The 144,179-nt window shown below is 43.6% G+C and overlaps 2 protein-coding genes across 5 annotated transcripts; one reads left to right on the top strand and one right to left on the bottom strand.

Moving 5' to 3' along the window:
- The first annotated feature begins 54,626 nt into the window (after positions 1-54,626).
- SNN (stannin) lies at positions 54,627-67,114 on the top strand. 2 transcript variants are annotated; one of them, XM_075830115.1, is made up of 2 exons: positions 54,627-54,750; positions 66,105-67,114. In XM_075830115.1, the coding sequence occupies exon 2, from the start codon at positions 66,160-66,162 to the stop codon at positions 66,421-66,423; it is 264 nt and encodes an 87-aa protein (XP_075686230.1). In that variant the 5' UTR covers positions 54,627-54,750; positions 66,105-66,159; the 3' UTR covers positions 66,424-67,114. The 2 variants fall into 2 exon arrangements, with proteins under 2 accessions (XP_075686230.1, XP_075686231.1); XM_075830116.1 differs by lacking the exon at positions 54,627-54,750 and adding an exon at positions 55,558-55,575.
- Positions 67,115-69,828: 2,714 nt separating this feature from the next.
- Positions 69,829-139,968, bottom strand: TXNDC11 (thioredoxin domain containing 11). Of its 3 annotated transcripts, XM_075830112.1 has the most exons (12): positions 139,582-139,968; positions 117,860-118,076; positions 114,916-115,013; positions 111,657-111,786; positions 108,123-108,216; positions 105,772-105,884; positions 95,995-96,195; positions 88,003-88,732; positions 86,194-86,339; positions 85,673-85,782; positions 81,658-81,738; positions 69,829-73,190 (listed from the first exon to the last, which is right to left on the bottom strand). In XM_075830112.1, exons 1-12 carry the CDS (start codon positions 139,704-139,706, stop codon positions 72,569-72,571), a joined length of 2,667 nt encoding a protein of 888 aa, XP_075686227.1. In that variant the 5' UTR covers positions 139,707-139,968; the 3' UTR covers positions 69,829-72,568. The 3 variants fall into 3 exon arrangements, with proteins under 3 accessions (XP_075686227.1, XP_075686228.1, XP_075686229.1); XM_075830113.1 differs by lacking the exon at positions 117,860-118,076 and having other exon boundaries at positions 139,582-139,665; XM_075830114.1 differs by lacking the exons at positions 105,772-105,884; positions 111,657-111,786; positions 117,860-118,076 and having other exon boundaries at positions 139,582-139,665.
- Between the last annotated feature and the right edge of the window lie 4,211 nt (positions 139,969-144,179).

The raw sequence follows: 144,179 nt of genomic DNA, 5'->3' as shown, positions 1-144,179 counted from the left end.
AATGAGCATAAAAGAGTCAAATCTTCGTTTGAAAAGAATCAAATCTTCATTTGAAAAGAGTCAAATCTTCGTTCCTCAAGTCTTTCCGAGTTTACCAGCCTCCTTACTTTTGATTGACAGCTCCTCGCCTTCCCCCAGCACACAAAATGTTGCGCTTGTGCATTGATGTCCTCTTCTGGTGTGGGCGCACAAAGGGACACCGTATTATTACGATAAAAGGCGCAAAATGTTTGCAGACTGTTATTTACAGTTGGAGAAGGAGTTTAGAAGAAGGGATAACACTAATGAATTTTTGATAGCAGCGGCCAGTGAGGGATAAGTAAAGTTCAATAGGTGAAATGCTTGTGACAGGTTCCCTTTAAGTCTGGCGTTTTATACGCTAGTCTGAATATAAAGTTAGCTGGTCTAAGATGCGCTTAATTTAATAAGTGGCCCATGCCTCTTATTAAATTCGGCTGTCTGTGGCTGTCCGTGCGCCTGAATGAGAAATTTATGGCAGCCACAGCAGTTTCTGATGTAATTTAGAGTAAATTTGTCGGGCCACAAATGCACCACCCCTTTCGCTAAGCCTTGTCCATTTTTCGGAAAGGGCCGTAAATGCCTCAAAAGTAGATAGTTTTTACACAAATTTCAATCTTAATAGCATTTGCGGCTTTTCAACGCCATAAAATTGGCATACAACTCCTCATATATATATTTGTGATATTTTCACGGCATAGACAACAGGTTTTATTGTTGTTTAAAAGTTATTATTGACAAATTTTATAAAAATTTTGAATGTTGCTGATTACCCCTTCCATTTTTTTTCCTTTCTGTATCCCATGTGATGTAACATATTTCTTTTCTTGGTGCACTTGTTTGGCCTTCATCAGGGGCGTAGCTAGGGGGGGGGGGCAGGCGGGGAATGTGCCCCGGGCGCAGCTTAGAGGGGGGCGCCAGCGGCACCTCCTCCTGCACTATAATTGTACCTGTGTCGCAAGGACACAGGTATAATTAGAAGCAATGAATGACCGGGCACGTTCCGTGCCCGGCCATTCAGCGCCTTTCCAAGAATGAAGCGACTGGTACCTTTTGTACCAGTGACGCTTCCGTCGATGAAAGGCGCCTACTGACTGACAGGGAAAGATATCCTGCCCAGCCAATCAGCGCCTTTCATAGATGCTGCGTTCAACCCCCAGGAGACCTGCGCAGAAGAGAGCAGGTCTCCATGGCTGCCGGACGGCGTGGGAGTGGGATTAAGGTGAGTTTGAATTTTTTTTTTTTTAATTGTAATAAAAGTGTGCGGCTGTATGTACAGGGGGGACGACTTTGTCTACGGGGGGACTTTATCTATGGGGGGACTTCATCTACAAGGGGGACTTTATCTACGGGGGGGGCTTTATCTACACGTGGGGGCTTTATCTACGGGGGGTGTCTATCTACAGGTGGGGCTATATACTGGGGTGGGCTATCTATGGAGCACCATATACAGGGGTGGGCTATAGCTACAGGGGGGGGCTATATAGTATATAGCCCCTCCTGTAGATATAGCCCACCCCTGTAGATATAGCCCCCCTGTAGATATAGTCCCCCTGTAGATATAGCCCCCCTGTAGATATAGTCCCCCTGTAGATATAGTCCCCCTGTAGATATAGTCCCCCCCTGTATATAGCCCACCCCTGTATATAGCCCACCCCTGTATATAGCCCACCCCTGTAGATATAGTCCCCCTGTAGATATAGCCCCCCTGTAGATATAGTCCCCCTGTAGATATAGCCCCCCTGTAGATATAGCCCCCCCCTGTAGATATAGTCCCCCTGTAGATATAGTCCCCCTGTATATAGCCCACCCCTGTATATAGCCCACCCCTGTATATAGCCCACCCCTGTATATAGCCCACCCCTGTATATAGCCAACCCCTGTATATAGCCCACCCCTGTAGATATAGTCCCCCTGTAGATATAGCCCCCCTGTAGATATAGCCCCCCTGTAGATATAGTCCCCCTGTAGATATAGCCCCCTGTAGATATAGCCCCCCAGTAGATATAGTCCCCCTGTAGATATAGTCCCTCTGTAGATATAGTCCCCCTGTAGATATAGCCCCCCTGTAGATATAGTCCCCCTGTAGATATAGCCCACCCCTGTATATAGTATCCCACAAATATCTCCCCCTATAGTGCTCCACAGAAAGCCCACCCCTGTATATAGCCCCCTTGTACATATAGTCAACCCCTGTATATAGTGCTGCACAGATAGCCCACCCCTGTATATAGTATATACAGGGGTGGGCTATCTGTGCAGCACTATATACAGGGGTGGACTGTCTAGTGGAGCACTATATACAGGGGTGGACTATATGTACAGGGGGGCTATATACAGGGGTGGGCTATATGTGGAGCACTATATACAGGGGTGGGCTATCTGTGGAGCACTATATACAGGGGTAAACTATCTAGTGGAGCACTATATACAGGGGTGGACTATATGTACAGGGGGGCTATATACAGGGGTGGGCTATATGTGGAGCACTATATACAGGGGTGGGCTATATGTGGAGCACTATATACAGGGGTGGACTATATGTGGAGCACTATATACAGGGGTGGACTATATGTGGAGCAATATATACAGGGGTGGGCTATATGTGGAGCACTATATACAGGGGTGTACTATATGTGGAGCATTATATACAGGGGTGGGCTATATCTACAGGGGGGCTACATACATGGTTGGGCTATCTGTGGAGCACTATATACAGGGGTGGGCTATATCTACAGGGGGGCTATATACAGGGGTGGGCTATATCTACAGGGGGGCTATATACAGGGGTGGGCTATCTGTAGAGCACTATATACAGGGGTGGGCTATAGCTACAGGGGGCTATATACAGGGTTGGGCTATACGTGGAGCACTATATACAGGGCTGGGCTATATCTATAGGGGGCTATATACAGGGGTGGGCTATCTGTAGAGCACTATAGGGGGAGTTATTTGTGGGGCACTATCTACAGGGGGGTCTCTATGGCAGGCTCTATCTACAGGGGGCACAGTGTGTGTGTGGGACACGGTGTATGGTGCTATTATAATTAGAGGTGCAGTGTATGGCACTATTATATTTAGGGGTGTAGTGTATGGTATAATGATAACTTTATATTTATTTATAGGTGCAGAAATGTTGGTAAAGTGAGAAGCTGAAGACATGTGAGCTGCAAACTGCAGAAATGGTCTGTGACCGGGAGAAGTCATCATAGAGGTCTGGACCGGATGGAGAAAAAGAACTAGAATCTGAGACGTCACCGGTGAGTCACTTAATGTAAATGTTCATTCTGCCTCTAATCAGCACTGTAGTCGCTGTATGATCTGCAGTGAGATGATTATGATAGGATTATTTTTGTGAAACAGCATCTCCCAGCATATCCTTACCATTGTTCGTGCCATGCTGGGAGCTGTAGTTTTACGCCGTACAAACCTATACAGCAGGGGTTGCACTAAATTGAGCTGTATTTGTGCTGGTGCTGTATTTATGTACTGAGCTTGGTTCTGGTGTTGTGTATAGAACCATATTGCTTGTAAGATGTACAAATGTATTACATAAAAAGCAATGACACGTCGATTGGTAGAGAAAACAAACACGGCGAGGGGGAAGGAGATGTCGGGAAAGAGGTTGGGGGGGGGGGGGCGCCAAACTGAATCTTTGCCCCGGGTGCTGGAGAACCTAGCCTGGAGAATCTGCCTTCATCCTGTCTGCAACATTTTAAATAAAACGAATAAAAAAAATAATAATTGGCATACAAAATGTAATAAATTTCCAATATGTACACTACTCTTCTTTATTGGATTTAAGTTTACATTAAATTGCACCAAAGCTGCACTGTATAAACATAGCCTATGAGTCATTGCACACAGCAATGCACTAGATCTGTATTGTGGCACACAGAGTGCCTACGGGTCCATATTACCACATAATTGCATTAACTCTCACTAAACGTGCTTAAAGGGAACTTGTCACCAGCATTTCACCTATTAAACTAGCAATACCTGATGGAAGTGGGTGAAAATAATTTTTATGGAACCTATAATTATATTTTTAAGGGGCCTGCAGCGTTTCTGGGTCCGGCTCCTAGGAAGGTCCAGCGCCGTATCCTATCCTAGTATATTGTAGCCGGGTGCTGCTGCATCCACCTTCCAGCAGCACCCGCTAGGAAGGTGGATGTGAGCTAGGAGCGGAATCCCCGGTCATAGTATTGCTGGGGATTCCGCTCAAAGCGGAGCCCATACCTCCCAACCGTCCCGGATTCAGCGGGACAGTCCTGGATTCCGGGCGGGGTCCCGCTGTCCCAGGTGGCCGGGAGTATGTCCCGCTGTCAACAGTTGAACTAATACTGAAGCAAGGAACCATCAGCTCCCTGCTTCAGAATTAGTTCAGAGCGGAGGAGCAGAGGGAGCTCCTCCACTCGCCAAGGATTCCCCCGGCACAGCGCTACTTTAAGCGCTGTGCTCGGGGAAGCACTTAACTTCACTGTCCATATATGGAAAGTGACGTTAGTGGCTACTGATTGAGCGGAATCCCCGTTGCCGATGATCTGGCCTGGGATTCCACTCCTGGAGGAAACCCCTGAGGTTACTGTCCATATATGGACATTGACGTCAGGGGCTTCTCCTGGAGCGGAATCCCCGGCCAGAGTCGGCAAAGGGGATTCCGCTCAAGTAGTAGCCACTAACGTCACTTCTGGAAGTAACCCCCGCTGCTAGAGGGAGCTTCAGTGGTGCTATCTACAGGGGAAGGGGGTTAGCACTATATGCACTGGGGGTGGCGCTATATACAGGGGGGCGCTGTGTGGCACAATCTACAGGGGGCGCTGTGTGGTGCCATCTACAGGAGGCGCTGTGTGGTGCTATATACAGGGGGGTTTGGCGCTATATATACACGGGGGGGCGGTGGCGCTATCTACTGAGGGCACTGCGGCATTATCTACAGGAGGGTGTGTAGCACTATCTACAGAGGAACTGCACCACTATCTACAGGGGCACTGCGGCATTATCTTCAGAGGGTTGTGTGGCACTATATATAGGGGTGTGTGGCACTATATACAGGGGGTGTGTAGCACTATCTAAAGAGGGCACTGCAGAATTATCTACAGGGGGTGTGTGGCACTATATACAGAGAGCAGTTTGGCACTATCTACAGAGGGCACTTTGGCATTATCTACAGGGGGTTGTGTGGCACTATATACAGAGGGAATTGTGGCATTATCTACAGGGGGCTGTGTGATATTATCTACAGGGGGTACTGTGACATTATCTACAGGGTGTACTGTTTCATTACCTACACATGAAATTCATCTTTTTTTAAAAATTTGGCAAAAACTGAAAAAACTGACATGGAACGGATACATAACAGATGCAAAATGGCCGTCAAAAACGGACCTAGATGGTTGTGTGATCAGAAACAACAGCAATCCCTGCGTGGTGTGGGCTGGGTAGGAAATGCGGAGTAGGATTGGGTAGCTGTAAAGGCGCAAAAAATGAGCTACTCCCTGAAGTTAGGGCTAGTGTTTGGTGTCTTTGCAGGCTCACAAGGCTGCCTCAAAGATTTGATCTGAGGTCAGTGGACAGCAGCTGGGCTCTCTCTTGGTGCCGGCCTTGGCGCTGCACTGAATATAACACACGTGACATTACAATATGTTAAGAATTTGTACTCGGCACACCTTGCTTGTGTTACAAAAATATATATTTTTATTATGGATGCCAGAGGCTGCATGTGCGACGTCGACGTTTCGGTCAGACAGACCTTCGTCGGGCACTGAGCCGTGCTGGGGACTGGACCGGTACAAAATATGATGCGTATATAGCGCTGCTGTGGTCAGTAATCGGCGGCTTACCGCTCTGTGTTGGCGCTCACACAGAGCGGTAAGCTCTGTCTGACCGAAACGTCGACGTCGCACATGCAGCCTCTGGCATCCATAATAAAAATATATATTTTTGTAACACAAGCAAGGTGTGCCGAGTACAAATTCTTAACCTACACCCGGGTTGGGACCCTACCTCGAGCGCCCAAAGAAACCAGTGCCATCTGAACACAACCATACATTACAATATGTGTCAGACACCAGTGTAGCGCTGAGGCCGAAGCAGAGAAGGAGAGCCCTAACATAGTACACAACAAGTATCTAATCTATCATGTATCAAATCTATCACAAGCTATGCACCACTCTGATAAAATTGGCCCTTTTTAGACACTAGACTGCTTATTTGGTGGACCATTGTGGTAAAAACTGATGTTAGAAACGGATGGTAAAAACTGATGACAACTAACGATAACTGATGACAACTGATGCTCTTGTAGTAAAAATTGAGTAAAAGCCTGATGGCAACTGATACATTTATGTGTTAGGGCCGGTTCACATCAGCGTTCGCTTTCCGTTGAGGGGTTCCGTCTGAGGTTTCCGTCATCGAACCCCGCAACGGAAAGTCAAACGTAAACCACAGCTTCCGTTTGCATCACCATTGATATCAATGGTGACAGAAACATTGCTAATGGTTTCCGTTTGTCACCGTTCCGGCAGGTTTCCGTTTTTTCGACTGAATCAGTAGCGCAGTTGTTTTTTTCGTGTTCCCGCACCATATGCTAATAAGCCTAATAGAGTCATACTTTAGTTCGAAAAGAGTCATATTTTCATTCCGCAGGCCTTTCCAAGTTTACCCCGCCTCCTTACTTTTGATTGACAGCTCCTCGTCTCCTTCCTGCACACACGTAATCCCGTGCTTGCGCATTGATGTCCTGTTTGGGTGCATGCGCACAACGGAACACCATAGCGGCGCATGGGCAGTAACTAGATTTTAGGCCCGGACAAAGGAGGGAAGGGTGTCAGACCATACATGACGGTGCATGTGCACCTACTCACATGAGATTAGAGCATTCGGGGCGGGCCGGTTTTCGGCGGAGGGCGGGCATAAGAAGAGGAAAGAAAGAGACTGCCGGATTATTACCATAAAAGGCGCAAAATGTTTGCAGACTGTTATTTACAGTCGGAGGAGGAATTTAGGAAAGGGGATAACGGCAATGAGCTTTTGACAGCAGCGGCCAAGCGAGGGGTGAGTAGAGTTCAATAGGTGAAATGCTGGTGACAGGTTCCCTTTAACATGCGGATTATAAATGATCTGAGATAGACATAGAAAGAAACATAAATATTCTAGCAGCGATGTTAAGTTACAATTATGAAGATTCTACAGATCAAAACACTTCACTACAGTATTACTGCTGGATTTTCTATTTTACTGGATGAGAACATAGTGATGAAGAGAACGATTGTTTAATTCATTTCTGCACTAGTAAAATACTAGAGATTGCAGTTGTACATGGGTCCAGAAGGCTGATGTGGCTCAAAGGTCCTTTTGCCACTAAAGAGAACAGTTTTATACTACACACCTGCTATACTAAAGTTACATAATAATGCACTGCCTGAGGGTACAAAAGTATTAATAAAAATGACCCAATATATCTTGATGAATGAGGGTTAATACAGATTTTGTACCTAGCCCGATGAGCTTTGAGCTATACCTCTGGCAGTGCTATTGACTATCCTGTAATTGTAATTGTACAAATTTTATCAGCCCGTATTTGCTCCAAAACTCTACATTTGATGTGGCCACAGACATTTGATTAATATCTGTGTTTTCAGCTGTCTCTACTGATAGTCTAATGTATGGAAGCGCCAGATCTCCTGGGGTGCCTTCTTTTAGAGTGAAAAATAAATTGGCTGGGTGTGACATGCCTGTAATGGGAGGTTACTGGAGTTTTTCTCCTTTAAGAAAAGACAATCTCAGACCAAAGGAATGAACAGTTTGATTTTACTGAACACAACTGACATTACAGTGGCACATAGCGTAACGGTTATACCTCTTTAAGAGACACAGTATGCTTAAATTGGTTTTCCCACTGACATAAACATAGTTAAATATGTAGATCTTGCTCAATTATAACATGATGAAAACCATATGTGCACATATGAAAAATGGAAGAAAACCGCTGACGCGTTTCGGACACCCTGTGTGTCCTTCATAGTGATTGTTACTGACACAATTTATCTAGGGGTATAGTGAGCAATTCTACCCCACAGGTTTTTGCTAAATGTATTAAAAATCAAAATTTTAATTTTTTTTCTCATAAAATTTAGTTTTAGCTCAGATTTTTTCATTTCAATAAGGAATAAAGGAGAAAAAACACCCCAACATTTGTAAAGAAATTCCTCCTGAGTACGGTAATACCCCATACGTTCTCATTAACTGCTCCTTGGACACAAGGCAGAGCTCAAAATTGCAGAAGCACCATTTGGCTTTTGGAGCTCAAATTTTGCTGTTATGGTTTTTGGGTGCCATGTCGCATTTGCAAAGCCCCTGAGGGGCCACAACAGTGGAAACACCCGAAAAGTGACTCCACTTGGAAAACTACACAACTCAAGGAATTTATCTATGGGTATAGTTAGCATTTTGACCGCACAGGTTTTTGTTGCTGAATTCATATGAATTAGGTCGTGAAAATGAAAAAAATACTTTTATTCCAATTAATTTTTTATTTCCACAATGAAAAAAGGAGAAAAATCTCCCTAAAATTTGTAAAGCAATTGCTCCAGAGTATGGCAATACCCCACATGTGGTCGTAAACTGCTGTTAGGACACACGGCAGGGCTCAGAAGGGAAGAAGCACAATTTGGCTTTTAGAGCTCACATTTTGCCGGAATGGATTTACGGGTGCAATATCGCATTTGCAAAGCCCCTGTGGGACCAAAATAGTGAAACCCTCCAAAAGTGACCCCATTTAGGAAACTACACCCGAAAGGAATCTCTTTAGGGGTATAGTGAGCATTTAGACCCCCCAGATCTTTTGCAGAATTTATTGGAATTAGGCTGTAAAAATGAAAATCTACATTTTTCTCCACTAAATTGTAGAATTTTTTCCTTTTTACAAGGGATAAAGGAGAAAAAGACCCCCACATTTGTGAAGCAATCTCTCCTGAGCACGGCAACACCTCATATGTGGTAATAAACTGCTGTTTGGACACAAAGCTTGGCTCAGAAACGCAGGGAAACTATTTAGCATGCAGATTTTGCAGGATTGTTTTTTAGGTGCCATGTAGCATTTGCAGAGCCCCTGAGGTAGCAGTACAGTAGAAACCCATTAGAAGTGACTCAACTTTGGAAACTACATCCTTCAGGGCATTAATCTAGAGGAGTAGTGATTATCAAAGCAAAACTTTATTTTTTACCACAGATATGTAATTTCAGTGCCCAATATGTGGTGTCCAGCTTGTGCTACTATGAAAAGACAGCTCTTGAATTATTATTCTCTGTTTCCTGGCTTTAGATACACCCTACATGTGGCTCTAATCTGTTACAGGTACAGGAGTGAAAAAGCACCATGCGCATTTGAGGTAATCTTGGCAATTTATGCAGCATTGGCTGACAATTACAGAGGCTCTGAGGTCAAATAGTAAAACAAACCCCCAAGAAGTGACCACATTTTGGAAACTACACCACTCAAGGCATTTATCAAGAAGCAATTAATGAACAGCGGATGGTGCAAAATGAGAATCAGAATTTTCTGCTCATATGCCATTTTAGTGCACAATATGTTGTGCCCTGTTTGTGCCACTGAAGACAAATACCTCTTTTGAAAATCAAACACATATATCTAAATGGCATAGCGATCTGAACAGACAATTTTCAAGAGACCAGTGGTTAAGAGCATTCTCTATTTCTCTTAAGACTTCTTCTTGTACTAATCATCAAGAATTATATTATAAAATATTCTATAGATGGTATCTCACTCCATATAAACTTTCCAGAATATATAGTGATGCATCCCCCCAATGTTGGAGAAGTTGTAACCATTTAGGATCTATACTTCACATATTTTGGGAATGTCCTTTATAATTAACCTTCTGGCAATCAATTATCGCACTACTAAATGAGATTACAACTCAAAATATCAACCTCACGCCGGAGCTTGGGTGACTACGGCTTGGAATTGATGTTATTCCCAAACAATTCCAAATTGTAATATGTCATATTTTAATATCTGCCACATCAGCTGTAGAGTTCAGATGGAAAACATATAACATCCCAACCATCACAGATACCGTGTTTCCCCGAAAGTAAGACAGTGTCTTACTTTCTTTTTATCCCCAAAAGCCCCACTATGTCTTACTTTCGGGGTATGTCTTATATTGTAAAAAAATTGTCGAATTTTTTTTTATTTTTTTTTCACAAACTTTATTTAACTGTTTTACATTTTTTTTTTTAGTCCCACCAGGGGACTTCACTATGCGATGTGCCGATCGCATATATAATGCTTTGGTATACTTAGTATACCGAAGCATTATTGCCTGTCAGTGTAAAACTGACAGGCAACCTATTAGGTCATGCCTCCGGCATCGCCTAACAGGCAGATGCTGAAGGCAGACCTGGGGGTCTTTGTTAGACCCCCGGCTGTCATGGAAACCCGACGGCGACCCGCGATTTGTTTGCGGGGGCGCCGATCGGGTGACAGAGGGAGCTCCCCCCTCTGTCAAACACATTAAATGCCGCTGTCACTATTGACAGCGGCATTTAATGGGTTAAACTGCCGGAATCGGCGCGCGCTTCGATTCCGGCAGTTGCAGCAGGAGCAAGTGCAGGGGACGGCGCGGTGACGTATGGAGAGGGGGGCGGCGCGGAAGTGGGCAGGAGGCGGCAATACCCCAGTGTTTCCCCCGAAAGTAAGACATATGTCTTACTTTCGGGGTACGGCTTATATTAGCCGACCCCCCTGAAACCCCCGATACGTCTTACAATCGGGGGTGTCTTACTATCGGGGAAACACGGTATTATTAAGAAAGTCAATACAAATGATCAATATGAATATGTTTATGCCCGTACTATACAAAGACATGACCAGTTCTGGAAAGATTGGATGTACTGGAATAACTCTGTATATGCAGTACCACTCCCTTTCTAGGGGCGTTCATACATTGTTGTATACATCTTTTTTTCTTTATGTTGACCTGTATGCATTCTTTACAACATTTATTTTATTTATGTTTCTTTTATTACCCATATTATTTTTATTTACATTTTCTCAAAGTGTTAAAACTCGTAGGAATTAACTATGTAATTATTATTTGAGACTTTAACAATTTACTTCTACCTGCAAGTAGAACTGTTCATTTATACTTTCTGATGTCCAAACTGTTTAATAAAGACATATTGAAACAGAAGACAAATACCTCATAAACTGTTAAGCGGGTTCTCCCGGGTATGGGAATGCCATATATGTGAACGTTTGGACCCGCTGTTGGGTTCAGAAGGGAGGGAGCGCCATTTGGCTTTTGGAGCGCAGATTTTGATTGGTAGTAGTTCTGTTTGGGGTTTTACTGGTATATGTAAGCTGTGCGTAGTACATCAGAGTATAATCAGAGGGTATAATTATGCGGTAAATAAATCATTTCTGGCCAGTGTCACACTGATAAATGGCGCCCAATCTTATCCACTTTTGGAACATACACTGCGCAGCTTGTGTCATTTTCTGAGAGCCATAACTTTTTTATTTTTTCGTCAACTGAGCTGTGTGAGGGCTTATTCTTTGCGGAACAATCTGTAGTTTTCATTGGTACCATTTTGGGGTACATGTGACTTTTTGATCACGTTTTATTCATATCTTTGGGAAGCAAGGTGACCAAAAAACACCAATTCTGGTATTGTTTTTTATTCATTTTTAAGTTATAATGCAGGTTTATACGATTATAGTGATACCAAATGTATATCGTTTTTTTTATGTTTTACTGCGTAGCACAATCAAATCACTTTTGTTTTTTAAATCGTCACCATATTCTAAGAGCCATAACTTTTTTATTTTTGCATCAACAAGGCTGTGTACGTGCTTGCTTTTTGTGGGATGAGATGTAGTTTTTATTGGTACGATTTTGGGGTAAATGCTACTTTTTGTATTTTTTTTTAGTTTGAAACGTAATTTTTTTATTTTTATACATTTTTATTAACTTTTTAAACTTTTTTTTGTCCCACTAGGGGCCTGAAGGCCTACGTAGTGCAGTGTATTAGAGCTGTCAGTTATATACTGACAGCAAGCCTATTAGGCTTAAAGGCTTAAAGCCTAAAAGGCTTCCATACTTGGCAGCCAGGAGGTAATGCGTATAAACAACTAAATGCTATGGTCGAAACCTGAGTCCAGTCCCTGCCTTGACAGCAGAATGTCAGCTTATGAGCCTGCTCCATCACTGTCACATACAGTTACGTGACAATGCGCTATCCCTTGGCGGCAGCGACATAACTGTACGTGACATGTCTCCAAGGGGTTAAAGGCTATGTACAGTGTACATGTATGTTATTTTTTTTTTCTATAAACATGTGAGTCAGTGTGATTGGCGCAACTTTCAAATTCATTTTTAATAAAAATTATTTTTGCTTTTTGAGATACAGCTGCTCTGTATCTTGTAACCGGAGCAGCTGTATGGTGCGCTAAGACCTGAATCCTTCAGATCCGCGGGACTGCCTGTTTTAGTGTCAGCGAGTCCTGCATGTCCATGACACGCAGGATCCACCTGTAATCTATCACATCTAAGTTATGGACTTAGATGTGATTGATAACCGCTCGATTCTGAGTGTCAAAGACATGCAGGACCCGCTTTAAATTAACTCGTCAGTCCCGCGGACCTGATGGGTACAAGATTCATCGAATGATGAATATCAACTAATAACTCATGTTTATCATTTATAGGATTTTTTTCACGATGCAGCCAGGCCTTGTTAATGCTGGGGGAGAATAGTCTGTCAGTGCTTGGTGTGGTTCGCCTGGTATGTGCTGGGCAGCCCGCCTGATGGAATACAAGGGGGCGTAACTAATAGGCTCCAAGCCAGCATGGTGCACTACACACAACCGTGTGACTGGCACACTTATAGCCTTATCTGTGTGCAATGTGTATACTAAGCAGCCATCGCCCTCATGAATAGTAGGCATGTGAGTGGCTGTTTTATCAGTATCTGCACCTGCGCAATCTCCCTCTATATAGGAATTGTGGCCTGTCTGCATCCTGCTGGGAAGTGGGGGTTTAACCTGCTCCTTCCTATATCAATAACTGGCCTTGCTTTGTGTGTACCTGTTCTGTATACAGGATACAGTGCAGATGTATCTCAAAAAGTACAAATAATTTTTAATAAAAACTAATTTGAAAGTTGCACCAAATTCACTGATACACATTTTTATTTAAAAAAAATAAAAATAATCACTTTCAAAGGTTTACATACCCTTTAGGACAGCAGCCAGGACCAGATCCATGTCAGAAGCAGCAGCACAGCCAGCTATTTAAAGAAGTTACACAAACTCTACAGCAACAAAATGGTTTGAAATTTTTAATGAAGACTATTTGGTAAGTTGCTTAATTTTGCATTTACGAAGCGATTGTATACTTAAAATTCAGTCCAAAAATGTTCTGTCTTCTAGAAAAGAAGAAACATACATAAAGCACAGATTAAACCCCATTGACTTTATGTGATCTTAGCCTACTCAGTTCTCCTGCCATACACATTCCAGTTGACTATGTAGGTCACGCTCAGCTGAAAATAGTCTTCTGCTGATGCATATAGAACATCGCTATTATAACGTAGTGAATAAAAGAGTCAGCAACCAAGAGCAAAAAAAGAACAGAAGAAAAAATAAAAGGAACATTTCTATGTGGTTTTGAGAAAAGGTTACTAAAGGCCATAAATCTTGACATTGTGCATTTTGCAGTGTAGATGATATGTATCAGCCTCTGGTTCAGGCTACTTGGCTCACATGAGGATTACCTAGAATGGCCCCTAAAATAAATTTGTCTGACACCGGCAAAACACATTTTGGGTCAAGGTTATCCACACAACCTATAGATAAGCAGGTTTATGTTTCATGATTTGATATAGGGGCAGCAGACTATATACACTATATGGCCAAAAATATGTGAACACCTGACCATCACACCTATATGCGTTTGTTAGGTATTCCGTTCCAAAACTATAGGCGTTTTTGTAGCGACACTATATGGACAAAAGTGTTGGGGCACCTATACTTTACACCTAGAGTAGCATTTATGACAACATATTCTAAATCCATAGGCATTAATATGGAGTTGGTCCCCCTATTCAGGTAAGACATCTTCCAGTCTTCTACGAAGGCTATTTACAATATTTTGGTTTACTTACACACAGTCAGGGCCGCCATCAGGAATTTCAGGGCCCCCTACAGCTACATTTTCTGGGCCCCCCTACCGTGGCACCGCCTGTTAACGGTACTCCGTCCAGTACTATATCATGGTACCCAGGGCCGCCATCAGGGGGGGTATTATGGGTACTGATGTGAGAGGCCCGGCCAAACCTAATTGAAAGGGGGGCCCGGCAAACTGCCGCGACTTGCCTTTGGTAGAAAAAAAACAGGCCCCTGCAATGGGGCCCGTTTTTTTCACCAAAAGAATGTCATGAGCTGCGGGTCCCCCTTTCAATTAGGTTTGGCCGGGCCTCTCACATCAGTACCCCTAATACCCCCCCTGATGGCGGCCCTGGGTAGCATGGGGGCCGTCAAACACCGCCGCCCGTGCGACCGATCACGCGCACCCGCAAACTCCCGCGCATGCGCACCGGCGACCGCCTGGAACCGCGCACCGAATTTTGAGGCAGATTTTGACCTGCCCACACTATCTTGCCGCGTTTTTTGCCTGCGGCGATTGAGGACAGCAGACAGAAAACGCAGCAAAAAATGCATTTTCTGCCTCCCATTGATTTCGATGGGAGGTCAGAGGCGGAACCGCGGCAAGAAAGGACGTGCTGCTTTTTCTTTTTCCCGCGACTGGCTCCCATTGATTTCAGATTAAATCAATGGGAGGCGGTTTTGGAAGTTTTTTGGTGCTGATTCTGACGCAGTGTCCGAGTCAATATCAAGGCCCAAAAACTCTGTGAACTGGGCCTTATTGTTAGGGCTTATTCAGACGAACGTGTAATACATCCGTGCAACGCGCGTGATTTTCACGCGCCTCGCACGGACCTATGTTACTCTATGGTGCCGTGCAGACTGTCAGTGATTTTCACGCAGCGTGTGTCCGTGTGTCCGCTGCGTAAAACTCACGAAATGTCCGATATTTGTGCATTGTTCGCGCATCACGCACCCATTGAAGTCAATGGGTGCGTGAAAATCACGGCCAGCACTTCCGCAGCCGTATAAACTATGAATGAAAACAGAAAAGCACCACGTGCTACAAACATACAAACAGAGTGTCATAATGATGGCGGCTGCGCGAAAATCACGCAGCCGCGCATCATACGCTGCTGACACACGGAGCTGTTATGGACCTTTTGCAAGCGCAAAACGCCACGTTTTTGCGCGCGCAAAAAGCACACGCTTGTGTAAATCCGGCCTTAGGGTAGGAACACACTAGGCATGAACACTGCGGATTTTATGCAACACATTTTATTGTGGATAATCCGCAGCGTATTACAGTCGCAGCCGAGGGGGTCAGATATGAACAAATCTCATCCACACGCTGCAAAAATAATGGACCTGCAGTGTGACTTTTTGGCTTTTTAAGTCGCATGTCAATGTATTCTGTGGAATCGCCGCTCCTCTGTTGCGGAAATGCTGCGGTTCTGCCGCAAAAATCACAAATGATAAAAAAAAAAAAAGGTACTTTTTTAAATTTATAAAAAAGTTTAGACTTGCCCCGGCCGTAGTCCTGGTGACGCGATCCTCTATTCTTAGCGTAGCCCGGCCTCCTGTCATGACGTTTCATCCCATGTGACTGCTGCAGCGGTCACATGGTCTACAGTGTCATCCCAGGAGGCGGGGCTACGTTCAGAAGAGAGAGATGCGTCACCAGGACTACGGCCGGGGCAAGTCTAAACTTTTTTTTCCCTGCAGGATTCCCGCAGCGGACATGCCTCACCAAACCTGTGCCACTATTTGGTGCGGTTTTGCTGGCAGAATTCCCTGCGGCTCCCGGGATAAGCTGTGGAGTTTTACTCAGCATATCCGCCTAGTGTGTCCCTTATGATGTCGCTCCTGGAGCTGCTGCCGGTCTCTAAATAGGCAGTTGGTTCAGTAGAATTTGGAATTATTTTTTTTTGTGAACCAGCTTAAAAAAATACAAAACTTTTGTGTTAGGGCCTGTTCACATCACTGTTCGCTTCCGCTCCGGGGTTCCTTCTGAGGTTTCTGTCGGGTGAACCCCGCAACGGAAAGTGAAAGTGATAGCACAGCTTCCGTTTCCATCACCATTAGCGCAGTCGACTGCGCTATTAATTCCGTCCGAAAACCAGCCGGAATGGTGACGAACGGAAACCATTAGCGATGTTTCCGTCACCATTGAGATCAATGGTGACTGAAACGTAAGCTGTGCTGTCACTTTCACTTTCCGTTGCGGGGTTCACCCGACAGAAACCTCAGACGGAACCCCGGAGCGGTGGTTCGTCACCATTCCGGCTGGTTTTCGGACGGAATTAATAGCGCAGTCGACTGCGCTAATGGTGATGGAAACGGAAGCTGTGCTATCATGCTATCACTTTCACTTTCCGTTGCGGGGTTCACCCGACAGAAACCTCAGACGGAACCCCGGAGCGGTGGTTCGTCACCATTCCGGCTGGTTTTCGGACGGAATTAATAGCGCAGTCGACTGCGCTAATGGTGATGGAAACGGAAGCTGTGCTATCATGCTATCACTTTCACTTTCCGTTGCGGGGTTCACCCGACAGAAACCTCAGACGGAACCCCGGAGCGGAAGCGAACAGTGATGTGAACAGGCCCTAACACAAAAGTTTTGTATTTTTTTAAGCTGGTTCACAAAAAAAAATAATTCCAAATTCTACTGAACCAACTGCCTATTTAGAGAGCGGCAGCAGCTCCAGGAGCGACATCATAAGGGACACACTAGGCGGATATGCTGAGTAAAACTACACAGCTTATCCGCCCCGGTAGCCGCAGGGAATTCTGCCCGCAAAACCGCACCAAATAGTGGCGTAGGTTTCGTGAGGCGTGTCCGCTGCGGGAATCCTGCAGGGAAAAAAAAGTTTAGACTTGCCCTGGCCATAGTTTAGGTGACGCATCTCTCTCTTCTGAACGTAGCCCCGCCTCCTGGGATGACGCTGTAGACCATGTGACTGCTGCAGCGGTCACATGGGATGAAACGTCATGACAGGAGGCCGGGCTGCGCTAAGAATAGAGGATCGCGTCACCAGGACTACGGCCGGGGCAAGTCTAAACTTTTTTATAAATTTTAAAAAGTGCCTTTTTATTTTTTCTCATGTGTGATTTTTGCGGCAGAACCGCAGCATTTCCGCAACAGAGGAGCAGCGATTCCACAGAATACATTGACATGCGACTTAAAAAGCCAAAAAGCCACACTGCAGGTCCATTATTTTTGCAGCGTGTGGATGAGATTTGTTCATATCTGACCCCCTCGGCTGCGACTGTGATACGCTGCGGATTATCCACAATAAAATGTGTTGCATAAAATCCGCAGCGTTCATGCCTAGTGTGTTCCTACCCTAAGGCCGGATTTACACGAGCGTGTGCTTTTTGCGCGCGCAAAAACGTGGCGTTTTGCGCATGCAAAAGGTCCATAACAGCTCCGTGTGTCAGCAGCGTATGATGCGCGGCTGCGTGATTTTCGCGCAGCCGCCATCATTATGACACTCTGTTTGTATGTTTGTAGCACGTGGTGCTTTTCTGTTTTCATTCATAGTTTATACGGCTGCGGGAGTGCTGGGCGGGATTTTCACGCACCCATTGACTTCAATGGGTGCGTGATGCGCGAACAATGCACAAGTATCGGACATGTCGCGAGTTTTACGCAGCGGACACACGCTGCGTGAAAATCACTGACAGTCCACACGGCACCGTAGAGTAACATAGGTCCATGCGAGGCGCGTGAAAATCACACACGTTGCACGGACGTATTACACGTTCGTCTGAATAAGCCCTAACAATAAGGCCCAGTTCACAGAGTTTTTGGGCCTTGATATTGACTCGGACACTGCGTCAGAATCAGCACCAAAAAACTTCCAAAACCGCCTCCCATTGATTTAATCTGAAATCAATGGGAGCCAGTCGCGGAAAAAAGAAAAAGCAGCACGTCCTTTCTTGCCGCGGTTCCGCCTCTGACCTCCCATCGAAATCAATGGGAGGCAGAAAATGCATTTTTCGCTGCGTTTTTTGTCTGCTGTCCTCAATCGCCGCGAGCAAAAAACGCAGCAAAAAAACGCGGCAAGATAGTGTGGGCAGGTCAAAATCTGCCTCAAAATTCTTTAAGGAATTTTGAGGCAGATTTTTTTTTGCCTGCAAAATACTGTGTGAACAGGGCCATACATAAACAACACTTTGAGATAATTTACTCACTGTGTCAGAAGAGCTGCTCCCACTCCAGTCCTCTTCCGGCGATGTCTTCCAGGGGAGGTCTTCGGTCCAGACGTCCAGTCCTTCACCTCCAGCCAGGCTCCAGGTAAGTTTTGTCCATGTGTGTCCGCGGCTGCGCGCGCTTCGTTCGCGCGCTTCGTTCGCGGGTGCGCGCGGGCGGTCTCCAGTGCGGCCGTTCGTGGATGCGCGCTCGCGAGTGCGCACGCGCGGGAGTTTCAATGTGCGCGCGATCGGGTGCGCGCGCGCGGGCGGACGGTTTGACGGCCCCCCATGACGAGGGGAGGGGGCCCGCAGCAGCAGCAGCAGCAGCTCACGACATTCTTTTGGTGAAAAAAACGGGCCCCATTGCAGGGGCCCGTTTTTTCCTACCAAAAGAATGTCGAGGCAGTTGCCGGGCCCCCCTTTCAATTAGGTTTGGCCGGGCCCCTCACACCACTACCCCTAATACCCCCCTGATGGCGGCCCTGCACACAGTTGCTATATTTTCTTCAGGCAGATCATTCTGTTTCACTGTCTCTGCCGTCTCCCTTGGAGAAGCTTTACAAATGCTTCCATTACATGTCTTTTTAGAGGGAGATCCCATCCGTATATAACTGAAGAAGAGGGAGAGCCTGCAGCTTACATACAGTGAGAGGATGAGCAGGAGAGGCAAGAGCTCAATGCTGTATGTACGCAGTCCTGTATGCCGGCCCTCTCTTCTTCTAAACAAACTACTGGCTCTCCTCAGGATATGTGCTCAACATCTGATCGGTGGGGATCCGACTCCCAGCTTCCCCACCGGTCAGCCTTTTTGAAGGGCCAGCGACGCTCGTATGAGCATTACTTCCCTTTCATTACTGTCATTGCACGTACTGTGAATCGCCCACAAACTTGTAGCGGTGGTTCACAATGTTACAGGCTTGTCCCATTCGCTTCAATAGTAGAGGGCTGTAATATTGTAAAGCGCCAGCAAAAGTGTGCTGGCGATTCACAGGACAAGCAGATAAGGAATGAAGGGGAAGCACCACGAGCACCATGGCCCCATCAAAACAGCTGATCGGCGGGGGTGCCAGTAGTTGAATCCCCACCAATCAGACATTGATGGCCTATCCTAAGGATAGGCAATCAATTTCTTATGACTGGACAACCCCTACAATGCTTAACCATGGTAAAATCCTACATAGTAGTGTGACAAGTTGCAAATGTTCTTTAGAAATAGCAACGTGTGTAAATGCACAGACGTGTTGGGTCCTACAGAGTGAGAGATGTTCTCTATAGCCACGCTCTGCCTTGGCTAATAAATCAGGGCCCAACAGCTCACCCTCCTACCGCTATTAATTCAGAATTTCTTAATAGGGTATGTGAAAATGGGTTTATCTGTTTAGGCTGTAATTATTAGTGATAGTAATAATTTAATGGCCATTTACACTGGCATCGTTGAATCGAAACATCGTTGATCGGTGCTCACTTGTTCCTGTCACACAGAGCTATGGATGGGGACGAGCGGTCATTACTCCGATGGCTTGTCCCCATACATTATCATACCGGCAGCGCGTCTCCCTGTGTAAACTTGTCTCCCGCATCTATCTGACATTTATGACATATCCTGTGGATATGTCACAAACATCCCTGATGGGAAAACCACTTTAAATGTCCTAAAATTTGGGATTCAAATTTTGGAAGGTATGGATATTTCGGGACAGTAGTCTCGCGGGGAGGCAGGGGCATCTAGCGTCATAGATAACTATGATGCTTGGATCCCAGCTCCCTGGACTGTGTTCAGTCCGGGAAATGCAGCCGACATGCGGTCCGTATATCATGGACCGAACACGGTCTTGTGAATAAGGCCTTACTGTGAGGCCAATGGAGACAAACCAAGGTGAGTGCATCCTCTGTGCAGCGCTGTGTAATATGTTAGTGCTATATAAATAAGCAGTGATTAGAGTGACAATCTGCCATACCTTTCAAATAGATCATATTGTCAGCATGTTTAATCAATAACAGAGACAACTTACTGGGAATCTAATTCAAATTTACACAGGGAGACATGCTGCCGACCACGATATTCTTTTACTTCTTTAAAATGATCACCCTCATGTTTGGGCTGTGCCCTCATCTGTCATATTCTCTTTATTTGTGGGGTCACATTTTCCCTAATTGTGTTTGTACCTGTTTGTATTAAAACCAATAAAAAACTTTGAATTTGAAAAAAAATTATACAACCAGGAGATGATCGAGCGTTTGCTCGTTCATCTGCTGATCTCTGCCCTTTTTACACAGGGCAATTATCGGCAACGAGCGTTATATTAACGCTCGTCTGCCTGATAATCGTCCTATGTAAAACTCCCTTTAGGTCATCATCACTGCGGTCTGACTTATATTAGCAAACGATGAAGAGAATGACATGACAACAGTATTGGGTCCTGAGTCCTCTCGCCTCCTTGGTGGTTGAGGTTGATTCATATCTGCCTCTGTGGTTTTGTTACACAGATTTCTTAATGATCTGTACTGTCCTTGGTTTGGCTCTTCTCCCACTATACAGTTATGTGAGTACACATCATATAAAATGTATATAAACTTGAGAAAAAGAGTCCAAAGTATCCAAATGTTTACGAAAGTACAAAAAATCTTTATTGATCAACATATAGGAATCTAAAATACATTAATAACTAGATTAACAATAAACATACATTTGGTGAAGATTGAATACAGGTAGTACATGGCATGAATAGAGGTTCAGTACATGTGATATATGACATAAAGAATCACTTTTAGAAACATACTCATGTAAGTGGGCATATGTCAGGACAGAAAAGAAAAAGTAAAAGTAAAAGGTAGGAAATCACAGTTCACGTCTAGTGAACATAGACAGTGTGCTAGTTCTCTATAAAGCCTGACAGAGCCGTTGTCATATGCTTACCCATATTCAGTGGCATAGTGGTGTGACCCAGTGAACAAAGTGATGCCCATGGCATCTGTTATATGCTTATGTTAAAAGTTCACTTGTATGATTTGTTTATATACATTGAACTCTACGCAGAGGTGTAACAAAGTTCCTAAGCCCAGATGCAAAAATATGTCACGGGTTTATGATAAAAGGGAAGATACAGAACTAAAATAATAGTGTGATGTCACATTGCAGGGAAGATGTACACAGTGATCATGGTTACTTTGTATCACTACACAGACATAATACACAAGTGATGACACAAAATAAGAATAACAAACAGTGATATGACAATATCATGAATAATGAACAGTGATGAGAAAAAAACAAGGATAATATCATAGAAAAGGGATAATAAACACATTGATGGAACAGCACAGGGATAATAAATATTGCATCATAATACTGGGATAATGAATAGAGTGATGTCACAGTACAGGGATAATTATTACAGTGATGTCACAGCACAGGGATAATAAACACAGTGATGTCACAGTATACAGAATAAACACTGGTACCCCCATATCAGTATTGTAAGACTAGACATTGACCGCACATCCACTTGTTATACTTTGATCTATAGCTGCTAGGCAAAAATGTATAAACATGAACGTGAGGTTCTTTGTTAACATCTTGATCAAATTGTATAAGCCCACTTGGCACTTCACGGCGACCTCTGGGCTATACCTGGGCAAAGTTCAATAAAATCTGAAGTAAATCTGTGTGTCTCTCACAATAAATGTTGGTAAAATCTACTGCAAAATCTGGAAAACAAATCTGTGGCAGTATGAAGCAAAAAAAAAACTGGTGCTGATTTTTGCCAGTGCAACTGCCACTTGTTTTATTACTTGGATAATATTATCTCATTTTTTTGACAGCTCATATCTAGTTGGAAGAGTATGACGTATCTTACCAACACATTATCACCATCACATACACTTTCAACCGTACTAAATCTAATTAATATTAATCGAAAAGGAAATTAATATGAAAAGTCCCTGTAGTATTGGCCTTGTATTAACATTAACAGGACTTCCCAGGAACCCCAAAGCTGCATGTGGATGACCTCTAGACATGTATATATTAATTTTTAATGAAGTGTACAAACTTCAGAGCAGACGCTGACTCTCAGAATAAGGTCCGACATGGAAGTGTTCATCTGTTTGCAATATTTTTGTAATTTTATATATCAGTGCTCAATAACCTCTAGCTCTCCATCTGTGGTGAAACTACAACTCCCAGCATGTTCTGAAAGGTTGAAGGCCACTGTTAGAGATATACAGCTTCTAGCATTGGCTTTATAGTCAGCACCTTTATGAAACATCTCCATTGTTTTGTTTTTTCATATTTTCACTTAATTTTGTAGTTTGCAGTTCACAGAAAATGTTTGCTACCTGGAACTCATCAACAAGCCAGCTAGCAGCGACTGGCATTTTCTGGCTTGCGTGAATACCCAGGGCAGCTGGTTACATTAACATATGACCACTTGATGTCAAGAAACACATTCAACATTCAAATACTCCAGCATAGAAACAACTAATACTTGCCTCTAGTGCTCATGTAAGGGCTCAGACTGTAGGCAGTTGATCTATTAAGGGGTTATAATTCCTAGGATGGACATTAGTGCAAATAGTGAGGGTACCAGAAGAAGGCTTAGCCGAAGTGGAAGGGGAGGAGCTTTCCAGTGGGGCCACAACCCGGACCTGTGAGTTGCAAGCCATGGCGTTGCGGATGGGGTCCTTTTTTTATTTCTTTGATTTCTCATACCAACCTGGGTGCAGTTGAGTACAGTTATACAGGAATTTGTTAAATGCTCATCACAAAGATGGTGAGATATTTATGGTTCAGGGAGGTTATTACTGGACTGGTGTTCCTGAGAACTGAATTTTAGCTAAACAGTATGCCAACATATCAGTCACCCCTGAGTCAGCACAGTGTGACTGGAAAAGTTTGTCTATCACATATCCTTTTATAAATGCCCTCAAAGACCATTTCCCGTGGCACTCAAAATATGGCTCTTGGCATATTGTTGTTAATGGGTTATTCCCATCTTATACAGTTATGGCATATCGCAAGGATATGCCATCCCTTTGTGATTGGTGGGGGCCGACCACTGGGGCCTCACTGATCTTGAAAATATAGGGGCTGCAGAGCTGATTTAGCGATGTGTCCCCTTCTAAGTTTTTCCGGCAAATTGGTGCTCCCAGCTTATGGGCATCAAACAGTAGACAAACTGTTTCCCTTATCTAACTAAGGGCCTGTTCACATCAGCGTCACCCTCCCATTCATGGGTTCCATTAGACCTTTCCATTGGAGGAATCCATGAACGGAAACCATAGCTACCGTTTGCATTACTATTGATTTCAATGAGAATGCTTTACATTGCAAATGGTTTCCGTTTGTTTTTGAAGGCTCACAGGCGTATTAGCCGCTGAGACTGGGACTGTTGCGGGTATAAAGGGTTAAGAGAAAAGGTGAGGTAGTTAGCATGGGGGGAAGGGCTTTCCTTCCCTGCTTTTTTGTGCAGGGTGAGTCAGCTATTTTGAGGTGGGCGGAGGGTTGGGAAGGGGGGTGTTAGGTTAATTAGGGATGGTATATAGGTTCCCTTCCCCACCTCACTTACCTCTTTGGCTGAAATTTTTATGGACCGGCAGGAGCTTGTGAAGGCTCTTCAGAGCGCCCTGGCGGCGGAAGGGAGTGAGTGGTTGCAGTCGCTCCTTTAGGATGCTACTGTCACAGCTCCCCCTTCATCATCTGGCAGGCGGCGCTCGGCTCAGACGTCTTGGCCGTCTGCCCGTCTATCTCCCTCAGACGCAGGTAGTTTGTGTCCTCGGGCCTTGAGCTCCGGGGCCGCATGTAGTTCCGCCCCTCCCCCGCTAGCTGTATTCTATCCTCCAGAGCCGGCACCTCAGACCTCGGCGGCGCGGGGAATGTCATTCCTCCTACCCATTGTGCCCATGTGTCCAGGTTGTGGAGGATTAGGCCCCACCCTTCATCTGGATGGGGCTCTGTGATGCGGGCCTTAGTCTCGGCCTCGGTGTCTGCAGCTGCTTTCCCTTCCGGATGTGTCCCCTTCCTGCTGGCTGCTGAAGATGAGAGGGAGCGGGGGGTAGGTGTTTCTGCCCAGGGGGAAAGAGAGGTAGAGGTGTTTAGAGGGGCGTGGTTTTAGCTGTTTTTTGGAATAGACGGTGCCGGAGGTTACGGGTTGTGGCGCTGTTACCCATTATAGAGATGATTTTGGTTCGTGGGTCTTTCTTCTGAGCAGTGTCAGTTTTTGGTTGCGGTTTGGTCTGATAATATGAGTGTTAATCGTCTTACTTCCTCCTCAGGTCCGGTTCTGGCTTTGCTTCGCCGCATGGTGTTGTGTTGTTTACAATGTAACATTCAGTTTCGGGCCCGCCACATTCCAGACGTCCATAATGTTGTTGCTGATTCTTTAGCTCGTTTTAATTGGCAGGTCTTTTGTTCCGTTTGCCCACAGGCAGATCTCGTGGGGACCAGATGCCCGGACTCCTTGTGGAGGCTGCTGGATCGCAGCTAGTCCCGTTGGTGAGGTCGTCCTTGGCGCCCTCTACCTGGGTGGCTTATGGTAATGCATGGAGGGAATGGTTGCGTGCGGCTGGTAGACATGTGGGGGAGGATCCTGTGCTGCATGCAGCCGTGACACTTGAGTATTTTTCTGCATTGCATGAGGTGGTGTGTCGACTATGGTGGCTCGAAGGCGTCTTGCCGGGGCCGCCTTCTTTTCCAAATTGCGGGGGTGGTCGGACGTGACTAGGTCCTTTTTATTCTGCAAGCGTTGAAGGGGTGGAAATAATTGGCGTCTAGGCGGGAATCACGCAGGCCTGTGTCTTTTAAGTTATTAAGGGAGCTGATCGGGGCTTTATCGTCGGTTTGTTCTTCCCCTTATGAATCTGTTTTATTTGCCGCTGCGTTTTCATTGTGTTTTGTCGGGGCCCTGCATATTTCTGAATTAGTTCCCATGGGGGCTGCTCGCCCCGGTGGCCTTCTGTTCAAGGATGTCGTGGTCTCTCCGATGGGCCTTCGTTTGCGGATAGCTTGGTCCAAGGCGGATGTTTTGGGTGGGGTTGTTGGGTTTTGCTTAAGTCAGTTCTGGGGGTGGCTTACCCAGTGGGGGCAGTCACGAGTTTCCTGGGTATGCATAGAGGGGGGGCAGTTTTTATCACAACTAGATGGTAGGCCCCTAACGTGTTTTCAATTTTGTACGGTTTTTCGTAGGGCTCTGGTTAATGTTGGTAAACCCCCTGGGGAGTACGGTACTCATTAGTTTCAGATAGGGGTGGCTACGATGGCTGGTGAGCTGGGTTTGTCAGATGCGGAAGCGGGAAGGATCGGTCGCTGGCGATCGGATTGTTTTGCTGGTTATGTTCGTCCTGATCTTATGTTGCATTGATTACATTTTTTATTTTAGGTTCCAGACCGTCTGTATGGATTCTCGGGCACTCCATGTTTGGGTGAAGCATCGGGCAGCCATCCGACCGGGAGAACGGTCGTTGGGCTTTGGAAATGCAGAAGTCTATTGGAGAGGCCTCCGGGGTCTGCACTGATTGCAGGCTCTGCCCGAGGTGGTCGAGATCAGTCAGCATCGGCTTGTGCCCACTGTTTTGGTTCTGCACTTGGGGGGTAATGATCTGTGATCGGTCTGGTTGGGGGACTTGATTTCACTGATCCATTCGGACCTGGAGCGGTTTGCTTCCTTTTTTCCCGGTTGCTTGTGTGGTCGGAGATTATTCCCTGGTTAGCGTGGCATGGTGCGAGGGATGTTAATCCCATAGAGTGGGGCAGGCGCCTGTTGAATACACGGGTATGTAGGTTTGTTCGGGCCAGGGGTGGAGTGGTTATTCGACATCGGGAGTTGAAGGTGATAACAGGGGATTGTTGTCCCCACTGTCAAAATAAAAAAAATGCCAGGCGTGGTTCATTTGACAGATATTGAGTTGGACATCTTTTATCTGGATTGCAGGATGGGGTTGAGCAGGCCTTGTTTTTTGTTGGGGGAGGTCGGTGAGCCGTGTAGGTGAGGGATTACAAGGTCACCTTATGGCTGTATTTTAAGGGGTATTTACCTACATGGCGTTGGGATAGGCAGGCATATGGGTTTTCACTGACCTCTGTTAAGGTCAGTTAGAGTTGGTATTTTTGATAAAGTTAATAACATGTTATTTAAATAATTATTCTAATTAATAAAGCTGTTGCCGACCCCCGGGTCAACCCCACTGTCAAAGAAGTCATGTGTCGGGGTTTAATTATTAAAGAGTTACTTCATTTAGCTAGATTACCTGTTGGTTTTAAGTAATTCTTATGCATACAGTCCAGCGGAAATAGTAGCGTAGTCTAAAGGTCTAACGGAACCCATGAACGGAAGGGTGACGCTGATGTGAATACACCCTTATAAATATTTTTATATTTAATTACATCCCGAAAAACAAAAGCTCCTAGTTACATCATGTAAAGGACTTGGTGAAAAAACAGCTTCTTCAAATGCTGCCATATTAACCGAAGACCTGATCTTAGTAACCACGGCTGCATTATTTACTTACCTGCGACTTATTTGTGCACTTAGTTCTATGGAAAGGATATTCCTATGTAGACATATGTGATTGACAGGTATGCAGCGCATTGCAAAAAAATGAATGATGTGGGGCAGAAATGAATTAGTTGAGTAACATTGTCAATGTTTTTCTTTCATTATCATGTGTTGATTTTGAGTTATATGCAGGGGTGGGATTCAAATTCTTAACAACAGGTCCCCTGTTTTGTGGACAAAGATATACGCGTGGGGGGGGGTCCAACATTTTCGCACCTATAAACGAAGATAAAATTGTCACGGTGCACTCTATGCTCCCAAATATAATAGTATCATAATAGTATCATACTGTGCCCCCGAACATAATAGTGCTACACACTGTGCTGAATATAATAGTACTATACACTGTACTCCTGAATATAATAGTACTATACACTGTACTCCTGAATATAATAGCACTATACACTGTGCTCCTGAATATAATAGTACTATACACTGCACTCCTGAATATAATAGTACTATACACTGTACTCCAGAATATAATAGTACTATACACTGTACTCCTGAATATAATAGTACTATGCACTGTACTCCTGAATATAATAGTACTATACACTGTGCTCCTGAATATAATAGTACTATACACTGTGCTGAATATAATAGTATTATACACTGGACTCCTGAATATAATAGTACTATACACTGTACTCCTGAATATAATAGTACTATACACTGTGCTCCTGAATATAATAGTACTATACACTGTGCTGAATATAATAATACTATACACTGTACTCCTGAATATAATAATACTATACACTGTGCCCCTGAATATAATAGTATTATACACTGTGCTCCTGAATATATACACTGCACCCCTGAATATAATAGTACTATACACTGTGCTCATGAATATAATAGTACTATACACTGTGCTCCTGAATATAACAGTACTATACACTGTGCTTCTGAATATCAGTATTGTGAGAGACTAGACATGGACCGCACAATCCACAATATATACATTGATCTAAGCCGCTAGGCATAATTTAGAAACATGAACATGAGGTTCTTTGTAAACATTTTGATCAAACTGTATAAGCCCACTTGCCACTTCACGGCGACCTCTTTAAAGTGGGTCCCTACTCTATCGGCTGCAGCACCGCATGGCGGCCCCCGCCACCGCAGCACCACTCCCGCAGAGGGAGCAACCCAGTGGTCCAAAAGCACCCATGCTAACAGACCGTGCCAAGCCTCCTTGGCTCTGGGCCACGTCCCCCCACAAGTGCAGCACTACAGCAACAGACACCACCATACAGCACCACAACATGTGAACAGATGGAATGAGCTCACCTTGCCATGCGCCCCCAGTGGCCAACTGAGAGCACAAGCAAGAGCAGGAACAGTTATGAGGTCATTCCGGAATTAAAATCAGCTGGGTATTTTTTCAAATGCGTGGAGTGCTGGTACCAAGTAAAACAAAAGAAATTAGGAGGATACACTATACAAATCAGTATTGTGAGAGACTAGACATGGACCGCACAATCCACAATATATACATTGATCTAAGCCGCTAGGCATAATTTAGATACATGAACATGAGGTTCTTTGTAAACATTTTGATCAAACTGTATAAGCCCACTTGCCACTTCACGGCGACCTCTTTAAAGTGGGTCCCTACTCTATCGGCTGCAGCACCGCATGGCGGCCCCCGCCACCGCAGCACCGCTCCTGCAGAGGGAGCAACCCAGTGGTCCAAAAGCACCAATGCTAACAGACCGTACCAAGCCTCCTTGGCTCTGGGCCACGTCCCCCCCACAAGTGCAGCACTACAGCAACAGACACCACCATACAGCACCACAACATGTGAACAGATGGAATGAGCTCACCTTGCCATGTGCCCCCAGTGGCCAACTGAGAGCACAAGCAAGAGCAGGCACACTTATGAGGTAATTCCTGAATTAAAATCAGCTGGGTATTGTGGCATGGCAAGGTGAGCTCATTCCATTCCATAATTTTTGCCTAAATGTTATTTTGGAAAATGTGAAATGTTTTACAGGTAAATGGTTGCAAGTCATTTTAAAGATAAAATGTATTTTTTGTCAGGAGAAAGTCATTTTTGTTCCAGGCTGTTGTGTATTACAGGGGGTTAAACTAGTGCCCCCCAGATAGAGTGCCCAACCTTATTATGTTGAGATGTAGTTTTGAACCCTGCTACATTACTTTCGCAGAGTCCACAAAGGGGGGAATGGTGAAGGGACTGATCAGGTACAATTTTGGTTTGTTTTGAATTAATGAATTTGGTTCCAGGAGATCTACAAAATGTGTAAGAGACCATCCCCCTCCAGAGGCCGAGGTCACTCACAGATAAGTCTTTACAGATTTAGAAGGGAAGGAGGTGAAAATTATCTGAACATTGTTAATTTTATGTAAAGATTTTAGTAATTTTTATTTGTTTTTGTATTAATCAAGTATTTACATAACCTGATAAAGTGAGATTCTCAAAGTGTTCTGGATTATTAGATGAGTGTGGAGAAGTGTATAACATTTGTTTTTATTTTAGAGGATGAAGACTCCATCCCTTTGAAATGTTCTTGAAATGTTCTATCCATATGTGACATGGGTTTTTAATGTCAATTTGTAATGTAGAAATACTTGATCATATATAGTATGTACAAGACAGGATACGAGGCACCAGGTAAATCATCCAGAAACCACTCTCACCTTTTCATTCATCTCAAGGATCGGAGCTGGAGGTGCTCGCTGAGGCTTGTAACCTGGCAGAAGGTAAGCCGGCCGACATTTACACTGACTCTAGGTACGCTTTTGGCATCGCCCACAATTATGGGCCCATTGGTAGTAGGAACTTTATTGGATCATCGGGTAAGCCAATTGAGAGAGCAAGAGAAGACAGAACTGACCAACAAGGGTATGTGCAGCCAGGTGTCAGTAAATTGGCTTGTCCCTGGATACAATAATGCCACCACTAGGTTTGTAGCAGCCTGCATTATGTGTGCACGGTATGACATAGGTAAAAAAGCAAATGTACCTGTGAAAGGTGCAGCCCGGCCAGATTACCCGTCCCAGCGACTGCAGAACATACAACTACCCGAGGTAGAAGTGTATGACAATGTGCTCGTGTGTGTAGACCTGTTCTAAGGGAGGCCTGAAGCCCGGCCGGTATCTTCCCCACTGCAGACGTTATGTGTAAGTGACAGAGGAACAGTGTTATCCCAAGTATTGAACTGGTGTTTGTACAATGATATCAGCAGTTCTCCAGATGTTATTCCAAAGTTAGTTTGTTTAATAACGATATTCAAAAAGTTTTGTGGGAATATTAAATAATGAGGTTAAGTTTTATGTAAAGTTCTGGACCAGCCTCAGCATTGGACTATTGGAGGCATGCGTCAGTATTATGCTTGTGTAAATGAGAACTTCTCAGTGCAAGAAGATTCCCATTTGAAAATATTTTTGTTGTGAAAGGAAAATTTTAGAGCAGAGAATTCTGTGCAGTGTATATGTGTATGTTGTGAGACAGTGACAGGTAAAGTCATTGAGGGAAGGTACATTTCCCCTAGAATTCTGTCATGTGTATCCTAGGCTCCAGGGAATGAGTATTTTTTGCAATAGAAAGCTCTAGCTTTCCACTCTCGGCTTAAGGAAAAGCCGTAAAAAAGGGCCTGGAGTTGGATTGGGGAAGAGAAGGACGGGTTCCCCAATCCCTAGTCCATCTCTGTTTGTAGGACAAGGCTGCTGCTAAGTTAGCTGCACCTGCAGCCGGTATATAAAAAGGTGCAGACACAGTGTGAAAAGATCCCCTCCCCCCGACTCAGACCGGTGACTACTAAGTCTTGAGTAGTCTGTATTCTATGAGAGTAAAGACCTGTGTTACTTTGTGTTCAGTGCCTGGTAGGAAGGCACTTGGTATAGTTAGACAATATCTTGTTTAGTTAGTGCTCAGACGAGCAGGATTTATTTTGTATTTTGCCTTGTTGTAAAGGAGGCTGTTTTCTTTGACAAGAATAAAACACAGGCAAAGCCCTGTTATGAACTTTAATGCAGTGTGTCCCTGTCTCTGACTACTAAGAAACTGTTGTACCAAACTCTCCTGATGCTAAACCCTCACAATGTATATATATATATATATATATATATATATATATATATATATATATATATATATATATATAAAAAGGAGAATCAGTTTGTATATATTAGTTTTAGTTACTGCCCAGTATGAACGTTTAACATAAATCTGTCATTGTTAATGTTTTTCTTCAAATTAATTATCTGATTAAGATTAATTACTGATTATGCGATGAAAAGCTTGTTCTCCACAGGAAGAGTCTAACTGGGAGCGGAAGGCGTGAGAACCAGATTCTGACAGAGTGTGGACGGATAAAGGAAGGTAAACCGGTAGCACCCAAGGACACTTGATGGCACTTGCATTGATGGTGTATGACCTCACATATGCCCCAAGACTGCAAGGATCCATGTGGTAAGATCTAATTGGTATGTCCCAGGCTTTACAGCTGATGCTGCTAAATTCTGTTAGAGCTATTTGATTTGCCTACAGAACAGTCCTGGCAGACCGGTGCCAACCTTATCATACCCGGCTCCCACAAATTGAGATTGAGTAGCAGCGCCGTGGTTACATCCCTCTTTTTTCTACCTCAAAATTGCCGGCTCCCACAAAGAGAAGAGACCTTGAGAGGCCTTCCCAGGTAGAACGAACCAGAGTAGTGTGGGGGGGGGGGGGATTGGTTTGAGACACTTGTCAGATAAACATGTGGAATCTGTGTATATTTCTGTGAATAGGAGATGTTCCAGGTAATCAGCTGAGATCAAGGTACAAATTCTGCTGGAAAGTGTGACACCAAGTTCAAATACAATGTACCCAGTAATTACACATCTTCTACGTGCCCTGTCCAGTGGAACAGAGAACTTTTTCTTACATAAAGGTGTTTGTTTGATGTCGTTTAAGGGCCTGTCATTATTATTGTATGTACTTAGAACAACGTTTATAGTGTATGCGGATGATGTTATCACCAGATTAGTATTTATTTTAACAATTGACAAGGGTTGGGGGTCCCCGACAAGTGCCAGTAAACTTGAACTAAAAGACTTTTAATATGATGAACTCCATCACTCAGATGCGGCAGGCACTGCCTGAGCCAGTACTATGCATTTATCATGAACTGACGGCAGTGTCACAATTCTAAGCAGCCGCCCAGACAAGTAACTTGCCAGAGGAAGAGGACAAATACGGAGGGTTTGTGGTAGTCACAATAAAACTCCACTAATCCGTCTACGTGGGATCTCACCCCAGGCTCACAGCATGAGGTGCTATGTACAGCCCGGTGACGTATACTAAAAGAGACGTTGCCTGACAGATGAGAAGGACCAAACCAAGTCCTGATTACATCAGCAAAGATCAAAGTAAAGACCAAAGACCTGAGTGAATCCGTCAGCAATAGCAGAAGACAGAAGAAGAAGAGGAAGTTGATGTACAGGACTTGCAATGAACTGATCGGACCCAAAACCTGAGGGTGATAGCATGAGATTGGTGATAGCATTATATTATTAGTTGAGGCCCTATTGTTTATATTGTCTGAGGTTTATAATTATAATGTGTGTAAATATGCCACGGTGCTGAATATTACGATCTGAGGAGTTTTATGTGGAGGTGTGAGGTGAAGGTCACTGGTTGTTGTCACTCATATGTAAGAAGTACATGGCAGCAATGAGAGCCCGGAGGTTATGTTATCTGGGTGTCTTTAGGTTTGGGGAAGATGTACTCCTGAATATAATAGTAATATACACTGTGCTCCTGAATATAATAGTACTATACACTGTGCCCCTGAATATAATAGTATTATACTTGAAAATGTCTTCATAGAGGAGGTGAAACAATGTGGTTCCATGTTGGATGAATAAATTCACTTTATTTGAGTGCTGCTTCGCGTTCTCTTTTTTGGATATCTAACACATAAGGAGAGGTCACTCCTTTATTTTTGAGGCTTTGCACCAGCCTAGTCAGGCATTTGTTCACAGTGCTGCTCCAATCCTTTGCTTTTTTTCATGCACTGTGCTCCTGAATATAATAGTATTATACACTGTGCTCCTGAATATAATAGTACTATACACTGAACCCCTGAATATAATAGTACTATAAACTGTGTCCATGAATAAAATTGTGTCAAATACTGTAAAGTAATGTACCACACACAGGGCCTTTTACACCTGCCGATATTCGGCCAATGCCGTGAGCGCCGATCAACGATACATTGCTGATAGCCGCTCGTTTGCTCCTGTCACACGGAGATATGGATGGGGACGAGCAGTCGTTAATCCGATCGCTCGTCCCCATACATTACCATAATGTCGTCAGCGCGTCTCCCTGTTTATACACCAAGATGTGCTGCCGACAACGATAATAGTTTACTTTTTTTAAGACGATACGACCATCAGATGATCGAGCATTTGCTCGTTCAACTGCTGATCGCTGCCCTGTTTACACAGGGCAGTTATCGGTAACGAGCGTTCTAAGACCGCTGATCTGCCCGAACGCCCAATGTAAAATCCCCTATAGTGTCTCTTATAGAGCCCCCTGTAGATTGTGCTCCCTATAGTGTCCTCTGTAGATAGTAGAGTTCTCTGTAGTTAGTGCCCCTATATAGTCCTCCCCTGTAGTTATTGTCCCTATATAGTCCTCCCCTGTAGTTATTGTCCACGATCTATAGTGCTCCCCTGTAGTTATTGTCCCCTGTATAGTCCTCCTCTGTAGTTATTGTCCCCTGTATAGTCCTCCCCTGTAGTTACTGTTCCCTGTAGTCCACCCCTGTAGTTATTGTCCCTATGCAGTCCTCCCCTGTAGTTAGTCCCCTATATAGTCATTACCTGTAGTTATTGTCACTATACAGTACTCCCCTGTAGTTATTGTCCCCTATATAGTCCTCCCCTGTGGTTATTGTCCCTATACAGTCCTACCCTGTAGTTATTGTCCCCTATATAGTGCTCTCCTGTAGTTATTGTCCCCTATATAGTCTTCCCCTGTAGTTATTGTCACCTATAGTTAAGGCCCCCAACACTGCTCACAATATAAGGAAAAAAACATTATATTCTTACCTGTCCCGTTTCCGTGCCATCATCCAGCCCGCCAGTTCTCCTCCAGCGGAACAAGATAGTGGCGCGATTACGTCATCACACCGACTGCATCATTACTAAAGCGCCGCATGGCGAGGCATCATGTGCCTCGCCAGGACAACGCTAGTGAAGTCAATTGTATCCGCGTCCTAAGGACGCAAATACCATTGAGTGCAGGGGACCGGCCCCGGCTTCCCGCTTCACCCGGTTCTGCAAACCAGCTGTAATTTTAACAAACGGTTCGGGGGAACTGGGGCGAACCGGTCGGATTCCAACCCCTGCTTATATGTCTTTCTTCTCCATTCATACCCAAAATTAGATTAGGAAATCTGCTATATTCTTCGTATGTACAGATTATCTGCACCTCAGAATCAATCATGTGACCTACCAACTGAGCTATAAGGCCCCATGCACACGACTGTTTCAATAGTCCGTAACTGCGGGCCGTAATTACGGGCTGCAATTACAGACCCATTCACTTCTATTGACCACAGACACCTTCCTGTATATTTGCGGGAAGGTGTCCGGGCAGTAGAAGTGTACCGCAAATTATGGAACATGTCCGTTCTTTTGCTTTTTACGAGCTGTGCTACCATACTTTGTGTACCCATATTCGTGGGCCGTGATTATAGGCACAGCCGTGTGCATGGGGCCTTACTGTTATTTGAGCTCCCACAATGCAGAGATTTTACCCCTTGAAGTCCAAGCCATTTTTTGTTTTTTCATTATCGTTTTTCACTCCCCGCCTTCCATGAGCCATAACTTTTTTATTTTTCCGTCAATGGAGTGGTGTGAAGGCTTGTTTTTTGCGGGAGGAGTTGTAGTAGTTATATTCCATGTTTGGGTGGAATTGGAAAAAACTGTGATTCCTCCATTTTCTTTTGGGTTTAGTTTTTATGTCTTTTGCCGTGCGGTAAAAATGACAAATTAACGTTATTCTCCCCATGCGAGTTAAATAATGCTATATTGTAATAGTTCTGACTTTTATGGAGGCAGCAATACCAATTTTGTTTAATTTTTACATTACTTTAGGAAAAAAATGGGAAAAGGTTTTTTTTTTTAACTTTAATATTTTTTATTTTTTATTTTTTATACTTTTTATTAGTCCCCCAAGGGTATTTGAACCAGCAATCCTCAGATCGCTGGTTCAGTATACTGCAATACTAATGTGTTGCAGCGTATAGTTAGTTTTAGAGGCCTCTGTTAAGCCCTGCCAGAGGCAGGGTTTAACAGAGGCAGAGTGAACTTGACCGCGGCATTTAAGTGGTTAAATGGCCGCTAGAGCAGCGTGTCAGAAGCTGACACCTGCAGTGTATGGAGCAGGCTGAGCGCGTGAGCCTGCTCCATACATCATCCCCTCCCCGCTCCATGATGTGCCGGAACATCACTGGTCGGGAAAGGGTTAATTAAGGAGCGGTCAGGCGGCCCGGCGCTGCTGGGTCCCTTGACTGCCGACTATAAGACGCAGGGGCTTTTTAGCAAGATTTATTCTTGCTAAAAACTGTGTCTCAAAGTCCGAAAAATATGGTATATCTTCGACCTCAAGACGCAGAAGTAATTGTGGACAGTGATATAACTACCACTGTAGCAGCCGTAAGGGCTGCTACGGGGCCTGGACCGCCTGGCACCACTTTCCTCTGTAACTTCATCCACAGGATGCAGGTACAAACTTTTAATTATATCTGCGTTCTTAGGGCTTATTCAGACGAACGTAAAATACGTCCGTGCAACGAGCGTGATTTTCACGCGCCTCGCACGGACCTATGTTAGTCTATGGGGCCGTGCAGACAGTCCCTGATTTTTACGCAGCGTGAGTCCGCTGCATAAAACTCACGACATGTCCTATATTTCTGAGTTTTTCGCGCATCACAAACCCATTGAAGTCAATGGGTGCGTGAAAATCACGCGCACCACACGGAAGCACTTCCGTGGGACGCGCGTTATTCGCGCAACAGCAGTAAAACTGTGGATGAAAACAGAAAAGCACCACGTGCTTTTCTGTTTACAAACATCCAAACAGAGTGTCATAATGATGGCGGTTGCGCAAAAAATCACGCAGCCGCGTATCATATGGTGATGATACACGGAGCTGTTAAGTGCCTTTTGCGCGCGCAAAACGCACACTCGCGTGAATCCGGCCTTAGGGTGCAGATGCAATTGAATACAATGGTGGAGCTGTCAACTCCCTGATCCACCATTCATTTACTGACCCCTGACCTCGGCACAGACCTGTGTGATGACGTCATCACGCCATCCTGCACTGAGCCGCCAACTGCACAGGCCAGAAGGCACTTAGACTAAGGGGGCATCAGCATTGTGTGGGGGGCACAAACAGAGCATCACTATTTTGTCCAAGACTTGCTTCTGGAAGTGAGTGTAGCTGTCAGTGTTTTTCCAGATCACATATCTACTCCTTCAAAAATGTTAGATTATATCTACAAGGAAAATTTATTGGAGCTTTATGGCAATTTAAGCCATGCGCCTACTCTTGACATTGCCCATCACTGTTGCTTCAGGAGAATGAAGCTTCTGTTTAAAGTTGATGCGCTCCACCATGTCTCAAGAAAGAATGAATGTCTTGGCAATGATCGCCATTGAGTAGAGAGTCTGTGAACTGGTGCTTACCTACAGACACATTTCATCCATATACATTGTGGTATGGACATGTGTAAGTAAAGAAACACAGCCCGCCAAGACCAGAAGCTCCGAAGATCTATCTATATAATGTATACTGTATTACACACAGTGCACACTTATAAATATTATAAACCCTAATTAGATTATTAAAAACAAAAAACAAAACAAACCCCAGAACCAAGTCACTGCTATCGGGGTCTGACATCACACATCCGCCTGTATTGACACAGAGAAAATCTTTCTTCCAGTATTCTGAATAGCTGTAGGCAACCTGCATAACATTATGGACTAAATTTTATTTGCATTCCAGAAACATGAAGTTTAGGCCAAAATCTAAACAAAGGGGGAAATGATTTGGAAAGAATCCAATGAATGGTCCTGGAATACACGAAAAGGGATCACCTGGATTTGTAATGTCAAAGGAAAATTGTTAACTATCATAATTCCAGAATTGAAGAATTTTTGGAACTTAACCTCTCCCCTAACCTGTTATGGGTACGGGCTAGGTTGAGGAACTGGAAGAGAATCCATTTTTCCCTGTCGGTTCGGATTGAGTTAATTAAATTGATTATTTTGCCTAAAATCCTTTATAGTCCATAAACTGTCCTCTAATGATCCCAAAAGCATGGTTTGTGTTACTTGCTTCCATGATATCGGATTTCTTATGGGATGGTAAAAGACCCAGAATTAACTGCTCGACTTTACAGCTACCTCAGGAACAGGGAGGAATGGAATCACCTAATTTTTTTTTTTATATTTTCTCTCTTCTCAAATCCAATATTTGATTGACTGGAGAAATATCACTTTCAATATATATTTGATTGGTGTATGGTCAAATGGGAGATATGCTGATATTTATGAACTGCTTGACTCTGGATCACTGCAGGATTGTGAGCCGTCAAGTAGTAGACTGTTGCACAAAGTTTAAGGTGAAATTCACTAAATTTTCTCCACTATGGCACAATAAGTATCTTAAAGAAGTCAGGAAACTGACAAGACCTGCCTTTTGGGTTAAAAAAGGCCTTACTTAATTATCACTATTATTGGATGACGGTAAAATCATCAGTTTTAATCACTTAAAGGACTTTTATGCACTGAATGATAATATGGATAAATATTATCATGCATTACGTGCAGAGGCGTTGAAGTCACTCAATGTGGATAACTGGACATTTTCTTATTTTTTTGAAAACACAAAAACTAGAAAGGGGTGTTTAGGGAAAATGTATAAAAAACTTAAGACCTAAAACAGTGACTTGCTTGAGGATAAAAGATTAAAATGGTCTAGGGATTTAGGTACTATCTCTAAAACACAATGGGATGAAATTTGGACTACTCTAGCTAGTTCTAGGCTAAACTCTTCATATAATTTGGTACAATATAAAATATTACACAGAATATATTATACACCTAACTTTCTGTATAAAATCGGTAAACATGACTCCTCAATCTGTCCTCAATGTGGAGAACAAGATGCAGGTCTAGTTCACCTCTTGTGGCACTGTCCAAAACTTTTTGGGCAAAAAGTTATAGAACATATTGATTCGATTTCCTGTGCAGGACAGTTAACAATTGTGTGTTGGGCCTGTGGGAATCTTCCCCAGGTACATGGCAGACCTCTATGTTTATAAACACTTTATTATATATCGCAAAATACTGCATTGCCGAAAATTGGTTGGTCAAAATTTTTCCAAAAGTTGCAATATGGAAGAAATTAGTTGATGAGATGATCTCTTTTGAAACATGTGGCTTCAGGAAGAATCTTGGTAGGGAAATAATGTATCTCTATGAGTGTTGGGAAAACGAAAATGCTAACCTTCTCCCCCCCCCCTTTCTTCTATCTCTATTTTCCGTCTCGTCACCCTCTTATGGGGGTGGGTTTGGGGGTTAAAGGATATATAACTAGAATTTTCTATGTTATTGTTTCCTCTACAGATAATGTCTGAAAATCTATTTGGTATTAGCGATTTTACACATATACTAGATATTATGTATCCTTTCTATTTTTATGAGCTTATAGCAGATATTGTTTGAAACATATTGTATAATGCGGTTTTGTATCTATGAAAATTAAAAAAAAATGATCATAATTCCACACAGCTTTTCAAAGGATGATGAATACAAAAAAAATTGATGTACGAACACTTTTCAGTTAATTCAGATATTCAAATTCAATATAAATTAAAAAAAGTCTCATCCTGTGCATTTGTGATCATTCTGTTACTGTAAGGCATCTACTGTACTCTGACAGCATTTAAATGGATACTCCCAAGACTATTGCATTTTACCACTAGGCGGAGGAGGTCCTTCAGCCTCACCAAAAAAAAAATTGTTTTTTGTTGCGCATTGTATTTATCAGGCAGCAGCCAACAGATACTGCAATAGGCTAGTGACCACCCTAAATCTACATACCCCTGTGGAGGTCAGCAGCATTGTCACTTGCAAACCAAGAAGCACTGGTGGCATATCTGGAAGATGTACCGACACTTTTGAACTCAGGACAATTTCTAGAAAGATAGCCAACAGTCCACTGTGCTGGCCAGAGGGATATAGGGTACGTACTGTATATGTTATTGGAGGATTGTCTTACAGCATACATTAGAAGAGAGGACTAGGAGAACTAGCAGGAAAGACTTTATCTCCCAGACAGTGTATGGGGTTGTCCGGTCAAATTATATTGATGGCCTATCCTTAGGATAGGCCATCAATATCAGATTGGTGGGGGTCTGACTCTCGGCACACCCACGATCAGCTGATTGATGGGGCCGCGGCATTGTCACCGCAGCCTTTTCATAGTTTACAGGCACAGCACCTTACACTTCCATGAATGGAACTGAGCTGCAATCCCAGGAACAGCCGCTACGGAAGTGTACGGCACTGTGCCTGGAAAACACTGAAGAGGCCGTGGCGGCGAACCCTCGATCCCTTCAGTCAGCTAATCAGTAGGGGTGTCGGGAGTCGGACCTTTACCGATCTGATATTAATGGGCTATCCTAAGGATAGGCCATCAATAAAAAATGGCTTGACAACCCCTTTAAGGTAATCTATCACCAGACTAAACACTTTGAAGATGATCTGTCTCCAGATTTCACAATACAAACTGCATACATTATTAAATAGATCTCTTAGGCCTGATGAGACTGATGCCATGTAAGAATGGCTGTATAATCCTTTTATTTCCTGCCCCATATTTTATGAGAGCAAGTATATGCATGATGTAATCTCAATCTCCCCCCACCTAGAGCTGTCAAGATCACATCCGTATCCCACAACATCTACTTAATATTGTAATAAAACCGGATCTCCATTCATAGTACATATTAAAACGGAGAAAAAAAAATTATGGAAAATGGAAAGGAAAAGAAAAGACTAGAAGATTAATCCTTAAAGGGACACTCTGGCCAAAAGGAAAATTTCCCATGTGTTCAATTATGGTATTCCATGGGTCAGTCTCTCACCTGCTATTTTTCTTGTTGCTTCTATCTATATATATCAGACTGGGATGGTTGCTTAGCAGCAGTGTGAATAAGGGACGGTGACACGCTCTCTACTTGATTGTATGGAGATCTATGTGTCACCCATCACAGGCTTCAGCAGTTCCTGTACCACATTAGTTTTGCACAGGGGGAGCAGAAACTTTTATCATCAGCTACAACTGATACTTAGGGGCCTTTTACACCGCCCGACACTTGGCTGGTGCAGCGAGCGCCAATCAACAAGACATCATTGTGCTTACAGAGGGAGATGTGTTGCCAACAACGATAATATTTTTCTTTTTTAAAACGATACGATCATCTGCTGATCGCTGCACTGTTTACACAGGGCAATTATCAGCCATAAGCGTTATATGAACGCTCGTCTACACGATAATCGCCCAGTGTATTATACCTGTGTCACACAGGTATAATGTAGAACAATATAGTGCAGCCTCCCTATCTGTATACTTATGGTTTCTCAGCTTATTTAGGAGAATATAGAGAGAATGATAATCACAGTGTCCCTCAGCATGCAGAAGCTGGTCATGTGATGCTGAACTGAAGCATCGTGGGATTGAAAGCAAAGCAGAAAGGAAGAGAAAGCTGGGGAAATCTAAGAATCAAGAAGCACAGACGAGGCAGCAGTTCAAAAAGTAAGTGCAGTATACATAAAATAAGTGGAGAGTGTGGTATAGAGTCAGGTGGGGAATGCAGACATGGAAAGTTGTGTTTTTACTGGATTAATTAGGATATTTCAGCAAGTTACTATTTTTCATCCATATCTGCCAATCTTCCAGCTTCTTATTGTATATTTTGTAATCACTGAATAGAAAAATTTCAGAAAACGTATGTTTACTCATAACTAATATCACTTTTGCTATTGTTAGCACTGTTTCTAATTTGCCTAGTTTGGCGATACAAATAAAAGCTGCTAAGAAGATATTAAAAGCTACATGTCAACATTTTTGTGGAATTATTTCTGCATGCATATTTAGCAGCGCCAGTTCTGGTGCCATAAATGTCAAAGGTTGGAATACCCCTTTAACAAGTGGTCATTTTTAAATAGTCATTGTATATTTTTAATACTGACATCCATCCATGTAATTAACAGAAAGATTGGGAATGCAATAATGTAGGATACAATATTGAATTTGTGATTGTTATCCAGTAACCAATTTTTTTTAACAACCATTTTCAACTGAAAGTGCAGCTACCATTACAGGAAAACAATGATGCTTGAGTTTAAATCTTAAGGTGGTTAGCAACCAATAGTTGCTGTAGGGAACAAAATTAAATTTGCGCTTGCTCAATACATACACAACTTAAATCTTGTCTGTTTCACCACCAATGCCTGAACTGTTCCAATAGAATAGCCTTATGGTATAGCTAAAAATTGGGAACTCCCATACCACCCAAAATTGATGGTGTATACAGTGGCAAAACTACCGCTGTAGCAGCCATAGCGGCTGCTGCGGGGCCCGTGGCATGTGGGGGTCCATGCTGCCAGCCGGCACGGCCCCCCCCCCCCTATGCCCGGAGGCGCCTCTAGCAGCTGCTATGGCTGCCACAGCGGTAGCGACGCCACATTCAATAGTGTCTGCGTCCTTCGGACACAGATGCTATGGAACACTATGACAGAGCAGGGAGGTATCTCCCTGCTCTGCCATATGCCACTGCAACAGTGGCGAAGCTCTAGGGGTCGCAACGGCCTCAATTACAACTGAGCCCCTAAGGCTGGGGGGCCCACAGGGCCCCCGTAGCCACACAGCACTGATCGCGCTGGTCCCGCTTCCTGAATGCTGGAGCAAGGAGCTCCAGCATTCACTCTGCCATGTGCGGCTCGGCGCAGGCAGGCGCGATGTAGTAATGTCATCGCGCCTGTCTGCGCCGAGTCACTCACAGCACAGACCGGAGGAGAAGGATCCTCCACCCGTCATGGGAACGCGAATAGGTAAGTAATTATGTTATTATTTTTCTATTAGGCACTATGGATGGGGCATTATACTGGGTAGGGAAGGAAGTTGATATGGTGGCTGCTATAGGAGCATTTTACTATATGAGGGGCATTATACTGTATGGGTGGCATTATACTGTGGGGGCATTATACTGTTGGGACATTATACTGTGGGGGCAGCTATGGGGGGGCAGTATACTGTATGGGGGCATTATACTGTGGGGACAGCTATGGATGGCATTATACTGTGGGGGCAGCTTTGGGGGGCATTATATTGTGGGGGCATCTATGGGGGGCATAATATTGTGGGGGCATCTATGGGTGGCATTATACAGTGGGGGCAGCTATGGGGGGCATTTTACTGTGTGGGAGCAGCTATGGAGGGCATTATACTGTGGGGGCAGCTATGGGGGGTATTATACTGTGGGGACAGCTATGTGTGGCATTATACTATGAGGCAGCTATGGGGGGCATTATATTGTGGGGGAAGCTATGAGGGGGCAGTATACGGTGTGGGGCATTATACTGTGGGGGCAGCTATGGGGGGGATTATACTTTGAGGGCTGCTATGGGGGCAATATACTGTGGGGCAGCTATGGGAAGCATTATACTGTGTGGGGGCAGCTATGGGAGGCATTATACTGTGTGGGGGCAGCTATGGAGAGCAAGATCCTGTGTGGGGGCAGTTATGGGGGGCATTATACTGTGTGGGGGCAGCTATAGGGTGAATTACACTGTGTGAGGCAGCTATGGGGAGCATTATACTGCATGGGGGCATCTGTGTGCGCATTATACTGTATGGGGCATCTATGTGGACATTATACTTTATGGGGCATCTGTCTGGGCATTATGCTGTATGGGGGATCCGTGTGGGCGTTTATACTGTATGGGGCATCTGTGTGGGCATTATACTGTATAGTGGCAGCTATGGAGGCATTATACTGTGTGGAGGGCACTTTGGGGGCATGATAATGTGTGGGCTGAACCGGTTGTGTATGGGCGGGGATTGGGTGGGATTAGAGGCGTGGCTTAAAAGGGAAAAAAAATTGCTGATGCGCGCCACATCCATTGTCCATCTTTGTGATACTTGAAAGTATAGCACTGTCTACGAGGACGACTGTATAGTGCTGTATGGGGAGGCTGTATAGCCCTGTCTACAGGGGGTGATGTATAGCACTATTTACGGGGGGGCTGTATACAGGGGTGGGTTTCAAATTTTTAACAACAGGTTTCCTGTTTTTCGGACGACGACACGGGGGGGATAGGTTCATGGTGTTTTGCGGTGTATCGCGCCATTGAAAATGATTCTAATAATAAAATAAAACAATTATGATATTCCAAATACCCCCTACATTAAAGTGGACTTTAATTCACTGTCCAGAATGTTTTAGTGTGAATTGCCACACTATTTATATAATTACATTATTTATAGCGTACAGACCTACCCACACATTATATTAAACTCATCCATTACGTATAGGCCTATATGCGCACATTCAATATCCTAAGCGTGCTCAGCCCATTTAGTTAGGCTGTACACATGAGAAGGGTGGAGGACAGTGCGGCGTGCGCAGTAAGCTGCGACAACTCTCCCGGCTAATGCACAGATACGGTGCCAGGAGAAAGCTCAGTACATATATACAGCACAAGAACAAAGCTCAGTACATATATGAAGCACCAGAACAAAGCTCAGTACATATATACAGCACCAGAACAAAGCTCAGTACAAATATACAACACCAGAACAAAGCTCAGTACATATATACAACACCAGAACCAAGCTCAGTACATATACAGCACCATAACAAAGCTCAGTACATATATACAGCACCAGAACAAAGCTCAGTACATATATATATATAATTCAATAAAGTAGAGGAAAACACAGCACTCAATGCAAACTGAACATCAGGCCATGTGCACGTTACCAGAAGAAGAACTAATCAATTCCTTAGGTTAGAATACCAAAAGACAAAAGAGCAAGTAACAGCACCAGGACTTCAGCGTTGGGGAGATGTTGGTTTATTCACCACCAGGTGGAAGAGTGAGCAACGTTTCGGTTCACACCTGAACCTTTCTCAATCTAATTCAAACAGTGTGCAATACCACATATATATAGGAGGATACACAAAGTATACAGTACACAGTGCAATTATATAATATGCATAAAAAAGTAAATCCATATATAGAATATATTCATATAATTAGTGAAAACATATATTAAAGTGACCAGTGCATTGATTTCAGTACAACATCTCTCAATATAAAATACAGACATGTATATAACACAGGTAATACTATAATTACCCTATCTGGCGGAAGTGCGTCACATGGAACGCATCCCCGGAGCGCAGTGCAGCCGCGCATGCGCAGATATCTAATATCGTCACAGCGCATATTATAGCAGGACAGAGTAATAATCAACTGCAGGATTTATCCGGCAATGAGTATTTTAATGTAGATATCCTACCACCAATGTATATGTATAGTTTTATGTCTATATATAATTCTAAGACTCAATATGGTGTCTAGAAAAAGAGGGGGGCCACGGACTGTAACATAGGAAGGAGAAGTGGCTGTGTCACAGTAGGATGAACAGCCATATATCCTAAACCAAAGGTTAAAGTGGTGGATCTTGAAACTCTTTAATAAAGGGAAAGGCCCTGGTCAATATTAATGTTTCTATTACAATATTTCTATTACAGATACTGATCCATATGAAGGGATGTACAACATGGGAGCAGAGGCTACGTTTTTTTCGGCTAGTTATGTTTTATTGATTACTCATTATTTACACATTTGTATAATTTATGCTCTCTGTGAAAGATTTGGAATAAAATTTATATGGCATTTTGACCTTATATATGACTCCCCCACCTTTATATATGTCTTGTTCTATTATTCATATCAACAAGGTCCTATGTAAATACATAGACGGGTGTGATACACCACTTTAACCTTTGGTTTAGGATATATGGCTGTTCATCCTACTGTGACACAGCCACTTCTCCTTCCTATGTTACAGTCCGTGGCCCCCCTCTTTTTCTAGACACCATATTGAGTCTTAGAATTATATATAGACATAAAACTATACATATACATTGGTGGTAGGATATCTACATTAAAATACTCATTGCCGGATAAATCCTGCAGTTGATTATTACTCTGTCCTGCTATAATATGCGCTGTGACGATATTAGATATCTGCGCATGCGCGGCTGCACTGCGCTCCGGGGATGCGTTCCATGTGACGCACTTCCGCCAGTCCGCCATCTTGCGCATGCGCATTACTGATTGTGGGATGCCATTGCTTGCTCCATGCTTCACCGAGAGCCGATAATGTAAGTTTCTCAAATACAAGTTTAAAATCTTCTGGTACTTTACTAATTTTCGATATGATTCCTCTGCTCCGCCCCTTCATTAGGATATGATATCATTAGATAGGGTAATTATAGTATTACCTGTGTTATATACATGTCTGTATTTTATATTGAGAGATGTTGTACTGAAATCAATGCACTGGTCACTTTAATATATGTTTTCACTAATTATATGAATATATTCTATATATGGATTTACTTTTTTATGCATATTATATAATTGCACTGTGTACTGTATACTTTGTGTATCCTCCTATATATATGTGGTATTGCACACTGTTTGAATTAGCTTGAGAAAGGTTCAGGTGTGAACCAAAACGTTGCTCACTCTTCCACCTGGTGGTGAATAAACCAACATCTCCCCAACGCTGAAGTCCTGGTGCTGTTACTTGCTCTTTTGTCTTTTGGTATATATATATATATATATATATATATATATATATATATATATATATATGTTTTGAGCTAGGTTGATCTGATATATATGTACTGAGCTTTGTTCTGGTGCTGTATACATGTACTGAGCTTTGTTCTGGTGCTGTATACACTACCGTTCAAAAGTTTAGGGTCACTTAGAAATTTCCTTATTTTTGAAAGAAAAGCACAGTTTTTTTCAATCAAGATAACATTAAATTAATCAGAAATACACTCTATACATTGTTAATGTGCTAAATGACTATTCTAGCTGCAAACGTCTGGTTTTTAATGCAATATCTACATAGGTGTATAGAGGCCCATTTCCAGCAACCATCACTCCAGTGTTCTAATGGTACATTGTGTTTGCTAACTGTGTTAGAAGGCTAATGGATGATTAGAAAACACTTGAAAACCCTTGTGCAATTATGTTAGCACCGCTGTAAACAGATTTGCTGTTTAGAGGAGCTATAAAACGGACCTTCCTTTGAGCTAGTTGAGAATATGGAGCATTACATTTGTGGGTTCGATTAAACTCTCAAATTGGCTAGAAAAAGAGAGCTTTCATGTGAAACTCGACAGTCTATTCTTGTTCTTAGAAATGAAGGCTATTCCATGCGAGAAATTGCCAAGAAACTGAAGATTTCCTACAACGGTGTGTACTACTCCCTTCAGAGGACAGCACAAACAGGCTCTAACCAGAGTAGAAAGAGAAGTGAGAGGCCCCGCTGCACAACTGAGCAACAAGACAAGTACATTAGAGTCTCTAGTTTGAGAAATAGACGCCTCACAGGTCCTCAACTGGCAGCTTCATTAAATAGTACCCACAAAACGCCAGTGTGAACGTCTACAGTGAAGTGGCGACTCCGGGATGCTGGCCTTCAGGGCAGAGTGGCAAAGAAAAAGCCATATCTAAGACTGGCTAATAAAAGGAAAAGATTAATATGGGCAAAAGCACACAGACATTGGACAGAGGAAGATTGGAAAAAAGTGTTATGGACAGACGAATCGAAGTTTGAGGTGTTTGGATCACACAGAAGAACATTTGTGAGACGCAGAACAACTGAAAAGATGCTGGAAGAGTGCCTGACGCCATCTGTCAAGCATGGTGGAGGTAATGTGATGGTCTGGGGCAGGGGCGTAACTAGGAAAGACTGGGCCCCATAGCAAACTTTTGACTGGGGCCCCCCCCCTCTGCTGGGTATCACACAACCCCCCCCTTGTAGATAGTGCCTCCCTATAGATTTCACCACACAGCGCCCCCCTATAGTTAGCACCATACACAGCCTCCTGTAGATAACGCCATACAGCCCCCTCTGTAGATAACGCCATACAGACCCCTCTGTAGATAACGCCATACAGACCCCTCTGTAGATAACACCATACAAACCCCCTCTGTAGATTACGCCATATAGTCGTCCCCCCCAAAAAAAAACGGCCTATAGTTTGTCCTACAAAAGACATGCATCCCCTATCCACAGGATAGGGGATACATGTGTGATCGCTGGCAGCGATAAGGAGAACGGGGGACCAAAAGTCCCCCGAAGTTCTCCATGACTAACCTCGGACTTCCGGCGTCTGCGCAGTTCAATAAAAATGAAAGGAGCGCTGGTCACGCATGCGCACAAGCACAACCGGTGCGCAAGTCATTTCCATGGACCTGCAGACAGACTACGGAAGTCCGAGGTTTGTCATGGAGAACTTAGGGGGGACTTTCGGTCCCCCGTTCTCCTCATCGCTGGGCGTCCCAGCGATCCCACATGTATCCCCTATCCTGTGGTTAGGGGATGCATGTCTTTTGTAGGAACAACCCCTTCAGTGGCGTCGCGCTGTAGCAGCCATAGCGGCTGCTAGTGGAGCCTGCGGCCATGGGAGGGGCCGTGCCGGCGGGTGGCACGGGCCCCCTCATGCTGCAGGCCCCGTAGAAGTCGCTACGGCTGCTATAGCGGTAGATACGCCACTGCGCATAGGTTTGTACGGCGTAAAACTACAGCTCCCAGCATGGCCGAAACAATGATAAGGATATGCTGGGAGATGCGGTTTAACAAAAAAAAATCATACCACCATCATCTCGCTGCAGATCATACAGTGACTACAATACTAATTAGAGGCAGAATAAACATTTACATTAAGTGACTCACCGGTGACGTCTCAGATTCTAGTTCTTTTCTTCTCCCTCCGGTTCAAACATCTATGATGGATTTCTCCCGGCCATGACCCATTTCTGCAGTTTTCCATTTAGATGTCTTCAGCTTCTCACTTTTAAAACATTTCTGCACCTGTAAACAAAGTTAAAATTCTCAACACGTCTAAATATAACTGTCACACACACCGTGCCCCCTGTAAATAGTGACCTACATAGAAGCCCCTGTAGATAGTGCCCACATATGGACTCCAGAGCTGCAAGGCAATAGTGCTAACCACTGAGCCACCGTGCTGCCCTACATATAGCTTCCCCTATAGTTAGTGCTCCACGTATAGCCCACCTCTGTAGATATTGTCCCACATATAGCCCACCCCTGTAGACTGTGCACTACATATAGCCACCCTGTTGCTAGTGCCCCACAGGTAACCCATCCCTGTATATAGTGTCCCACACATAGCCCACCCCTATAGAAAGTACCCTAAAAAATAGCTCCCCTATAGATAGTGCTCTACATATAGCCCACCCCTGTATAGTGTCTCACATATACTGCCCCACATATAGACCCCCCTGTAGATAGTGGCCCACATCCCCACATACAGACCTCCCCTGTAGCTAGTGCCCCACATATAGACCCCCCCCTGTATATAGTGGCCCACATATAGACCCCCCTGTATATAATGGCCCACATATAGAGCCCCCTGTATATAGTGGCCCACACCCCCACATATAGACCCCCCTGTATATAGTGACCCACACTCCCACATATAGGCCCCCCTGTAGCTACTGCCCCACATATAGACCCCCCTGTAGCTACTGCCCCACATATAGACCCCCCTATATATAATAGCCCACATAAAGACGACCCCCCCTGTAGATAGACCCCCCCCCCACTATAGATAATGTGCCATTCACATTTTTATGAGGAAAAAAATATATAAAGTTGACATACTCACATTCTCCGGTTCCCACGCTGTTCACTGGCGATGCAGACATGCTCTCTTCTGAGAATGTCTGCAGGACCTGAATGAGCGTCCTTCAATGACGCTGATTGGCGGGGCAGAATGACTTGCCCCGCCAATCAGCACCTTCCAAGCATGGAAGCGGCGCGATGATGTCATCGCGCCGCTAGCCAATCAGTGTCATTGTAAGGCACTGGATGGTCAGGCACGGAACATGCCCGGCCATTCAGTGCTAATACATGTATTTGGCTGCCGCTAGCACCGGGGCCCCCTCCGGTGCTAGCGACACCTACAGGCATGAGAGTGCCTGTGTAAGGCTCGGTGGCGCGGGCCCCACAGTAGCGGTGCTAACCCTGTAGCAGCCATAACGGCTGCTAGCGGCGCCACCGGGCATTTGGGAGGGCGTGTCGGCTGGCGGCACGGGCCCCCTCAAGCCCCGGGCCCCGTAGCAGCCGCTATGGCTGCTACCGCGGTAGTTACGCCACTGGTCTGGGGTTGCTTTGGTGCTGGTAAAGTGGGAGATTTGTACAAGGTAAAAGGGATTTTGAATAAGGAAGGCTATCACTCCATTTTGCAACGCCATGCCATACCCTGTGGACAGCGCTTGATTGGAGCCAATTTCATCCTACAACAGGACAATGACCCAAAGCACACCTCCAAATTATGCAAGAACTATTTAGGGAAGAAGCAGGCAGCTGGTATTCTATCTGTAATGGAGTGGCCAGCGCAGTCACCAGATCTCAACCCCATAGAGCTGTTGTGGGAGCAGCTTGACCGTATGGTACGCAAGAAGTGCCCATCAAGCCAATCCAACTTGTGGGAGGGGCTTCTGGAAGCATGGGGTGAAATTTCTCCCGATTACCTCAGCAAATTAACAGCTAGAATGCCAAAGATCTGCAATGCTGTAATTGCTGCAAATGGAGCATTCTTTGACGAAAGCAAAGTTTGAAAGAGAAAATGATTATTTCAAATAAAAATCATTATTTCTAACCTTGTCAATGTCTTGACTATATTTTCTAGTCATTTTGCAACTCATTTGATAAATATAAGTGTGAGTTTTCATGGAAAACACAAAATTGTCTGGGTGACCCCAAACTTTTGAATGGTAGTGTATATGTACTGAGCTTGGTTCTGGGGCTGTATTTATGTACTGAGCTTGGTTCTGGTGCTGTTTACATGTACTAAGCTTTGTTGTGGTGCTGTATATATGTATTGAGCTTTGTCCTGGTGCTGTATTTATATGCAGAGCTTAGTTCTGGAGTTGTATATGTGTTTTGAGCTTCTCTTTGGTGCTGTATATATATATTGAGCTTGGTTGTTATGATGAATATAACTCCAGAACCAAGCTCAGTACATATATACAGCACCAGTACAAATGCTGCTCAGTACAGAGATAATTTGCAAATTTAGTTTAACCCCTGCCATATAAGTTTGTACGGCATAAAACTACAGCTCCCATTATAGTATGTGTGTGGGCTCTATCTACAGGGAACGCCACAGGGGTCCCTATCTACAGGGAACGCCACAAGGGGCTCTATCTACAGGAAATGCCACAGGGGGCCCTATTTACAGGGAACACCACATGGGGCCCTATGTGGCATTACCCTGTAGATAGGGCCCCCTGTGGCGTTCCCTGTAGATAAGGGCCCCCTGAAACTTCCTTGTAGGTAAGGGCCACTATATAGTCCCCTGTAGTTAGTTCCCTATATAGTCTTCTGTAGTTCTCGTTCCCTGTATAGTCCCCTATGTAGTGCCCTATAGTGCTCACAGTAGAAGGAAAAAAAACGAATTTTCTTATCTGTCCCGTTACCGCGCCATACTCCAGTGACGTCAGTCCTCCTCCATCGGAACGACTGCATTATCACTAAAGCGCCGAATGGCGAGGCATCATGTGCCTCGCCAGGGCAGCGCTAGTCAACTCAATTGTATCCACGTCCTAAGGACGTGGATACAATTGAGTGCAGGGGACCGGACTGGTTCCGGCTTCCTTCTTCACCCGGTTCTGCGAATCGGCTGTCATTTTAACAACTGGATTTGGAGAAAAGGGTGAACAGGCCGGTTCCCACCCCTGGCTGTATAGCACTGTCTACAGGGGGGGAGGGGCTGTATAGCACTGTCTACAGGAAGTGGCTGTATGGCACTATTTACAGGGGGCACTATCTACAAGGGCGGGCTGTGTGTGGCACCCAGGGGAGGGGGCCCAGTCAAAAGTTTGCTATGGGGCCCAGTATTTCCTAGTTACACCCCTGAGTGTTTACAGCGTCTAATGTATTCTAGTTTTTTTTTTATTAACAAATTATTTACAAGTACTGTAATTACTATATCACCTGCATATAGTCCTATTAAATAACATTTATTCTGTATCTTAACCCCTTCCCACCGCAGCCATTTTTTTTATTTTCACTTTAGTTTTTTCCTCCCCACCTTCCATAATCCGTAAGTTGTTTATTTTTCCATCAATATTGCCGTATGAAGGCTTGTTTTTTGTGGGACGAGTTGTAGATTTTCACAGCACCGTTTAGGCCTCCTGCACACTTCCGTCGGCCGTTGTACAGCCGTTAATGACGCTCCCGTCACACACGGGCTGCACACGGATGGCTTCCGTGTGCAGCCCGTTGTTTCACGGACCAAATTCAATGCAAAGGCCGAGACTGTTCAGTCAAAAACACGTGACAAATACGGATAGCACCCTGAAGGAAAAAACTGAAGTGGGCATGAGGCCTTACCGTACCATATAATATAGTGGGAAACTGGAGAAAAATATTTGTGGGGTGGAATAGGAAAAAAACTGCGATTCCCCAATTTTTTGGGGTGTTTTTGTTTTTACGGCATTCAGCGTAATGTAAAAACGGCATGTTAACTTTATTCTGAGGGTCAATACGATTACAGCGATACCAAATTTCTATAATTTTTTGATGTTTTACCACTTTTACAAGGAGAAAACTGAATGTTAAAAATAAAATTTGAGTTTTGTCACCATATTCTGAGAGCCATAACTTTTTTATTTTTCCGTCGATTTAACGGTATGAAGGCTTATTTTTTGCGGAGCGAGCTGTCGTTTATTTACATTGGTACCATTTTGGAGTACATTAAACTTTTTGATCACTTTTTATTTACATTTTTGTGGGAGATGAAGTGACCACAAAACAGTGGTTCTGATTTAAAAAAATTTACGGCATTCACCGTGCGGACTAAATAGTGACATATTGTAATAGTTCAGACTTTTCCGGACGCGTCGATACCAGTTATGTTAATTTTTTTTTACATTGTGCTTGAGGGAAAATGGGAAAGTGGAGGTTTTTTTAATTACATTTTTTTTTATTTATTTAATAAAAAAACTGTATTTTACTGTTTTGTTTTTTTTTAACTTTTTTTACTTGTCCCCATAGGGGATTTGAACCAGCGATCGTTGGATCGCTTGCACAATATACTGCAATACTAATGTAGCAATGTCATTGCACCTATTTGCGCCGAGCCACTCAGCACAAAGTGGAGGAGCAGAGGGATCTCTTCAACTTCTCGTGGGAACGGGACTAGGTGATTATTTATTTAGTATTTATTGTATGGGGGCATCTGTGTTGGCCTTATACTGTATGGGGCAGCTAAGGGGGCATTGTGCTATGTGGGGGCAGCTATTTGGCATTATACTGTGTGGGGGGCACTATGGGGCATTATAATGTGTGAGGGGCGCAATGGGGGCGTCATGGGGCATTATACTGTGTGGGGGCAGCTATGGGGTTATTATACTGTGTGGAGGCACTATAGGGGCATTATACTGTGTGGAGGCACTATAGGGGCATTATACTGTGTGGAGGCACTATAGGGGCATTATACTGTGTGGAGGCACTATAGGGGCATTATACTGTGTGGAGGCACTATAGAGGCATTATACTGTGTGGAGGCACTATAGGGGCATTATACTGTGTGGAGGCACTATAGGGACATTATACTGTGTGGAGGCACTATAGGGGCATTATACTGTGTGGAGGCACTATAGGGGCATTATACTGTGTGGAGGCACTATAGGGGCATTATACTGTGTGGAGGCACTATAGGGGCATTATACTGTGTGGAGGCACTATAGGGGCATTATACTGTGTGGAGGCACTATAGGGGCATTATACTGTGTGGAGGCACTATAGGCGCATTATACTGTGTGGAGGCACTATAGAGGCATTATACTGTGTGGAGGCACTATAGGGGCATTATACTGTGTGGAGGCACTATAGGGGCATTATACTGTGTGGAGGCACTATAGGGGCATTATACTGTGTGGAGGCACTACAGGGGCATTATACTGTGTGGAGGCACTATAGGGGCATTATACTGTGTGGAGGCACTATAGGGGCATTATACTGTGTGGAGGCACTATAGGGGCATTATACTGTGTGGAGGCACTATAGGGGCATTATACTGTGTGGAGGCACTATAGGGGCATTATACTGTGTGGAGGCACTACAGGGGCATTATACTGTGTGGAGGCACTATAGGGGCATTATACTGTGTGGAGGCACTATAGGGGCATTATACTGTGTGGAGGCACTATAGGGGCATTATACTGTGTGGAGGCACTATAGGGGCATTATACTGTGTGGAGGCACTATAGAGGCATTATACTGTGTGGAGGCACTATAGGGGCATTATACTGTGTGGAGGCACTATAGAGGCATTATACTGTGTAGGGGGCAGTCATGGGGTCATTATACTGTGTGGAGGGCACTATGGGGCATTATACTGTGTGGAGGGCACTATGGGGCATTATACTGTGTGGAGGGCACTATGGGGCATTATACTGTGTGGAGGGCACTATGGGGCATTATACTGTGTGGAGGGCACTATGGGGCATTATACTGTGTGTGGGGCAGCCATGGGGTTATTATACTGTGGGGGGGGGGGGGGTTCTATGGGGGATTATATTGTGAGGAGGCACTAAGGCAGCATAATACTATGTGGGGTGAACTGGGCGTGTTTGGGCGGGGATAGAGGCGTGGCTTAACAGGGAAAATTGCATTAAAGCTGGGAAGAGGCCGGCATCATAAAACACAGAGGGGGCATCTGAGGGGTAAATGCACAGCGGCATGGGGCGGGTATATGGAGCCGGTATGACAGATCTGATACATTTTTATTTTTTGAAGGACAACAGTAGAAAAATGGAATTAGCAAATATGTTACAATAACATTATTTATACCAAAAAAATAGCTGTTAAATGAAACAAAGACTTGACGGCATTAATAAATCACATGAATAAATCTGCCACATGACCCCCACTGTATAGCACCTTCATAAATATTCACACCTTAACATATAGAAAGTTTGGATTTAATTATTTCACCTCGTTGCAAAAAAATGACCCTAATTGCTGCAGACGTGGATGAGAATATTATTATTATAATTATTATTGTATACATCTCTGTGTGTTTACTGCGCTGCTTTGGAATTCTCCTATATGAGACGTCAAACTCCACAGCGGGTCATAAGCTCCCTGTCACGTGATCTCAGCTCGCTCCCCGTTGCTACGTTGCCCCCTCCCTGCAGCTGTCGCTAAGATAGACGTCTATCCTCCTCCGTGATTGGTGGTTTGTTTGTGCTGACGTCACCGTAATCTATAAGTAAGGGGGGGGGGGGGGGGTACCGTTATGCAAATCAGAATGCGGGGTTGGGTTGTGGTGAGTTTTGGGAGGATGCGGCTCTGCAGCCAGAATCGCTCCCGCCGGGACCGCTGAAGGGTGTCTGTGCCAACTCCGCCACAGCCTGGTGAAGGTGAGCCTTGCTTATTTATTGTCACTGCATGCATATGTTCTGTCTGTGTGTTAGCTTTAATATGCCAGTCCGTACCAGCCGCCCGCGACACTGCACTGTTAAGATAAGGATGTGCAATGATGCGTGTAAACATAATGCATGCCCGTGTTTCCTGACACTGGTAGCTTTGCACAGGCTGGCACAAGATCCCTACCCATTAAGTTTAACCTTAGGTGTAGATGCTCCATAGGAGGGCAAGACAAAGGCAATGATACCCAATTTGACCTCATGGGGCAGGGTGGGTTGCGGTGGCAACCCTGGGCAGCATATGTGCCACATTAGATGACAATTGCATGGTAGCTGTTCTGAGTCACAATAACCTATTCTGCACATTAAACAATGATGTAATCGTGGTATATCGAATACTCCATTATAATAATCCATATAGATCCTGCACAGCGTGATGTCATCATATAGGGATCGCTGACTGGTACCTCTTGTACTAGGGCCCAGAAGCTACAAGTAAGTTACAGGGTATATTAAAAAAACAAAATAAAAAAAACCATAAATTGAATGATCTGAATTAGAATATTTTTGTATTTTGCGGATTGGATACGCGGTACATCTTTTATTTCCCTCCTGTAATCGAGTTCTTTGGACGCTGCATCTCTCCGGTGTCCCCATGGTTGCTGTGGACTGAGCTGCACGCTCCAGAATCCATTCCCTTTGTGTTCTCTGACAAGCGCACCATAAGCGCGCGCTGTTTCATCACATTACATAAGGCACATGGGCTTCGAAGTGGCTTCATCTGTTGCAGCTGTCAGCAGGATTTGTGATCAGTCGCAGGTATAGCCATAAGGTCCACGCACGCTGTACACTACACAGTCATTCTAGACTTCTCTATGCGATGTCCGGCTTCTACATTACTTCTTGAGGCGGGCAAGTTGCTCTTAATAGCAGGAATGTCTGATCCGGGATTTCCTCAGGATCCAGTTACAATCTGTAAGGAAATAAACCTTCGTCCTGGCGGTGATGTGAGCTGAGGATACGTGATACTGAGGCAGGCTACGAACGTCCATCTGCTTTTGGTTTGGAGCCCGGCTGGGCCTTTGTTCTGGATGTTCTCGAACATATTTACATGTAGCATTATTACTTTATATGTCGTTATGTCCGCTTCCTTGTTAGAGTGGCAGATGAAGAGCAAATTGACGTCTTTTTGTGAGGGGGGGGGGGATAGTACTTGGTATATATGTGGAGCTGTAATGGCAGACATGTTTGTTGTCACCCAGTTTTTCATGAAACAGAACCGTTTGCTGTTACAAAGGAACAATAGTCGTCGAAAAGCGAGAAACAAAAATATGTCATGTTTGGACTTAACAAAAATTGCAGTAGAATGAATATGTGTCCTTCAGAAACTCCCAGTGCAGCGTTCCCTTGTGTTAGTTCCCCGGTATACACCTTGTTTGATGAATCCGCTGGAGCATTTTTGGGACAACCTTTTGTCAGGATGAACTTTGACTGTAGACTGTTCCTTATATTTGGAGCATGGCTGTTTGTTTTTTTTTACTAATTTGTACATAATATAGTTACATAGTTACATAGTTACATAGTTAGTACGGCTGAAAAAAGACACATGTCCATCAAGTTCAACCAAGGGAAGGGAAAAGGGAAGGAAAAATTTCTACACATAGGAGCTAATATTTTTTTGTTCTAGGAAATTATCTAACCCTTTTTTAAAGCCATCTACTGTCCCTGCTGTGACCAGCTCCTGCGGTAGGCTATTCCATAAATTCACAGTTCTCACTGTAAAGAAGCCTTGTCGCCTCTGCAGCTTGAACCTTTTTTTCTCCAGACGGAGGGAGTGCCCCCTTGTTTTTTGAGGGGGTTTTACAAGGAACAGGATTTCACCATATTTTTTGTATGTGCCATTAATATATTTATATAAGTTAATCATGTCCCCCCTTAGTCTTCTTTTTTCAAGGCTAAATAGGTTTAATTCTTTCAATCTTTCCTCATAACTTAAATTCTCCATGCCCCTTATTAGCTTCGTTGCTCTTCTTTGTATTTTTTCCAACTCCAGGGCATCCTTTCTATGAACTGGAGCCCAGAACTGAACTGCATATTCTAGATGAGGCCTCACTAATGCTTTGTAAAGTGGCATTATTACATCCCTGTCCCGCGAGTCCATGCCTCTTTTAATACACGACAATATCCTGCTGGCCTTTGAAGCAGCTGATTGACACTGCATGCTGTTATTGAGTTTATGATTTACAAGTACACCCAGATCCTTCTCAACAAGTGAATCCGCCAGTGTAGCGCCCCCTAGGACATATGATGCATGCAGGTTGTTGGTACCAAGATGCATAACTTTACATTTATCTACATTAAACTTCATTTGCCAAGTGGACGCCCAAACACTTAGTTTGTTTAAATCTGCCTGTAATTCATGAACATCTTCCATAGTCTGAACTATATTACATAGCTTGGTGTCATCTGCAAAAATAGAAATAGTGCTATTAATCCCTTCCTCTATATCATTAATAAATAAGTTGAATAATAGTGGTCCCAGCACTGAACCCTGGGGTACACCACTTATAATATAATATAATCTCACCGTTTCTGCCTGGATACAGCAATGTGCACATTCCGCTATGAGAGCAACTTGTCAGCAATAGGTCATTCGCTTTAGGGGCCCAGTCACATGCGGCAGATTTTTTGCAACTGAAAATCCGTTCCATTCAGCTAAATGGAATTTGCTGAAAGCCATACACACCTGCTGCAGAAACAACCCCATCACAAGAACTGATTTTAGTCACAGAAAATGACTGCTTTGGATGTGATTTAGTTTGTGTCAGTCCAGTCATGTGGGCATCTAAGGACGGTCATACATACTTCTAAACACCCGGTCTGGTTGTCCGCATGTTATGGTTTTTTTTCTTCAGTCTGTGTATCCCAGAATAGATTTTGGTCACATAATGAAAGACTGAATCCTAAAACAAGCACCAGACACCACCATACAGCACCACAACATGTGAACAGATGGAATGAGCTCACCTTGCCATGCGCCCCCAGTGGCCAACTGAGAGCACAAGCAAGAGCAGGAACATATTCAGGAATGACCTCATAAGTGTTCCTGCTCTTGCTTGTGCTCTCAGTTGGTCACTGGGGACGCATGGCAAGGTGAGCTCATTCCATCTGTTCACATGTTGTGGTGCTGTATGGTGGTGTCTGTTGCTGTAGTACTGCACTTGTGGGGGGACGTGGCCCAGAGCCAAGGAGGCTTGGCACGGTCTGAAGGCATGGGTGCTTTTGGGCCACTGGGTTGCTCCCTCTGCAGGAACGGTGCTGCGGTGGCGGTAGCCGCTATGCGGTGCTGCAACCGCTAGAGTAGGGACCCACTTTAAAGAGGTCGCCGTGACATGGCAAGTGGGCTTATACAGTTTGATCAAAGTGTTTACAAAGAACCTCATGTTCAGGTTTCTAAATTATGCCTAGCGGCTCAGATCAACGTATATACTGTGGATTGTGGGGTCCATGTCTAGTCTCTCACAATGCGGATAAAGATTAGGGTAGCATAACCTTCGATTTGGTGACGCAATAAGGGAATATCAGGATGGACAATAGTCCTCGACGAGTCTTTGCCAGGAGGCACCCCACACGGAGGGCAGCGTGATATCGTTAACACATACAGAACACTTTTATTTACTGTCCAATGCATTTCCACAAGTTACTCATTGTTGCTTCTCCTTCCATGGCTCTGACATTCACATATTTCTTTAGTAGAAATGGCTTGTTCTGGTTTTATGTGAGCACATCCTGGTCTTCTGCGGTCCATCTGGATGTCCTCTGTGCCCTATAAATACCCCACCTGATTTCGGGAGCACATTATATAAACGTATCTATTTCTCTCTTCTATTTGCTGGGTTATAAGAAGCCTATTTAGATTATTGGGTCTTGTTTACGATGTGATATTTTGTTGTACGTGTGGCAGGTGCTGGACCCAGGAGAAGTGACACCTGAAAAAGATGCAGCACGTGACGGGCAGCAAGCACAGACTTGTAAAATAGCGACTGTATCACCTGAAGCTTAAACTGCCCCAGTTCTCATAGGTGATAATGATCCCCGGAGAGCCGATATCCCTTCTCTGCCTGAAATAGTGAGACAGAGGGACTAAAACCCTGTTCATATCACATTTGTGATGTACAATAAACATGTATATCAGGAAAGCTCCCGATGTACATGCTAAACGTATCCATAGGGTTAATTTAGCCTGACGGAGGCCAAAATAATCTCCTTTTGGCCTCCCTCTGGCCGGTTTATGTCAGTATACCACAAAAAAAAGTTCTGGAATAGCGTAGTAGATTAAGCAATTCCATACAGTGGTATCCATTAAAAAAAAGTATACCGCATGATTTATTTTTTTCAACAGTGGGACCCAATGGTTGACAGATGCCACTGTATGGCATCAGTTAACTGTATACTCGTAAACTTTTCCTGGCGTATATGTTAAATGTAGTCTACAAGTGTAATGTGAACAGGGCCTGGGTATTACCTCAGATCATATTGGGCCATTTATTGCAAAACAAAACCTAAGCTGTGGGAAAGGCTATTTCTGATCGAACAGGATGGGTTCTGACCTGGTCGTTGGCGCTAAATCTATGGCTCCTCCACAGAGTGCAATGACTAAACTGAACTGCCCAACTGATAGCTAGTGGGCAAGGTTTGGTCAAAGCTGTTTTCCGCCCTTGGCTTTCTAGGACTTCCACAGACATTTGGAAGGACATGTATATTTTTCAGTATTGCTTAGCTTTTAAGGCCAGGGCTCCATGGCGAATGTCCTAAGATTGAAGGTAAAATTGTGGCATTACTGTGACACAATGGCGACTTAAATTTACTAAAGGAGCCATGTGACCATCGCAAATTATCCAACCTTCTCAGATCCATGGCAATGGTTATAAGATCGCTTGCAATTTTCTTTTCCACAAGGAAAAATGGAAGTCGACCTTGAGTTGCAGAAATGCCGCAATTTTACCATCACCATGGAACCCTAGCCTAAAGCAAAGGAAAATCACCAACTTCATCTATTTTAGCTGATAATTGCAATTTGATTATCTCCACAATCTACTTTATAGCGGGAAATTGGTCTCCCATGTATACATGTTTTAGGTTGCCCTGCCCAGAAACCGTATTCAGGAATATAGGTAGTTTAATAATAGTCCTATTGCTTTTATCCGTCTGAGCTCTTGAGCGCATCTCTATCGTTCCCAGGATTTATGACTAATTGTCAGCACGGCCTTTACAACATCTAGAAGAGAGATATTTGTCACCGGGGAGGGAGGTGACGGAGCAGCTGAACGTCCGGTCATCCAGCTCACAATGGAATTTTCCACTGATTACAAATTTGTGTTTTGGACATAAGCCACGCAGCGTCGAATAGTCACTTCATTGTATGTTGTATTGTATGTTACATTGAAATAAAAATAAGCTGTAACTCCACATGCAATAGTCTGAAAGAAAAATATCTAGGTGTTCTTGTAAAAGGTCCTGTAAAACCACGGTAACGGAATAGGATCTAGGCTGAGAACATGACATACTGTACAGAACATGGCAGCTCTGAATCCTATGTTCATAGGAATTTCCTTTTAGGTGAATAGACACGAGTGGCGCTGTTTATGGGAAAAGAGACGACTTTTTTCTAATCTTATACATCCCTTTATTTCATCATTTGCCCAGTAAGTGTTCAGGTCCAGAAGACAGCGTAGAAACCAAGAAACTGTCAGGACGTGCCAATTGTGGTTTTGCAGACGCTGGAGTCCCTTCTTGGCCTACACCATTTCTGTTAAGCTTGGATAGCACGTTGTCAGAAGAATATAAGCATAAGTCCATGTGTTATAATATACAGACACCTGGTGGTATTCCTGGGACCCATTCTTACAGATGACTAATTTAAAAGGCCCTGGTCACACTACAAGGATCATGTTCAGCTGAGGTGAAGCACTAACAAATGGTACAGAATACAGCTTGTTATGGTATGTTAACACTTGTACATTTGCTATACTCTTTCCAAGGGTTGTGGTAAATTACTGTTCACTTCTGGACGTATTGATTTTTTTTTGCCGTGAAGAGCGAGAGTGGAAATGATAGGTGTAGAATATTGACTCGGGTAATCTAAAACCTCAGTTTACTACCATGCATATAATGAATCTATAAGAAATCCCAAGGAGCTGTGGGTCTTCTCATTCATACAGCGACAGTAACTTGGTTTCTCTATCTGAATCAAGGCCGTGGCTTTAAATCTCTGTAAGAAGGTGGTTATTTAAGTACGGAGACAAAACACAAAATTGTTAGAATAAATCTGCGTTATCCAAGAGCCACACTTTAGAAATAGACCATTGAAATGTAGCTCGGTCCGCTCCTTATGCTGCATCCCCTCTGCTGTCTAATACATCTCAATGGTGAAAGCAACACAACCCCCATACAGTTTCTGGTGCTGAACTGTGTCTGCTTCCTTTAAGTTTATATCCACCTTTTGAATATTATGCAGAATTATTCCATATTTAGTAAAATAAAGACGTGCAAATATACTGCATTACTTATACTGATCTTAGTTGACAGACATTATTTGAAAGCAGCAGAACTGTGAATACAGCTCTGGATTAAGGTGTATTTCCTTGCTGTGTTTGTCCGTACAGAGTTTACGCTCTGGAAAGTACAATCTTTACATTAGGCACTAATACACTAATCTTGTGTAGGAAAAACGGACTGTTCACTGCATTAAGATTCGTCCACATAGGCATATCTGTGATTTATTTTACATGGATCCCAAATACGGCAGCAGTGCATTTCAGTCGGAGCATGTATATCTTAATACAGTGGCATATATTTTATGCAGAGTTTTCACAGCAAAAATGTAACATGCCACATTGGATGCCATTTATTGTACTGTACACTCCTCTAGAAGCACGGTTTCAGTACAGAACAACGCTGACCGCAATACAGTATCAAAATATATACCGTAAATTAGTCAGATCACGTCACTCTAAATCAGGGTTGCACAACCTGCGGGGCCGCATGTGGCCTGCGCTTCCATCTTGTGTGGCCACAGCAATCTTTGGCACCCCGGTATTTTGGGACTCTCTTCGGCACAGAGGGGAAGAGATGAGGTGGAAAGGTGGATGTTTTTGAATGCGGCTCTCGCCATCGTAGTTATAGGGGTAACTCCCATAAGCTATAGTGGAGAAAGCTGCGCTTATGGGTGGGTCGCTTGATTCTTACTCTCTGGAGTGCCAAACAGGAGCAGGTGGACCTCCATTCTCGCAATAAATTGAAGTCCCTGAAGTGGAACCACCTATTAGACATTTATGGTATATACTGTTGAAGTGGCTCACATAGGAATACCCCTTTAAATAGTATTGTGATCTTTGGGAGTGGTACAATCTGAAAATCTGGTCCTCGGACTATGTGCTATGTATATATATGTGTGTGTGTATATATATATATATATATATATATATAATTAGACGAGAAGTCTCACAGGATATATACGTATCAAGGTGGGAGACAAATCTCAACCACCCATACAGATAATTAGAGATAAAGACTCTAACAATAGATAATATAAACTAGAGAAAATAAGAGTCCATACATATCAAAGTATGAAAAAATTGAACATCTTTATTGATAACATTAAATACAAAAAATAACAAAAACAGAGAATCTAAAATAAATCCTTGTCTGGATCACCAATATATACATTGATTACAGTATATATATACATTATGCTTGTAGTATGTAAGATTAATATAGCTCAATGTAACTCCAGCACGGGGTGCATCTATATTAGTAGTTTAAAGTACAAGTGGTACAAAAGACAGAGTATACAAAACTCAAGAGTCAAAACCTGTAATTACTTAGAGTGACTAGTGTTTTGGAAAAACGGCATAAAGCCAGAATAGGTCTAACAGATGCACTTACCCATGTATGGGAGATTAGTGTGACCCAAGGTGTGGAAGAGCGCCCCGACGCGCGTTTCTCCTGTAGCTTTCTCCCCCTTGAGAAAGCTACAGGCGAAACGTGTGTCGGGGTGCTCTTCAACACCTTGGGTCACACTAATCTCCCATACATGGGTAAGTGCATCTGTTAGACCTATTCTGGCTTTATGCCGTTTTTCCAAAACACTAGTCACTCTAAGTAATTACAGGTTTTGACTCTTGAGTTTTGTATACTCTGTCTTTTGTACCACTTGTACTTTAAACTACTAATATAGATGCACCCCGTGCTGGAGTTACATTGAGCTATATTAATCTTACATACTACAAGCATAATGTATATATATACTGTAATCAATGTATATATTGGTGATCCAGACAAGGATTTATTTTAGATTCTCTGTTTTTGTTATTTTTTGTATTTAATGTTATCAATAAAGATGTTAAATTTTTTCATACTTTGATATGTATGGACTCTTATTTTCTCTAGTTTATAATATATATATATAATGGGATCATGTGAGATTTGCGTGGGCGGCTGCTGGTGGGAACAGGCTCTATAGTTAATTCTGCTAATACAAGTTCTATTGCTAGAAACCAGTCTTCTCTTCCCTAAGCCACAAACATCAGCACTTAGTGAAGAAGCAATAACTATAAATCTGGATCTGTCTGCTTAGGAATGGGATTGAGTGCTCTTCCTCCTTGGCTGTGAGCGGATGTAGTGTTACACTGTCTAGCGGTCTGTTTTGTTCACGCCTGTGAATACACTGACCTCTGACTCTGCTGCTTAGTTTTGTCATTCCAACACTGAACTGAAAAATGGACTAGAAGAAGAAACAACAAGCGGTTCAGCCATGAGAAAAACCCTTGTACTGCAGATTTCTCAGATTGCAATTTGTGATTTGTGGTCTACAATTGAGAAAAAAAATCTCCATAAATATAAATCTGTGTCTTATCCTCGTCTGTCAAGTTGTAAAAAAAAAAAAAACAAAGAAAAAAAAACCATGATCAAGCGGCCTCTTACTAGTTATTGGTTTCTGGTAATGCTGGTTGGTGACCAACATGACAACCTCCTTTTTAAATAAAAGCCGACTCAGAGATCAGCTGGTTGCCGCCGTGTTCGGCTTCTCTGACATCACCAGGGTAAGCCACATCTGTAGCACTACATGGAGTTCATTCAAATTAATAACCAACCCTGTAATGCATGGATGGGCTGGGTCTGCCAGAGATGGCTGTCTGTTTTAGCTAGGAGGTCCCAGATGGGGAACCCCCTCACCCCTCTGACATCCATCTGCCCTAATAGGGCATATGGACAGGGGGTGTCGTTGTGAGACAACCCTTTTTAACACATCTGTCTAGCTATGCCGCTATATGGGCCTAGGATAGGTTTTACTGCTTACCTTGGCAGATTTTGCTATTTTGGACTTTAGGAAACTGGGCCACCATATTAGTCACATACTTTTCTGATGAAGTTAGGTGTAAAGTATAAAGGTGGACAACTCAAGGCTGCTAGTAATTTTGTTTTTATTGTAGGAGTCATGCTCTTTCAAATAAACATTGTGTTTAATATTACCACCATTCACTTTTATTTGTCTAAAGCAGGGGTTCACAACCTTTTTTGGCCCAAGGGCCACATTGTCAGATGGTACTGCTCAGAAGGGCCACAATAAAATATAAAGTAGTGCCATCTTAGAAGTTTATGGCATATTGACAGTATATGCCATAAATGTCTGACAGGTTGGGGTTCCACCTTTGGGACTCTCATCTATTGGAAAAACACAGATACAGCTGAGCTTTTCCAAGACCCATAAACTACAATGGAAAGAACAGCATACAGGCATGGCCTCATCTCATACTCTTGAGTGCTCAATGGGATCAAGGAATATGCCATATTGGTCTTAAATTTGAATACCCTTTTAAAAGATCACTCTGGGCAAAAGTTATACATTCTTATGCCTAGCACAGGGCCTGAGAGGGGCGGAGCATGACACAAAGAGCACCAAATAGAGAATATCTGTCGTACACAACCCCATCAGTCAGACCTGCACTAGACTTAACACAGGAACCGTTTTGCCTGGATTGCTCCTTTAAAGGGGTTGTCCCACTATTCGGGTCTGTTCACATCAGTGTTGGCTTTCCGTTCCAGGGTTCCGTCGGAGGTTTCCGTCGGGTGAACCCCGCAACGGAAAGTCAAACTGAAACCACAGCTTCCGTTTCTGTCACCATTGATATCAATGGTGACGGAAACATTGCTAATGGTTTCTGTTCGTCACCATTCCGGAAGGTTTCCGTTTTTCAGACGGAATCAATAGCGCAGTTGACTACACTATTGATTGTCATTAAAAGCTGTGGTTTCAGTTTGACTTTCCGTTGCAGGGTTCACCCGACGGAAACCTCAGACGGAACCCCGGAACGGAAAGCCAAAGCTGATGTGAACAGGCCCTTAAATGTTATAGCATTATAATTCAGAATTAAAAATAAATTTGTTTTGTAACTTACCTTGTTACAAAAATGCTAGTTGCGAGATAATGGCTTTACTTCATTATAATAGCGCCCCCTGGTGTTCAATCTGTATAGTAATGTTCAAATCCTCCTGCTGAGCTGAATGAGGGAGGACGGACATGCCCAGTTCGGTCCTCCAACAACCACCAGCTATTAGAAAATGCTTTTTCTGCTTGTCAGTAAAGTAGAGAAGGAACTTTTATTCAGAAACAGAGCTTGTAGTGTGGATGGAGACTCACAGTAAGAAACACACAGGAGAGCCAGCAGTTTGTTTTGATGAATAAAGAGCCGGCATACAGCACTTCTTACATACAGCATTGAGCTCTCCCCTCTCCTGCTCATCCTTTCACTGTGTGTAAGCTGCAGGCTCTCCCTCTTCTTCAGTTGTATAGGGCTGGGCTCTCCATCTAAATAGACATGTAATGGGGGCATTTGTAAAGCTTCGAGAGAGGAGGCAGAAGCAGTGAAACAGAATGATCTGCCTATACAAGATATCTCAGGGAGGAGGGGCTGCAGCAGAAAGGAAACGTCCCCTGAGCTGCCGGCCTAAAGAAAATCTAGCAGAGGATTGTAACAATGGATGGTGAGATCTATGCTACATACAGGCCTGGTTCTAGCTTTGTTAGAAAGAGATTCTTATGCACCATATTATGTCTGGTTTTCTTTTTTTATTACTTCTGGGACAACCCTTTAGCTTACTGAAGTGCTAGGGAGGAGGGCAAGAGTCCTGAGGAGCAGCATGCATTAAGAAGCCATGCTTTCAATTAGAACCAGTTGAAATATAAACTTTAATTATCATGTATAAATATATACAACCTTATTATAACATGTTACACCTGCATACATCTCATCACCATTATTAATTTATTATTTTGATATCCACAGAGTTTTTATTTCATATCGGATCAAAGGCTGAAAGAATTTCTACCCAACCCCAGCCATGTCTATAATGGACCATAACCCTACCACTGGTGTGGTTACAGTCATTGTTATCCTTATCGCCATAGCAGCCCTTGGTGCCTTAATTCTGGGTTGCTGGTGTTACCTTCGTTTGCAAAAGCTCAGCCAGTCGGAGGATGAGGAGAGTATTGTCGGGGAAGGAGAAACCAAAGAGCCTTTTCTCTTGGTGCAATATTCTGCCAAAGGACCTCGGGTGGAGAAGAAAACAAAGCTGACACCGAATGGCACAGAGACGCATAGCTAAGTCGCCACATCCCTCCAGCCAACATGTGTGAAGAAAGCAGAACTGATACTGTGAAAATAATAGACCCGTGTCCTGTTCAGGAGGTGCATTTCCTCCCCAGCAGTCCGTCTCTAGCTGACACTGCATGCGCGCAGCACTCTTTCCTACAATCCTCTATTTTCAGATCATGTGTTACTTGAATGTGCTTCATTCTGTTTCAATTGACATCTCCCTAGAATGTGAACGTCCTCCCCACACCCAGTGTACATAGCCTGCGTTTTTTAAGCATCCCTATGATTTAATGTATTAATTTGCTGATTACCCATTTTGAAGGGAGATTTTTTCATTAACCATGTCTAACCAACTGATGGATCATTTCATAGTGAGCCTGGCCTTTCCTTGTGCTTCTAGACACTACATCCCAATATCCTTTAGGAAGGGAAAGGGGTACACTATGGTGTTGTATTTCTTGAATTATCTTTATAACTGCAGTGACCCTGCCAGTTCCGGTAGATGGACAGAAGGAGCCGTTGATTGGGAAAATGCCTTATGAAAAGTGTGCCAGGAGGCTCCGGGAGAAGATGTGGCAGAAGAGCAGTTTGAAATTTTATTTTTTTTATAAGAATGAAATGAGAATTTTAGATTTTCATGTCCGTTCCTACATTTGTATGTTTTTGTCTTCATTGTCATAAATTATTGTACTGATGAATAATGTACGCAGTGTTTTTACCTATAACTGTGCCATCTATTAGTACGTAGAGTGGTGGTGAATGCTGCCGAACATTTTGCACATAACACTTTTTTTTTTAGTGAGTCTAAAGTTGGAGTGAATTTGGTTCTTCTGGTACCAGATGACCACCTTAATGGACTACATTTATGTATAGTGGTAGTGAGGCGCACCCATCCACTAGACAGTCCAGTCATTCAGCCAATGTTAACGTTTAGCTCGATGTTGGTTCAGGACTGCTCTATTGGAAACAAATGGTGCATGCACGAAGGAATCTGTTCGATTTTACTGCTGTTATAAAAAGATTCTATGTGATTCTTCCTATTTCTGAATAATCATAGCTTTTAATCTATTAGTATGGTTGTCAGCGTATCACATCCGCTTGAATCAAGACGCCAAGCTCTTTGTACTGTGCAGTTTTCTTTTCTTAACATTTGATTGGGTTTTATCCAGAGGTTTCCCAGCTGCTCCTGCTGAGATCCAAATTTATTTCCTTAATAAACACCCACTCCCCCAAAAACAGAAGGGAAACGAACATACACGTGTATAATCTGTTTAGTTGTGAAACCCATCCCACAGCGCAGAATCATACAGAGTTTTGCCAGGTTCAGATACAAATACAGTTACCATCTTACAGTTTACGAAAAGGAAACAATTCTGATGTAATTCTTAATATGTATTCCCTGGAAATTGGTGAATGTAATTCAATTGCTTATCACACATAACACATAGCTGTTTTTTTTAAAATATTTTATGGTAATTTACAAAATTAAAAGCAGCAACTCCACTATGAAAGGAGCATGTGTGAATGGGGCAGGGCTGTGACAACCTCTCAATCACCTGCTGTGTGCTGAGGATTTCTAAAAATACCTAATTGATCTAAAATGAGCGCACGGGTCTCATCTCCTGGCACACATATCTGTTAGCAGACACTCCGTGCAGGTTATAAAAACCTCTGCTTCCTTTTAAGATTTAAGTAGCACGCAGGAGTCTGTTATTGTACTGTTCTGTTGCAGAATTTTTTTTTGCCACTGAAGATCTGTTCCATTCATCTGAACGCAGCCTGCAGAAATCCATGCACCTGCTGCAGAAACAACCCCTTTTACATGAATGGAACAGATTTTCAGTTACAGAAGATTTCTGCAACACAATCTGCTACAGGCCAGCAAATGGGGCCGAGCTGAAAAATCAGAGACGACCCTGGAAAAATGTGCTGGCTCTGGGGAAAAAAGTGTTGCTGCAGATCCTGTAATCTACTAGATGAATTTCAGCCCTCTGCTATAGATTCCTATTGAGCAGGGACTATATTAAATGTCAGTACCAGATATAGAAGAATTGTTAAGATCTGCCGTATATGACTGTACGCTAAGGGCCCTTTTCATGGGCCAATTATCGGGCAAACTATCGTTCACAATCATTGACCTGTGTAAACGGCAATGAAGAGCCGATGAACGAGCAAACTCATTTATCGGCTGATTGTATTGTTTTTATATACAGGGAGACGTGCTGCTGACATGATGGTAATGCATGGGGACGAGCGATCATAGTAACCAGCGCTTGTCTCCATACATTGCTGGTAATAGCTCCTCGTGAATGGCACAAATGAGCACCGATTAAGGAGCTCTCTCATTGATCGGCGCTCGTTGTTACGGCAAAATTGCCCGGTGTAAAAGGACCTGAAGGCTGGGTTCACATGGTGCATTTTTTTTGTTTTGGCAGATAATGAACTCTCATTGAGAGACATGGGAGTTTAACACATGCTAAAACTACACCATGTGAACCCAGCCAAAGCACCAAATAAATGACACTTCACACATTGCTAGGTTACACGCTGATGAGACTGGTTATGGTATGTGATACTTTTCAAATCTGAATGCTACGAGGGTCTTCACCTATTCAATTGCACTTCATACTCTGAAAACAAGTTGTGGAGCTGCCCTTCTGATTTATAGCCATTTTACACATGGCAGATTTCAAATATATCTAAATAAATGTGAAATGTTACATAATCAGTCATTAAAAGATACAAGTCTGTAAAAAGGATGTGAAATTTTAGACTTTTTTTAAATTATTTTTTAAACACGCTTATTACTTTATATAACGCCAGGTTCTCTTTTAGGCTGGGTTCACACGAGCACGTTACGTCCGTAATGGACGGACGTATTTCGGCCGGAAGTCCCGGACCGAACTCAGTGCAGGGAGCCGGGCTCCTAGCATCATAGTTATGTACGATGCTAGGAGTCCCTGCCTCTGCAGGACAACTGTCCCGTACTGTAATCATATTTTCAGTATGGGACAGTAGTTCCACGGAGAGGCAGGGACTCCTAGCATCGTACATAACTATGATGCTAGGAGCCCGGCTCCCTGCACTGAGTTCGGTCCGGGACTTTCGGCCGAAATACGTCCGTCCATTACGGACGTTAATGTGCTCGTGTGAACCCAGCCTTACACGTCTTCAAATGTTCTCCCATGATCGGGAACAGCAGTTTTTACCACGAACACAGGTCCAGAGTAAAATCTGCACAAAAGAGTTATGTTGGTGTGTATTCAGACGTTGAGGTGTGGCTAGGACCGCATAAAAAAAACAAACCACATGCATCAGCCATTGAGGTGCAGAATTTTTTTTTTCTTCCCAAAGCATTATTGCAGTTTCTTCATATTAGCGAGATCTTGTACAAAATGACACTACTAAGCAGTCGTAAAGTAAATTATTTATTTTCAAGGGAATTCCAGTAAAAGTGGTGGAGACCTGGCAAGTCTGTATGGTTATGACAATATCCCCGGTAGAACTAAATGTGATATTTTTGATGTGGCGTGTACAGAACACATTCCAAATCTCCATAGTACTTTTATCTGACTATAACTGTGCCATAGGAAGCCATAACAATAAACTTTACATTAAAACAAGAGATTGGTCCATTTCTTGATAGACGCATTTATATAACCTGCATGTAAAATAGGTTTATGTAACTGAGCCGGGGGATAAGACAAATTCATTATAGTCTGCTTTCACAAGAAAACATCTTGGTCACCACAAACTTCACTGAGAAAATGTGAAGTTAATATCCAGTTCCTGCTCAGCATTCATGTAAACCGTCACACAGGATACGGGGCGAGAACGCCGCCTGCAGAAAGCTTGGAGTCTACATAGAAAGTCATAGAATTTGGCCTCTTGTTTCTGGTCTTTGCTTTACTTCTAGATGTAAATGGTTTTCCATACAGTTCCCCAACTATAAAATGATCTCAGGGTTTTACCACTCATACAACCCCTCCCCCCCAGACAGAGATTGGTCTGTTAAACCATGGGACCAGCCTGTGAAAATATAGGACATGTCCTATTTTTGCCTGTTTTCACAAATCCCTCAATAGACTAAAGTCTGAGGAATCTGTGAAAACAGGTCCCACGTGGATGCAAAGCAGCCGTGGCAAACAGCTGTTTTTCACGGCCGATTTGACACACGTTTGTTTTGTTCTTGACCTAGTTATTTCGCCTAAACCCATCTATTTGAAAAAAAAAAAAAATATCTATAAAAATTGTGGAATCAAAAATGTCTAAAAAACATCTGGTGGTGCTGAACATCTGAGGCCCTTACATTTACAGTCGTACATTTTCAACATTTACTAAAAGATACTGTTCTCTGAAAATATCAGTAAATATTAGTTTTGAGGGGCTGCAGTAGAAGACATCACTTCTGACTGGCACAGTGCCAATATCACAATGTATTCACCTTTCTCATTGAGTTCTTAATTGCATGGAAGAAAAGCAGCATAGCCGTGAATTATAATGGACTGCAGCAGCTCTATAGGTCACCTTGAGGTTTTTAAGCCACATCATGTCAATTTATGCTGTGAAATCGCTGCTCTTTTGATGCAGATTTTCCACATTGAATTCAATGGGGAGACCCCAAAACAGAGCTTTTTTTGTGGCAGAAATGCAATTCCGCTGCAAAAATCACGAAAAACAAAATTTGAAATTATTATTTTTTTAAATCTCATCCACTTGCCTGCAATAGTCTTCCACCCACAAATCCATTCGGAATATCTGCAACTAATCCGCTACGTGTGCAGGGGGCCTAAGGCTAGATATACGGTTTGCCTGAAGGTAATATTTTAAATACTATAGTGAAATACAAGAGCGCCTACATAAAGGGGCAGATTTATTAAGACTGGAGTTTCATACACCAGTCTTAATAACCTATCTGATTTTCTGGTGTAAATTGCCCGTTTTATGTCCCGGCAGAGGCCCCGCCCCTTTAGCTAATCCCCGCTCTTTTTGCACCACTTTTGGTGTGGCGAGAAAGAACGTTACATTTTAGTGCAACTGTGGCATGCGCAAAATGCTGCAACTTTTTTTTACGCTAGAAAGCAATATATTCCCTCCCACAGTTTTTTTCTTTATTTTTAGCATTTTTGGGGTTGATCCAGCTTTTTTTTTTTCCAAACGCAGCATGCTCTAGGTACGGCAATTTTTCCAAAGGCTTTTTTCCATGGGACGTTAAAAACACTAGGAAAAAGCACATACTATAGGTCACCAAAAACCACCATGAAAATGCATTTCAAGTTTTTTTCACATGGCATTTATTTTTTTTACATGCATAAAAAAAACGTGGAATCACATGTACAGTTTTTGGAATCAAAGCCAGGAGTGGATCCAAAAGAAGCTTTCATTCCTGTTGGATCCACTTGTGGCTTTGACTCAATGTGTGAACCCTAATGTTCGGTCTGATATTGTAGTATTCAATTGAATGGGCCTGAGCAGTAGTACCAGAGACAGCCCATACACAAGAGGGCTGCTGTTACTGGAATAAACAGATACTTTTTTTTTGTAATCTCATACAACCCCGATAAGTGCTTACACATTTAATTTCTTGCTTAATGATCAACCCTGTCAATTGTTTGTTTTTTTTAGAGTCCATTTAAAAATAGTTTGACTGACATGTTTATTAGTCAAACAAAATTTTCTTCTTTTATTCCTGTTTTTATGAGGCAGAATAAACAAAAACAGCTATTTTGTAATATATATATATATATATATATATATATATATATACACACACACACACACACGGATGAGACGATACCAATTACGTTAATTTTTTTCAATAGCTTTTTTTTTTTCTTGTTTCACTAGGGAACTTGAGGAAGCCTATTTGGGTCCTGGCTCCAGCAGGGCCTAATAGGCTCTGGAACATGGTCGACCAAGGAAGCAGTTAGGCCCCTGGCAGCCGTGGCACCTCGGGATTGCGTTGCGTATCCCCCTCCTCTCTAAAACCACTTACAGCTGACACGACTGGGATCAAAGTTGACTCTAGAATGTAATTTACCCTTTAAAACAGAGGAAGATAAAAAAAAAGTTTTATTCTCTACCCACCTGCAAAAGATTTTATTTACAGTAAAAATCTGTATAAATAATTATCCAAATATTTCTAATAAAAGTTTTCAGTCCGTGTTATTTTCTTTAATGTAGTCTAAGTTCACTGAGCCCTTTATGGTGGTGATATCAGATGATCCCTCAAAATCTTCAGCACCATCAGAGGTTCGGCTGATTCCATCGTCGGGGTTATCGAGCTTTTCCGTCTCCAACTTGGCTTTGTTTTTGGCTTCCAATGATACCACTAGAAACTTGAGCAGCACGTTTTCTGCCAGAAGACTTTCAGAAGCAGCTACCAGCTCCTTGATCTTGTCTGCCATTGTTCCTGCCTCCCGTGCCTTCTGCTCATACAGAGCCTGCAGTTGTTCCTTGTGGCCCTCCAGGGCTTGGTTGTGTTGTTCCAATTTCTGTTTTTGCACTTTAAGGTCTAGCGCATCTCTTCTCGCTTCTGAAATCCGTTCTGCCAACTGATCCTGAGCTTCGTGCAAAACATCAATTTCAGCTCGCAGTCTCTGGATCTCTCGTTCCAAGTAACCAACATGATCCTCCTTGTACTGTAGATAGTGAGTTGGGCAAGATGCTGGTGGATCCGCAGCAGCAGTAGGCAGAGTGGCATATTTTAGAATGAATCTCAGAAGGTTTGGAACAGTGATTTGCTCATTTTCAGGATACTTTACACTGTTGTCTTTCCTGCAAACAAACAAGGACATAGAATGATGACGAATGGTAAGTTTTGGCGTACAGGAGCGGCTTTACTGTATACAGCAAATTGGTTGACCATTTACAAAGTCTCAATTAACAAAAATCCAACCTTAAAAATATTCCATTGCTGAATGACATTTCTGTTTGCAAGGAACAATGATGGAAATCTGGAGATTTGTCTGCCATCAATGGACTTAGTCTTCCGAAGGCCCTCCCAATTACACAAATCCCCATCTTTCGAATATACATAAAAATCTTGGCAATTAAAATTTTGCACAGATCATGTTCATTCAGGTCACTCTCTACATTCATTTACATTACTGCTTTTAAAATTCTGTAGTGAAATGAGTGGCTTATTTAAAAAGGAGGTTGTCTTCGTGAGAAACTCCTTTTTAAGGCCCCATGCACACGAACGTGCTTTTGCGGCCGCAATTCCCCCGAAAATCCATGGGAGAATTGCGGCCCCATTCATTCCTATGGGGCCATGCACACGACCATTGTTTTCACGGTCCGTGCATGGCCCAGGAGCCCGCACCGCAGAAAGAACGGGCATTTCTTATTACGGCCGTGTTCTGCGGTCCGGGCTCATTGAAAATAATGGCCGCGGCCATGGCCCGCGATTTGCGGGCAGCTCGCGGCTGTCACTTCGTTGCCGGCCAACCTGAAAATCACGGCCGCGCACATGGCTACGGTCGTGTGCATGAGGCCTAAGATGTTTATAGTGAATATTTTTAACATCCATTAGTACATTTACAGAGGAGCTATGAAAAGTTTTTTTTTTTTTTAAATCAGACAAGTTTTTATTGAGAATACGGAGCTATGAAAAGTTTCATACAAGGGTCACCTACTTTTATTTGCGGGTGTTAAAAAGAGGAGTGGTTGGCTCTCCTGAAATGTCTGTTTTAGTAAATACTTGTAGTTCTAAGAAAAGATTCTCAAGCATGGTTATTCCATGGAAAATGCAAAGTTGTGCCATTACTCTGTAACTTCTAGAACTTTGTGAATTAATTGACAACTGGGTGTTACTAGTTGGGGGTGTGTCCCTACACAGTCTGATAAGGTCCAATCAATGCAGACAGTGAGACTGTAGGGACATATCCCATTTGACAAGAGGAATGGTAACACCCAGTTGTCAATTTAGTCATACATTTCTAGGAGGAAGAACAGAGGAATGACAATGCAAAGTTCTAAGAAAAGAAGTTTCAGAATTGTGATTTCATGAGAAATACATTTACTAAAATAGACATGTCAGGAAAGGCGATCAATTTATTTAGAGGATCTAACACTTGAAGTGCTCTAAAACGGTAGTATAATTGCTTTTCAATTCTTTCCCAATGAGCGGCTATCTGGGCCCAGCATGTGTTTATGGGATTGTTTAACAGCATGCATTGACCATGTGGCAGTTTATCCTTATAACTGCATACAAGGACGAGGGAAGATAATACGCACAGGTGCCGATCAAAGGCTCCAAGATCAGCTCATAAAGTTGGAGTTTTGTCTGCATTGTATTACAATTTTTGAGCTCATTCTATTGGTAAAGAGGAAATTTCCCTTTAATGAAAGACGAAAGTTGCAGAAACATAGATCATAGTTTGGTAGAGTAAGAACATAGAACTATGATCCTGTATAAGATCTTCTGCATGATGAAGTGGAAACAGGAAGTCTGAAGTCTCGTTAATATGCAGCATATAGATTATCAGCATTCAATGAGTTGTAAGCAGCATAAGGGCCTGTTCACATCTGCATTGGAGGCTCCGTAAGGCGCCTCTGTCAGAGACCCGGCGGAAAATACTGGAAACAAAAACGCAGCAAGCTGCGGTATGGGTTCCAGTAAAACCAGACACCCTGATGGAAACTATTAATGTCAACGGGTTCCGTCGTACGATGGAACCGATGCTTCTGCCATTTTTGTTGTTCTACTCCTGAGGGAGCAGAACAATGGAAACACCAAGGCAGGTGTGAACACAGCCTTAGAAAAAACAAATAAAAAACCGTGACTGTAGTCATTCATTATGTAACCTACTTGGACACCCAGCAGTGACAGAAGTGATTTATTGCTGCAACTCCAGAACAAGGTGGACAATTTACAGGAATAAACCTTTATTTGTTTAGGATTTGGAGGGGATTTTCGCTGTATGCATTTCTCAGTGTGCTACTTAAAGGAAGCAGTGAAGCCGGAGCTCATGTATTTATAGTATAGAGGAAATACGACTGCAATGTTTTACAATGACACCATTATGGTTATTAGCAGAAATACCCACTACCTACCCGGATTCCTCTTTACGAGACTCCGTGTCAAGTGTCCTGTATGTGATCTACTCTGGCATGAAATAAGAAGCGTCCCTGGATCCAGAGGCGGAGCTCCTGGTTGACACGGATGTATCCATGGAAACCTAGTTTGAGCGTTACGCTTATTACTTTTTTTAATCTCAAGCTGCTCGCTGGAAAATCACGTGTACGAGGAAGTGCATCAAAATATTGTGTGTACTGGAGAAGTCGGACCCATCTGCCCATTTATTACAGCTTTATATTATTTATTGCTATGGAAAATATTAAATCAACACCCGGTGGACATTTCTGATAAAGCCTGTTCTACAAACAGGGAAAGCCAATAATGGAGCTGATAAGGCACATGCAAGCTGCAGGTTACCAGTAGTATGTAAAGAACAAACCAGCAAGAGCTGCGGAAACCTACAAGGATGGATTAGGATTTAGTGATATACTGATAAACATGACTCGGTGGCAGGAGTTACTGCTGATGTGGATACAGGGCCACTGACAGCTGGGGTTAGTCCTAATCGCAGGGTTAATGGTTTATGATTGGGGTATTTGTGGGGCTGGAAGTGACATCCAACTTTTAATTGGTAACCATGCACTGCAACAAGAAGCAGCGCAGGGGAACATCAGGTGACCGGCGGCGCAGGGGAACATCAGGTGACCGGCGGCGCAGGGGAACATCAGGTGACATACTTCATTTTCACATTTGGTGTACTAGAAAAGAGTCACTTGCAAGTCATTTTTAGGGGTTGGAGAACCTTTAACGATATTTGCACAAGTGCGACTCTGGTCTGTTACTCTATAAAGTAGTTACACAGGGCAGGACCTTTAGACCTTATTTACACAAGCGTGTTAAACATCCGTCCCACGGACCTATATAAAATTCAATGTGGCCGTTCACAGAGCCGTTGTTTCAACGGACCGTGTGAAGTGTCCGTGAGAAAATAGGACATGTCCTATTTTTTCATGCGTCACGCATCCCTCCATAGACTAATCTATGGGGGATGCGAGACATCGCGTCCCGCAGCGCAGAGCACGGATGCACCTCGGACGTGAAAAACTGCCGTTTTTCACATCCGAGATGCGCCACACTCGTGTAAATAAGGCCTTACTCTGTATCCCTCACATGCAAAGTGTGATACATGAAATGTTTAAGCCTTAAACTCTACAGTTTGCTTCAGTGTCATGAAATCCAAGACCGCTGCAAAGACCGCAGAGTAGAAAATACCTTCCTTCTTGTAACGCACGGGTGTACAAAGCTGCAGAGACACAAGCTTTGTTATTAACTTCCTGATCATTCTTCTCAGATAGAAAGTAAAAATGAGGCAGTGTGCAATGTGGGCGCTGGTGAAGATACAACGGGGGCCAAAAGTTTATATACAAACTCGGTTTCATATTCAAACTCGGTTTTCCACCACTCCAGACATTTCATGTAAGAATACATTTCTTTCCGCAAGTCAAGTAGGGAATCCATTTTTTTCACATCACAGGTGATTTTAACCAAGGTCCGGGGTATTTGGGGCTTTCAGGACCATCCACATTCCAGCTATTTTTAGTGTGTTAGTTTAACGGCTTTAACGTTTGTTTTTTTTTTTGTTCAGCCATCAATGTGGATTTTGTGGAGTTTTTTCTTTTTGACGAATGCAGGGTTTTCTTTTTAGAAATTTTTATACAAATAATTTTGTTTATAATTTCTAGATTGCAAAATAAATCAATATGCGGTTTTAAATTCTAGTTAATCATATAGCATTACTCTAAGAGGAACATGAATAAAAAAATAAAAATTAAAAAAAAAAAAGTCTATTTTAGTCTACCTAATTTTGATATGACGCTTCTCAGTTACGGAAATTGGGTCAGGACTAGCCTTATGGCCATTGGTGGAGTGTTTATTTTATGTGTATTTTTTATTATACACCCCAGTTACAGTCAGTCTGGTTAGGGTGAATTCATACGTGGCAGATTTTGTTGCAGAAATGTAGCTGAATGGAACGTGCAGAAATCTATGCACCTGCTGCAGAAATAATCCCATTCAAATTAATGGAACAGATTTTCAGTTGTAGAAATCCAGGAGGAGATACTTTAAGGTCTTTTCTGGATTTTAGGTACTTTTGCTGGTTTTGTCCTAAAAATACATGCAGAATCTGCATCAAATCTTAACTGTGTGAACAAGGCTTTAGCATGCAGTTGCATTCCTCTGAATGGGGTTGTTTCTGCAGCAGGTGCATAGATTTCTGCATGTTTCAGTCAGATGTATGGAACAGATTTTCAGTTGCAGAAAATATCTGCCGCATGTTACTGCACCCTAAAGCTGGCCATACATTTCAGATAGCGGTCGGACGAATGCTGTCATCTTGCAGCAATATGGTCTCTACTTTGGATAAATGCTTTAGACGATTATCCTGCTGGAATACTCAGTTCCGACCAAGTTTTATCTTTCTGTCTAACGTCTTGATGTGTTGATTCAGTATTTCTAGATAATCCTCCTACCTCATAATGCCATTTATCAGGCTTAAAGGGGCTCTGTCACCACATTATAAGTGCCCTGTCTCCTACATAAGGAGATTGGCGCTATAATGTAGGTGACAGCAGTGCTTTTTATTTAAAAAAAATATCTATTTTCACCACTTTATTAGCGATTTTAGATTCATGCTAATGAGTTGCTTAATGCCCAAGTGGGTGTGTTTTTACTTTAGACCAAGTGGGCGTTGTACAGGGGAGTGTATGACGCTGACCAATCAGAGTCACGCACTCCTCTCCATTCATTTACTCAGCGCATAGGGATCCTGCTAGATCCTTATGTGCTGTCTTATACGAACACATTAACGATGCTGAAGTGTTTAGACAGTGAATAGACATTCCACGGAATGTCTATTCACAATCTCTGCACTTCGTTACTCTGTCTGTGGTAGTTACAGCAGAGGAAGCGTGATCTCGCGAGATCTCGCTGTAAATGACAGGTTACAACGAGATCACGCTTCCTCTGCTGTAACTATCATAGAAACAGTAACGAAGTGCAGAGATTGTGAATAGACATCCCGTGGAATGTCTATTCAGTGTCTAAACACCTCAGTATTGTTAATGTGTTAGTATAAGACAGCACATAAGGATCTAGCAGGATCCCTATGCGCTGTGTAAATGAATGGAGAGGAGTGCATGATGCTGATTGGTCAGCGTCACACTCCCCTGTACAACGCCCACTTGGTCTAAAGTAAAAATACGCCCACTTGGGCATTAAGTAACTCATTAGCATAAATCTAAAATCGCTAATAAAGTGGTAAAAATAGAGGTTTTTTTAAATAAAAAGCATTACTGTCACCTACATTATAGCGCCAATCTCCTTATGTAGGAGACAGGGAACTTATAATGTGGTGACAGAGCTAAACGTTTGATAAACTTCTGACATGTCAGAAGTTTGGATTGGTGGGTGTCCGAGCACTGAGACCCCCACCAATCGCTAGAACGAAGCAGCTGAAGAGCTCGCGTGAGAGCTCAGCCGCTTCGTCTTGGTTTGTTTTTTTCCGGAAAGCCAATGTATCGGAGGACGGGCTCATAGACTTCCTATTGAGTACGTACACCAATACTGGTGGGGGTCTCAGTGCTCAGACCCCCACCAATCCAAACTTCTGACATGTCACTATGACATGTCAGAAGTTTGTCAAACGTTTGGTCTATCTCCCTCCCCCGAAAAAAAAGAAATTAATAAACGTTAATCAATAAATTATATGTACCCCAAATGGGGCTATTAAAAAAAATATACAACTTGTCACACAAAAAACAAGTCCTTATACAGCTATGTCGACAAAAAAAATATATATAGCTTTTTGAATGACACGATGGAAAAACGCAAAAAATTGCTTGGTCATTAAGGCCTAAAAGAGGCTGGTCACTAAGGGGTTAAAAGGGGTTGTCCTGGACATGTAAAACAACTGCTGCAGGCCCGGTATGGCCTAAAATAAGGAAACAAGTTATCCTCACCTGCTAAATCCCCCGCCGCTCTGGTGGTCTCTGCCAGTTTCTTTACCTCTACAGGAAGTGATGACATCCCATTCAGTTGCAGTCAATCACTGGCCTCTGGGATGAGGTGGCTTTCTTGCCAGCATCAGCTCTGAGGCCAGTAATTTGCTGAGCTGAACGGGACATTATCACGCTTTGTAAAAGTTTACAGACCGGCAGAGACCGCTGGATAAGCAGCGCAGTAACGCCATGGGAATTTGCCTTGTATTGTAATTTTAGCCCAGGGGTCTAAAACGCGGCCGGGTAAATGGGCCGCACATAGAAAAAAAAAATGTGAAGTTGACGGGCCGCATTACTTTCAAAAATTTGGTACAATACAAAAATATTGTTAATCAATTAATTTGTTATTTGAACTACTATAACAATACTACATTACTATAACAATATTACATTACTATAATAATACCGCTAGGTTTAAATTTACCGGAAATTTGAGTTTTCTCCACGTGTATTTTAACAATCCAGTTTTCCAGTTTAAGTGTCGCTAAACGCAGTCCGATGGCTCAGTTGGCAGACACAAGAATGTCAAGATTGGGCAGCCCCTTCTTAGATAGCGCCACAGTGGCCTCTTTCCATGGCGCCACAGTGGCCTCTTTCCATGGTGCCACAGTGGCCTCTTTCCATGGCGCCACAGTGGCCTCTTTCCATGGCGCCACATCCCCCTCCTCAGATGGCGCCACATCCCCCTCCTCAGATGGCGCCACATCCCCCTCCTCAGATGGCGCCACATCCCCCTCCTCAGATGGCGCCACATCCCCCTCCTCAGATGGCGCCACATCCCCCTCCTCAGATGGCGCCACATCCCCCTCCTCAGATGGCGCCACATCCCCCTCCTCAGATGGCGCCACATCCCCCTCCTCAGATGGCGCCACATCCCCCTCCTCAGATGGCGCCACATCCCCCTCCTCAGATGGCGCCACTTCCCCCTCCTCAGATAGCGCCACATCCCCCTCCTCAGATAGCGCCACATCCCCCTCCTCAGATAGCGCCACATCCCCCTCCTCAGATAGCGCCACATCCCCCTCCTCAGATAGCGCCACATCCCCCTCCTCAGATAGCGCCACATCCCCCTCCTTAGATAGCGCCACATCCCCCTAGATAATGCCACATTGTCCTCTGTAGATAGTGCCACAGTGCTCTCTGTAGCTAAGGGAAGCCCCTGACATCACTGTCCATATATGGATAGTGACTTCAAGGGCTCCTCCAGCAGAGATTTTTCCACTCCCAGAGCGAGCCCAAATAGAGATATCTACATGGAGACTGTGTGGCTCTGTCAAACCCGCTGGGGGGTGCACTATCTACAGGGGGCTGTGTGACGGCATGAAGGAGCGCCAGCGCGCTCCTCCTTCCGATTGCTCTCTCCTCTCCTGAGGGAGCCCTGCGAGCTGCAGATGACAGTCTCAGGGGGCACATGCAGCCTGCGTGTTTGAGGCCCCCGTTTTAGTGTGTACCCTACCTGCAGCCTGTGTTTTACATGTCCTGGACAACCTCTTTAAGCTGCCTGTCAACATTTTGATAAGGTTTTTTTGGATTGGTTTTAGAAGCAAAAACCAGAAGTGGATTAAAAAGACGAGAAGTAGAATATGACCTTTATACTTCTTTCCCTTTATGATCCACTCCAGGGTTTATTCATGTAGTTTTTTTAAGCCGAAACCAGAACAAAACCTGCAAGGTCACCATTAAAGCCACAGATGTGCCCAATTATGGCAATTAACCACCCATTTCTAAAAAGCCATTAGGGTGGGTTTTGCCACACAGCCGAAAACTGTTTTTTGGTGCAGGTTTCGGCCACGTAGCAAAACTGCAACACGTGAATACACAAACATTTAGGCTGGGTTCTCACGTTGCGGTTTAAATTTGTTTTTTTGCCGCAAATCGTGGCAAAACTGCACAATTTTGCCTCGATTTTACAAAAAATGTTTGATAAATGCCCCTCTAAGAATTCCATAGTCTAATATGAATAAAGCTCATTATCTGAACGCTAAGCGAGTTTGCAACATAATGTCACAAATTATTGTGGCTTCTTATGAATAATCATAATAGTAAATACTCTATAGTGTATGGGAGATTAATGCAAAGAAACCTAAAAATCTCGAGGTACTTGTGACCACAATGGATGAACAAAACGCTGTGGCAAGAGGTCTGTAAAATTCATACAACTTACCTATTCTGAGGGAAGAGCATAATAGTGGGAATACGGTCCACCATAAACTCCCATGGGAGATCATTCTGTGCAATATTTATTCTGGAAAGAAAAAAGTAATATGAAAGATTATTCTTACTATCACGATTATATTTTGCTACTTATAACTTCTCACAACAACAACATCCTATTAAAAGGGTTATCCCATAAATACTTTTACCAAAAGTTAAGAAATGCTGTTAGAAGAGGTTTTAAAAATAACTCATCGTTTTTTTTACTTCCCTGTATCCCCCTTAGTACTTCTGCTAATCTGTGCTGCTGGTGCGAGCTCGGAGTAGAATTACGTCCAATTCCTTCTTAAAGGGAAAGTGTCACAAATTTTTTTTTTTTTTATATAATATTGCTTTTAGTAGGATATTAAAATAAATTTTATTTATTTGTGTTGTACTTTTTACTTTATTCTTACTTTTACTTCTCTATGGGGGCTGCCATTTTTTTTTCATCTCTGTATGTGTCGATTAACGACACAGAGATGGAATACGGCACATACATCCCCATAGAGAATGCGAACGGGAGCCGTTCCATTCACTATAGCGTACGCCGTCTTTGTGGGAACGGCGCATGCGCCGCTCCCACACAGACCAAAAGGAAGGTCTTTGGCAGAGCGAAATCCGGCGCCATTTTCATGTGGACCGGAAGCCGCAGCCGGACAGTAAGATGACGACTTCCGGTCGCGGCTTCCGGGCATATGTTCAAGGCATCGAAGACGCAAGGTATAGGAGCGGAGGCGGCAGGAGCAGGTAAGTTATGTTTGTGTATGTGATGTGTGTATTATGTTCGTGTAATACGGTCTGGTTACCACTGTATCTAATCCTCCTACAGGTTGCTTTACCACATGCCCCGTGACATCGGTTGTCGGTGGAAGAGTCGAGAGTATCGTCGCCCCCCATACACATTAGATGGTCTGTCAGTCCCGTGAAACTTGGTGTTTTTGGCTAACGTTCAATCACTGTGTATGAATGCCTTTACGGTCTCTGCAGATTGGTAACATGGGAACCAAGGTAGCAAAGTTGTATATACGGTGTGAAATCCACAGTATGCACTCCCTTAGAAACCAATAAGATATAATGAAATAAAAGAAAGGCTGAGTGGGTATGAGCAGGATTTATTTATATTTGCTGTCAAAATGCATAACAAGTTGGAAAAAGAGTCTCCTAGGCTAGACTGCCATGCTACTGCAGTGGCTCTGCTCCTTCCCTGACAAGCAGGGGAGAAAGTTACTTCTATTGGCTGCTCTACAGTGAAAAGAGGATCACTATGCAGAGACCAGGCTGTGGGGAGAGTGACTGAATGACATGAGTGTCCAACAACACTCAGCTCATTAAGTGAACATGCACATTGCTATACACTGCGAACACCAGGTGTCATCATACTATGTAAGTAAATGTCATAACTCTTCACTGGATATTAATTTATTTATTTTTTAACAGCATGTAATGGCAAACATTGATTTTTTTTTATGATCTGTACAATCAATTTGATATTTAATGTTGGGATAACCCCTTTAACTATTTGTTTAACAGTCACAGGTATGAATTTCAGTGATTTTATATTAAAGAGGATTTCTATTCATAACATAAGTTTGGCCACATATTAGTAAATCATAAAGTAGAACGGCAGCCAAAGTTTGGTAATTTTGGTAAGGTTTATTTTTATATTAACTTGAGATATTGGTATTTTTAAAATCAGTTGTGTCTATCATTTTTACAAAAGTGACAACAGGAAGTGCAATATCTTTGTAAGACTAAACTTCTAATTTATTAGTATATCTCCTTTTTTACAATTTAAATGGAAATCCTCCTTAAAGTTTCCAGTTATTTATTCCACACATCTAGGACGTGCAATTTTTATTAAAAAAAATAATAATTTATAAATATGCAGCATAAGTTAACACATTTTTATTGCCGTTTCTGCTAGACTGTACCTTTCACTGAAATGAATAACAACCCCAAGAGTAGTTTGCACTGCAAGAATCCAGGGAATATGCGGGTGTCTCATGGAAGTTTCTACCTGAGTGTATTGGTTTACAAGGGAAAGACACCCTTCCAAGCAGGCACATATGGCATTTATTTGTATGCACGTGGGTGACCAAATACGGAGTTCCATACCTTGTAAAATGTCTGACTAACTTTAAACTTCCCGTCCTGTGTTACAGTTGGAAGAGCAGCTGTAGAGAACAAACTACCAATACTACAAGTGCAATATTGTGCAGACTAAGCTCAGGTTTGTGAGCTAATGCGGGCTGACAAGAATGCCCTGCTGCTTAAAGAGGCTCCGTCACCAGATTATAAGTGGCCTATCTCCTACATAATGTGATTGGCGCTGTAATGTAGATAACAGCAGTGGTTTTTATTTTGAAAAACGATCATTTTTGAGCAAGTTATGAGCAATTTTAGATTTATGCTAATGACCAACTGGGCGTGTTTTTACTTTTGACCAAGTGGGCGTTGTACAGAGGAGTGTATGAGGCTGACCAATCAGTGTCCTACACTTCACACTGTGCTGTGGATCATGCTGAGCTGGAACAATGAGAAGTGTATGACACTGATTGGTCACTGATTGGTCAGCGTCATACACTCCTGTACAACGCCCACTTGGTCAAAAGTAAAAACACGCCCAGTTGGTCATTAAGAAACTCATTAGCATAAATATAAAATTGCTCATAACTTGCTCAAAAATGATCGTTTTTCAAAATAAAAACCACTGTTGTTATCTACATTACAGCGCCGATCACACTATATCCCACCCTTATACTCGTGTCCTGTGAGACTTTTTCGTCTGCCGATCAGATTATGTAGGAGATAAGGCACTTCTAATCTGGTGACAGAGCCTCTTCAAGGGAGTGACTAATAAGATCACTATATTTGTTAATTCCCTACATAGGGAATAATGGCGAACAGAAAACCTAGCCGTGTTGCCCATAGCAATCACAGTGCAGCTTTTTATTTTCCAGGGCAGTTTAAGAAATTATAGCTGAGCTCTGATTGGTTGCTAGGCTAGTTTTTCTGTTAGGCAGTTTTGATCAATGAGGTCCAGTCTTCCCTACATATAGAGGTATTGCAGTCACCCTTTATAGAAAGGGCTTCTCTGTATTGTTCATTAACGAAATTCACCTTTATTAAAGGGGTTGTCCGGTAACGGGACCATTTTTCATACTGATGACTTATCTACAGGATAGGTCATCAGTATATGATCGGTGGGGGCCCGAAACCCGCACTGATCAGCTACCTCCAGGCACCGGAGGTTATGCACGATATGCAGAGTTCGGCGCCAGATCAGAAGGCTCGGACCACTGCATGGCGGCTGTGCTGCAGAACTGCAGCTCTGCTCTTTTTCCATCTGCTTCCGGCACAGACATCCGATCCTCGGAGGCAGCTGGTCGGTGCAGGATGCGGGCCCTCGGACCCCCACTGATCATATTCTTATGACCTATGCTGTAGATAAGTCATCAGTATGAAAAATGGTCCCGTGGCCGGACAACCCCTTTAATAAAGGTGAATTAGTTAATGAACAATATAGAGAAGCCCTTTCTATAAAAGGGTGATTGCAATGTCTCCAAAACAGTCCCGTGGCCGGACAACCCCTTTAAATCTTGGTTTTTACGTAAATTTTTTTTGAACAGTGTCAAAAAAATATTAGACACTGAATAATAAATAGCCCCAAATCTCTGGGACCAAGAACAAACAGTTCATGTGAAAGTTATGCATGATAGTAAAATTAGGCACCATCCATTGGGCCTCATTTATTGACCTTGTTGCCAATCGTAACAAATCACGGTGCAGCTTTAATTTTTCCAGGGCAGTTTAAAAAAATTAAAGCTGCACTGTGATTGGTTGCTATGATATTTAATTTTTTTTTAGCAATTTTCCACAATCCGCCAGCCTACATAAATCAACTGCACAGTTAAATGTCCATGTTCCTGCAAATATCCCCGATATCAATGTCAGGCTATGTTTATGTGATCGTACTATCTTACCTAGCTACAATGAGACTGTCTGTAGCCAATAGCTGCGTGAGTCGGATAAAAATATGATTCAGAGTGGCACAAAAACCACACCAGGTTGTATAGAACAGCAACAAAACATCCTGTCAAAGAGACAATTGTGATTATACAAAGTGTCATGACTCTAGATGAATACAGATACCACCCCACACAGCGTATAAAGTCTAGACATTCTTTGAAAGTCATCATTTTTGAATGCAGACGGTTTCCGGTTGTTCAGATTTATACACGACATACACTACCCAGCATAGAAGACTGTTATAATTGTAGTCCCACCAACCGCCATCTGACAATATTCCTTTCATGGCCTCATTGCTGGAAGCAAAACGTGTGAATGGCTTATTGAGAAGACCCGAACAGAAATACCAGCCGCAGTATGAAGGGAGCAGCAGCAAAATCAGCTTATTATGTAAAGAATGTAAAGCCTGGAATTACATAAAAGTGCAGGAGCACAACACAACATACACAAGTCACCGTACAGGAGTAACACAAACCTTTCCACTGTCCAATACAACAGGACGAAATGAAGAAGTTGTTACTTCAGTGATTAGTTGGGGTCTTAACTGGCTGAAATCAGGATCACCGGCTAGATGTCTCCGCAGTGGACTGTAAACTTTGCTGAAGTTCTGGATAAAAACCTCTGAAAGGAAATTACAAAACTTATACATGGAAACATTTACTTTGTTTTTTTAACAGCCTTGAGAGAAGTAATCTTCCCATGACCTTTCTTAAATTACTGGATATTATAACACCCCTCACGGCAAAAATATAGAAATGCTTATTCCACAGGTAAAAGTCACAGAAGGGCACTAAATGGCAAATGCGCACAAAAGGGATACTATATAGGACACTAAAAGGGGCAATAAATGGCAAATGGGCACAAAAAAAAATATCTGTGTCTTCGTGTGAATGTATGATTTATTGCCCCTCTAGCACTGTTCTGTCACAGAAAAGCACAAAAATGCAATAAATGGCAAATGGGCACTGAACAAACGGGCACTAAAGGGGCAATGAATCACACAGAGACACTGAGGCGGCAAAGATTTTTGTGCCCATTTGCCATTTATTGCCCCAAGCTCCTGATACGGATGACGTCATTGCGCCGATCTGTGTCACCATGTAGGAGACAAAGCAAAACGTTCTGGGGGGTTAGGAGCACCACCTGCTGGAGATGCGAAGAACTGTTAGCTTTCCAGTAAAAAAAAAAAAGCATACTTCTCATCTTTTTACACTCTCCCTTCACGGCCCGATCGCTGTGGAACACGGTTGGGAAACGCTGCTATGAGAATTACAGAAATTTCTGAGCAAGTGGGACCCTATTCTAGAACAGCGAAGGGTCCCAGAGGTAACATGCACACGTTGCAAAATTTGATGCAGAAAATTTGCATAGAAAAACACATGTAAACACAGGTAATTTTGCAGGTAAAATGTGCACTTCATAGTGCGTTTTTAGGTGTGGTTTTTATGCTGCAGATTTTGGTGCTTTATTTTTCTAAACCTTGTCAAATACAATTCTGAGACGGAAACGCAAGATAAATTGACATGCTGTGGATTTTACAATACGCACAACAGGTCAATTTAGGTGCGGAAAAATGAGACAATGTGTAGATGAGCTTACTTGAATTCTCATTTACTTTGCTGGTACAGTGTTACGCTGCGCATTTGCCACAGCAAAATCCACACCTTATATGCATCATGTACATGTGGCCTAAAGAAACCATTCTAGGAAAAATTTCTGAACTGCTTTTATGCAAAACCTTAAATTGCAGTCCACGGCTTATTTTCCCGATTGGACTAAAACAGTTTAGATCTGATGTAACATGCAGACAATATTGCCACCTCACATTGGACATAAATATTCCATCATTAAAATTACCTTTTTCCCCATCATTTTATTATACAGATATATATATATATATATATATATATATATTTTTTTAAACAGAAGCACTCTGGACCAATATAGATTAAACGCTCATTGCCAAAGACACATGTAATAGCATGACTAAGAATTGCTGCGACAATAATATAAGGGATAGAGCTCAAATCTTCGTATAATATTAAGGTCGTCTTGTTTACGGCAGAAATGCAATGAATGTTATACAAGGACAAATGATCATGCAGCCAATTACTGGCTGTAGCGCTGACGTGAGTACGTATGGCACGTCAGGTACACAAGCTATTAAGTTCTACCTAAATACTAAGATAGCGATGTCAGCTCAAAATCCTAACAGTAATAGGAATGCCACCATGTACCCAACATGACATCACATACTTTAGTGATACCTCTAAAAGAGCCATACCTAGCGTAGGTCCGATGAGAGGCTGGCTCTGGTCAATGATATAATGGATCTCTTCTCTCAAATCAATGATAGCAGCAAACTTTTTCTCCTGACCGGAAGCTCCCAGTCTCTCCGCATACAACCAGGATAAATTGGAATCCAGGAGATACATATGTAAAGTCTTGTTGGTCCTGCACCTCAGGCCAGTGATACTGTCATTGTTTAAGTGATAGCTGGAGGCGACTGGTCCCTTCTCCTCAATATGAGGCACTATATGTGACGACTGCTCATTGGTGACCTTCCCTTGGGAAGAAAGCACAAAGGACCCATGTTCTTGGTTGAAGGTGGAAGGAATCAATCCTCTGTTTACTGTCTGACAACATGCAGTATAGAAGAAATAGGGACTGTAAGAGCTGAGAAAGTTGCTGCATTCTCTCACAGTTGACATGAAGTTCAGAAAAAATTGTTCTTTGAGGTAGAAAGACTCTAAAGCTGTGGCAATGTCCACAAAGTTGCAGAGTGGCTCGGTGACTGTGCTCGGGGAGACACCACGGCTCAGGTTAACACACAGCTCACACACATTTTGGACCCTGGACAGGAGATCCCACTGAGGAAGGACAACAGTGTTACAACAAGGGAATGGCTTCAGAGTATCCGCTGTATATGATGCAGAGTCCGGATCTTCTCGCTCTTGAGGTTTAGTGTAGGGGCTTTGAGTGCAGCGGTTGTACTTCAGGGCAACTTCCACGATCTACAATATAGACATTTCAAATCAAGTTAAAAAGAAAACACTTCCCAATATTGTCAAGTGGCTGCATTACTTCTTTGTGTAATGTGGGCAGATCACGGGTGCATTCACATGCTAGGGCCTGTTCACATCACCGTTCGGTTTCCGTCGGGTGAACCCCGCAACGGAAAGTGAAAGTACAGCTTCCGTTTCAGTCACCATTGATCTCAATGGTGACGGAAACATCGCTAATGGTTTCCGTTCGTCACCATTCCGGCAGGTTTCCGGTTTTCCGTCTGAATCAATAGTGTAGTCGACTCCGCTATTGATTCCGTCGGAAAATCGGAAACCTGCTGGAATGGTGACGAACGGAAACCATTAGCGATGTTTCCGTCACCATTGAGATCAATGGTGACTGAAATGGAAGCTGTGCTGTCACTTTCCGTTGAGGGGTTCACCCGACGGAAACCTCAGACGGAACCCCGGAACGTAAATGAACAGGCCCTCAGTTGCATCAGCCTCAGTTTTTTTTTGTCTCTCAAGTGATTACAACTGATGCAAAAATGTAACAGTTGCCATCAGGCTCTCTCACAATTTTTACTACAAAGCCATCAGTTGTCGTTAGTTGTCATCGGTTTTTACCATCCGTTTTTACCACAATGGTCCACAAAAAAAGTAGTCTAGGGTCTGAAAATGTGCCAATTTTATCAGAGTGGTGCATAGCTTGTGATAGATTGGATACATGATAGATTAGATACTTGTGTACCAAATCAGGGCTCTCCTCTGCTACGGCCTCAGCGCTACACTGAAGTCTGACACACAGTGTAATGTCGTGTGTCATATTCAGTGCAGCGCCACGGCCTGCGCCAAGGGAGAGCCCAGAAGGTAGCTGCTGTCCACTGACCTCATATCAGATTTTTGAAGCAGCCTTGTGAGCCTGCTAAGATGCCAAACACTAGCCCGAACTTAAGGGAGTAGCTAGTTTTGGCGCCTTTACAGCTACCCACCCCACACCACACAGGGTTTGCGGTTTCTTTTCACACAACAGGGTTCGGGCATTGGCTGTTAAAAACGGCCGTCTAGGTCAGTTTTTGACAGACGTTTTGCATCTGTTTTGTATCCGTTCCGTGTTTTGCGTTTTTGATTTTTTTTTCAAAACAGATGAATTTCATGTGTAGATAATGAAACAGTGCCCACTGTATAGTGCCACACACCCCCTGTAGATAATGCTGCAGTGCCCGCTGCATATAGTGCAACGCACCCCATGTAGAAAATCCAGCAGAGCCCTCTTTAGATAGTGCCACACAACCCCTGTATAGAATGCCAGTGTCCTCTGTATATAGTGCCACACCCCCCTGTATATAATGCCACAGTACCCCCTGTAGATAATGTCACACAGCCCCCCTGTACATAGCACCACACAGCACCCACTGTAGATGGCACACATAGCGCCCCCTGTAGATTGTGCCCACCAGCGCCCCCCCATAGATAGCGTCACCCCCAACACTCCCTTCCCCTGTAGATAGCGCCAGTGAAGCTCCCTCTAGCAGAGGAATCCCCAGCCAGAGAATTGCCAACGCTGTGGCTAGGGATTCCCTCCAGAAGGAGCACCTGACGCCACTGTCCATATATGGACAATGACATCAGGGGTTACTCCCTGAACAGAATCCCCGACAACAGCATAGTCGATGGTGTGGCCTGGGAATCCCTCAAGGAGGACCCCCTGATGCCACTGTCCATATATGGACAGTGACGTCAGTGGCTACTCCTTGAGCGGAATCCCCGTTGCAGACTCTAGCCGGGGATTCTGCTCCAGGAGGAGCCCCTGACGTCAATGTCCATATATGGACAGTAACCTCAGGGGTTTCCTCTAGGAGCGGAATCCCTGCCCAGATCGGCAACAGGGATTCCGCTCAATTAGTAGCCACTGACGTCACTGTTCATAAATGGACAGTAACATCAAGGGCTTCCCCGAGCACAGCGCTTAAAGTAGTGCTGTGACCGGGGAGTCCTCGGCGAGCGGAAGAGCTCCCTCTGCTCTGAACTAATTCTGAAGCAGGGAGCTTGTGACCGGGGAGTCCTCGGCGAGCGGAAGAGCTCCCTCTGCTCTGAACTAATTCTGAAGCAGGGAGCGGAGGGTTCCCTGCCTCATAATTTGGTTCAACTCAGTGGGATATTCCCCTCGGCCGCTTCCCGCCGGACGATGGATGTGGCAGCGTTCATCCGGCCACAGTTAAAATAGATGGGATACGGTGCCAGACCCAAAACCGCTGCAGGTAAAGTTTTTGGATCCGGCTCCTGCACAGGTCCAGTGCATTATGGAGCCAGAACTGATGTCCTCTGTGCCAGGACAGATTCCATAGAAAGCTATGGGACCCGTTCTAGAATCAGTTTCCCTCCGGCCGTTCTGCAACACGCCGGAGGGAAACTGACAGGAAAACGGACATATGTGAACGGCCCTTAATACAGTCATCTCTGGGGATGAAGATCCTTCAAGAAGCACTCCAAAACCTTTTTATTTTGCCTATAAAGTGAAACATACTATTATTAAGAAGTAACGTGTAGGCTCGTGAGTATGCCTTGTGTGTGTATATATATATATATATATATATATATATATATATATATATGTATATATTAGTTGATGGGCCATTTATGGGTTGTCTGCCATCTTAGTTCTTACTTCCCCTCTGATATGGTTCCCCTAATGCAGCCTACATTTCCCATGACGCTTCTGGCTTTGCGGAGGCAGAGGGGGCGGGGTCTCATCACTGTACCTGCTCTGCGTCCTAAGTTCAGCAAGTGATGGATCAGTCACATACAAATTCTGTACTCAAACTGCAGAGTCTGTGTCCTATGTGATGCAACTTCAGCCTGTCTCCTCTGCATTCTACTTTGATAGATTTCTGTTTTTCAGGAGAGTATTAAGCTTGAGATTCTGCACACAGCACTCACAAATAGTATAGATAGTCGTTGTGAGTCAGGGGAGTTTTTTTGTAAACTCTTTAGCTAAGGATTGTATGGACTCTCCTTTATATCACTGCACTCCTGCTCCTTTAGATAGGGCAGAAATGATCACTTCAGCAGCACTATATGCATGGGTGACATACAGAGGGACAAGGAGGGCAGGCCTGGGTGGTGAGGGGTCTCAGAACTGCCAGGAGGTGATGATGCTATCTTGTAGTTTACAGGAAGCCAGCCACATAGGGGAGTGTAATTTCCTGTCTACACATGAGAGCATGACCTATTTTGGTGGTCAGACTGAGATTACAGGACACAGTTGCCCATAATTAAAGGGTTCAAAATGTATAGATGCAAATGAGCTGGGAAGAAACAATTAACACTACTACAATATTGCTGGTGAGTTAGCATTATATGTGCAAAGAAAAAAAAAAGTGCTTCTTTCATATTTCTATGAGAGCAGGCTGTATTTGTGGCAGGTATTCCCTTCTGTTTAAGAAAAGTTTCTCTTTCCTCTTCTTTGATCCAACATTATATTTGCGAAAAATAAATACAGATTGGAACACAAAAATTCAACTGTGTAAACAAGATCTAGTGTGCAATGAAGGAAACAGACAGGAAGATTACTTCAACCCAGCATTAACCTGCATTATCATGTACATGCAAGTCATGGGAAGGGTCATCTTTCTGCATTGTGATGTGCGGGCACAAACGCTGTACCCGCACCATCACTGCGAGAGCCTAGATGTAAGCCCAGCAATCGCGACAGAAGAATTGAAGTGGTTTGACAGAGCCTCCCTCCGGGCTCGCTCTGTCATCCATCGGTGTCCCATGAATTCCGGCCCCTGACAGGTTGCCTAGGCAGTCGGGGCCTAACAACGGTCCCCAGGCCTGCCATGGCTATATGCCTCTTAGGCCATGCCAAAGACATGGCCTAACTGATTGCCTGTCAGTTTTACAAAAAATGGTGCCATTGAAAAATACAACTCGTCCTGCAAAAAACAAGCCCCATACTGCTATGTTGACAAAAGAATAATAAAAAAAAACAAAAAAAAACGTTATGACCCTTGGAATGCGAAGATTAAAAAAACTAAAAAGGTTGCTTGGTCATTAAAGGGTGAAAGCATACCTTACTTTTCAGAATAATCTGTCATATGCATGTACATGAGGAATAACACTATTTCTGGCCATTATATGACTTTTACTCTGCATTATTTAATAGTTTCCCCCCTGCAGGCTCTAATTCTCAGCGGTCTCGGAGCTATATATGTTGCAGTCGCATTGAGGTGATTATATAGCAGTATTGAGTAGTGCAGCAGAAATTTCAGCACTGGGGTGACATAGAAATTAGTATTTCACACTTTGCTCCCCCCTGCCCTCTCCATAGACTTCTATAGGCAGGCTGGGAGGAGACACCCCCCCCCCCCACACACACTTGCTGCAATTTGTCTCCTCTGCTGTGTAACTAGAGATGGAATTTGCTTGACAACAGGGAATGGACAGCAGATTACAGGAAGGGAGACACCTAGTGGCAGTAACTTCACACAGAATTTGATGAATAAAGCAACTATATTTTAACAGTAAGTAAATTACTAAATTGATCTATATCAGGTATACGATTAGATCAGCATAAATGGTTTGAAAAGTTTGTGCCCATTTAATGGGGCCGGATTGTTATGGATTATAATTTATTATAAATTATAAAATGATCATAGAAAAAGTGTAAAAAACTAAGGAGGAGATATTCCAGAAGGACAGCCCAAAATAAAAGCCAATATGCCTTTATCACGGTTTTTTTCCCAGTTAGGACGTGTGGTTGTATCTGCTTAGGTTTTCTGCTTTCTTGTCTTGAGATTCCTGATGCTCTTCTGTGCTGCACAAAAGTGTTGGACCATTGGATAGTGGATTAAAATTTTATTGTAATAAAATTAAATAAAAAAATAAAAATAAAATCTAAATTCATGGAAACGGCTGCACCACACGTGAGGAAACGTGAGAAACCAGAAGGACACACAAGAAACATTGTGGCTCAGGCAATAATAAAAGCCACAAGACTGGTGTGAATACAGCCTTAGTACATCAAGCCTTGGATTAATTTAACAATGACCCAACAAATAAATCAATATAAGTAGTAGAAGCAGTTGTTACAAAAGCCTTACGAGTGCTGGCAATTTTTAGGATTTGGTTATACGTATATTATTTAAAATAGAATAGGACGAGAGGCTATGAACTATAAAGGCCACTCCATTCATGTGTTTAGACGCTCACATGAGCTGATAAGTTGTGTAACCGCACGGTGCATGATGCTCCAAAGCTTACAAAGGATTCCGCAACTCTAGCAAAATGCCTCTGCAAACAAAAAAGTTACTCAAGGTCAAAACATGCCCAATGAGATATAAAAAAACAAAACCTAACTTTATATAATGCTATTGAATGATTTTAAAGAGGCTCTGTCACCAGATTTTCAAACCCCTATCTCGTATTGCAGCAAATCGGCGCTGCAATGTAGCATTTTTGGCCAAGTTATGAGCATTTTTATATTTATGCAAATGAGGCTTTCTAAAGTACAACTGGACGTGTTTAAAGTTAAGTACAACTGGGCGTGTATTGTGTGTGTACATCTGGGCGTTTTTACTTGTTTTACTAGTTGGGCGTTGTGAATAGAAGTGTATGATGCTGACGAATCAGAATCCACCACTTCTCTTCGTCAACACCCAGCTTCTGGCAGTGCACAGACACAGCGTGTTCTCGAGAGATCACGCTGTGACGTCACTTCCTGCCCCAGATCCTGCATCGTGTCGGATGAGCGAGGACACATCGGCACCAGGCGACAGAGGCTACAGTTGATTCTGCAGCAGCATCGGCGTTTGCAGGTAAGTCGATGTAGCCTCTGTCACCTGGTGCCGATGTGTCCTCGCTCGTCCGACACGATGCAGGACCTGGGGCAGGAAGTGACGTCACAGCGTGATCTCTGGAGAACATGCTGTGTGTCTGTGCACTGCTAGAAGCTGGGTGTTAACGAAGAGAAGTGGATGATGCTGATTCGTCAGCATCATACACTCCCATTCACAACGCCCAGCTAGTAAAACAAGTAAAAAACGCCCAAATGTACACACACAATACACGCCCAGTTGTACTTTAGAAAGCTTCATTTGCATAAATATAAAAATGCTCATAACTTGGCCAAAAATGCTCGTTTTTAAAAAAAAAACCAAAAAAACGTTACTGTAATCTACATTGCAGCGCCGATCTGCTGCAATACGAGATAGGGGTTTGAAAATCTGGTGACAGAGCCTCTTTAAATAACTAGGAACTAGCCAGAGCTTTTTACACTAAATGAAGCAAACCAAAATACAGCCACCAGTAAACCCTGATCACAAACCTGTGTTTATAGAGGAATATACCATAAAATATAAATAACTTTATTGCACAGGTAGTAACGAATATGTATTTATTTTATAAATATGTATTTTGATTTAAAAAAATTAATTCATAAAGGGGTTTATTTTTTTTTGGGGGGGGGGGGGGGTTGTTAAACTATAAGCAGCGTAATTTAAGTTGTTTTTTTTTGCCCCCCTTGGTGGAGTATTGCCTGTCAGTATTCCACTGACAGGCTATAAATTAGGCCATGCCTCTGGAATGATTAGGCCCCCAGATACCATGGTGACCCATTTGCGCTCCACGATCACGTTGAGGGGTTCCGATGGGTAGACAGAGGGAGTCACCGCTTTCAAACACTTAAGGGGTAAAAATGCTGGGATCACGTTTCTCTAAACCCCCTAGTTACATCGGGAGCCCGGCTGTCAATCAATACCGGGTTCCACTGTTGATTGCACGGGCACAGTTTTTGTGCCTACATGATCACTATGACTCACGTGCACGTCTTACATAAAAGAGGATGTACCATTCAAAGTCCTCCTTCACGGTGGTCAAGCAGTGAGGAGGAATGGAGGGCTTGGGACTCCAGCGATCAAACACTTCTCACCTATCCTGTGGAGAGGTAATAAATTGTCGATTCTGGTACAACCCATTTAGAGACATTTCATGAGGTACATGTACGTCATGGTGTGTTAAGTGGTTAACGTCCATATGCCCCAATAAGATATATAGACATATCTTATTGGGGTGTATGAATGTCTTGTCGAGCCAACCGTTTCAACCCAAATACCTAATAGTATGAGGACATTTGTTACTAAAGGCTTAGACAATTTTCACATTGAACAAGCAGCTTTACTAAAACAGTTAAAACATAAACCATTATAATTGAGTTTACAATTCAATGTATTGACTAGCTGTACATACACTGGCAGACAACATCCACTAACCTCATCCAGCAATGGCTGTTCTTCAGCTAATGGGTCAAATGGTATGAACATAAAGAGAGCGGGGCCTTTCTTTAGTTCATTATTCAGTAGAAGACTTTTGCCACCATGAGGACGTATCCAGCGTAGCAGGGTCTCCCGATTATCTAGTGCCCACTTGCAAATATTTGCAGCTGTGAAATTCATTTCATGATTTGGGTACACCTGGCAGTAAAAGAAAACACAATAAAAAACAAAAGATAAATACACAAATAACCATCTGCAGCTTTTAAACTTTTTTTGTTTTTTTTGTTAACCTAGACAAGAAGACAAAAAGTGACAAAAATAAGCAATCTTGAAAACGTATGAAGTGGTTTATAGTCCAGCACAGTATCCCAATCTATGTCTGGCAACATAAAGTTAACCTTATATACAAGGTGAAAAAAAATGACACTTAAACAGTATGTGCTCCTTTGCAGCCATTTGCTTCAGTAGGTTAGCGAGAAGTAGGGAACAGATGGAAGGGCGTAAGACTGTAGGACACAGTGTTTGTTTGCAGTCCATTACATAGACACTAAGGCCTGCATAGGAGCTGTAGACCTAAAACGGTAGAAAGTCTTTAATCAAAACGGTTTGAAAAGATTATTTTTTATTTTATTTTATTAATTGCAAAGCTGTAGATAACCCAGTACTTAGGACCAGGGCCGCCATCAGGGCAGTACTGGCGGTACTTCTGTCAGGGGTCCGGCCATAAATTTGAAAAAAGGGGTGCCCGCTCTCATCTGGTTGAATTAATTTAGTCACAGCAGTGGGGCCCTTATGATTTCACTTTGGTGAACAGGTCCTATCACGGAGTCGGGGCCCGTTCTTTACATCAAATTAAAATCATAAGGGCCCGCTGTTCACATAGTGCCCATCCCCTTCTCCTCCTCCACAGCAGCGTGACAGCATGTGTGGAGGAGACAAGGAGAGGAGACGTCACGAAAGCAGGGTGGGGTGGATGACACTGAAGGAGGCATTATACTAAGGGGTGAGAACTGGAAAAAAAAAAAAGAGATGATATCTGAAGGGAGAGGAGAAATTATACATGGGGAGGGTTAAAGGAAGGAGAGAGGATACCTGGGGGAGGGGGGAAGAGATCTTAAAGGGGTTGTCCACTTTCTGAAAACCGATGACCACCGGATAGGTCATCAGTATATGATCGGTGAGTGTCCGACATCCGGACCCGGCATTTATTTGCAACTTCGGCTGCCTTTGTGCACCGGACGTTTGGAACTGGATGCAGTAGTTGGAGCTGGAAGCAGATGACTCCGACCACTGCATAGCAGCCATTCGTCAGAACTACAGCTCTGCTCCTATTCTTTGACTGGAGCTATCTGCTTCCAGCAACATCGTCTGGCAGCCGGAGTGCCGGATCGGTGTGGGGTCTGGGTGTCGGACACGTACAGATCATATACCGATGACCTATCCGGTGGATAAGACATCAGTTTTCATAAAGTGGAAAACCCCTTTAACCTCTTAATGCCGAAGGACGGATATATCCGTCCTCAGCAGCTGCTAGTTCGCGCAGGAGGACGGATATATCCGTCCTGTGATGGCGCGGGTACTGAGACTGTACCCACGCGATCAGCGGCAGGAGCACGGCTGTTATACACAGCCTGGCTCCTGCTGCAACTGCCAAAATCGAAGCGCGCTCCGATTCCGGCAGTTTAACCCATTAAATGCCGCTGTCAATAGTGACAGCGGCATCTAATGTGTTTGACAGAGGGAGGGAGCTCCCTCTGTCACCCCATCGGCGCCCCCGCAAACATATCGCGGGTCGCCGTCGGGTTTCCATGACAGCCGGGTGTCTAACAAAGACCCCCAGGTCTGTCTTCAGCAACTGCCTGTTAGGCGATGCCGTAGGCATGACCTAACAGGTTGCCTGTCAGTTTTACACTGACAGGCAATAATGCTTTGGTATACTAAGTATACCAAAGCATTATATATGCGATCGGCACATCGCATAGTAAATAAAGTTGGTGAAAAAATAATAATAATAATTACAGTGAAAATCAAATAAAACTAATTTTTTTGCCCAAAAAGTGGTTTTACTTAGTAAAAGTGTCAAAACAAATCACACATACACATATATGGTATCCCAGCGATCATAACAACTTGCATAATAAAATGAACACATTAATTAAACCGCCGGATGACCGGCGTCCAAAAAAACCGCAAAAAACAACGGCAAAATTCTCTCTTTTCTCCCATTCCCCCCATAAAAAATTAAATAAAAATGAATCTATAAGTCCTATGTACCCCAATATAGTACTAATGAAAACTACACATTGGCCCGCAAAAATCAATCCCCCATACGGCCACATTGACGGAAAAATAAAAACGTTACGGCTCTTGGAATGCGGCGATGCAAAAACAAGTAATTTTTTTTTAAAAGGCTTTTTATTGTGCAAACGTAGGAAAACATATAAAACCCTTACATATTTGGTATCCCCGTAATCGTGCCGACCCATAGAATAAAGTTAACATGTTATTTACGCTGCATAGTAAACTGCGTAAATTTATAACCTGAAAATCAATGCTGGAATAGCTGCTTATTTTCAATACTCTCCTAAAATAAAGTTAATACAAGTTAATCAATATATTATAAGCATCTAAAAATGGTACAATTACAAAATACAACTCGTCCTGCAAAAAATAAGCCCTTATACGGCTATGTCGACGGAATAAAAAAAAAGTTACGACTCTTGGAATGCGACCATGAAAAAACAAAAAATAATCCTTGGTCATTAACGTGCAAAATGGCCCGGTCATTAAGGGGTTAAAGGCCATGTACACCTCTGAAAAGTTTTTTTTTGTTTTTTAATAAAAATGTTTTAGTGTGTGTTATGAAACTTTGTAAACACTTTTTATTAAAACTGGTTCAGTGTCGGTGGGTCCTGCGTGTCTCCAGTTATCGATCATATCTAAGTTATGAGCAGAGACACGTAAAACCCGCTGACACTGAAGTCGTCAGGTTCGCAGGACTGACGGATTCAGGTCTTATCAAAAAGATACAGCTGTTCCGTATACAGGATACAAAGCAGCTGCATCTCAAAAAGTTAAAATAATTTTTAATAAAAAGCATTTACAAAGTAGCACCAAACAGACTGGTAAACTTTATTTTAAAAAAAACAAAAACCACATTCAAAAAGGTTTACATAGCCTACAAACCGGAGGTGGGTAGTGAGATGATACCTGAGTGGAGAAGATCGGATCCATATAATTTTTGTACTGTAAACTTATCTTTTATGATCCGGCCTCCATCCACACACAGCCCAGGCAAGTTCTTTTACCTTAACAAAGCCCCTGTCACCTACTGTGTGCCACCTCCCCCCCACAAAGCCCCTGCCAAGGAGTCTCCTCAGTGCCCTCTCACCTACAGAGCCCCTTAATCTGTGTGCCCCCTGCTCATGCCACATAGGGTCTACTCCCTGCCACTTGGCATCTCTCCCTTGCTACAGCCTTCATCCCCTTACAGAGGCCATGTTACCTCGCACCTCCCTGCCTCCACCACATAGCCACCTACTGTCACTCTTCGCTTACCATAGAGACATAATCCCACGTAGTGATAAAGAGGAAGCCATAGAAAATTGAACATCTCCCCCATAGAGCCTCAGCAGATAATTCCCACCAATAAATGTTTTATTATCAAATCCCATATCCACTAGATCGACCATAAAAGCCTGAATGCGAAACTGATGGCAGGTAGGGGCCTGGTGGACACAGATGACGTGTGTGCTGCGTGAGAAGAGAAGGTGAAAAACCATCAAGGTGTGCCGCAGCAGTGTGAGATCTTATGGACTGCAGCGGCCAGAACTACATAGGCCTCATGCACACGACCGTAAAAACTCCCGTTATTACGGGTCGTAATTACGACCCGTAATAACGGGCTCATAGACTTCTATTGGCGACGGGTGCCTTCCCGTTTTCTCACGGGAAGGTGCCCGTGCCGTTGAAAAAGATAGAACATGTCCTATTTCAGGCCGTAATAACGGCACGGACAGTCCATAGAAGTCTATGGAGCTCTCGTAATGACGGGTGGCTACATGTGTGCACCCGTCATTACGGCAGCGTTGCTAAGCGACGTCAGTAAATAGTCACTGTCCAGGGAGCTGAAAGAGTTAACTGATCGGCAGTAACTCTTTCAGCACCCTGGACAGTGACTACCGATCAGTATAAACCTGTAAAAAATACAAATAAAAGACGTTCATACTTACCGACAACTTCCTGCTTCCTCCAGTCCTGTCTCCCGCCCGTTGCCTTGGTGACGCGTCCCTCTCGACATCCGGCCCGACGTCCTGGATGACGTTTCAGGCCATGTGACCGCTGCAGCCAATCACAGGTCAATCACAGGCTGCAGCGGTCACATGGACTGCCGCGTCATCCAGGGATGTCGGGCTGGATGTGAAGAGAGGGACGCGTCACCAAGACAACGGCCGGGTAAGTATGAATTTCTTTAACTTTTATTACAGAAAGGGCTGTCCCTTCTCTCTATCCTGCACTGATAGAGAGAAGGGGCTGCCGATTAGTGCAGTGCTATTTTGCCGCCAAAAACGTGTTCGTAAATACGGGTGGAATACGTGTGACACCGGACCCATATTTACGGGCACGGGTTCGTAAATACTGGTGCAAAACGGGTGGAATACGTGTGACACCGGACCCGTATTTACGGCAGTATTTACGGGTGGGAAAAAATACGGTCGTGTGCATGAGGCCTTAGTGAGTGACTCATCTGTGCACAGGCAGCAGCTTCAGTGCAACAAAATTTTTTTTTATGTTGCCCCACTGCAACCAGATTCTCTGCACACACACTTTCCATTTTTGCCCCCCACAGAGTCCTTGTCTCTTCCCTGTCCCTCCACAGAGTCCTTGTCTCTTCCCTGTCGCTCCACAGAGTCCCTGTCAGGTTGTGTCTCCCCACTGGCCACTTTCTGTTCTCCCAGAAATCCCCTCCTCCTCCTTCCACCGAGCCCTAGCACATAGTCTCTCCACCTTGCCCCCTTGATACTCACCAGATGTCTCTGCCCTGCCCCTCCAAAGAGACCTTACTAGTTTCACTGCTGCCCTCCCACCCCTTTACCTTGCACCCACCCCAATAGTGAGGGGAGGGCCCAGACTCCTTGGTTGTATGGGGCCCATACATTTCTGAAGGCGGCCCTGCTTAGGACAATAAAAAATACATGATAACGTTCAGATCCCCACCAATCAGGTGATATTTATGCAGCAATTTTTGGGTGGAAGTGAACAAAACTATTCACCCAAGAAAGCTCCTGCTGCAGATAATTGCCAGAGTTTGGAATTCTGTACCTTTACCTGTGCTATATCCAAATATCAATCTTGTATGGTGTTAGCCTTTCCGCAAGTAGCACTGTCAGTCATGGGCATATAGGTCAAGTAAAAGATCCCGAGGTCATATTCTCTGAATTATGGCCTCTGTTAGCAAACCTGCAGGTCTGGAGTCCAAGTGCCCCACCTTCAAAGATTCTTTTGATTTCTGGAGCCGCAATAAAACGTAAATTTAAATCTTGGCTATTGACGCCTTTTGGGCCTTTTTATCTAGGTTTATTTTTTTTATTGCATTGGCTGCATTATGTGTTAAAAAAAGTGATTGGTTGTTATTCTAAAACTTGCCGTTTGGTTTCTACAGCCTGCATGTATTCTATTAAATAATAGGCTGCAGAATCCAGTTCACAGACAAATTCGACAGACTGCTGGTCTGATGGGCAAGTTCTCTAGACCCTTTCGTTTCAATAAAAAGTTCTACTTTGAATTCACAGAGTTGATAAAGGTCCGGATTAGAAGATGTCGGTGTTTAGAGGAGTAAAAAACCCCTAAATTTGACAATCAGAGCACATATCCTCTCTAATTAGTAATGGAGTGATAACATGAGAAAAAGCCCATGCATCACTGGTGGTCCATAAGAGATTCTTTTATTTTCCTTCTTGCGGCGGAATCCCTGCCATTCCGCCTCAAAAGTCGCAACACTTTTTTATTATTTGCTGCGAGTTTTACATCCCCATTGAATTAAATTGTTAAAACCCGAAACAGAAGAGCGACGAAAACGCAGCACAAATTCACATGCTGCAGATTTAAAATCCACACCGTAAGGGCAATTTACGAACGATTTTTTGCTGTGGTTTTTTTCCGCCGCGTGGGCATGAGATTTTCTAAGTCTCATCCACTTTGCTGCTACTGTAAATGCTGCAGAATTTGCTCAAAGAATTCTGTTCCACAGCATTTACGCTACGTGGGAACCCGGCCTTAAGGTGTCAATCCACCCTTCAATAGAGGTTGTCCTAATGCTTGTTCAGCCGAGAGCTATTCTTCTCAACATCCCCATACACATGCAGACTCGTTGAGCCAAGCGTTCATGTGTTCGCATTGGTGGAGTTCTCTGGTAGTGGATATCTCTTGTGGGAACAAAGGATTGGGCATGCTGAAATCCAACATGTGTGATCCTTCTTTCCCTGACAGCTGCCATTCAGAGGAGAATGGGGAACACACCCCCATACATAGAAGACTTTCTCCTAATGTGTATTGGCACTTTAACAGGCTATGATCTTTCATCCTGCCGTCACTTGCAACCCCCCCCCCCACCCTTTCTTACAGACATGGAACCAGCAAGTAAAAGCGCTGCACCATGAATATTGAACCTACAAATTTGAACATGTTTTCATTTGAAAGCTACTATCTAAGCTCTAGCCCTTATATTAATATTAAAGTCATGACATATTACACACATCCTTGGCAGTGAAAGGGTTAGGCTGGGTTCACACGAGCAGGTTACGTCTGTAATGGACGGAACGTATTTCGGCCACAAGTCCCGGACCGAACACACTGCAGGGAGCCGGGCTCCTAGCATCATAGTTATGTACAACGCTAGGAGTCCCTGCCTCGCTGCGGGACAACTGTCCTGTACTGTAATCATGTTTTCAGTACGGGACAGTAGTTCCAAGGAGAGGCAGGGACTCCTAGCATCGTACATAACTATGATGCTAGGAGCCAGGCTCCCTGCAGTGTGTTCGGTCCGGGACTTGCGGCCGAAATACGTTCCGTCCTTTACAGACGTAACATGCTCGTGTGAACCCAGCCTTAATGCCATAGCAAAAAGAAATACAAGGAAAAAACACGGCGCCACATAGTGTGAGTAAGCCCAGAAATAGCAGTCGGTAAATGACAAATGGACGCTTAAAACAGAAAGATAGATCAAACACGTGGAACAGGTGAATAGGTGAGTGCTGCTGCCGAAATCCCAGCCGGTCAGGCCTGTTGGCCACCGTAATGAGGTAATATACAATTCGTGAAAAAGGGGAATAGGTACGGCGCTGCTACTCAATAATGATACAGTTGCTGTAAATGATGATGTTTATTGATCAAGGCTACACGTTTCAATGCCACACCGGCATCTTCCTCAGGCCATATGCTATGCTATCAATAAACATCATCATTTGCAGCAACTGTATCATTATTGAGTAGCAGCGCCGTACCCATTCCCGTTTTTTCACGAATTGTATATTAATGCCATAGCAGGAACACCAAACATTTTTTTCTCTTTACCAATTCATTAATATGGAAGGCAGAGACTACCTCGGTAGAGAAAAAAAAAAAAAAAAAAAAGAAGAACAGGTTGGACCACTACCTTATCCTCATAGATGAACAAAAAAGGTAACTTGCAGGACAAGGCAGCAAGTTCCGAAACCCACCTCATTGTAGGCCACGTAGATCAAAAGCTTGTTGTTAAGACGGGAAGCAAAGAGATCCACGTCCGGGTAGCCCCACCTCTGGCTCAGTTGATAACATATCCTTGGGTAAAGAGACCAATCTCCTGGATATAGTCTCTCTCGGCTAAGAAAATCTGCGGCCTAATTGTCCACTCCTGGTATGTGGACCACTGACAGCCCTGGAATAGGTTGCTCCGTCCATAGTAGGATCTGACAGGCTTCCAACAAAGTGGCCCGACTCCTTGTGCTGTCCTGGTAGTTCAAATAAGCAACCGCCATGGAGTTGTCGTCTGGATCTTGATCCGTCGACCCTGAGGAGTCCAGTGAGAGAATGCTAGGAAGATTATCCCGTACACATCACCTCTCAAACCCAGGCGTCGGCCACATGAGCAAGCCATATCTCTATAAAAGAAAAAAGTCGCCGCCTCACTCAGACATCCGCTACAAGTGGGGAGACACCTTCATGCTTGTTAAAGGGGAGCATCTGTGGCCCGGGTCATGACTGCCAAGCCGGTCTAGGCTTGAAAGATGGCCGTCTGTAGTACTTAGTCTGGTTCGTTCTCCTGTATGGTCTGACAGAAAATGGTGCGAACAGAGAGGACGACGCATATGGAGAGGGCGGTACTGAGGTAAAAGAGAGCTCTTACCACCTGTAGCCTCAGAAATAATCTCATCCAGACGTTTACCAAAAAGTCTTTCAACCAGGAAGGGAAGGCCAATCAGGGCCTTCTTAAACGCTTGATCCACTGCTCAAGATCTCAGCCAAACCGAACGCCTGATGGCAACAGAATTGACAGACACACGGGCATTGAATGAGGCTGCCTCCAGGGATGCTCGAAAAGAAACTATGAAGCATGGACAACCTGAGAAGCAACTTCTGCTAACACCTGCTGCGGCTCTGATAGGATGCCTGAATGCAGCTGCTTCCCCCACCCTGAGCAGGCCTTGCTCACCCAGGCAGCTCGAAAATCAAACCTCTTGACCAGAGAGACACTGGGGAAAGTCGCCTCAGCTGTAGGAATAGTAGTGGACATTCATAGCCTAGCAATAGGCGGATCCACACAAGGAGACAGTCCACAAAACTATCAAATCCTACTGAATAGGAAACATAGTATCTGCGCATTTAGAAACAGGACGTCTGTCCGCATGTTTCCACTACTTGCTTAATAACTTCTCAAATTTAGTATGGTTTGGAAAACTGTTTATTGCACCGCTGCGGCAACATTGAAGACTGCAATGTGATCCCCCTGTCAAGAGCTTGATGAGGAACAAGACCTATCCAAGGCACCTTTCTGCTCTGTGATTGGAGGGGGGCCCGTTCAGGGGGCAGGGCTTAGCCTTCTGAATGGCAGCATCCTCTCCTGGTCGACTCCATCAGTACAGACCTCAGTACTTCTTTGCTGAAGCTCAACTTCTGATGCCATCCTTCTCCGGTCTTCAGCTACAGCTAAAAACACAGCTCCAGGGGTCTGGTAGGCCAGCCATAAGCTGAAAATGAACAGCTGACATGCCAGGGGTGAACCCCACAGCAGGAACTGACTGCAGCCTACACAAGAAAGAAGCCGGGGACTAAATTAGTTCATCAAGTCGCTGCGACAGCGGTAGGGTCGTCGAGGATGCCAAAGATAAAATACAAAGTCACGAGGTAAGGGTAGCAGGCTAGTAGCCCAGAAAAATGGCCCTTGAGAGAAATAACTCCCCCAATGAAAAGAAAACCACTAGAGAAAAGGGATACCCAAGACTTACCCCAGATAGCTGCCTGTAGAATAGAAATAGAGGGGGATATACTTACCCTCACACTTCTTCAGGTGAACTTAGGGTCACTTATCCCATGTGACCTCTGCACCCAATCATAGGGAATGGGACAAGATGCTCTGGACAACAAGATGATTATGATCAGTAAGAAAAAAAAATACCTGTCCAAAATATGCTACTGCCTAGGACAGCCTGCTGAAGGAAAAAAAGTTTTAATCTTACAAACAGTCTCGCTTCTTACTATAATACAACTTTTAACTTTGTGTAACCATCAAGTACTTACTAAAGAGGAATTGAAGTTTCTATGTAAATAAACACTTCCTGGACTGCTGAGAGAGATTTCCTTTGCAAGCGTTTGACGAGTGATTACTCCAAATCGTAATGTATCTATGTAATCTGTAAGGAGAGCAACAACAAAATAAAGTACACACGATATTAACCCAATGAAATCCCTGAATGTGACACTGTGGTTCTGCCTCTCGCAGTCTGGTCAGGTCCCCCATATCCATGCAAGGAGAACTCCTAATTCCCACACAGTATTATCTGGTGAAATAAACTTGATGGCCTATCCTCAGGATAAGCCATCGATATCTGATCAGTGGGGGTCTTACTCTCAGCACCACTGCCAATCAGCTTTTTGAAGGGGCCGCTGCCTGTGGCAAGAGCTACTTCCCCTTCACTTCTTACACGACTCAGCACTGTACAATGCGGTCACATTCGTAGCTACTATTCAAGTATATGGGAGAAAGCTGTAATACTCTGCACAGCTGCTGCAAATGTGACCGCGTAGTACAGTGCTGAGCACACATTGAAGGGGAAGCAGCGCTCGCCGGAGTGCCGCGGCCCCTTCAAACAGCTAATTGGCGGGGTTGCAGAGATTCAGATTTCCACCGATCAGATATGAATAGCCTATCATGAGGATATTTCACTGGTTAACCCCTTTAATGAGGAGTGAAACACTGGGATCACGCTACTCTAACCCATGTTGCAGTGGCACCCTAACCTAAATGCATTAAAAACATCATAATATTTCTAGATTTAAAGTAGACTCCATTATCCATAATGTAGTTTCAGTCCAGCTATAAGGATGTAATAATACAAATATACCGTATAAGCATATATTCTGTTGCTCTTAATAAAAAGTAGAAAGCACCTTACATTGCACTATTACTGAAATACATTGGGCCTCATGTATCAGATCTTCCCGAGGGACAGTGGTCCGTAGTCTAGAACAATTGAAAAATATTGAAATGTGGCTGCTACGGGCAACGAATCGGTGTCTCTAGGACATTTTCGACACGAAAGACCCAGTGCGTTTCGCATTTTGCAGTTTGATACGGTAAACCGCATTTCCTTTAGCCTGGCTACTCGTTCCTTTCTTAGGCTATTGTTCACACTGGCGTCATGGATCCTGTTCATAACAGATGTCACGACAGGGTGCCGCCTCTGTCTTATGATGAATCCCAGTGACCTGGGGTCTGGGTTCCATCAAGGTTCCCATAATTTTTAAAGCAAGTACAGTGCTAAATGCAAAAATATATCTGCATTTGAAAACATAACTCAAAAGTGATTCAGACTATCTGTAGGATTGCAGGGCAACCATGGGTAAATTCTTGCATACAGATGTACAGTACAACACATCTGTAGTATTTAATAGGCTCATACTGTATCTTTGTGCCTCATTTTTTTTTAGGCACAGAGGGTTTCCGCTGATAATCTTCACGGAAGAACAACAATTGTGTAAAGCTCCATCACATATATAGAGGTATTGTCCCCTAGAGGTATTAGTTCTAGGAGAGAATACAGTGCCTCAAGGTAGCAGATGGCAAAACAGGGGCTATTTTTCCCGTAAAAACTATAGACAAGACAGAACCCATTGAACCCCATTATAAGTCAATGGGGTCCGTCTGGCGCCGGTAATATCCATCGTAAGACTGAACAGATAAGAAAAGAGCAAAAGAGAGAAACTAGTAATTCATTTTACATATTATCGCTGGGTCTGGTAAAACAAGATCGCAGCAATAATTGCAACCAAGCGCTTCCTGTACTTTGCCGCCAGTCTTTTACAGTTTTGTTAAGGGGTTTTAGCCTACTTTTCTATGCAGAACGGTTTTAATTTAGACACATTGGTATTTATGGTTAATATAGGAGCTGCTCATTTTAGCTCCTACCTACAGCATCTCTACTGAGAAAAGGCAGGACTCTGACCTCATTGGTCCTTTGTCATGGCACCAAGAACCAGGAGATCTGAAGTGGGTTCACATATGTCCCTTGTATCCAGCCAGTTTTATTCCTGGGCAGGACACAACTGATTACAAAGTTGCAGAGCCTGATACAGCCAGTTAGAAAAGCTGCATGTAACGGGGGATTGAGTAATATATTATCGTTGTCGGCAGCACATCTCCCTGTGTAAACGGGGAGTCGCGCTGCCAACACGATAATGTATGGGGACAAGCGATCGGAGTAACGACCGCTCGTCCCCATCCATAGCTCCATGTGCCAGGAGCAAACGAGCGCCGATCAGCAAGCAATCGGTATAATAGGGCCTTTACACACCAGAGGTAACCAAAACGTAAATGGCTAGGCATATGTGATGGGGGGGGGGGGGGGTCTTACACGTATGCACATACATACCTTTTTGTAATGAATGCAGAGCAGATTTGAAGAATGTCAGATATCCAGGAGGTTGAGGGGACGCATTGAACTCGAAAAAACCCAGGACACCAGGCTACAAAAGATAATAAACGGAATTACCAGGCATGTTATTTATTCTATCTTAAAGCAAAAGTCTGTGTGTTTCATTTATTATAAAATGGTTTCTACAAAATGTACTCCATCATAGAAAATATAACAGGATAATGCATTTTTTGGTCACCTTTGTAACAAAAAAATAAAAACGTCCCAGATTCAGCGGGACAGGTCCCAAATTCCGGGCAGTGTCCCGCTGGTATGTCCCGGTGTCAACTGTATCTGCACCACTATTTGAATTCCTCAGGACGCAGATACAGTTGAATCCAATGCTGAAGCAGGGATCCTTCGGCTCCCTGCTTCAGCATTCACTGTCCACTAGTCAAGGCCTTACCCGGGCACAGCTCTACTTTAAGCGCTGAGCCTGGGGAAGCCCTTGACATCACTGTCCATATATGGACAGAGATGTCGGGCTTTCAACTATGGAGTCCCGGGCCAGAGCAATGCAAGCTCTCAGGGGTACTCCGGTCTTGGGAAAGCCCTTGATGTCACGGTCCATATATGAACAGTGACGTCAGGGGCTCACCCAACAGCAGAATCCCTGGCCAGAGCGTGACATATGCCCTGGCTGGGGATTCCGCTCCTAGAGGGAGCCCCAATGGCGCTGTCTGAGGGGGAAAAGGGCTATCTAAATGGGCACTGTATGGCACTATGTGGGTACTGGCACTAGGTGCGGCTAAAGCGGCATTATACTGTACGGGGGCATTATACTATGAGAGGCCCTATGGGAGCATGGCACTGTGCCCATACACCCCCGGTTCAGCTCAGAGATTGAAAGTTGAAAGGTATGTGTGTATATGTGCACTTCAAGTGTGATTTTCACATTGTAGAGAATAGTTTATGTAAACTTATCCCAACTTTAACAAATTGTAAAATCTTTTTAAAAATACTACATTTAAAAAGAACAAAAAGACAGCTTTCAATATTTTCTTAAAATCTAAAAAAAAAAAAAAAAAGTTACCATGATAAAACTACCGTCTCATGAAAATTAATGGCAGGTTATCACGGCATTGATGTTACCACAGAGCATGGTAAGCACCACTGTTTGAATAGGACACCAATTTATCATCCAGCGTGAAGGAGTCTCACATGCAGTTTTGATGCAAATTTTGAAGTCAATGCCAGGAGTGGATCGTAGAGGATGGGGAAAGTATATAGGAAAGATGATTATTCTCTTATTTATTACATTTTTTAATTCAGTCCTGGTCGTGGCCTTAAAAACTGCATCAAAATGGCATGTGTGATAGCACCCTTAGACTAACAGTCTTGTGTTTTCTGCAAGATTTGTACAAGTATTTATTTCCTCTTGATCCCTTACAGGCGATAGCAGGTGGTGTGGCTTTACAGTGGGATGGGGTGGTGTGTGCCTAGTAACCTACAGCAAACCGCAGTGGTGGTAGGTATAATAGCCAGCTGCTTTACAGCCAGAGAAAGGTCTGATCCAAGGGGAATGGATTGTTCTCTCCTGGGACACACAGAATTATTCTTCATATACTCAGTCGAGTCACATTATTATGACCACCAGCTAATATCCAGAGTATCCGCTGTGTGCAGCTAGACAGGCTGGTAGTGACTCAATGAGGTGCTGGTCGGTTGTCTCCGCTATCTGGGGCCATGCGGACTGCAGTGCAGCCCATATTTGCTGGAGGGTGCAGAGGGGATCCATAGAGCGAACAAGCCAATCGAGGTGGTCCCACAGATGCTCAATTGGGTTTAATTCTGGCGAATTCGGGGGCCAGGGAAGTACTTGGAGTCTTGGTCGTGCTCTTCCAAACACTGTCGGACATTTTTAGCCGTGTCGCATTGTCTTGCTGGAAGATTCCATCTGCCTCAGGGAAGACAAACAGCATGTATGGGTGGACGTGATCTGCAACGATGGATTCATACCCAAATCGGTTCAGAGCGCCTTCCACATGGATGAGTGGGCCCAGAGAATGCCATGAAAAAATTCCCCAGACCAGAACTCTGATGCCACCAGCTTGTGTTCTGCCAGCAATGGTTGCAGGGAGTTTGTTCTCCGATGCCAAAATCCATTTGTTAGATGAAGCAGAAATCATGACTCATCGGAGAAGGCAACCCTTTGCCAACCATCGGTGGTCCAATTTCGATACTGGCATGTAAATTGAAACCTTTTTTTTTTCCCTATGCACCTTTGTTAGCATAGGAGCAGTGACCAACCATCTGCTTCGGAGCCCCATACGCATTAGAGTTTGCTGAAATATTGTATTAGACACACGTCTGGTAGGCCCCTGGTTAATTTTTACGGTGAGCTGCTCCACTGTAGCGTGTTCGGCCCTCGCACCCCTTCGTAGCAGACGTTCACCTCTCACATCAATGGCACGTGGTGCTCCGTAGCTTCCACATCGGTTATTCCCAATGGTGCCATTTGTCCACTCACACCACGCAAACAGTTCACAAACTGTGCCGTTTTAGAAATACTTCCACCCTTGGCCCGAAAAAGCCAATCATCCCTTTTTGCAACTCTGATAAATTGCCCCTTTTACCCATGGCAACAACGAGTAATGTGTGTTCAGACAGCCTATCGCACATCTTATATACCCACCCAGGCAGCCCACAACACATCACTTCATGGGCTACGCGCTGCCGACATAGAAAGTAGGAGGTCATAATAATGTGACTCGACTGTGTATTTCTATGCTATTACATAGTGGGGCAGATTTACTAATGCTGTGTAATCGTAAGAGCACATACATTCAGACAAGCAGCCTGGAAATGCGCCAAGTTTAATCACGGTGATGCATGCTGTATGATAAGTCTTGATTATATTCAGACACTCCTGTCTATCTTTAAACCAACTTGGAGCCAGTTTAGTTTTCAACAAGTATTTGCGCCAGAAAATGTAAAAAAAAAAAAAAAAAAAAAAATGGCCAACACCAAAACAAGCCAAAATCACACCGTTTTCTACAAGTACGAACTCCCGGGTCGAGCATGGCGCATAACCCAGTTCTTTCTGGCCCACACAAATAATAAACCACATCAACGTAACGTGCGCAACGCAACTAAACAGAACCGAGGAACAGCAAGCATAACAAATCTGCCCCAGTGAGTCAAACCTTTTCTGAAGTAGAAAAAAAATTGTCTTTTTTTTTGTGAATTTTACCCAATTCGTTTTCCTAAGCTTTAACCTGTGCAGAATCTCCAATATGAGGTACAGGAGAGACACGTACAGGCATCTGTCTCACCTCCGGTCAGTGTTTGCGAGATCCCTTATGTATCGCCCCCTTTAGGTAGGATTTACACTCTGTAGCTGCTGAATTTCTGCCTACATTTACCTTTCCTTTAAAAAAAAACAAAAAACACCGTACTAAACCCAGGAGGCAAACACAAACCGCAGTGTGTGAACCTGGCCTTTCAGAAGGCTAAATAAAGCCAAAGAATGGCATTACAAATTCACAATACCTCCAAGTTGGAAAGGAAATCCTTTAATTTTTCCATTGAAGGAATATATAAAACAGGACTCATGACTCTTCGAATAAACTTCTCAATATATCCTGCTGTCAAAGGGCCTTTATACTCAATGGGTCCAAAACTGCAAACAAAAAAAAAAAAAATGTTGAATGAGAAAACAAAATACTGAAAGAAAGAAAAAAAAATACAAGGATTGCTATGAAGAACTTGCGTGAAAGGATCAACTCCTACAATAAGGGTAGCAAGTTTATAAATATATATTTATGGATATTTTATTACATTAATGGAAACGATGGAAATCCGGTACACAAAGTATTAGGTAATGCCCTTGAATCTGTATTTCACCGGTAGCTAACAGTATCAGGACTTAAGTCAGAAGCCTAAGGCCGGGTTCCCACATAGTGCAAACGGAATATTGTGCGGAAATTACGTAGCATTTACAGTAGCAGCAAAGTGAACAAGATACAGAAAATCTCATGCCCACTCGGCAGAAAAAAAAAACCAGTGAAAAACGTATAAATTGACCTGCGATGCGGATTTTAAATCTGCAGCATGTGAATTTATGCTGCGTTTTTGTTGCAGGTTTTCCCAAATGAATCCAATTGGGATGTAAAACCTGCAACAAAATAGCCAAGTGTTGCGTTTTTTTTGCGGCAGATACGCTGTGATTTCGCTGCAAATATCACAACTCAAAAAAAGAGAAAAACGAAGCAAAGCATTGTCATAGCGATGCTTTCTTCTGTTCCGCCCGAAAAACTGCACCAAGATGTGGTGCGGTTTTACACCCGGAATGTTCTAGGTCGGATACGCTGTGTAGTTTTACGCAGCGTATACGAACATTGGGAACACTGCCTAAGGACTGGAGAGTATCGACTTGCTAAAAAGATATTCAGGACAACCACAGAAAATCAGAAATCTCCACAACAGCCGTATTTTAAATTAGAGTCCCCCCTGCAGCTAAAAGACATTGGTAACAAGATATTCGGGAACTGCTGATTAAGGGGGTATCTTTTAATGGTTTGGCATATAACAGGGACCTCTAGGACCCCACCAATCCCTAAAACAAAAAGGGACAGATTCCCTTTCATCAGTTTCCCTGCATAGTGGCGCTCCCTATCACCCTATGTGCAGGGAACTACAACAAAGCTCCATTCCAGCGCACTGCTGTGCAGGAAAAATCCGACAGTTGGGTTACCACCGTTTAGGAAGTGAAAGCTCATCCTAGCGATATCCCATCACTTCTTATAGTGGGAAAACCCCTTTTAGAAACTCCCCAATAAAATCTGAACACATGCAGGTACTATTAAAACACCACAAAACTTTGGATAGTCGTCATGTACATGGTAGTAGGGTACGTTCACAAAAGGTCACAGCGGTGCAGCAGAAAGTTGCTCTACTACTGCAAAACAAAAATTGTTTTTCTGCTGCACTCCGTGAATAAAACTATAAAAATTTTTGCAGTAGCAAACCGCAACTGATATAGTATATACTTAGTGGCCATAAGTAGAAAGTGACTGCCCCTTATACTTGAGTAAGTCTAAGGCCTAGTTCACATTCTGTCACTCTTTTTGTATAGAGAGGGATTCGTCACCCGAGGACCCCCGGGCAGAGCGCTAGCTTAAGCACTGTGCTCAGGGAAACTCCTGACGCAATGGTCCATATATGGACGGTAATGTCAGGAGCTACAATGCCGCGGGTTCCTGGCCAGACCTTTGCAAGCGCTCTAGTTGGGGACTCCGGCTCTGGAGAAGCCCCCAACATCAATGTCCATATATGGACAAAAGGTCACTGGAGATTCCCGACGTATACGTATACCTGCGATGGATGGCAAACAAAAATATGATCACAAAGACCAATTACGGAGGAGACAGAAGTTGATGAACCCAAACTACCAGTCGTGCTCACTGAGGCCCCATGCACACGACCGTATAATCGCCCGTAATTACAGGCCCATTTATTTATTTACGGGTGGGTGTCCGTGACGTAGAAACCTGCCGAAAAAAATAGGACGTCCTATTTTTTTATTTTACGGATCGTGTTCCTATACTTTATAATGGGAGTACGGCCCGTAAAAATGTCCGGCTGTCCCCATAATTACGGGTCGTATTTATGGGCACGGTCGTGTGCATGAAGCCTTAAAACATGACATCGTCCAATCAATGGTGGACCAGCCGCATAGCAATATATGCACATAAAGAAAATTGGAATGATCTTAACAAATGTGCTCCTACAGGCTGTCCATCAAAGTAAAGATGAGGCTCAGGTAACTCCTATAGATAGTCAACATACAGGGAGGACTGTCCCCATTAGGCCCTGTTTAACGTGGAAGACAGTCGCCAGTGCATATACGGAGCACTCACCCTTAAAGGGACAACCCTGTCCACATGAAAGCTACATATAATTTCAGTTTAACACTGCACATTTTTTGTGCAGTTAACCATCTGTATCCCGGAAAGTATAAACTTTAAGTAATAGCTGCAGCAAGGTGGGAGATACTAGAAGGTTTCAGTCCCCACAAAGATAGTGTGTGCACCAAACATCTGAAACGAGCAGATGGCCTGTAGAAACCAAAACCTGATTTTGCATATCCAGAGCGAATGTGCAGCGCTTTTATTTTAGTGGAGGATTATATTGGAACTAAAGGGCTGAAGAAAATGATGGGAAATCTTAAGTACTGCACTGCACTGCATTGTGCCAATATGACCATATGGTTTCTGACTTTGTTGGTAATATACATGATGGGCTAGGGCTGGGCAATTAGGACCTAAATCAAAATCACAATTAATTAAACACGTAACCTTGATGACGATTATTTAGGCCACACCCCTTTTTCATGATACGCCATTGAATTAATATTTATCCCCTGCTGTATACTACTGTATATAACATACCCCTTGACACTGTCCACACAGTATAATGCCCCATAGCTGCAACCACACAGTATAATGCCCCTCATAACTGGCAGTTTCTGTCAGTGCCATAGCCTTTGAATGGAGCGGCAGGGCACATGCCCGACCTGCGCTCCATTTAATGCCCCCTGGCAGCGGGCAAGTGGGTGGGGGACCCCGTGCTGGAGATCGGTGGGGTCTCCGCGTCAATCCCCCACCTAGCTAAAGGTTATCACCTATCTAATCTAAGCCCCTTTAAGATAACTGGGGGAGAATGACTGTTTAGCCAAAAGCCCTCCCCCAACGATTATAATTATAACATAAGGTGAAACCATTACAGATCACTGAATTTTGTCACTTACCTTCTATGATATAAGTTTATAACTGGAAAATAGAAGAAATTTCTTTGTTTCCTGCATTTGCCCTGATGCCACCAGCAGTTGACAGCCACAAAAAGTACCTAAAAAGGGAATATAGGAAATCATAAGAATCTCTGCATACATTTCAACCTCAAATGATGAAGATGACAATGAATTCATTAATCAGACATCTCGCTGTTAAAGGGAATTTCCACCATGGCGCTACACTGCACAAAATATTAGAAAATATAGTAGTAAAGGGATTTCCTCATATTTGCATTACTAAAATTCAAATTTTTCTAATCTGAAAATGTATGTGGTAATCATTTTGGAATGCTTTTACCTATTCAAGCGATTCTGAGATTGTTTTCTTGTGACACAATGGACTTTATGTTAGTGGTAAAATTTGATCGATACATTCAGTATTTAAATTGTGAAAAACAGCAAAATGTAGTGAAAAATTGCAAAAAGTAGCATTTTTATAAATTGAAATGCATCTGCTTGTAAGACAGATAGTAATACCATACAAAATAGTTGCTAACATTTCCCATATCTACTTTGGATTGGCATACTTTTTTTAAACGTCCTTTTATTTCTCCAGGACGTTACAACTTTAGCAGAAACTGCTCACATTTTCAAGAAAATTTCAAAAGGCTATTTTTTCATGGACCAGTTCAGTTCTGAAGTGTCTTTGACGGACCCATACTTTACAAACTCCCATAAATCACCCTATTTTAAAAACTGCACCCGCCAAAGTTTTAAAAACAGCATTTAGAAAGGTTCTTAACGCTTCAGGCGTTTCACAGGAATTAAAACAAAGTAGAGGTGAAATTTACAAATGTTATTTTTTAACAGAAATTTATTTTTTATCCATTTTTTTCTGTAACAGAAACGCAACTCAATATTTATTGCCCAGATTCTGAAGTTTTTAGAAATATCCCACATGTGGCCCTAGTGTGGTAATGGACTGAACACTGGCCTCAGAAGCACCTAGAGGATTATATTTTAGGCACCATGTCAGGTTTGAAGAGTACTTGTGGTACCAAAACAAAGGGAAACACCCCCAAAAAAATAGCCCATTTTGGAAACTACACCCACAAGGAATTTATCTAGGTGTGTAGTGAGCATTTTGACCCCACAGGTGTTTCTTAGATTTTATTAGAATTGGGTTGCGAAGATGAAAAGTTAAATTTTTCCAATAAAACATAGATTTTTTTCATTTCCACAAGGACTAAATGAGAAAAAGCACCCCAACATTTGTAAAACAATTTCTCCCGATTACAGCAATACCTCGTGTGGTCCTAAACGGCTGTTTGGACACACGGCGAGGCTCAAAAGGGAAGGCGTGCCATTAGGAGCTCAAATTTAGCTGGAGTGGTTTGGAGAGGCAATGTCACATTTTCAAAGCCCCTGAGGGGTCAAAACACAGGAAACCCCTCACAATTGACCTCATTTGGGAAACTACACCGCTCAGGGAAATTATCTAGGGGCATAGTGAGCATTATTGACCCCACAGGTTTTTAGCAGAAATTATTGGAAGTAGGCCGTGAAAATTAATCTAAATTCTCTACAATAAAATGTAGGCTTAACTTTTTTTTTTTTTTTTTTAATTTCCACAAGAACTAAAAGGAGAAAAAGCACCCAAACATTTGTAAAGCAATTTCTCCCAGGTATGGCATCACCCTATATGCGGTTATAAACTGCTGTTTGGACACACTGTAGGCCTCTCAAGGGAAGGAGTGCCATTTGGCTTTTGGAATTGTTTCTTGGCACCATGTCACATTTGCTAAGCCCCTGTAGTACTAGTACAGTGGAAACACCTCAAGAGTGACTCCATTTAAGAAACTACACCCCTTGAAGATTCATCTAAGGGTATAGTGAGACTTTTGACCCCAAAGATTTTTTGCGGAATTAGAATTAAGCTGTGAAAATGAAAAATTAATTTTTTTTTCCAATAAAATGTAGTTTGAGATCAACATTTTTCTTTTTCACAGGGAAGAACAAAATAAAATTAAGCACCTCAACATTTGTAAAGCAGTGTCTCCCGAGTATGGTAATACCCTATATGTGGTTAGAAACTGCTGTTTGTACATATGGGAGGGTTCAGAAGAAAAGGAGTGGTATTTGACTTTGAGCGTAGATTATGCTGAAATGGTTTGCGGACTCCGCCATCTCGCATTTGCAAAACCCCTGATGTACCAAAAAAAAAAAAAAAAAAAAAGAGTGACCCCCATTTTAGAAGCTACACCCATAAAGGCATTTATCAAGGGGTGTAGTGAGCATTTAGAACCCACAGGTTGTTTTTTTTCAGAAATTAAATATGCAGTGGATGATGCAAAGTGAAAATTGCAGTTTTTCCACTGCACTTTCACCGCTCAATATGTTGTGCCACTGGAGAATTGTATCCCATAAATTGTTAAGCGGGCTCTCCCGGTTATGGCGATGCCATATATATACACGTATAACACACACACACACACACACACACACACGTCCTTCTGAATGAATTAGAAGATCATAAAAGTTAATTTATTTCGGTAATTCAATTCAAAAAGTGAAACTCACATATTCTATAGATTCATTACACAGAGTGATCTATTTCCAGAATTTTTTTCTTTTAACCCCTCAGATGCTGTGATCTCTATTGATTGCAACATATGAGAGGTTAACATACAGCTGACACCCGGTGGCGATGGTGCAAACTAAGCTTCTATCACCGCAAAATAACTGTACTGCCCTTAGCAGGAACCCCTACCCGTATATATGTCGGGAAGGGGTTAAAATGCCATTTTTTTGGGGGTCTACTACCCCTCTAACACCGACCTTACAATATAGCACACATTTAATCCCTCAATTGTAAATGCCTATGCAATGCAATTTTAAGGCAGTGTTCGCACATTGTGGTCAATTTATGCTTTTTGCTGCTTTTTTCGGAGAATGCCTTTACCTGATCTGCAAGCTTATTTGCCACATACTCAATTTCTTCCCTGGCAGCAATGGATTGTGCACACCAGGGCGCATACAGGAAAAACAAGGTTATCTCAGAGTCCTGACGAAGGTGTTCCGCATAGTCAATTTGGCCAAGGAATAGGTCCACCACTGGTGATTGAGTGGAGAAAAAGTGCATGGGCGGCTTTGCTGGCATGACGACATCTTTAGCACGGCTGAAAAAATAAATAGAAAAGTGTAATGAAAACCTGCTGCCTATATGAAACCAACGTTAACAGCTCTCACATACAACTTAGGACTAAAAGCTTCCTAAGGCATTAAGTAAAGGTCCCAATTTAAACCCCACCTTGTATAATATTTCATAATTTGTATAACTGAACAAATTATATTTTTAGATGATTTTTGGGGTAACAAGCAAATTATAATCTATTCAAGAGTATAGACATGCATGACAAACTGGATGTTTCACACAAGGAATCGTAAGTGTCACTCTTTCACCATACAAAAAAGTTGGGAGGTAGGCATAGTACTGTCCCTTTAAAACAAGGTCTGCAGCAGCTTAGGTATATATTATAGTGCCAGTCACAGTGGCATACAGGAAAAACAAGGTTATCTCAGAGTCCTTCCGAAGGTGTTCTGCCAACCTACGCAGCGTATCCCACCTAGAACCTGCAGCACATTCCATCCGTAAAGCCACACAGCATTGTGGTGCAGTTTGTCGGGCAGGATTTCCGCTGTGGAAAGCAGCACTGGAAAAATAAAACTTTTATACTTGCCCTCCCTCTCTCTTCTGTGCGTAGTCTGGCCTCCTAAAATGACGTCACATGGGATGAAACGTCATCCCAGGAGGGTGGACTGCAGGAAGAAACAGGGAGTTATGGGTAAGTATGATTTATTTTTTCATGATTTGCAATTTTTACAGCACTTCGCTTTCCGCTGCGGGTTTTGCACCCCCATTGAATTCAATGGGGATTTAAATTTCGCACCGTAAAGATCAGTTTATTAACGTTTGCAGAAAAAAAAAACACAATGTAGTGTGGGCACGAGATTTTCGAAATCTCATCCACTTCGTGGCTACTGTAAATGCTGCGGAATTTCCCACACAGAATTCCGTTGCGGAAATTCCGCAGTGTTTACGCTACGTGGGAACCCGTCCTTAGAATATATGGCAGCAGGAAACTATAGGTTATGACCATCTTTAGTGTTAAACAGAGGAAAGCACATCAAAAAACACTAGAAAACTTTAGCATTTTTAAAATATAGTTGTCAATTAATTTATACATTTCTAGGAGGCTTAACAGAGGAATGGCCCAATGAAGAACTACGTTGCAGAATTGTTATTTTATAGGGAATACATGTGTTTACTAAAACAGACATATCAGGGGAGGGGACTCTTTAACCCCTTCCCAATGTATGACATACAACGAGCAGGATCGCGCTCTAACGCAATCCTGTTTGTTTAGACCCTTCGATGCCGCAGTCAATAGCGACAGCGGCATCTAAAATGTTGCAAAGAAGGGGCGACCCCCTCTGAGAGCCCATCGCCTCCTCCCCCGCAAAGCAATTGCAGGGTGCCGCTGGTTGGCATGGTAGCCTGGGGGCCCACCGGTCTGCCAAATTTGTACTCCTAAGAAGGCTTAATAGGGCCCTGCCGATTAACGACACATACAGAGATGAAATACGGCACATACAAGCACTAGGAGCGGAAGGGAGCGGACGGACCGTAGGCGGCAAGTTATGTCTGTGTTTGTTCGTGTTTTACTGTGTGATTACCACTTAATGTAAGCCTACTACACTGTGTATTCGCTCAAAAAATTGCGGCACACAGTGTAGGAGGTTTGAACATTCAACCCCCTCCTTTCTCCTAGCCAGGATAAGGGAGGGGGGATTGTATGATCACGCTAGAGCGAGTGTTTCTTCTCCAATTTTGCAGCATAAAGCAATGTGGTTGCTTTACCACATTCCAATGCTGCAATTTTGGGAATTGCTCCCTCTAGTGACCAGCACAGGGAAATGTTATAAATTAGAATCTAATTTATAATATTTCCTGACTCGTGAAAAAATTAAAACAATGTGTAATCATTTATACACTAACTGTTTAACTAAAAAAAAAAAATTTTCTAGCGACACATTCCCTTTAATGACCAGCTACATTTTTCAGTTCTTACCTCTGCATTTCAGCAGCCATAACTTTTTTTATTTTTTCATTGACGTGGCTGTATGAGGCCTTGTTTTATGCGGGAGAAATTATGTAATTTATTTTCAGTTTGGAGGTAGAATCAAAAATATTTTTACGGCGTGAATATAGGAAAAAGTGATTCTCTGCATCGTTTTTCTTGTTTATTTTTTTTTTATTCCATTCACGTTTCATGCTAAATAACCCGTTAGATTAATTATTCAGGTTTCTACGGTTGTTTAGATACCCAATATGTGTAGGTTTTTTGTTTTTATTTAGTGTAGGGGCAATAAAATATATTTTATGCAAAATAATTACTTTTTTTGTAATTTATTTATTTTGTTACTTTTTTTTAAATCCCATTAACCCCTTCCCGATATTTGTCACATGGATAAGTCATGAAAAGCTAGTGCTTCCCGCATTTTGCTGTATCCATACGACAAATGCATGGCACCGGCTCAAAAGCGGAGTCGGTGCCATCATGGCCGGATGTCAGCGGTGTATTACAGCTGACATCCGGATGTAATGGCGGGGACCGAAATTAGCTTAGATCCCCGCCATTAACCCCTTAAATGCAGCGGTCAAAAGCAATCGCTGCATTTAAGTTGTTTGCTGCTCATCGGCACCCAGCAATGAAATTGCAGGGGTTCCGGTGGCTTTAATGGCAACCAGGAGGCCTAATACTGGCAGACGGCAAGATGGCGCCACCTCAGGAGCTGAGCCGGCATCATCAGCGGTGGATGTAAGCTGTATGTTACAGCTGACATCCACATGTAACGGCAGGAATCAGAGCTAGCTCCGATTCCTGGCATTAACCCCTTAGATGCTGCAATCTCTGCATCTTAGGCCTGATTCACACGAACGCTGTGCATCTCGGACGTGAAAAACTGCAGTTTTTCACGTCCGAGGTGCATCAGTGCTCAGCGCTGCGGGACGTGATGTCACGTATCCCCCATAGTTGAGAGTCTATGGAGGGATGCGTGATGCGCGAAAAGAACGGACATGTCCTATTTTCGCACGGACCCTTCACACGGTGCGTTGAAACAATGGCTATGTGAACGGCCACATTGAATTACATAGGTCCGTGGGACGGCCGCTGTTTTAACGGCCGTCCCACGGACGTTTAACACGCTCATGTAAATAATTCCTTAGAGGCTGCTAGCAGATCGCCAGCCCTACCATGCAATTAGGGCTGCCGACTGCTGCTATGGCAACAGGAGGCCTAACAATGGCCTCCTGCTCAGCCATTACGGAAGCCAATTAGTCGGCTTGCTGTCAGTGAATGACTGACAAATCTAATACATTGCACTACATCGATAGTACAATGTATTCGGGGAAAAAAAACTGACAGTTAGACTTTAAAGTTCCCTAGTGAGACTTGAAAAAAGAAAAAGTGTAAAAAAAAAAAAAAGTGTTAAAACATATAATAAAAGTTTTAAGTAATAAAATAAAACCAATCGCCCTTTTCCCTTATCAAATCCTTTATTATTGAAAAAAATAAAAGCATACATATTTGGTATCACCGCAACCATAACGGCCTGAGCTATAAAAATATTGTTATTTATTCCACGCAGGTAAGGAAAAAACGTAAAAACCATACCAGAATTTCAGTTTTTTGGTCACTTTGCCCTACAAATATTGGAATAAAAAGTGATCAAAAAGTCGCATGTATCCAAAAATGGTACCTATATAAACTATAGCTCGCCTCACAATAAACAATACAGCTCCGTCGACGAAGAAATGAAACCGTTATGGTGCACACAACTTGGCGACAGAAAAAATACACATTCTTCTTACAGAAGTGATTTTATTGTGAAAAAGATGTAACACATAAAAAAGTGCTGTAAATTAGGTATCGCCGGAATCGTACTGACCCGCAGAATAAAGTTAAAGGGAATGTGTCACTAGAAATAATTTTTAACAATTTAAAACAATTAGTATTTAAGCGATTACACATTGTTTTCATTTTTTCACAAGTCAGGAAATATTATAAATTAGATTCGAATTTATAACATTTCCATGTGCTGGTCACTTGAGGGAGCAGTTCCCAAAATTGCAGCATGGTCACTGTGGTAAAGCAACCTCATTGATGTATGCTGCAAATTTGGGGTGGACACACTCTCCTCTAGTGTCCTCACACAATCCCCCCTCCCTTCTTCTGGCTAGTGCCAGGAGAAGGAAGGGTTTGAATGTCTTCAAACCTCCTACACTGTGTCGCCATTTTCTGAGCGACTGCACAGTGCTACGAGGATTAGATACAGGGCTCAGCAGACAGTAATACACGAACATAATACATGTACACACACAAATTATCTGCTCCTGCCGCCGCCTCCGCTGCTCTACACTCCTCTTCCCTGCGCCTTCGCTTCGTTGAACATATGGCCGGAAGCCTCGGCCAGAAGTCGAGGGGAAAAGGAGTAGAAAAAGGATCTTTCTGAGGGCGCTGCTGCGTGGTGAAATTGATAAGACCAAAGTCCAGAGTATAATAAACGAGAAGTTTTATTTCAATGAGTGGCTACGCGTTTCAACGCTGAACAAGCGTCTTCATCAGGCCATGTGCATACTAAGTTAACAGCATTTATAAAGCATGTGGGTTCAAAATAGCTTGAGTGAAAAAACCGCCAAATCTGACGGGGTCAAGGTGCGATCGTGACGTCACACCCGGCTTTTTTTCTTTTCACTCCTCGCGCGTAGTAATAGAAACATAGTTGCAGGTACATACATTCCTTTGTTAAAGTACATAAATTATATATAAGTACATAAAATACATTCTTGCGGACAGCACAGAGAAAAGAAATACAGTACTGAAATATTAAAATTAGAATAAAAATATCCAAATTTACGATCCAAAGCTCCGGTATATAGTTTTGTGATGGGGGATTGAATATTAAAGGATTAATGAAATGACTTGCACTGGCCGAGCACTTGTGTTACTAAGTAACACTAAAAGGTGCTAGGACGCTAAACCGTTGTCAGGGCAACCAAAGGGGATCGGAGCCAAGGAGCACACTGAAAGAACACAGCACATATGATACATAAAGTATGAAACATAAAATACAAAAATGCTTGCCGACAGCAAGGAGAGAGGAAATACAATAGGGAAATATTAAAAGTAAAAAATGAATAATATATAATAAATACGACTGAACATATCCAAGTTTACGATCCAAAACACTGGTGAATAGTTTTGTTACTGGTTTGGAAAGGGGTTGAGCTATTTGGTAATGGAAATGATGATTTTAGCACAGGCTTAGATACATTGGGTGAACAATTGTGTTACTAATTGTCACTGGGGTGTTGCCGGGGCAACCAAAGGGGATCGGAGCCACGGAACACACAGGACGAGCGGAGCCCACCGAAGGTGAGAAAGTACAGGATTATACACCATTACTGCATCTGTTACACAAAGGGGGGGGGGGCACGCCCCCGACGCCGGGACAGCCAAGAGGGACCGCAGCCAAGGAACGAGAGCAAAGGGTCGAACGCCACCGCGGGTAAGCAAGTGGAAAATTGAACACTATTTTAAGCCTTTATTTCAGGTAGGGTAGGTTAGCTGTATTGCATTTAATTCGATTTAAGATGTATTCATTGCCGAGGAACCCTGCCAAATGATAGATTGGCTTATGAGGGTTGCTCGAGATAATGATATATAGTGGTCCAATGTTGATTAGCGTTTGTTTGAAAACTTGAGGGAATTACTCGGGGATGTGATGTGTGTTACTCCAATGACGATTCGGAAATATCGTTCAAACCCCCTGGGTGTAGTGTTTGTAGCTTGAAAATCCAATAGTTTTCCCTCTGCTTAAAGAGGCTCTGTCACCAGATTTTGCAACCCCTATCTGCTATTGCAGCAGATAGGCGCTGCAATGTAGATTACAGTAACGTTTTTATTTTTAAAAAACGAGCATTTTTGGCCAAGTTATGACCATTTTTGTAGTTATGCAAATGAGGCTTGCAAAAGTCCAAGTGGGTGTGTTTAAAAGTAAAAGTCCAAGTGGGCGTGTATTATGTGCGTACATCGGGGCGTTTTTAATACTTTTACTAGCTGGGCGCTCTGATGAGAAGTAACATCCTCTTCTCTTCAGAACGCCCAGCTTCTGACAGTGCAGATCTGTGACGTCACTCACAGGTCCTGCATCGTGACGGCCACATCGGCACCAGAGGCTACAGTTGATTCTGCAGCAGCATCAGCGTTTGCAGGTAAGATCGACTTACCTGCAAACGCTGATGCTGCTGCAGAATCAACTGTAGCCTCTGGTGCCGATGTGGCCGTCACGATGCAGGACCTGTGAGTGACGTCACAGATCTGCACTGCCAGAAGCTGGGCGTTCTGAAGAGAAGAGGATGTTACTTCTCATCAGAGCGCCCAGCTAGTAAAAGTATTAAAAACGCCCCGATGTACGCACATAATACACGCCCACTTGGACTTTTACTTTTAAACACACCCACTTGGACTTTTGCAAGCCTCATTTGCATAACTACAAAAATGGTCATAACTTGGCCAAAAATGCTCGTTTTTTAAAAATAAAAACGTTACTGTAATCTACATTGCAGCGCCTATCTGCTGCAATAGCAGATAGGGGTTGCAAAATCTGGTGACAGAGCCTCTTTAAGTTTATTGAATCTGTTGGGAACATCTGAGTGAATTTCTTCGATAGGTGTGATTGTAAGTTGGTTGAATTGACACTTATGTACATGGGTAAAGTGACGGGACACACTGTTTCAAGAAGCCTGTGTTCACATTGAATCTGTGTTTGTTTACTCTGGATCTCAGACATTGTATAGTTCTCCCTATGTACTGGAGATGGCACGTACATTCCATTAAGTAAATTACATAAGAACGGTTACAGCTAAGGGGTGGTTTGATTGGGAAGGATTCTTTTGTAACTACCGATGTGTATGTGTATTTTTTATTGGTAATGCTGTTGCAGCATAGACAGCGGGGGTGACCACACTTGTAAGAGCCGTTCGGTTTGGCCAAGAAGGTTGTTTGTGTTGTTTTTAATTTACGGACTCTGCTAGGGGCCAAGATGTTTTTCAGGGTCAAGGATCGTTTGAACGTGATGCTTGGCCGAGCTGGTATCACATCTTTAAGGTAGGGGTCATTTTTTATAATGTGCCAATGTTTATGTAGTATCGCCCTGACTGTTTTGTTCCCTTGATTGAAGGTAGTGATGAAATTGGTTTTGTATTTGTTTGGTTCTAGCTTTTTTTGTATTGGGTTTAGGCAGAGATCTTGGGTCAGTGCCGATGCTTTTTGTCGCGCATCTTTAATCAGGTTTAAGGGGAAATTCTTTTCCCTAAACCTTTTTTCCAAAATGTTGCACTCTAGTTTAAAATTTCCATTCGTACTACAGTTTTTTCGGACTCTTCTGAATTGTCCGAAGGGTACGTTAGTTAACCATGGGCGATAGTGTGCACTTTTGAAATCAATATAGCTATTGACGTCGACGGATTTAAAATGAGTTTTTGTGACAAAATGTTTTGTTTTGGTGTCATAGCTGATTTGATTATAAAAACTGTGGTTAAAATTGAATGTATTATGCTGGAGGATAAAATCAATGCAGTTGATTAAAAATGAAACTTGGTTATCAGGGATTGAGGTGTTGGATGATAGATATGAATTAGTTACCTGTATACCTTTCTTATGTGGGATATTACTATAAAGGGCAGTTACATCGGCTGTTAAAAAATATATAGGAGATGTGGTTGTGTCAATTTTGAGGTTGAACAGATCTTTGATAAGTTGGGTAGAGTCTTTTAGATAGGATGGTAGGGTGAGCACAAACGGTTGAAGGTGCAGGTCCACAAAGTGGGATAGGTTGCTGGTTAATGAGCCAATTCCCGAAATAATGGGGCGTCCAGGGGGGTCTGTGAGTGTTTTGTGAATTTTGGGAAGGTGGTAAATGAAAGGTATGTTAGGGAAAGGTACATGTAGGAAGCGTTTTTCTTTTTTCGTAAGTAAGCCTTCCCGAGAGGCTGTTTCTATCAGAGATGTGTATTGGCATATGTGAGTGGGAATAGGATTTGATGTCAGTTTACAATAGAAGGTGTGATCATTCAAAATTCTCATAGATTCCTCGAAATATTTGGCTCTATCCTGGATTACTATGCCCCCTCCTTTATCAGCAGGACGAATGATGATGTCCCCGTTGTTTTGAAGGGATTTGATGGCTTTTCTTTCAAGTGTGGTCAGGTTGTCCCGGTGCGGATGGGGGTTCTCTAATGACCTAAATTCATTGCTAACTAGGGTTGAAAAGGTTTCTATGAGGGGCCCTTGGTGATGAATAGGATAAAATTCAGATTTGGAATGGACATCCACGGGGATGGCGTTTGTATTTGGAAACGGTATGTGTGGTTCCATGGTTAGGGTTAATGGTGTAATAGGTTTCTGTAGGGCAAAGTGTCTGATTAGAGTCAGTTTCCTAATGAATCGATTGAGATCCATGAATAATTCAAAGTCATTGGATGGGGATGTCGGGCAGAAGGACAATCCTTTGTTAAGTAGGTTTGTCTCGTGAATATTTAGTGAATATGACGATAAGTTGAAAATTTTTATTGTTTTATTCGATTTTTCTTTGGGTTCAGTCTCGGGCAGTGGCTTAGTGTGTTTTTTGCCTCCTCTCCGTCCTCTGTATCTGTGTTTAGTTTTCTTTTTATTGAAATTTTCTGGAGCTTCGGGAAGAAATTTGTGATGGTCTGTGCTTTGGGGCTCATGATGAATGGTAGAAGAATATCGTTGCTGGTGACTGTGGGAGTTAAGGGGGGTCTGGTAAGTTGTGAGGGAAGGCCTAAAAAAGAGGATGCTGCATAGGTGATGTCTAATGAGGATGTAGCTAGGTCTATTATGGAATGGGTATCTATACGCTGTTGTGGTGAGGTTGGGCTCCTAGGAAGACTGTCCTGTGTGCTCAGGTGGGGGGACTGAGGGGTGCTGTGTACAGATAATTGGAGTAGGGATGTCAAACTATCCTCAATGGAGTCGTTGAGTAGGGGGGAAGGGGAATTTTGTATGGTTAGAACTTCCATTGGTTCAGTTAGGGAAAAAAAACTTAGAAAGATGTGCTTCTAGGTCCGATGCCCTGAATGCATTCATAGGTATTTTGGTAATCGTCCCTGTTGCTTGTGCAGAGGTTAATTGTGCAAGGGTACATTCCTTGTAAGAAATGTCGTTTGAGTCTGTTTGGTGAAGTAGGGACTTGGTTGCCATTAAGGGAATGCGTGTGAGGTGACTCTTAGGCATAACAGTTCTGCGTGTGAGGTGACTCTCAGGTATGACAGTATTAGGTGTTTTTGTTAGTGAACTAACGTCGGTTGATCTATGATGGAGTCTTAGACTGTTTTTGAAGGACCTGCTGAAGGTGTTTCCTTCAGCAAAAGGGGCCCGAGGTTTGGGGGGGGCCCTCAGCCCCGAGGGACCATACAGAGGTGCTATATGAGTTTGGGATGGGGTATTACATTCAGTTGTAGTGGTACCTTTTTTGGAGGTATGCGATAAAGATGATCTCCAATCACCTAAATTGTTTAGGGTATAATCCTCACGGTCCCTTTTTAGTTTTTTCACTTTTTTTAGGATAATCTCTTTTTCGTATAAATTCAGTCTATTACTGGTGGATGTCTCGAGTTTCTGAAAATCGTGATGGTCAGTGAATTTCAGAAGTTTTTCTTTGATTAGAGAGATTTCCAATCTGAAGATCTCGGTTAGTATAGTACGTTTTTTCAGGAGTCTTTCCAAAAGACCTAGATGGCATTGTTCTAAGAATTCTTTCCAGTCAGTACTGAAAGGTATGTCGGTGGGGTAAGGGTTACTGATTGAGAACCTTAAACCCCGTGGGGAGATATTTTCGATGATATAGAGCTGTAAGAAACGGCAGTCTATGCTTTGCAGGGCTTCTTTTTTGAGGGTATCCTCTAGTGACAGATACAGGTCAGTCATTTGTTTGGTAAGTTCCGGGGCAACATCATTACTCACTGTGAGGGGTACCCCCATCGTAGTGTCAGTTCCAATGAGTTGCATGATCAGATTTTCCCGTAGTAAGTTCCTTTTATCTGTAAAGTCCAACATCATATATGTTGATTGAAGGGATATTCGTTGATTCCGGAGAGGTTTTCCACGGAGAAAGTTTTTCACGGAGAAGGTGGATAGTAGATCTGAACAAACGGCTGCCAGTGCAGGAGGAACCTTAGGAGCGAAAGTCCCAAAGGAGGTTTTGCCAATGGTAGGACGGTCCGGGTCTCCTGGAAGCGGAGAGCTGGTTCCAGTGGGAACTGGTACAATCCGATCTAAAACTGGGAAGAGAGAGAAAAAACACACGGCGCCACCTTGTGCAAATCAGTGGGTAAAAGATGAGACGAGAGGGCATGTATCATGCTCACCTAGGTAGGATGTAAGAACTTATGTAGAACCACAGTGCTGCTGCCAGATCCGAGTCGGTATCCCGAGGGGACCGCTTTGTTGAGGGGAAAAGGAGTAGAAAAAGGATCTTTCTGAGGGCGCTGCTGCGTGGTGAAATTGATAAGACCAAAGTCCAGAGTATAATAAACGAGAAGTTTTATTTCAATGAGTGGCTACGCGTTTCAACGCTGAACAAGCGTCTTCATCAGGCCATGTGCATACTAAGTTAACAGCATTTATATAGCATGTGGGTTCAAAATAGCTTGAGTGAAAAAACCGCCAAATCTGACGGGGTCAAGGTGCGATCGTGACGTCACACCCGGCTTTTTTTCTTTTCACTCCTCGCGCGTAGTAATAGAAACATAGTTGCAGGTACATACATTCCTTTGTTAAAGTACATAAATTATATATAAGTACATAAAATACATTCTTGCGGACAGCACAGAGAAAAGAAATACAGTACTGAAATATTAAAATTAGAATAAAAATATCCAAATTTACGATCCAAAAGCTCTGGTATATAGTTTTGTGAGGGGGGATTGAATATTAAAGGATTAATGAAATGACTTGCACTGGCCGAGCACTTGTGTTACTAAGTAACACTAAAAGGTGCTAGGACGCTGTATTTCTTTTCTCTGTGCTGTCCGCAAGAATGTATTTTATGTACTTATATATATTTTATGTACTTTAACAAAGGAATGTATGTACCTGCAACTATGTTTCTATTACTACGCGCGAGGAGTGAAAAGAAAAAAAGCCGGGTGTGACGTCACGATCGCACCTTGACCCCGTCAGATTTGGCGGTTTTTTCACTCAAGCTATTTTGAACCCACATGCTATATAAATGCTGTTAACTTAGTATGCACATGGCCTGATGAAGACGCTTGTTCAGCGTTGAAACGCGTAGCCACTCATTGAAATAAAACTTCTCGTTTATTATACTCTGGACTTTGGTCTTATCAATTTCACCACGCAGCAGCGCCCTCAGAAAGATCCTTTTTCTACTCCTTTTCCCCTCAACAAAGCGGTCCCCTCGGGATACCGACTCGGATCTGGCAGCAGCACTGTGGTTCTACATGCGTTCTTACATCCTACCTAGGTGAGCATGATACATGCCCTCTCGTCTCATCTTTTACCCACTGATTTGCACAAGGTGGCGCCGTGTGTTTTTTCTCTCTCTTCCTCGGCCAGAAGTCGTCATCTTACTGTCCGGCAGCGGCTTCCGGTCCACATGAAAATGGCGCCGGATTTCGCTCTACGACGAGCTTTGTTTTGGTCTGTGTGGGAGCGGCGCATGCGCCGTTCCCACACAGACGGCGCACGCAACTGAGAATGGAACGGCTCCCCTTTGCATCCTCTATGGGGTTGTATGTGCCGTATTCCATCTCTGTATGTGTCGTTAATCGACACATACAAAGATGAAAAAAAAATGGCAGCCCCCATAGAGAAGTAAGGCCTCATGCACACGACCGTAAAAACACCCGTTATTACGGGTCATACTTACCGAGAACTTCCTGCTTCCTCCAGTCCAGTCTCCCGGCCGTTGCCTTGGTGACGCCTCCCTCTCGACATCCGGCCCGACTTCCCTGGATGACGTTTCAGCCCATGTGACCGCTGCAGCCAATCACAGGCTGCAGTGGTCACATGGACTGCCGCGTCATCCAGGGATGTCGGGCTGGATGTGAAGAGAGGGAAGCGTCACCATTTCTTTAACTTTTATTACAGAAAGGGCTGTCCCTTCTCTCTATCCTGCACTGATAGAGAGAAGGGCTGCCGATTACTGCAGTGTAATTTTGCAGCCAAAAACGTGCCCGTAAATACGGGTGGAATACGGGTGACACCGGGCCCATATTTACAGGCACATGAGAACACAATTAAATAACATTTTTGAAAATATTATATTAAAAGCAATGATAAAAAAAAAATCATGACACCTTCCATGTAGTTTATAACGCACATCAGAAAACGGAGGAACTTTTTTTTATTATTATTGTTGGCAAAAGTATCATTTTGGTATCGAAATCGCAATACTACATGAAGAAAATTGGTATCGAAGTCCAAATTCTGGTATCGTGACATCCCTAGTCTCCAGTGGCACAAGCTGGGCACGACATATTTGCCACTGAAACAGCATATCTAGGGAAAAATTTACATTTTTACTTTGCACGATCCGCAGCGCAATCTTTTATGGAAAAGTCCTGTGGGGTGAAAATGCTCACTACACCCCTTAAAGAGGCTCTGTCACCAGATTTTGCAACCCCTATCTGCTATTGCAGCAGATCGGCGCTGCAATGTAGATTACAGTAACGTTTTTAATTTTTTAAAAACTAGCATTTTTGGCCAAGTTATGACCATTTTTGTATTTATGCAAATGAGGCTTGCAAAAGTCCAAGTGGGAGTGTTTAAAGTAAAAGTCCAAGTGGGCGTGTATTATGTGCGTACATCGGGGCGTTTTTACTACTTTTACTAGCTGGGCGTTCTGACGAGAAGTATCATCCACTTCTCTTCAGAACGCCCAGCTTCTGCCAGATCACGCTGTGACGTCACTCACAGGTCCTGCATCGTGTCAGACGAGCGAGGACACATCGGCACCAGAGGCTTCAGTTGATTCTGCAGCAGCATCGGCGTTAGCAGGTAAGTAGCTACATCGACTTACCTGCAAACGCCGATGCTGCTGCAGAATCAACTGTAGCCTCTGGTGCCGATGTGGCCGACACGATGCAGGACCTGGGGCAGGAAGTGAGTGACGACACAGCGTGATCTCTCGAGAACACGGCTGTGTCTGCACTGCCAGAAGCTGGGCGTTCTGAAGAGAAGGGGATGATACTTCTCGTCAGAACGCCCAGCTAGTAAAAGTAGTAAAAACGCCCCGATGTACACACATAATACACGCCCACTTGGACTTTTGCAAGCCTCATTTGCATAAATACAAAAATGGTCATAACTTGGCCAAAAATGCTCATTATTTAAAAATAAAAACGTTACTCTTATCTACATTGCAGCGCCGATCTGCTGCAATAGCAGATAGGGGCTGCAAAATCTGGTGACAGAGCCTCTTTAATAAATGCCTTGAGGGGAGCAGTTTCCAAAATAAGGTAAATTCTCAGGGGATTAATTTTTATTATTTCACATCAGAGCCCTGCAATTGTGAACCAATACTTTGTATATCACCAAATTAGGCCTCAATTTATTCACTTCTGAGCCCTGTCAAATGTCCAGGCAAAAGATTAGGGTCACATGTAGGATGATTCTAAAACCGGGAAAAACAGCATAATAATTATAGAGCTGTCTTGTTATGGTGGCACAAGCTGGGCACCACATATTGGCATATCTATGGAAAAAATCCCATTTTCACTCTGCAACATTGAGTGCACACTAATTTCTGCAAAATACCTGCGGGGTTAACATTCTCACTACACCCCTAGGTAAATACCTTGAGGGGTGTAGTTTCCAAAATTTGGTCACTTCTGGGATGTTTCCACTGTTTTAGTCCCACAGGGGCTTTGCGAATGAGACACAGCGCCCAGAAACCAATCCAGCAAAATCTGCACTCCAAAAGCCATATGCCGCTCCTTCCCTTCTGAGCCCTGCCGTGTGCCCAAACAGCAGTTTATGACCACATATGTGGTATTGCCGTACTCGGGAGAAATTGCTTTACAAATTTCTCCCAAATGAAAAGTGTTGAGCTAAGGCTACGTCGTGTTGAAGAAAAGGGATTGTTTTTATTTTCACTGCCCAATTCTAATAAATTATATGAAACCCCTGTGGGGTCAAAATCCCCACTACTCCCCTAGATGAATTCTTCAAGGGGTGTAGTTTCCAAAATGGGGTCACTTGCGGGGGGTTTCCACTGTTTTGTCCCCTCGGGGGCAAATGTGCAAATGTGACCTTTCTGGCTGAATTTGAGCTCCAAAAGCCAAATGGCGCTCCTTCCCTACTGAGCCCTGCTGTGTGTCCAAACAGCCATTTATGACCACATGTGGGGTATTGTTTTACTCGGGAGAAAGTGCTTTACAAATGTTGCGGTGCTTTTACCCCATTAGTCCTTGTGGAAATGAAAAAAAAAAATAGCTAAACCTACATTTTCTTTGAAAAAATTTAATTTTAAATTTTTACAGCCTACTGCCAATAATTTCTGCAATAAACCTGTGGGGTCAAAATGCTCAGTTTACGCCTAGATAATTAAAAGGTGTGTAGTTTACGAAATGGGGTCACTTTTGGGGGATTTCCACTGTTTTGGCTCCACAAGAGCCCTTCAAACCTGACATGGTGCCTAAAATATATTCTAATAAAAAGAAGGTCCCAAAATCCTCTAGGTGTTCCTTTGCTTCAGAGGCCTGTGCTTCAGTCCATAAGCACACTAGTGCCACATGTAGGATATTTCCTAAAACTGCAAAACCTGGGCGATAAATATTGGAGTTGCATTTCTCTGGTAAAACTTTTTGTGTTAGAAAAAAAAAAATGGATTAAAAATAAAATTTCTGCATAAAAACTAAATATGAAATTAGTAAATTTCACCTCTACATTGCTTTATTTCCTGTGAAACATATAAAGGGATAACAAACTTTCTAAATGCTGTTTTGAATACTTTGAGGGATGATGTTTTTAAAATGGGGTGACTTATTGGTGGTTTATAACATATAAGGCCCTCAAAGCCACTTGACATCTGAACTGGCCCCTGTATAAATCGCTTTTTGAAATTTTCTTGAAAATGTGAGAAATTGCTGCTAAAGTTCTAAACCTTGTAAAGTCCTAGAAAAATTAAAGGATGTTCAAAAAAACGATGCCAATCTAAAGCAGACATATGGGGGATGTTAATTAGCAACAATATTGTGTGGTATAACTGCCTGTCTTACAAGCAGAAACATTTAAATTTAGAAAAATGCTTATTTTCGCTACATTTTGGTGTTTTTCACAATTAAATACTGAACGTATCGAGCAAATTTTGCCAGTAACAAAGTCCAATGTATCACGATAAAATCTCAGAATCGCTTGGATAGGTTAAAGCATTCCAAAGTTATTACCACATAAAGTGAAACTTGTCAGACTTGAAAAATTAGGCGGTCAGGAAGGTCAAAAGTGGCCAAAGAGGGAAGGGGTTAAGGGATAGTTTATTTATAACTTTATATGCTAATGCATTACACTCTGTCACTATGACACAGGCTGCTGTTAGGGCAGCATATAGTGCGCCCCAACAGCAGGCAAACTGAACAGACAGCCTTGGGGTCCTTTCTAGGTCCCCTGGGCAGACTGCAGGGGGATTCCCTGCTCTTTGAACAGGTCAGCGGGTTTCCAGTGACGCGATCAAAGAGGGGAGTTCCCATTTATCTTGCCGCGGTCACGGATCTAAGGGTTAAACAGCTGGGGTCCGAATGTTTTCCGACCTCAGCTGTATTCAGCAGCCTTCTCTAAGATCAGGAGCTGTTAGGGTATGTTCACACGCAGTGACCAGAAACGTCTGAAAAATACATAGCTGTTTTCATGCGAAAACAGCTCCTGATTTTCAGACTTTTTTTTTTTTTTTAACAACTCGCGTTTTTCGCTGCACTTTTTACGGCCGTTTTTGGAGCTATTTTTCAATGGAACAGAACATCGTAAAACCCATTGCAGGAAATGGGCAGATGTTTGTAGGCGTATTAGGGGCGTTTTTTCAGGCGTAATTCAAGGCGTAAAACGCCCGAATTACGCCTGAAAACACGGTATGTGAATATACCCTTAGTTACAGCTCCTGCTTAGAGGATGAGCGCTCACAGGAGAACTCATCAGCCTCTTCTACAGCGACGCCAAAAGACGTCGCTGTAGACTAAGCATCTGCATCGCCTGCCATCAAAAGACGGTGGGCGGTCGTTAAGGGGTTGTCCACTACTGAACAACTGATGACTTATCCACCAGATAGGTCACAAGTATATCAGCGGTGCGGGTCCGACACCCGTACCTCGCACTGTTAAGCCGCTCCGGCTGTCTCCAGGCACCGGATGTTATGGCCTATTATGCTATGTACGGAGCCGGAAGCAGTTGGCTCCATATATAGCATAGCAGCCGTGCTGCAGAACTGCAAGTCTGCTCCTATTCACTTGATTAGGAGCAGAACTGCAGTACGGCAGCTCGCCGCTATTCAGTGGCCGGAGCCAACTGCTTCCGACATGTACGTCCGGTGCTCGGAGGCAGCAGGAGCGGCTTAACGGTGCGGAGTCCGGGTGTCAGACCCCCACAGATCATGTACTGATGACCTATCCGGTGGATAGGTTATCAGTTGTCCAGTAGTGGACAACTCCTTTAAGGCCCCATTCACATCACAATTTGGACTTCGGTCCGAGGTATACGTGCGGAAAACTTCTGACATATACCTCAGACAAAAGGCCAAAACGTATCCCACTGTATGGCACAGTGGGAGACGTCCCCCGGGGACTAGCCCTGGGAAAACTCCTGAAGTCACTGTCCATATATGGGCTTACGGGCACGGTCGTGTGCACAGGGCCTAAAGTAATGTTAAAAAAAAAAAAGTTAACATAACTGGTATCACCACGTCCCTAAAAGTATGAAATACTACAATATAACGTTCTTTAACCCACTCTGTGAACGCCCTAAAAAAAAATTTTAACCGCTGTATTTTGGTGAGATTGGCGCCCCAAAAAAATTGAACAAAAAGTGATCAAAATGTCCCATGTACCCAAAAATGGTACCCATAAAAAAACAAAACATCACACCGCTAAATTGACAGAAACATAAAAGAAATTATGGCTCTCAGAATGTGGCAATAAAAACTTTTTTTTTTATAAAAGTGGTAAACCATGAAAAAAACATGAATTTGGTATCGCCGTAATTAATATCTGTAAAATAAAGTGAACATGCAGATTTTACCGCACAAATGCCATAAAAACGAAACCCCCCTAAAAAAACAGTGCAATAGTTTTTAGCCCATTTCACCTCACAATTTATTTTTTCCGGTTTCCCAGTACATTAAATGGTGCCATAAAAAACTACAACTCGTCGCCCGAAAAACTAAGCCTTTATACTGTAAGGTGGGGGGGGGGGGGGGGACGAAATTGAAAAAAATGAAAATTGGCCGTGTGATTAAGGGGTTAAAGTCTATAGTAAAGTATCAAGCGCACTTCACACAACTGAATTTTGTTTTGTGGCGTTTTTGAGGCAAGTTTGTGGTCAGTGGCGGTATTTTCTTTACAGAGTATGCTCTGGGAATGGCGTTTTTTTCCATAGGCTTCTCTATAGGACATCAAAGACGCCAGGAAAAAAAAAAGCATGTTTAAAATAATACCGCATAAATATCGCCACCAAAAATACATAAAAAAAACGCATATTGCATTTTTATAACACTCGCATTTTTAAAGGTGTTTTTTTGGTGCAGTTTAGTTGGCAGAACATTTCTGTGTGAAGGAAGGCGAAGGCCAAATGCACACGATGCGTATTATGTGCGGATTTGCCACGTGGATTTTCCTGCGACGAATCTGCAACGTAACAGCAAAGTAAATGAGATGTCAAGCAATCTCTTTTACACGTTGAGGACGTTTTCTGCACGTAAATAGACCTGCAGAGCATATTTTAAAAACCGCAGCATGTCAATTTATATTGCGTTACTGCATGTGCATTGTATCAGACGGGTTTATTTAAAAAAAAAAAAAAAAAAAAAAACACACCAAAATTTGCAGCATAAAACCCTACCTATTCCCGTATCAAAATGTAAAAACTGCACCTAAATACGCGTCATACGCACTAGAAGGCCTTATTTACGCGAGCGAGTTAAACGTCTGTGTGACGGCTGTTGAAACAACGGCCGTCCCATGGACCTATAAAATTCAATGTGGCCGTTCACAGAGCCGTTGTTTCAACAGACCGCGTGAAGGGTCCGTGAGAAAATAGGACATGTCCTATCTTTCCCCGCTTCACGCATCCCTCCATGGATTCTAATCTATGGAGGATGCGAGACATCGCGTCCCGCAGAGCACGGATCCACCTCGGACGTGAAAAACTGCAGTTTTTCACGTGCGAGGTGCGCAAAACTTGTGTAAATAAGGCCTTAGGTGCGGATTTTACTTGTGGAATTACCTGAATTTACCTGCAGATTTTCTGAACCAAATGATGCAACGTGTGCATGTAGCCTACGGGTCTTAAAAGCGTTGTCCTGTGTCAGCAAATTAATGTCATTTGTTGCATAATTAGGATATGTTCACACGATTAACAAAATACGTCTGAAAATACGGAGCTGTTTTCAAGGGAAAATAGCTCCTGATTTTCAGACTTTTTTGAGCAACTCGCGTTTTTCTCGGCGTCTTTTATGGATGTAATTGGAGTCAATGAAAAACGGCTCCAATTGCGTCCCAAGAATTGACATGCACTTCTTTGAGGCGGGCGTCTTTTTACGTGCCGTCTTTAGACAGTGGCGCGTAAAAAAAAAGCCTGTCTGGACAGAACACCGTAAGGGTATGTTCACACGGCCCATTTACGGACGTAATTCGGGCGTATTAACCCCCGAATTACGTCCGAAAATGCGCCTCGATAGCGTTGACAAATATCTGCCCATTGAAAGCAATGGGCTGACGTTTGTCTGTTCACACGAGGCGTATATTTACGCACCGCTGTCAAAAGACGGCGCGTAAATAGACGCCCGCGTCAAAGAAGTGACCTGTCACTTCTTGGGGCGAAATTGGACCCGTTATTCATTGACTTCAATGAAAAGCAGCGCCAATTACGTCCGTTATGGACGCGGCGTTCAAGCACCTGCAAATGCCGTTACGGCTGAAATGACGGGGATGTTTTCTCCTGAAAAAATCCCCGTCATTTCAGCCGTTACAGACGCGGCCGTGTAAACATACCCTAAGACCCATTGAATTCAATGGGCAGATGTTTGCAGACGGTTTGGAGCCGTTTTTTCGGGTGTAATTCCAGGTGTAAAATGCCTGAATTACATCCGTAAATAGGGTGTGTGAACATACCCGTAGAAGTTTACTTAGTGGATAAAACTCTGTCCATGGTCATGTGATGTGCACACAGGTGCTCAGCTCGTTACAAGACACAGATCTGAATCACATACTGTACGTGTAACAACTCCAGCACCTGTGTGCACATCACATGACCATGGACAGAGTTTTATCCACTGTAAGGCCCCATGGGCACGACCGTGCCCGTAATCACATTCCGCTCGCATTTGCAGGCTGTGCTCCCATTATAAAGTGTGGGAGCACAGTCTGTAAACTAAAAAAATAAAACAAATTTTAAAAAAAAAATAGGACGCCCCATATTTTACGGAAGGTTTATACATAAATATACGGGAAGGTGTCCGTAATTATGGACAAAATCTACCATCGTGTGCATGGGACCTAAGTATACAATGAATGTTCGTACTGAGTAACAATAAGGGCTTGTCCACACACAACGGAATTGCTGCAGAAAATCTCTGCAGCAATTCCGTAGAAAAACGCAGACATTCCGCTGCGGCAAAAATGCTCCATTTCCTGCGGTTTTTACGTCAGAAAATGGTGCGTATTTTGCTGCGTTTTTCACAATGTTGGGACATGGAGACATCTCCTCTGAAAAACGCAACAATTCAGTCCACTTTCCAAAAATACGCACCGCAGGTCAATTTCTGCTCGGAATTTTTAACCGGCGTGCGGATGAGATTTGTTAATTCTCATCCATTATGCTGCTACTGTATTCTGATGCGTATTTTCCATCCGAAATTCGGTCCGGAAAAAACGCGGCAATTCCACAGCGTGTGGACGAGCCCCAAGAAGAGATCTTGAAACAGTGAGGAATTAACCCGTTAGTGACCGGCCCATAGTCTTTTTACGTCAGTCACTAACGGGCCTTATTCCGATGCCATAGACTTTTTACGTCGCGGCATCGGAAGAAGTAAACAGAGCAGGGAGCTGTCAAATCTCCCTGCTCTCAGCTGCCAGAGTCAGCTCAGGGCTGGGAGCATCCCTGCTCTGCTGGGTGAGATCGATATTAGTATCGATCTCACCCGTTTAACCCCTCAGATGCAGTGCTCAATAGCATGCACCGCATCTGAGTGGTTTTGGAGAGAGGGAGGGAGCTCCCTCTCTCCCCCACCGACACCCGGCGATACGATCACCGAGTGTCTGTGTCTCCAATGGCAGCCGGGGGTCTAATAAAGGCCCCCAGATCTGCCTGGAGCGAATGCCTGCTAGATCATGCCGGAGGCATGACCTAGCAGATGCCTGTCCGTTTTAAACGGACAGGCAGTAATACACTGCAATACAAAAGTATTGCAGTGTATTATAATAGAGATCGCAGAATCGCATATTAAAGTCCCCTAGTGGGACTAGTAAAAAAAGTTTAATAAAGTTAATTTAAAAAAAATTTTTTAAAAGAGTTTTTCCCCTTACAAAATGCTTTACTATTAAAAAAACCAAATAAAGTTAAAAAGTTACACATATTTGGTATCGCCGCGTCCGTAACGACCCCGACTATAAATCTATGACATTATTTAACCCGCACGGTGAACGCCATAAAAAATTTAATAAAAAACGATGGAAAAATTGCTGTTTTCTGTGAATCCTAAAAAATGTGATAAAAAGTGATCAAAAAGTCGCATCTACTCCAAAATGGTACCAATAAAAACTACAAATCGTCCCGCAAAAAAAAAGCCCTCATACAACCGCATCGGCGAAAAAATAAAAACATTACGGCTCTTCAAATATGGAGACACAAAAACAAATAATTTTGAAAAAAAAGTGTTTTTACTGTGTAAAAGTAGTAAAACATACAAAAACTATGCAAATTTGGTATAGATGCAATCGTAACAACCCGCTGAATAAAGTTAGTGTTTTATTTATATCACACGGTAAACTGCGTAGTTGAGGGGGGGGGGGGGTCGGGGTCTTGAAAGTTGGACTTGAAAGTTGGACTTGAAAGAAGTCAATTGGGAACACGACATGCGACTTTTCACACTTACTGGAGTGCAACTGTCACATAACTGTAACCCAACATGTGACCTGTATTACGGGGTGTATGAAGCGGAGGTACACATGTCGGGGAATGTCGCGATCATACACGCATGTGCGCTGTGTTATTGTGTGAGATTATATATATATATATTAGTTATATATTACAATGACAGCTCGGTGCACGGCCTCGGTGACTACGTGTGTTGTGGGCGGCGGGTAATTACCTGCAGGTGAACCTGAGAGCCAGGAAGAGGGCGCAGCTCAGCGCTATGGCTCCACACAGCAGGTCAGGCCTCCGGCCCATCAGACACAGCAGCCGCTTAACGTTAAGCCAGGCCGGCCTCTGCATTCCGTTTATAGAGCGGATGGGCGGCCCGAGCCCGCTGGGGGCAGGACGGAGCTTCTCCTCATCACACCCCGGGGCCGCGAACGGGGCGCCGCCACGTCTGTCACACCGGACTTCCGCGGCTTTACAGAGCCATGGGTGGGGTGCGTGTACAAAGAGCAGACTCGTACAGGGTAGCTAAAGGCACCGTCACACAGCTATCCTCCCCGCCTCCAGCCGCACACACGAGACAGGGCACCGTCACCCAGCAATCTTAGCCGGCTGTACACATGACACGGGGGCTGGGCTGTGATGTGACGTCCCTCTGCTTGTTTTTGCTTATTGACTACAATGGGCAGGTTTTGTGTATTCGATGTGTTATTAAAAAGGTATTTAAACCTTCTAGGACCAACAATGTATTGAGACTTCGGTATCACAGAACTTCCTTCTATATTTCATATCGACATCATATTTCAGGGGCACACGCGGGAGGAGGGGTTGCCCATTATCTCTGTGTATACCAGCCATCACAGTGGCGGACACAGACTGCAAAAGGCCCCTGTGCAGATAATGTGCCAGGGCCCCCCCGCCCCCCCCCCCAATACCGACAAAGTTACCTAAACATATATATGCATATAAAAATAAACCTTACTAATAAAAATTATGAAGGAAGATTTATATTGTACATTTTATTACCAGTTTAGAACACAAGTAACACATTTTTTTCCGGGTTAAATTCTTATCTAAACTAAGTCCCTAAATGTGGGCAAAGAAAATGAAAAACCTATACTCACCTCCTCCGGCGCCTCCGTTCCCCCTCCGCAGCCCCTATCCCTTTCTGTGTTTACAAAGCTGCTGTGGTGACGCGCGGTCGATGGCACATGACCGCTGCAGCCAATCAATGCCCTCAACAGCGATTTGCTGTGGAACTACTGTCCTCAGCAGCACACCAATGAGGAGTTATTGGCAGCAGCGGTCACGTGCCATCGGCAGCGCGTCACCAGTGCAGCCTTGTACACTTGTAACACAGACCGAGACAGGAGGATGGGGGCTGCGGCGGGTGAACGGAGGCGAGGGAGGAGGTGAGTATAGTTTTTTTATTTTCTTTGCCCACATTTAGAGACTTAGGTTAAATTGAATCATTGAATATAACACAAAGCACTCATGCAACTGAGATGCAATAATTTAGATGATCTTATCATGCTTAGCTTACTGCACTGTTACCTATCAAGCAGGACTGAATCTCAAGATATCTACAGAGGGGGCTGTATGGCGTTATCTACAGGGGGGACTGTATGGCGCTATCAACAGAGGGGGCTGTATGGCGTTATCTACAGTGGGGACTGTATGGCGCTATCTACAGAGGGGTCTGTATGGCGCTATCTACAGGGGGGTCTGTATGGCGCTATCTACAGGGGGGACTGTATGGCGCTATCTACAGGGGGGACTGTATGGCGCTATCTACAGGGGGGACTGTATGGCGCTATCTACAGGGGGGACTGTATGGCGCTATCTACAGGGGGGACTGTATGGCGCTATCTACAGAGGGGGCTGTATGGCGTTATCTACAGGGGGGCTGTATGGCGTTATCTACAGGGGGCTGTATGGTGTTATCTACAGGGGGGACTTTATGGCGTTATCTACAGTGGGGTCTGTATGGCGTTATCTACAGGGGTTCTGTATGGCGTTCCCTACAGGGGGGGTCTGTAGGGAAAGTCATACAGCCCCCCCCTGTAGGGAACGCCATACAGACCCCCCTTTAGGGAACGCCATACAGACCCCCCTGTAGGGAACGCTATACAGCCCCCCCTGTAGGGAACGCTATACAGCCCCCCCTGTAGGGAACGCCTTACAGCCCCCCCCTGTAGGGAACGCTATACAGCCCCCCCCCTGTAGGAAACGCCATACACCCCCAATCACTCAAAAAAATGCGACCTACAGTGTGAAAAGACAAAAGACATGTATCCCCTATCCACAGGATAGGGGATACATGTGTGATCGCTGGCATTGATAGGGAGAGCGGGGGACCGAAAGTCCCCCGAAGTTCTCCATCACTCACCTCTGACTTCCGGTGTCTGCGCAGCTCAAGTGTGACCGGCGCTCCATTCATTTCTACGGAGCTGCCGACACAGACCCCGGAAGTCCGAGGTTTGTGATGGAGAACTTCAGGGGACTTTCGGTCCCCCGTTCTCCCTATCAATGCCAGCGATCACACACGTATCCCCTATCCTGTGGATAGGGGATACATGTCTTATGTTTAATGGCAGAGCGGGGAGATACTCCCTGCTCTGCCGTAGTGTTCCGTGGCATCGCGCTGTAGCAGCCATAGCGGCAGCTAGCGGAGATTCCGGCCAAGGTGGGGGCCCGTGCCGGCAGGTGACGCGGGCCCCCTCATGCCGCGGCCCCGTAGCAGCCGCTACGGCTGCTATAGCAGTAGTTACGCCCCTGTGTTAGGGGGAGTTCACACTGAGGTTTTTTTCGCGAAAAACGTCAGAAAGTGCCTCCCATTGAAATCCATGAAATTTTTCCTGCGAGCAGTAAAAACCGCATGCGGGAAAAAGAAGCGCAATGCCCTTTCTTCGGGCGTTTCTGTCTCTGACTTCCCATTGACAACAATGGCAGGCAGAAAATGCGTTTTTTGCTGCGTTTCCCTGCCCACGGCCCGATGGCCGAAAAACGCCACAAAAAAACGCAATGAAAAACGCGGGAAGTGTTCTACCGGCAGGTCAAAATATGCCTCAAAATTCCGGAAGGAATTATGAGGCAGATTTTTCTACATAAAAACTTCTCCCTTCTGACATGAACTTTTTAACTTCATCTACCTGTCCTCTGCAGTCTGCACGTCCTCCACTCGTCCTGTGTCTGTCCTCCGCTCATCCTATGAGTTCTCCGGCAGTCCTGACTGTACTGTCCAGCCGCCCGAAGTCTTACGTCGCACCGCCCCCTGTCCTCTCCCCTGCCTGAGCGCTCCTCCTACCACCAGCATCGCCGTCCTGTCCTATTCATCTGTGCCAGATTGGCAGTGCAGTGTAGCGGCTATCACCGGGCCCGGGCACCCGCCCCCTCCCTCCCGATTGGTAGTGCAGTGTGGCGGCTATCACCGGGCCCCCGCCCCCTCCCTCCCCTCATGCCTAGTGTTGTGATGCTACTAGGCATGAGGGGGCCCGTGCCGCCAGGCCTGGTACATAAAATGTAATGTGCCTGTCAGGGCGACACGGGCCCCCCCATGCCGCGGGCCCCGTAGCAGCTGCTACGGCTGCTACTGTGGTAGTTACGCCACTGAACGGGCCCCCTTCCCACGCGGGGCCCTTGTGCAGCTGCACCGGCTGCACATGCGGTATGTCCGCCCCTGAGCCATCACCCCTGTATATACCAACCATCATCCCTGTATATATAACCATCATCCTTGTATATATAACCCCCATCATCCCTGTATATACCAACAATCATCCCTGTATATATAACCCCCATCATCACTGTATATACCAACAATCATCCCTGTATATAACAGCCAGATATCCCTTTAACTCCATCATAAGTGTAAATACCAACTATCATCCCTGTATATATAACCCCTATCATCCCTGTGTATACCAACCATCCTAGTACATAGTTGCCAACAGTCCAGAATTTGCCGGGACTGTCCTGAAATTGCAGAGATAGCCCCGGCAACTGCTATATTCAATTGTATCTGAGTCCTTATGACGCAGATGCAATTAAATGCTATGGCAAAGCAGGAAGCTATCTGCTCCCTGCTCTGCCATTCACTCCTCTTGGAGCGGAATCGCCGACCAGAGTATTGCCACAACGTACCTGTCCATGTATGAGTGTACATATACAAGGGAGTGTGTGTGGCACTATCTAAAAAGGGTGTGTGTGGCACTATCTACAGAGGGAACTGTGAGTTATCTACAGAGGGCACTGTGGCACTATCTAAAAAGGGGGGTGTGGCACTATCTACAGAGGAAACTGTGGCTGTGGCATTATCTACAGAGGGCTGTAACGGCCGCGGTCATGGACAGCCGGCTTCTCTCACCATCCAGCTGCCGCAGACCTTTGAACTCCTGCCGGCGTCTGCTTCTCCTGAGACGCCAGCACACATGCCTGCACTGCTATACAATAGTTTCTAAGATGCGCACGCTCGCCGGTCCCCGGCCTTAAAGGGCAGTGCCCGCACCTGTAGTATGTTCTCTACCCAATGCCCACACACCCTGTAATATAAAAAGGGCTCTGCCCTCTTCCTCCTTGCCTGAGCGTTGTTGTGTATACCCATGTTCTTCATTGGAAATGGTCCCTTAGTTGTATCCTGTTGCCAGTGTTCCTGTATCCTGTAATTGTGTTTATTCCTTAGCTAGTCTAGTGTTGCAGTCGAGTTCATCATCTGTGCCACATGTCATCTGCCACGCAACGTGTCATCTACGGGACAGTATGGGGAGGCAGGGACACCTAGCGTCATACATAACTATGATGCTAGGAGATCGGCCCCCAGAACTGTGT

This window comes from Rhinoderma darwinii, chromosome 6 (assembly GCF_050947455.1).
Source record: "Rhinoderma darwinii isolate aRhiDar2 chromosome 6, aRhiDar2.hap1, whole genome shotgun sequence".
NCBI lineage: Eukaryota > Metazoa > Chordata > Amphibia > Anura > Rhinodermatidae > Rhinoderma > Rhinoderma darwinii.
This window is presented reverse-complemented; position numbering and strand designations above follow the sequence as displayed.

What these genes read in the sequence shown, in the direction of transcription:
- SNN (XM_075830115.1), top strand. Translation starts at nt 66,160, where the DNA reads ATGTCTATAATGGACCATAACCCTACCACTGGTGTGGTTACAGTCATT.
- TXNDC11 (XM_075830112.1), bottom strand. Translation starts at nt 139,706, where the DNA reads ATGCAGAGGCCGGCCTGGCTTAACGTTAAGCGGCTGCTGTGTCTGATG. An exon ending in TCTGCATTCATTACAAAAAG is followed by an intron (nt 105,885 to 108,122) that starts GTATGTATGTGC and finishes CTCTCCTTACAG; the next exon opens with ATTACATAGATACATTACGA. An exon ending in TCTCATCGGACCTACGCTAG is followed by an intron (nt 86,340 to 88,002) that starts GTATGGCTCTTT and finishes ATTTCCTTTCAG; the next exon opens with AGGTTTTTATCCAGAACTTC.